Source organism: Botryllus schlosseri, chromosome 8 (genome assembly GCF_051294905.1).
Source record: "Botryllus schlosseri isolate E-star chromosome 8, Bs_hap1, whole genome shotgun sequence".
Taxonomy (NCBI): Eukaryota; Metazoa; Chordata; class Ascidiacea; order Stolidobranchia; family Styelidae; genus Botryllus; species Botryllus schlosseri.
Genome location: NC_137243.1, coordinates 18,851,213 through 18,995,391, shown reverse-complemented (window position 1 = coordinate 18,995,391; position 144,179 = coordinate 18,851,213). Strand labels below are relative to the sequence as shown.

At 40.3% G+C, this 144,179-nt stretch overlaps 6 protein-coding genes and 1 pseudogene across 7 annotated transcripts; 5 read left to right on the top strand and 2 right to left on the bottom strand.

Moving 5' to 3' along the window:
• Nucleotides 1-6,593: 6,593 nt before the first annotated feature.
• On the top strand, nt 6,594-28,505 carry LOC145445559 (uncharacterized). Its single transcript, XM_080323747.1, has 14 exons — nt 6,594-6,712; nt 6,770-6,836; nt 7,330-7,446; nt 9,207-9,334; nt 9,445-9,585; nt 9,694-9,838; nt 9,906-9,965; nt 14,364-14,489; nt 19,478-19,660; nt 19,848-20,014; nt 23,229-23,364; nt 24,160-24,311; nt 24,391-24,736; nt 28,180-28,505. The coding sequence occupies exons 2-13, from the start codon at nt 6,818-6,820 to the stop codon at nt 24,733-24,735; spliced, it is 1,719 nt and encodes a 572-aa protein (XP_080179873.1). The 5' UTR covers nt 6,594-6,712; nt 6,770-6,817; the 3' UTR covers nt 24,736; nt 28,180-28,505.
• A 9,619-nt stretch (nt 28,506-38,124) lies between these two features.
• Nucleotides 38,125-61,877, top strand: LOC145445558 (uncharacterized). Its single transcript, XM_080323746.1, has 14 exons — nt 38,125-38,240; nt 39,868-39,941; nt 42,170-42,286; nt 42,505-42,632; nt 42,718-42,858; nt 42,970-43,114; nt 43,175-43,240; nt 44,421-44,546; nt 49,215-49,397; nt 49,624-49,790; nt 50,079-50,214; nt 59,697-59,848; nt 59,912-60,263; nt 61,561-61,877. Coding segments are annotated over exons 2-14 (1,734 nt in total). The 5' UTR covers nt 38,125-38,240; nt 39,868-39,922; the 3' UTR covers nt 61,563-61,877.
• Nucleotides 61,878-75,498: 13,621 nt separating this feature from the next.
• Nucleotides 75,499-76,887, top strand: LOC145445364 (adipocyte plasma membrane-associated protein-like). Its single transcript, XM_080323558.1, has one exon. It carries the CDS (start codon nt 75,562-75,564, stop codon nt 76,789-76,791), a length of 1,230 nt encoding a protein of 409 aa, XP_080179684.1. The 5' UTR covers nt 75,499-75,561; the 3' UTR covers nt 76,792-76,887.
• A 2,498-nt stretch (nt 76,888-79,385) lies between these two features.
• Nucleotides 79,386-101,814, bottom strand: LOC145445565 (uncharacterized). Its single transcript, XM_080323752.1, has 20 exons — nt 101,052-101,814; nt 100,059-100,152; nt 99,639-99,736; nt 99,357-99,463; nt 97,644-97,862; nt 97,228-97,470; nt 96,815-96,912; nt 96,151-96,309; nt 95,538-95,634; nt 94,852-95,061; nt 92,642-92,857; nt 90,171-90,624; nt 89,070-89,240; nt 87,844-87,993; nt 86,494-87,186; nt 85,468-86,086; nt 84,761-84,871; nt 83,262-83,594; nt 81,741-81,832; nt 79,386-80,617 (listed from the first exon to the last, which is right to left on the bottom strand). The coding sequence occupies exons 1-20, from the start codon at nt 101,141-101,143 to the stop codon at nt 80,518-80,520; spliced, it is 4,356 nt and encodes a 1,451-aa protein (XP_080179878.1). The 5' UTR covers nt 101,144-101,814; the 3' UTR covers nt 79,386-80,517.
• Nucleotides 101,815-101,980: 166 nt separating this feature from the next.
• Nucleotides 101,981-104,487, top strand: LOC145445567 (WASH complex subunit 3-like). The gene is made up of 6 exons (XM_080323754.1): nt 101,981-102,045; nt 102,353-102,436; nt 102,496-102,660; nt 103,854-104,038; nt 104,151-104,246; nt 104,309-104,487. The coding sequence occupies exons 2-6, from the start codon at nt 102,386-102,388 to the stop codon at nt 104,406-104,408; spliced, it is 597 nt and encodes a 198-aa protein (XP_080179880.1). The 5' UTR covers nt 101,981-102,045; nt 102,353-102,385; the 3' UTR covers nt 104,409-104,487.
• A 992-nt stretch (nt 104,488-105,479) lies between these two features.
• LOC145445566 (ER membrane protein complex subunit 2-like) lies at nt 105,480-113,035 on the bottom strand. Its single transcript, XM_080323753.1, has 10 exons — nt 112,878-113,035; nt 112,685-112,818; nt 112,244-112,374; nt 111,848-111,905; nt 110,059-110,144; nt 109,582-109,641; nt 108,970-109,051; nt 107,823-107,936; nt 107,663-107,761; nt 105,480-105,784 (listed from the first exon to the last, which is right to left on the bottom strand). The coding sequence occupies exons 1-10, from the start codon at nt 112,897-112,899 to the stop codon at nt 105,695-105,697; spliced, it is 876 nt and encodes a 291-aa protein (XP_080179879.1). The 5' UTR covers nt 112,900-113,035; the 3' UTR covers nt 105,480-105,694.
• Nucleotides 113,036-126,127: 13,092 nt separating this feature from the next.
• On the top strand, nt 126,128-131,567 carry LOC145444973 (monocarboxylate transporter 1-like; annotated as a pseudogene). The gene is made up of 8 exons (XR_013916832.1): nt 126,128-126,809; nt 126,871-127,014; nt 127,217-127,392; nt 128,193-128,317; nt 128,385-128,722; nt 129,410-129,537; nt 130,049-130,277; nt 131,389-131,567. The product of XR_013916832.1 is annotated as a monocarboxylate transporter 1-like (transcript).
• The last annotated feature ends 12,612 nt before the right edge of the window (nt 131,568-144,179 follow it).

Sequence of the window (144,179 nt, the reverse complement as noted above, 5' to 3'; positions counted from 1 at the left end):
ATGAATAGTTGTAAGTCGGGCATCGCGATAAATATGTGAATATTTTGTGGCAAAACATCAAACCAGGTGAATCTAGAAGGAATAGTTGTGAGTCGGGCATCGCGATAAATATGTGAATATTTTGTGCCAAAACATCAAACCAGGTGAATCTAGAAGGAATAGTTGTAATTCGGGCATCGCGATAAATATGTGAATATTTTGTGGCAAAACATCAAACCAGGTGAATCTAGAAGGAATAGTTGTAAGTCAGTACCTGAGTAAATCGCAGGCATTATTTACGGTCGTATAAATTTGAGGTCCTTTACCATTTGATGGACGCCCAAGCAGGGTTGTAATGACTCGAGTCATGACTCGACTCGAGTCAGACTCGAGTCACGATTTTCGGATGACTCGACTCGACTCGAGTCATTTTCTCAAAATACGGAAATGACTCGACTCGACTCGAGTCAATCTGTGTATTGACTCGACTTGGACTCGAGTCATTGCGCATGACTCGAAGCAAGTCATTGACTCGAGATTCAGACGGCGAAGACCGACATTTCATTGAAATTTCGAAGCCAACACACTATTGGGATTTCGTTTGTTGGTACTGGTGCTTGAAAATGCCACCAGAAACTGCTAAAAGTGAGGAAAATTGATATATTATAAATGCGAACCATTCAATATCACCAAACAGAGTTAAAAAAGTGGGTTTAGGAAGACTTTGACTGGAATCTGAGCAGTCAACAGAATGACTTGGACTCGGACTCGAGTCATAATACCATGACTCGGACTCGATCCTCTGCTCGCTGACTTGGACTCGGACTTGACTCGGTGGGAATTGAAAATGACTCGACTTGACTCGAGTCAAAAAGATAAAAGTGAGATTGACTTGTGACTCGGCGCCTCGTGACTTGGTTACAACCCTGCGCCCAAGCAAGACCGCCGAAAATTACATTTTCATTTGATCACCTTTTCTGGATATTGATTTTGTCAAGTCGTCAATCCTGAGTTTTGGTGCGATCTATTGGGTCAAGTTTGCAAACCTGGGAGACTTGGGATGTGGTCTTTGACTTGTGTTATGGATTATCGCTTTGTTGTTTGACTTTTTGCTGAAAATAGTTTCCGCACTGCGTTATTTTCTTGCTCCGTACAGGCAATAAATGTAATTTTCGGCGGTCTCGCCAGGTCATCCATGAAATATCAAAGTTTATTACTTTGCAAGAGCTGACGGCGAAATTTTTTCATATAATTTCCAAACGTAAAGAACAAACAGTGTATGCATGATTCGAATTAGAATTAGAGCTAGGTGATTTTGTCCAAATCAAATTAGATTAGAATTAGAATTGAAGCTAAACAGCTTTTTTACGATCCACCATATTTTTTTTTATTAACGTTTACTAATCGCACAAAGTGTTCACACCGTATCCAATACAACTTCTCCGTATTGCTCTTCGACCAAACTACAGGCCTTGTAATATGGGGGAGGGCGCCATACCACGATGTTTTCTAAAGCATGCTTTTCGAGTAAACATAAGATTAGTATCGCATTTCCATATCAATACTATTATTTTCATCCCATGACGCGGACGAGTGCTTATGCTGTCGAAAATTGGATATATCCTGGTATGCATCAATATTAATCAAGTTCGGCACCTTTCGCATAGCTCAATTAACACCTTTTGACAATCCATGTGAACGAATTACGATCGTTTTCACAACTACTTACTTACTTGAGTAGATTTAAAGCCAGCCAATTATACTTATACTTCAAGTAGTTTTAGTTTGCTTACGGAAGAAGTAGCCTACTTCTACTCGTACGAGTAGATTAATTTATCGCTACTTCTACTTCTACTTGAGTAGCTTTCCTGACTACTTTAACCACCTCTGGCCACGACACGATATATGCAGTTTTGGCTAACATGCGACTCAACGAAGTGTGCTTCCAAAAAAATACCTTAGGAGAAACTTTGTATATGTGTCCATTTTCCATAACCGCGCTGCATGAATGCGACGAATAATCCTGTCCGCTCAGTCTCAACCTCACAATAAAAATGCCCCCGGGGCACCCACAGAGGAAAATGGTACGCCTCGTGAATAAATGACAATTTGTGAGTGCATCTCATAGAAGTTTCTCTTTTAGTTTTCTCATATAGTCTGCTACGTTTGGGTGACTGCAGTATATTTTGACTATGTAGCAGACGGGACGTCATGAAATAGCAGCATAAAACAAATTTATAATAACAACAACGGGACCGCCCGTAGATGTTATAGTTATGAATTGTGTGCCCCTAATCTTTCAAGACACCACCTCCCCCAACTCTACCGCTAAATCGGACCATGGAGACTGAGAGAGGATCAGAAATTAATAGTCATACATGCAATTGCCAATATTATAGACGAAATTCAGTCATGAACTTGAAAAAATTTTCGCACATGGCGCGACTTGAAAGCAAATGAACAGCGAATTTACATCGAACTAAAACGTGTCTTCCAGTTCAGTCAGGTCTTGGAAAATCTCGGTCGTAAAATTGGGTCTAGGGGAATTCGCCCTCTATCATAGGCTCATTGATCCCCTTATGAGGCACCAAGACCTACGCTTCGGACACGAACTACTGTTTCGGTCATGATTGTAGACTCTGCAACCCACGCTAGCATAGTGTACATGTGGATGGCTATGGTGGCAGAATTGCAAAATAACGATTGGTGTCCGTTTCAAGAGTGCCATATGAGAATAAGATAACGTGAACATAAAATTCTGTCTACAATACAAATATTGCGAGGTGCCGTTACGAATAACGGCAAATAACGACTCGGTTTAATGCTTCGAAGTGGAAATCATGTTCAAGTTGACGAGTACAAAATTTCAAATCTTTGTCCAGCGTACGTAAATATGCTTACTGCTCGTCAAGCAGCAATGGTCAAACTGCATTTAACTAAGAATAGCTAAACATCAATATACTTGTTACTGTTTGAAACTAGGCAGAGATGATGTGAGGTAGCGGCGTCCTAGTGTATTGATATCCTGATACACAATCACACTGCTACATGTACATTGTACAACTGTACATAGAATATTTAGTTACTAGGATCAGTGGACGCGACACAATAGCCAGCGACACATGAGCATGCGACACTCGAGCATAGCGACTTTTGGTCATGGCGACTTGTGGGCATATTGACATATCAGCACAGGGACATATTAACATGATGACATATTAGCTTGGGGACACATGAGTATAGGGACACATGAACATGGATACATGTGAGCGTCGGGACACATCAACATGGTGACAATTTAGTTCGTGCCACTTGAGCATGGTGACACATGAGCATGCGACACACGAGCCTTGACGACATATAAGCATGGGTACGCTAAAGCATGGGCACACATGGATGGGCATATGGACACATGGGCATGGGGAAACAAGAGAAAAGGTGCACATGAGCTTGGGGTCACATCATGGCCGTAACAGCACTTCGTCAGGCCCCTCCAAAACGTTGGTCCTGGACCCCTCATATGGTGATAAGCCGAACTTCTGGGGGCCTTCGCCCCGAGACCCCCCTCAGACTTCACGCTGTTTACCGCTACTTATCATCTAGATTCTAGATCATTTAGCAGGTCAGCTTTTCTCGCCTAAACGCGCCAAGCGCGAAAAATTAATATAAATAATGACTGAATCGGTCAATATGATTTGGAATAGCAAATATTTTGCTATCAATTTTTATCCTCTGTCTGCTCACGCAATCTGATTTACAGTTAGAGCTGAATGAGGTGTGTTTGAAAAGGTAGGACCCCTCAATAATAATTATGAATGAGGTGTGTTTGAAAAGGTAGGACCCCTCAATAATAATTAAACATCTCCGGGTGTATTGAATACCCGTTGGCAGGAACGAAACAGCACTTCGTTTAGGCCCCCCAAAAAATTTGAGTCTTGGGCTCCCGTAGGGTGATTAACCGTCCATGACGTTGTTCGCTTTCGCCACGAAATTATAGCTGTACTGATTAGTGAGCCAGCGCAAGGCGCGAACATTTTCGATAATTCATGATAAAATCGGTCAATGAGATCGGGGATTGCATATATATTGCTATCAATTTCTTGTCCTCTCTGCTCACGTAATCAGAGTTACCGGTAGAGCTGAGTGGGTTGTCTTTGAAACTGTAGAGCCCGTAAATAATTAAATTAAATTAAATCTTCGGTCGGGGGACCCGTTCGTATGACTTCGTTACATGATGTTATTTCGTGACCTCCTCTCTGCTATACCAAAAAATAGCCTATAGAATCGCCGAAACACACTAAAAGATCGCACTATTTCAAACTGGTATTTCTTCAGTGGCATATAATTTTCCCTGAGGGGTAGTATTTGTCTTGTGAGGTTCAGATGCCAAGACAGGAACATTTAGGCGCTTATAGACAATTAAACGTACATGTATTTTGTATATAAATGGAAGTTTTCGGTCAGCATAAGGGCAGTTCTTCTCGGCCAAGGTTTTCCCGCTGCCGATCGTTCTGGCACACTTCTTGCAGTCGCATGTTACATGGCCTAAAACTGTATATGTCTTTGGTGCGTCGTAGTGAGGTAATGGCCAACGCCGATATGCCCATTTCTTTAAATCTTGCGTATTTCTTCTTGGGAAAATACCCAATAATCAAAATATTTGGCATCTTGAAATCGCGCCGAGCGAATAATCAAAATGTTGCATAAATTTTCAAAAATACACCATAATTTATGCTAATTTACGAAATAATTTGGGCCCCCTTCGAGCTCGCCTCCCCCAATTGGGGGGTTTGGGGTGCGGCAGTTACGGCCCTGGGTCACATACGCATGCGACACACACCGAGAATGCGATGTTTGAGCATGCGACACTAGAGCATGCTGATGAGTTACTAGGTGTGGACAATTCGTTACGCAATGAACAGCAAATATAATACTTGTGACGTAATGCTGGAAAATATCATTTGAAAATCCGACGTTTTTACCATCAATGACCTGGTATGATATCGCACTCTTCATTGTTTATGAATGTTCACTGTTCAGTTTATGTCATGGTCCTTGTATAAATAAAAAGTAATGGTTCTTTCACAAAAAATTTAATTGGATATGTAAAATATTTCAAAAACGCACACTAACTTGTTTTGTTTCTTTCTTTCCGTGCCTTACCTGCGATGTAGTTCTCTCGTTTTTGGAATTTTGTATTTTGCCTCGGGTGACGTCATAATTAGCAATACTCATTGTTGTTAAACATAGTTTTTTGAATGCTCGCATTATTGCTGACGGTATCTCCTGAAGAGTGTAAGCCGAAAAGCTTCGGGAATAAATATGAATATATTATTAAAATGTATTATGAGGTTTTGTACTTCAAAACGTCTCTCTAATATCAATTACGTTGGAATTTTTTCGAATGTAATCGATTGCGACTATACGATCACTTGAAAATGCTGCAATCGTCGTAATCGATTACGATTACGATTACTGATCACGATTACTCCATGTCTGGTTCGTTTATACGAGACTTGATTAAGACACAGAAAATGCGTCGAGTCATATGACTTGGTCGAGTTATGCGCAATGACTATAGTGCAAGTTGAGTCAATACAAAAGTTGACTCTAGTCTAGTCAATTTACATTTCTAGGAAAATGACACCAGTCAAGTCTAGTCATATCAACCCTGGCACAGATATTGAACGTTTCACTCAAAGGGATATTATTAAATAGACTAGCGATATCAAATGAGGTGAGGAACGCGTTGGAAGTATTTATAGCACAATTTTTGATGTTACCAACAAAGGTGAATGAATCAATAGCGCAATTTGAATGCTACAGACTTCGCGCAGGTTACCGTACGAATACCGTAGCCATTTGGGCAAACAATGCTGCGCAGGGACAATCATTGAAAATATCGGACGAGACGGGGCGTTGTACCTATGCACTTTAGGCAGCCAGTAGATAGGCTACGAGCTCTTTGTGAGTCAGACCGCCTTAACATTTCGTACACTTCCCCCCCTAATACACCGTCTTTCTTTAATTCCGCTAATCTGCTCTGTACCTTTATCTCGAATTTACCAATTTGTTCCAATTTATTCCTACACCAAGTTTAGTGGGAGAATAAACTCGTATAATCGCCAGTGCTGCTGTAAAAAGGAATGATACAATTTATTGGTTTAACGACGGAGAACAAAGAACGATGAAGATAAGGATACATCATAACGATGCAAATAGAAACAAACATACGTTTTGTTTTGATTTCAGCTATTCAAAACAACCAAGTCACTCACAGGATGTTTACAAAAGACGTGAATGATTTAGCAGTACATTCACACCGGTAGGATATCCATATTCACAATTCCTGTAACCTGTCGCATTTATGTACTATGATGAATGATAACATGTGTGACAAAGCTTTCTAATTAATCATAACCTCAACAAATCGTTTTAGCGCAGTATCAAAACATTTACTGCCGGAAACCTTGTCAAATTATTCAATATATATGGAAGCGACCAGGATGGAAATCATGATGAAACATATTGTTTTCATGAGTATTGTCACATCTTATATATCGGAAAAGCTATTGCATATTCATCGCTATGAGTGTGGCATGTCGTGTCATGATAATACGTATTTACTGTGAATGTAAAATATTGGCACCTTGCACGAAGACAATAAATAAGATCCGTCAGTTCGGCGGATTCAGTACGGGTGTATCGGAACCGGACGAATAGATCATAACAGGTGAGATGAATAGGCTGTATACAAAAAATAATAAAATATATGGTTATTTTTCTACAGAATATCCATTTTCACGTAGCTCTACCCTGCAAAGATTGTTATAGCAACATGAAGCTTCAATATGCTCGTAAGTATCGCTAATTCGTGGGATGACCTGATTTTTTTCTGAATATGTGCTTATATTCGAAGAATACTTTGTCCGTTCATGATTAGAGTCTTGTCGCTGTAAGTCGTGTCGGTTTCATTGCCTGTAATCAACTTTGGCTTCCGAATGCAACTTCCTGTTTGCTTCAAGAAAGTGAAATTAGAATGGATGCCGATATATAGTAAGCTACTGACGATGATGATGATGATAATGACGAAATGACGATGATCTTTGGGTCTATCACAGACCTCGAGTTTTCTATGTAATCGCAAAGCGATGACATTAGTAGATAATGTGAAACCTCTAGTTACAAAATTTCTGTTAAGCGCTGCACCTCTGCCTCGAAGTATCGTAGGGCACTAAAACATATTCTTCGATCACGCACAGTATGAAATTCTCGTCAAGGCTAACTTTGCCAATATCGTCATGAATCATAGAACTTTAACTGTGACATACGATATGCATCTACACTCAGGTTTCTTGCTGTTGTTGGGACTGGGCGGTCTATCGACGGGGAAAAGCGTGTGTAAGAGAATTTCAGACGGAGAAATAGTTGATGATGCATCGATTCAAGACATCAATGACTGTTACGGTAACAATTATATTTCATTTGAAGACAATCAGCAGTATGGCTCAAATCTTACGCATGCAGTTCTGCGATCCCGAGAACTTATCATCTGCTGATAGAATTGTTACATTAACTATGGTAAATCTTAGATAGAAAGATTTTTGTTGCCGAGAGTTGCAGCGATTTAACTAAACGGAGAATCAATTTAAAACGCGCAAGTATGATATGATTCAATGCGATGCATATGATGCAATGCAATACTGTAGACTGTTCCCATTGTTGACGAGTCATATAAACGTATAAATTACATGCGCTCCAAATAAATCATTCAATAGGCTTGGTTAAGGAAAGGTGAACACCGAACACTGTGTAGTGCACAGTACATTTTATAGAACTAGGGTTACCACAAGTCCTCTTTTAAGAGGATTTGTCCTCTTTTTTGGCTTTTTTGAAAGTTTCCTCGGAGGACGCCATTTTGTCCTTTTTTTGAGATTTTGTCCTCTTTTTTGAGAATTTTGGTCATATTTATAGCTAAATTCGACTGAGATGCCGTAAATTAGCACCGAAGTGACGGTCCAGCGGTTATTTCGGGAGCCGAGTGGAAAGTTGACCTTTTTATTAGTCAACCGACCACAAAGTGGAAAATATTTACCATTTTTGAGAATTCCATTCCGGTTTTCCGAGTCTGAAAATTCTGAAAAAGTGTCCTCTTTTTAGATTTCCAAAATAAGGTAATCCTATATAGAACAGAGATACATTAGGTTACTTTAGGGCTAATTCTCGTCAGCGTATAAGTTGCCATCTCTGATCACTACGTTTACGATAAATTATTTTGTGATATTTTAATGGATAGACAGTAAACCGCATGGATCGCACCAGCTTATCGCGACCAATCCGAACATATACAGGATCAGCGATTTGGTCAACATCGATTATACTCAATAATTGAAATTGTCTCGTCAATTTTGCTCGAATCACGACTCAATCCACATGTCTGAAACCGTATTGAAACGGTAATGAACTTGGTGAATGACGCGCTGATTTTTTCATACGTTGTGGAATTTGTTCTCGCCAGGAAGTCACACATTTGACATCGTTCACTTGCTTTGATACCTTCTTGTGTTCACCGTTCAAATTGATACTTTTCTTCCTCGGCAATAGTTCGACGCATTTTAATTTGGTAAAGCGAGCTCGAGTGTTTCCCAGCGCATAGTGACCATTGTCAAAAGCGTTACAAACAAACACATTACATATGGCGCACGCGACAAACCCCGCCCAATAACCTACGACTCTGTGCTGCCGTGACATTACGAATCTGCAATTGTGACGTCACAACTGATTTTCATTCCTACATGAGACCTTGGTAATTTCAATTTAAATTATAGCACCAATATAGCTCCTTCGATTAGAATGAGCCCTATCTTACACGGACCAAAGAATATCTTTAACCTATGCCAGGGGTTCTTAAATTTTGTTTAACGAGACCCCTAAATTTATTTTTTGGGTTTCAAGCATTCCATATCTTATACGTCGACTATTTCTAATGCTAGTCATTTGAAGGTTTTCACTACGTTTTTTTGAGAGTATTCACACGATTTTGATGGAATTATTCAAATTTTGATAGTTGTATTTTTAAAGTGACATTCTTTAAAAAATTAGCTTTCAAACAGAATGTTTTAAAATAGCTCTTATTTTAATTGCAACCCTAGTCGCAATCGTATTGTTTTTACCAAGACCTTGTTCTTTAGGAAAATCGATATATAAATCTGATTTTTTTTTCCTAGCATGCAATGGCTGGCATCAAGTTAGTGAAGGAAATGCCTATACTTCGTCGTCATTGCATCCGGAAACAGAGGTCATGTATAAACAAGGATACCAATGGTGCGGAGCAAACGCAGATGATAAATTTGAAGTAAGGTACCACGCGGAAAAAACCTATTGCGTGCATATATTGTTTGAGATCTCGGCCAGGTGTAATCGCTATGAGAGATTAACTTTCAGCGTTGCTTCATCATGTTACAGATGATATTTCGCCGCTCGATCAAATTCGCAGGATTTACCGTCAGATCGTCGGCACCGGATGCCTGGACAAAAGAATTGGAAGTCTGGTATGGTGATAACAGCGACACGTTATTGCGAGCAAAGAATTCAACTTTTGGCGAGGTAACTATGGATTAGCATTTATCTATTGGTATGTTAATAGTATGTGGCATGTTGAAGATGACATTTGCGGTACCAGTTTTATGCATATCAATTATATTACGTCAACAGGTCTTCCAAGGAAACGTGAATGACCGGAACACAAGAGAAAATACGTTCGGTTTGCCATTCACCGCTACTTTCATCAGCGTCATTCCCAAGTCTTACGAATCGGAGCCATGCCTCACGATTGATTTCTACTCTTGCCAGAAACAAAGTACTGTTTACTCTTACTGAACAGCATCAAAACATCGCCTAAAATGAAATGATTATATATAATTTAGGCAATGCAGCACCTCAACCACCCGTGGGCATGAGCATGGGCAGTGATTTTTCGATGGAAGGTAAGAAATTAATGAAGCATAATCTTGGGTGTACGATTGTACGTAGAATTGACATTATACTAGTGTCTGTCATTTTCACCAGAATCCTTTTGTTTTTCCAAAAAAAGCATTTTCTGACTGAACATTTCTCCACGCCTTAACATAAGCAATAAGCATATACTGCGAGATGAATAATTCAGAACAAATATAACGGTACGATTAGCTTTAATGCTTTGATAATGATTTCGGATTTATGCCATTTATGGTACTTTCGAAAGTACTGGCTCTGAGATTTGACATTTAGGATCTGCTTAGTAGTCTCCAACCTTTTATGATGTGGTGAGCCCCCAAAGTCGTTGAGACGAGCTCACGTGACAGCATTCAATGTGTGCGTATAATTGATGACAGATTACTGAAAGAATGTAAGCAACTACACACCAGAGTTGGATCAATTACAATAATTCAGTTCAATTACAATTACAATTACAATTACTCAATGCTAAAAATGTCAAATTACAATTACAATTACAACTACTGTTAAATATGTAATTAATTACAATTACAATAACAATTACTGTTAAACATGTAATTGATTCGGTAGACAGGTGTTCTTTGACAGCCGTAGCGACGTAATTAGCAACAATCTCAAGCTATTCAGTATTCATGTTTCATTCATGATACGTAGAATACCCTTTGATTAAAAAAAACTTGAACGTATTCGAACTATTCCTAACCATGAGTACTGAAAACTACAAACACAGAAAAATGTTTCAAGCGACTGTTAACAACCAAAAATTTGAGCCACTAACAGTGAATATTATTATTATTATTATAAGTAAAAATCGTGATAGTGGCGCTTATCACGGCACAGGTTTTGTGCGCCACTTCTGTACTTGTTTTTACAATGGATTAGCATTATCCAAATATATACATCACCAACATGCACATTCAATATAAGGAGCTATAGCCGACAATATACAAACACGAGATTTGGTTATACAAATAATGAATGAACAACATGTATTAGCTATACTAGATAAGTCTTCCCGAAGATATCGCGAACTGTACAACATTATCCAATATCGTTGGATCTGTTAAAACATCTTTCAACTCCCAATTTATTCGGCTCATTCGTGCAGCATGATGTAGTTGTCTCCTTTGATGTTGATATCTCACACAATGTAACAAAAAGTGCTCTACAGATTCCTCTGCATTGCATTGCTGACATAGTGGAGTCTCAGAACAACGGATCTTATACAGATGTTGATTCAGTCTGCAATGGCCGCTTCTTAATCTCAGTAGAATTACGTCTCTTTGCCGTGTTCCAATTTGAGCTATATCGTCGGTAATTGATGGTCTCAGATTCTTATACGCTCTTCCGGTTTCAGTGCTTCGGTATATCTGATCCCATTCACATCTGCAATGGTGTCTTAAGACGGACAGTGCATCACGCAGAGGTAATAAGTGATTGTTCCCTTCATCCCTTCTTGACGCAGCGTCTTTCGCTAATTGATCGGCGATTTCGTTACCACGAATACCAGCATGCCCAGGTATCCAGATGAACGTGATTGATTTATTGTTATTTTGAAGTTCTGCAATATATTCTAATATATCGTTCACAACGTAGTCATTGACCGATCCATGATTGGCGATGGCGGTTAGGGCACTCAAACTGTCACTTACTACAGCAATTTTACTATGCGTGTTTCTTTCAACCCACGATAATGCATCTTTGATGGCATGCAACTCTACATAAAATATTGAAAAACATTTAGGAAGCGTCGCAGACAATTTCACATTCAACCGAGGAATGTATACGGCATAACCACATCCTGACGATGTCTTCGAACCATCCGTATATACAAGTGTATGATCACTGTAGTTCGAGAAAATATGGTCCCGGAATACCACCTTAACAATTTCTGCAGGGGAATTTCTGCCAAATGATTTTGTCAATGATGAGTCTACATCAGGTTCCTGAGCAATCCACGGAGGGGTTTTTAATATGACTTGCCCAGATGCGTGCAAATCGCGAATGTCAGCACCACTGGTTAAGGATCGAAAGGTTGAAAATCTCTCATTTATTAAGCTGTATATATCTTCCCATGATTCTTCCAATATCGAATTAGTTGGGTGAGTTTGTTGGGTGCTGAGACAATATCTATATTTTAAACACAGATACAAGTGCCGTAGGGATAGAGGCATATCATTGCATTCAATTTCAATTACAGAAATTGGTGTACTGACCATCGCTCCGCAACATATACGAAGAGCTTGATTGCGAATAGTCTCGACTTTCTTCAGATATGTCTTCGGAGCGAAGAAGTATGCTTCCATACCGTATTCGATTACTGACCTGATGAGAGTTCTGTAGAGCACAACTAGAAGATTATTGGATGCTCCCCATGTGGTACCTGAAAGCATTCTGAGTAAATTTATGCGGCCCGCACATTTCATCGCTATGTAGTCGATGTGCCCCTTGTAGTTCAGTTTCTTGTCAAAAATAATTCCCAGATACTTGAAATTGTCCACAAAATTGATAATATGATTATCAATGCGTAATTCAGGGATCGTGACTTTACGCCTTCTTGTAAAGAGCATGGCGACCGTCTTCTCCTTCGATATAACAAAACCCCATTTAGCACACCAGTTGGAGATCGCAGTTAGGCTAGATTGAATACTTTGCATCGGCTCAATAATATTGAGCCCAGATTGCCAGATTGCACAGTCGTCAGCATATAGTCCAAGCTGGGAACATATAACTTGAGGAAGTGAATAAGCTACAGGACAGTCAATGAAATGTAATCAAACGATTAGGCTATTCAGAGCTGAGTGAGGATAATGAAATCTAATTGGTAAGGTGTCAGCGATAAGGATGATACCAATAAGATGTGTAAAATTAAAATAAACGCAAAAGGAAAGAACCTCCTGATAACTACGAATTACAACATTTTGGTTCGCACTTACATTTTCACTTGCTCGGAAACTGTTAGATTGCATTTGATGAACATTAGGGTGTGAAAATTTCTGGCCCCAGTAAATTTGGCCAAGATTGGAGGTAAGAGTGGGATAACATCTCAACAAATGCGTGATCAAGTTTGATGAAGCCTTGGTTGGAAACTTTAATTTTTTTTTGCGATTGTTGTAGCAAGCCTCGGTACTGGTCAGAGATTTGAAAATAAAACTCTGACTGTGGTGTAGGAAATGGTTCAGCACAGGTTTCGGAAGAGCTTATTTGCTGTTGATCCATTTTTGAAACATCAAGATTTAGTTTAGCCCACTGGTTCTCTAACTTTTTTTAGATAGGCCTCCCTTTATGACAGTGAAATATTTCGTGTCCCTCTTATCGTCATATCTCACAATGAAACCATAATGTTAGCAATCCTTACAGATAGTTTGATGGTATGGAAGGTTATGACTGTTAATGAGAGAATTCTCCAATATTAAATTCTGACTATACACAGAGCAATAACTATGAAATGGAAGTGAATCGCGCCAAGCGCGAAAAAAATTCAGTTTACCAGAGCTTCGTGCCACCCTTCAGATGCTTTCACGCCACCCAAGGGGGGCACGCCCGCCAGTTTGACAACCACTGGTTTAGCCTATATTGTAATTCTCAAAGTTTTCCGCGTTGCTACTGAAGTCTGGGAAACAGTTTAGCATGGCTGAATTATCTAGTTATAACGCGGCACGCATAGAACATCGATGTAAATAGGCTAATCATTACAGGTGGTGACTGTGTACTAAGGCCTTGCGGCCCCTCGTCGTCATCCTGGTCCATACCAGATTTTCACTGGTGTGGCGAATAAATGATTGATTATTTTATGTTGTGATTGTCAGGTTTCCATAACAATGTAATTGAAATTGTAATTGAGCAAAAAAATTATCAAATTACAATTACAATTACACAAAACAGAAATGCTTCAATTACAATTACAATTACAATTACATGAAAAAATGTAATTAATTACATTCTGCTCCATTACAAATTACAATTGATCCAACTCTGCTACACACCGACCTGACCACGACCTATTTGAGAAGCTGATTACTAAAATCATAATTGCACGCCTTACCCTTACGCTAAACTGTAAGGCCTCAACGAACCCCAAATTTTCGCTCGGTCACAATGTTAAACAGTTACCACATTACACAAATAATACATTATTGTTGAAAAAATGTAGCACAAAATGCACCGTGCATTAACAATACTGATAAAAGAACAAAATCCGTAAAAAGATTATAATTAACATCTACATCATGTTAGTGTGACTTTTTCTGTGTGAGTCGGGCTCAGGTTTTTACCTTCGCCGTATCCCTAAAACTGGCTCAGCGAACCCCTGGAGATCCTCTGAACCCCAGTTAAGAACCGCCGGTGTAATGCAATGTCACTGACTAACTCTACGTAATTCGCGCAAGAACTGGATGCGGACGAGATGAGCGAAGACGTTGATTGTCCTCCCTTCGAGTGTGATATTCACTGCCTCGTATACCTGAAGGACGACGAAGGCTGTAGCAGGTGTGCTTGCGACATAACGAATCAAGGTAAATTATGTATTCCGAAAAGTCCGAATATATAGGTATAACAGAATCCATCACTTATTGAAGCGAACATCTACATCATTGCTTCCCAACGTTTGTGATATCCCTTTAGGGATCGCCGCGAAAGTTAACCGGTCAGTCAATTGACCAGCGATCAGAGTCAGCTGTATAGATTTTTAGTATATATGTCGTCTTTCTCGGATCCGAACATATGGGGTGCGATAAATATATGTAGAGAGTGATAAAGGGGCAATGTGTCAAAAATATTTGGAACCACTGATCTACATGGAAAATACAGTACTTAGTATTCTTATTCTTACGACCATTTCACTCTGTAATGTGATCTCAAATTTCAAATTTGTTTGTTTGTTTTGGAGTATTCATGGTGTTTGTCGACTACTATGGTCATTTACACCAGGCCGATATTCTTGTGATTTTCCGTAACTGCTGACTTATAGCACACGGCCCACCTCTAGGCTTTTTGTAAGACACCGCTGACGCGGATGATGTGGCGAGGAGGAGCCTAGGTTTTTTTTAATGGAAGTGTCAAAAATGTTGGCATCAGTCACTCTTACGTCATCTCGTCTAAACATTTTGCAAAATTTCCGGCACGCATGTCTCCTTGGTTGTTATCAAGCAGTCAGACATAGGAGGGGATTTTAGATAGCTGTCAGTCGATATTATGAAGGAACTGTGTTTTACGAATCACGGCGGTTTGGTAAGTAGGCGTGCAATATCGGCACTCAACAGACCACATTCTGTCTGGTATATTTGTGGGAAGCTTAATATTGCGGTACCGGGACCAATTATAGCCAGGGTACGGACGTTCGTTTCACATACGCGCTTAGCGTAGCCGGAAACAAAATTCGTGAATTGTGGTGGGATCTAGGAAATGTGATACTTCAAAATTTTACCAACGAGTTGTTGTAACACTGTGGGACGGCATGCTGGGACAAGTTGTAATATTATGGGATAGCTGTCGTGCTTATGAGTGTAATCTTACGAAATGACCGACGAGCGAAGAGACTGCTCTAACTACCACTTCAACACTATATTTCTGCGGTGAGGGGCATCTCGAATACGAATTCAATCTGGATTTTTGGTTTGTCCGACTAGTCGACTCGATAATGTGAAATCTATTAATGTAATTAAACATCCCTAATACAGTAACACGTACGCATAATAGGTTGGAATTGTCATTGGGGCGTAATCAGTTCGCGTTGACGTTCACGTGTTCAAAGAGAAACTGTCATTGAAGTTCGTGTTCCCACGAACCGGAACTTTTTACAGAATCACTCAATCCCAGCCTACTGATCACTTTGCGGTGGTCATTGCATGCTGAATCCTTCAATATAACTGTCGCAACGTCGTTCGTTAAGCGACAGTACCGTACGGCCATACCTACTGACACTGAACCGCACTATGGTTTTTAAGACACAATTCCTTCATAATGTCGGCCATCAACTATCTCTACTCTCTCGTTCAGGGCTGGTACACTATAGCTAGATCTTGTTATTTAAGCACAATGAGACCGTGACGTGCGGTCATGGAGGTAAGTGAGACAGTGCATCACCTGTCGCCAGGATGAGTAAAGTAAATTGTGATATACTTCAGTGATTATTAATATTTTGTATCGATGTTCATGCAGGTATATTTTTGTACCTAAAACCAGGCAAATTATGTACTTATTGTTCCAAAATATATCATGGAAGGGTAGCCGATGCACAAACGAGTCTTACCCAAATTGCGGTAGCGCAATCCATCCTACACAGTTCAGAATCTATAATTCCTTGTATTAATCGAATGTTATTTTGTCGAGCTAATTCCGAAAATCCAAATAAAAATAAGTGCAGAGCAGCAGAACCAGAAACGGCCATTAGCAGCATGGCCTCATATCTTGGAATGTGCAAACTTGTTGCCACTTTTGCCAGTGGTGCTTTGTTGTTGTTTTTGTTATTCATGGTGAATCCGACTGCAATGTTATTTACACCAGCCTGATATTCCACATTATAATTTTGCATCTGCCGACTTGTAGTACGGCCCATTTCTAGGCTAGGCAGCTTGAGACACCGCGTGCGCAAATGGCGACACCGAGCCAACATTAAAAAAAAACTCTCATACTTGAAAAGGAATTCGGAAATCGAGCAGCGTCGGACTCGAGCCCGCAACCTTTTAATGTTGGAGCTGTGGATAATATCACCACACCAACACGCCACTGGTGCGGCGCTCTGATAAATCGCGGGACGTACCGAGTGGTTATCAGAGGTGGTCAAAGTAGTCAAGAAAGCTACTCAAGTAGAAGTAGAAGCAGTGACGAAAAAATCTACTCAAGTACGAGTAGAAGTACTTCTTCCGTAAGCAACCGAAAACTACTTGAAATAAAAGTAGAATTGACTGACTTTAAATCTACTCAAGTAAGTAAGTAGTTGTGAAAACGATCGTAATTCGCTCACATGGATTGTCACAAGGTGCAAATTGAGCTATGAGAAGCGTGCCGAGCTTGATTCATATTGATGCATTCCAGGAGGTATCCAATTTTCGACAGCATAAGCATTCTTCTTCGTGGGATGAAAATGATAGTATTGATATGGAAATGCGATTCTAATCCTCTGTTTATTGGAACAGCACCTTTTAGAAAATACCATGGTATGGCGCCCTCCCCATATTATAAGGCCCTTGAATAGGATTAGGTGTAAACACTTTGCGCGATTACTAGATTTTAATAAAAATATGGCGGATCGTCAAAATGCGATATCGTGTAGCCTTATTTCCGGAAATTAAAGGCATTACTACACTTGCTTTCATACTTCAACATCAACATGTATGTTATCCAGACAAAAGAACTGATATCAATTAGAACTCAAAGTATATGATACTTTTCCATATTATGACACGCAATGGACTGCTAGATTACGATATGATAAGTAAATGCTGTATTGCAAAACATGAGTTTCAAACATTATGACGAGGCATATACACTGTGATGAAATATTTCATACGTGCGAAGGACGACGATGCGGTGTGAGCGGGACCACGCCAGCCCGCTACCTAAATTATATTCTCCGATACTTTCCTGAAATGAACACTGGTCACTCCACATCCACTGCGCGCGAAGCGCTACGAAAATTCTGGGCTTTACTCGACTTTTGTGAAAATTAAATGTTGATACTCCGTGAAAACAGCCCCGAAATTTGTCAGATTATCTTTTTGATTGGAGGATTAATCTACTTTTACTTGACGAACTGAAAATAGCGAAAAGTAAGTAAGTAGATCACAAAATATTATGAAGTAGAAGTGAAAGGAGCGAGAATTAAATTTACTCGAGTAAATACCAGAAGTCGAGGAAAACTACTTGAATACTTCGAAAAATTAGAAGTACTTCGTTACTGACCACCTCTGGTGGTTATTCATTGGTTCAAGGCCCAGTAAACCATTAAAAATTGTTATCTTATATTAGGACAGTGGTTCTCAACCTTTTTTGACACGCGCATCCCTTGGAGATGGTCAAAAAAATCGCGCCCCCCCTGACCCGCCTTGCATTTATCGTCATGTCAAAAAGAGCACATCATCTATAATACAGAGGGGGGCAACGTTTTTGATAATCATGACCGCATTTCGATTGCTTATGTAGCGTAAGGCCGCATTCCAGGGCATAGCCGCAATGAACGATCTGGACGCAAAATTCCTATGGTAAACTGTCCATATCCATTCTCGGTGAACTCCGGACTATTCTACTTTTCACAATGGCCTATTGTACGCACCGAAATCGCGAGTGGCAATGTTTGAATAATTGCCGGGAGGTGCATATTGTCGCGCGGAGCGCGAAAATTTTTCAGAGCCGCGAACGAATTGTTCTTTCTTGCCAATTCCCATTCCAGCTCAGATTAAGAAGGGCGCTACTGCATTAAAATCGAAAAATGAAGTCTTGTTGAATTCCGCGGAGGGCGAAGAAAATTTCAAGATTAATTAAAATCTCTCGAAAATGCAGGAGTGAATTCGTAATTGCAATTTGCATGTCTACGGCCGCCAACACATACTAATTGAATTAGGCGTCGACGGCCGCTCAAATTCCCTTCTACGGCCGCAGGCTGCCCACCCCTGATCTAATAGTATATACATAAGGTATATCTTACGCCAATTTTGAATCTGGATTCCAGTTGTTGATTCTTTTACATTGCTGAGAAATTTCTCCAAACTTGTTTGAAAATAACAAAAAAACATTGAACGAGACATCCATTAATTAATTTCAAGGTAGGTCACCCTGAAACTAATCCTGATGCTGGTAGTGAGTACAGAGAGCAAGGCGTCGTTCTGTCCTGCCAGGCTAAATTTGATCAGTTTTGAAAATTAATTAAATTGTGTTGATTTATAGCCTAATTGAGGGCAAAACCGTGCAACCTATGTTGCATCTAAGTCTGTCTTAGGCAGTGCAGTTCGCAAGCTACTAACAAGAGATGCCCAGCGCGACAAGCTTTAGGCTACTGTCAAAGCTATGAAGCAATGAATGACTTACACGTGAGAATTACTCTCTATATCTCCAAAGAATATCAAAAATTTGCTCAAATGAAGTTGAAATCAGACTATACTCCGTTGAGCGCGGTTGCTAGAGTTTGTATTTTGCAAGCTTTCTTGAATATGGAATAAATTTCATCTTCATTAATCGTCTTCTCATAATGGATGTGAAACACATGTTCAGACACGTACAATTTATACTGGCTTTGTCAATTTCTCGCGCCCCCCCCCCTATACTGACTTCGTCAATTTCTCGCGCCCCCCCCCCTGAGAGCCTCCCGCGCCCCCCAGGTTGAGAACCCCTGTATTAGGAGGTAAATCACGTGAAATTGATTTTAAATTCAGACCTGCAATATAGCATACATAGTGATTTATATGGTCATGTGAGAGGTAAGCAAATGAAAATGTTAGCTGTTAGTTAGTTTGGGATTACCTAAACGTACCATACTATATGCTAATTTAAGAACATATTTAAACAGCTATGTTGGAAGGAGATATCCGCATCGATTCTGCATCTAGAGAAGCGGCCGAAATCGAATACGGGATTCGCAAGGATCCGGACGGAATCGTGCGAGGTGGCATGACTGATGATAACAACCGTTGGGTTAATTATCCATCTGGTGACAACTACATCATTCCGTACGTACTTGACGGAAGCCTGTGTAAGTTCAATATCCCATGCACATGTATTAGCCATTGCGACTACCACGTAGTGAGAAAATCAGATTTAAAATTCAATTATTTTTAAATCCCGCAAAAATACGCAATATCGTGGTAATCCGTCATTTTTTTCTAATCAATCATGTTTACTGCCACTGTATAAATTGCAATAACGTTTATTATTCGTAGCGGATTCTGCGAAACAAGCGATCCCTCCGGCATTACAAGAAATCGAATATGCGACTTGCTTGCAATTCCGTGTAAGGACAAATCAGCAATACTACATGAAATTCTTTCAAGGGAGTGGTTGCTGGTCGTACGTTGGGAACATTAAGCGAGCATCAGGCGGACAACAGGTATAATTCCAACAAAATCTCATCTTTTTACTATGAGTGAAGATGGAATCTACAGAAAAAATAACTATGGAATCCTCGGAAGGCAATGATTACAACGATGCTGACTTCCTGACTGTGCACTGTGTGCAGTATAGAATTGAATTGACGATGTACCGATATTGCAGGATATGTTGGTCAAACACGTATCCCTGACATACGATAGGTAGCAATTAGTTGGGAAGGTGCTAACCTCTGAAAGGTTCTGGTTCGTGTGAACACGAACTTTAATTAGAGATTCGCCGTGGATACGTACTTCCAACGCCATGTCACGTCGCGATACTAATTTTGATCAATAATTTTCATCAAATCTATATATAAATATGTAGGCCTACGTCTGCAATACGAGCTTTACGAAGCGCAATTACAGCATCTTGTCATATTGTGCTTCCACAGCAAGGGTTTCGGTTAAACTCATTTTGCCCCTGATTAAAATCTATTTTAATCGAATAAATAATTAAGTCATGCCTTTTTTGTTTTTTTGTTTGTTATTTTTTACTCATAATAACAACAACACGATCAAAAGAAAATGGGATGAATGACGACCATGTCAATCAAGGTGATGGAAGATAACGCCAAAACTTTAATAATTTGGGCCCGTGAATCATCATCCTCATAGCTGAAAACGTTTAACCTATGTGGTATTGATAGCTGAAAACGTTTAACTTATATGCGGTAATGATGGGTTGCTAGATTCATTACTGATCTGTTCTAGTAGCGAGGAAACATGTTGAGTCAAATCGGGATCATCCATGATAGTTTAGCAACGCTTAGGCGTCAGAGATGAGGGAATGTTTCGATCGGGACTCCTGATTGAGCTTCGTTTTCGGTATCCCACCAATCACCTGTGCTTCGCAAATAGCAGCAGCATGTCGCAGACCACCGACTATATCCACAGCAAAAAAAAACTAATATACTAATTGACTACTGGTCTTTGCTCTTTTCCCGTCTGTCTGTCAAATAGCTGAACTATACGGCTGCCGGTGACGAAATGCGATCTCTGGTTTATAAAAAATGCATGTGACTATCCGATAATAAACCACATTCACGCATCCCGTCAGAAAATTTGAAAAAACCAAAATAATCGATAAAATCAAAATGGTGAAGGTCAAATAAAAAATCAACGGAAAATCCTGATTCAAACCAGTACCCTATCGACAGCCCTGCAACAAAAATCTGGATAGCAACTGTTGAGCTCATTAACACAACTACATTCATGTATTGTATGTACTATACTTTTTTTCCCGATTCAAGCCGGTCACCTCTTAAATCGTCAGGTTGCAGTAGAAAACCTTGCTCACCAAATTTCACTCGATTCCAACCAGTAAAGGCCTCCGCAGATCCAATTAAAATTTTTAATTTATAATGGAATAGAAAAACAAAATTCCAAATTTTTCTGCCAACCCCATGAAATTGTTGAGCTGTCTTCAAAGACGTTGCAAAACAAATTTGAGTCAATTCCGACTAGTAGAAGCGGAGTTGTGTGAGTTTTTCGATGATAATCCTCGGATTATCATTGATCGGTGGATGATCCGCAATTTATCAACGAAAAAATCACATAACTCCGCTTCTACTGGTCGGAATTGACTCAAATTTGTTTTGCAACGTCTTTGAAGACAGCTCAACAATTTCATGGGGTTTGCAGAAAAATTTGGAATTTTTTTGTTAATTTTCCATAATAAAATAAAAATTTTAGTTGGATCTGCGGAGTCCTATACTTGTTAGAATCGAACCAAATTTGGTGTGCAGCGTTTTTTAGGGTAACCTGACAATTTAATTAGTGAATGGCTGGAATCCGAAAAAAAGTTGTTTTTGGACAGCCCTAGTGTACACATGTTCAGTATGCTCCTGACAGATGCTGCATGCTTTAACCCGCTAAGCCGGTGTTTCTCAACCTTTATTTCTACCGCCAACCCTTGAGTTTGTTAGGGTGGTTGTGTGAACCCTCTAACTGCCAAATTTGGGGAGCTGGTGACTTGAAAAAAGGATATCAGTTCCAGTTCCGCTTTTTCGCTAATTGTTGCCTAAAAAGGTACTGGATGACTAATAAAATCGTTCAACCAATTCTCTTGTGACCTAACGTGAGCACTGAAAATAAAACACAATAATAAGGATGTAAGTCAAAAATAAAAATCAGATTTTACAAAGGATAATGTAGTTTCATAGTTGTAGTTTCGTCATTGGCCTTTCGTACACCCCTTGAAACTAGTATCAGTACCACTAAGGGGTTCATGGATCCCCGGTTAAGAACCCCTACTCTAATTGGCACAAATAAGCTGGATTGAGTGTTTCAAATAACCGCCATTTAAGCGTATTTTTTAAAGCAGTAGCGTCTTTATTGCCTTACTTACCCTACCCATGTTTGTATAATAAGTTATTATCTCGGTGAAATTCAAGAATCAGAATGGGCACGATGTCGTTCCTATCATGAGTCGCACTAATATTTTTAATCATAGGATTTCGACTGGACAAGTGGTCCTTAACATTTATTCACCTGCGGAAAACTTAACCTAATCTGCAAGCCTTCGCTGGGTCATGAATACAACATTCCAGCACAATAACTATCGAACTGCACATCCGATGCACCACTGTAGATTGTCGGTGCACAAAAGGAATTGTTCATCTATAGATTTTTGAAATAATGAACTCAATGTAATATGATTTTCACACAGAGCGAACACATTATAATGAATATTTATAGCTATTCAGTTTAGCTTCTGTTGTTCGCTCGGAAATACTAGTTCAGAAACGCGAGGCTTCACCTTAGAGAGTGTCATGATATTGTTCGGTAGAAACGCAACACCGTGATACCAATTACTTAATTACATGTAAACTTATAGATACTGGTGATTTAATTGGCATTTCCGAAGAAAGAAGATATTTTAAACACCGAAATAGGGATAATTTATATTGATGCAAGCCTCATCCCAGTTTTTTTTTAATTTTAATTTTTGCCTCCACCATGAAAAAGCATGTGATAGCATGTTGAAATTCAGTGATCTTAGATCAGAGATGTTGGCATTACGGGCTAACGTTAACCGAATGTTCGCACCATCCCCATCCCATCGACTGTAATCGTGAAGGCGAGATGTTGCTGCAATTGAATCATCTCCGCTTTATTACATCGCGATAAGCACCAGTATTCAAGAACATATTTTTAGTGATGCATATATCACAGATCTCGATTGGCAGCGGATGCCACAGTAAGGCAACCATACAACACGAAGTACTCCATGCGTTGGGATTTTGGCACGAACAAAGCAGGGCCGATCGCGATGATTATGTGAACATTTTAACGCAGAACATACAAGCAGGTAAATCTTGAATGAATAGCTAGCGGTTCCTGATCATGAATTCAAAGACGTCTTTATAACGACAGCAAATTCTCGAAATCTTTATTAATTGTTTATTCTCATCGGCCCATAGCATAAAGCGAGTATATTAGAAGGATTATAAATGGCAGTGAACAAACTCGGCACGAAATTTATTCATGTCTATTGGCTGCAATCGCCGCTTCGTATTCGAAATCAAAGTCGAGTCCCATATGGCAATAATACCCTGTGAGTGATTCAGCGACTGGTAGAAGAAATGACATTTTTTAGGCTTTGAACCCCGGAGCCAAACGATTGATTTGCAAAAAACTGTGATTATTCTTTGAACTACCCTCACCAAACCACCACGAACGTACCCATGGCTAATCACGGTCATCTTGAAACACTGCACCGGTCATGCATCATCTCTACTAATATTTTTATTCGAGAAAGCTGACCTGCTTCTTCACAAATCGCTCGCCGTAAAATACCTTCGGTTACGGAGACAACGGATAGACTTAAGTTCAGCTTCTGACTACCAATTTGTAATGCAGGCCTATTAGTGGAATCCCATGTAAACTAGCAATGAGCTTCATAAAATGTTGGCTCAAAGGACTTGATTTAATTTATTTAATGAAAGATGAAAGCTGAATAATATACCATAGTCATTCGTAAAGTGAATGCGGGTAAAGTGATGACTGTGCAGTGTGCAGGCGTTGGAATTAGTTGAAACATAATTGAGCATTTCCTGTTTTTTATTGTAGCACATAATTCATGCGAGTCTGCAATCATGTCTAGGAAAAGAGCATAACTTCGAGAAGCGTACCACTAGACACTTCGACTCACCTTATGATTACAAGTCCGTCATGCATTACTCGAACACAGCCTTTTCATCCAATGGACAGGATACCATTCAAGCTAAAAGTGATCCTTCCCTGAGACTCGGTCAGGTAACCGATATGGCTATATATTATGTACGAACTATGTTTCCTTGACCTACTAATATTTCGAATTTCGTTTGTTCTTCAGAATTATGGATTCTCGTTCGAGGATATCAGACAGGTTCATAGAATGTATAAATGCACCGGTAGTCCCGTAACCACTGCTAGACCATGTATCAATAAAGTTTCGGATAGTAACTGTGCCCGTTGGAAAGACTTGGGATATTGTGGCCACTCGTATGTAGCCTACATGGAGAAAAACTGCGGAAAGACATGTGGAACATGTACTGGCACTGCAACCACTACTGCACCACCTTGCACCAACATATATCCGGACGGTCACTGCACGTATTGGGAGGGAGAAGGATATTGTGATCATTCGTACGTGCCATTCATGACAAAAAACTGTGCGAAGACGTGCGACAAATGTTGATGTGAGTATGAAGGATTGTAGGTTATTGCTCTCGGTAAATGGCCGTAAGGACGGTACGGGAGTCTGTTGGATTTATGTTGACGATACGACCTCAGTTGTAATATTCTCTCGATCCTAATTCCGTGCACCTCAATCGCTAATGTTTTCACAAAAATAGAAATCTTTTTCTTGCATATATTCAGAGGTAGTCAAAGTAGTCAAGAAAGTTACTCAAGTAGAAGTAGAAGTAACGACGAAAAAATCTACTTAAGTACGAGTAGAAGTACTTCTTCCATGAGCGTCTTAAAACTACTTGAAGCAGAAGTAGAATTGACTGACTTTAAATCTACTCAAGTAAGTAAGTAGTTGTGAAAACGATCGTAATTCGTTCGCATGGATTGTCAAAAGCTGAAACTTGAGCTACGCGAAAGTTGCAGAGCTTGATTGATATTCATGACCACCAGGAGGTATCCAATTTTCGACAGCATATTCATTCGTCCGCATGACGGGATGAAAATGATAGTATTGATATGGAAATGCGATACTAATCCTCTGTTCATTCGAACAACCCGTTTTAGAAAATACCATGGTATGGCGCCCGTCCCCCATATTATAAGGCCCGTTTTGTCGAAGAGCAATACGGAGAAGTTGTATCGGATTCGGTGTAAACACTTTGCAAGATTAGTAAACGTTAAGATAGAAATATGCTGGATCGTAAAAATGCCATATTATGTAGGTTTATTTCCGGGAATTGAAGGCATTACTTTACTTGCTTTTACACTTCAACATGTATATACTCCAGACAAAAAAACTGAAATTATTTTGAACTCAAAGTATGATACTGGGAATTGAAAGACAAAATTATAAATACTTCTTCTAAAAGCGGAAAGTGTATTTCATGTCTTTAGTCCAGAAAGTTTCAAATGTGGTAGGACACGCCACGGACTGATAGATTACGATATGACGAGTAAATGCTAGATTGCGCAACATCAGTTTCAAACGCTATGATGGGCCATATATACTGTGATGAAATACTTCATATGGGCGACAATGCAGTGTGAACGGAACCCCGCAACCCGCTACCTTAATTATATTCACCGATACTTTCATGAAATTATATTGGTCTTTCCATATTCACTGTGCGCGAAGCGCGACGAAAATTCTGGGCTTCACTCAACTTTTATGAAAACTAAATGTTGATACTCCGTGAAAACAGCCGCGAAATTCCCCAGGCTATTTTCCTGATTGGAGGATGAAACTACTTCTACTTGACGAACTGAAAATAGCGAAAAGTAAGTAAGTAGATCGCAAAATATTATGAAGTAGAAGTAGAAGTAGCAGGAAATTAGATCTACTTGAGTAAGTTACCAAGTAGCGGAAAACTACTTGAGTACTTCAAAAAATTAGAAGTACTTCGTTACTAACCACCTCTGCATATGTTGGTATGCAAAATACACACACTCGCACAGTCATCCGCTTTTGTCTATACCAGCGGATCTCAAACTTTTTCAGACACGCACGCCCCCCTTTATGATAGGCTCGCCCCTTATCGTCATATCACAAAATGCAACCAGAATGCTAGCAATCTCAACAGATATTCTCAGTTGACCGCAGTTTCGCACCCCCCCCCCCCCCCCCCCACTTTGAGAACCATTGATATATACTGTAATTTTAATTCACGAATAATATTAAAGACGACAATAAGGAACCTCATCCATCCTAATTCAAGGGGCAAGGATGAAAATATCAGTAATGAATTAGTTACGTCATACCCATATGGTAAAATATCACATAAAATCTTGTCACCGTATCCAAAGGTGGAAATTTGAGACGAATGACTACGTCCATTCCCAAATCCCGTCTTCTCCGCGGTAGCAATATCTGTATCCTTCTCATTCCTAACGTGGTTATTTAACCACGTGGAAATGTCGCATTCACAATACTGTAGCACAGTGGCTTTTATCTGGTGTTTCCTGGCGCTCTGGGAGTTAGCTGATCGAGTTTCAAGTGCTTCCCTCAGATTCAGACAAGCTCTCAATACATAGGGCGTACCTATGATTTGTGATTACACGACCGTCAAAACGCATTCCATTTCAAACTCGCAACCTCGCCATCCTTCTGAAATGCCAATTGTATCTCCAATATTTATTAGGTCATTTGCAATTATGTAATTGGTATCACGCTGTTGCTTTTCGACATAGGATTACACAATACGATTGAACTTCCCAACGTGAGGCCTCGCATATCTAAAAGGCAACAACAGAAGTTGCACTGATTTGAAAAAATGTTTATGATAATGTCTCCATTTATTGTGAAATTCATATTTTAATGCCGTGGTTGTTAAACTTTTCAGATCGCGACCCAAATCTGAGTGTTATGTATTTCCAATGTTAGTATGGTACGAGTTTGGGTCACGTATGGAATAGAGAGAGTTCAGTTGTACCGGCGGATTCTATGAAACATGATTCGCTACACAAAAGTCATTTGCTCAATGACGTTGATTTCACATCCAACCTATCTTCCATAGTATTATTTATTCGCAATTCGTCGCGGGGGATATTTTTTTCTGATGGTCACATTGGTACCGTGGTCCCAGCTTACAGGGAAAGGGCTAATCATCGTCTGGAAATACCGACACCGAAGTTATCGGCCAGTGTGAATCGGTTATTTGACCAAAGTTTTATTTTATCGCCGACGATATTTATGGGGCCGCGCTTTGCGTAGCCACATGTGTGTTGGTCAAAACCTCATGCCTTCATGTGTCCCAGCGCGGATATTTTACACAATTGATGTTATAGTTAACTTTTTTATCGAAATTATGGTTTATAAAAAGATATTGGGGGCATCGGTCACGGCCCGCTTTTCCCTCCCCTATCCTGCACAAGTATGACACGTGCAAGCTGGAGCTTTCCAGGGTAATCAATGTTAGACGAATCTTAACATGACTACAAACCGATTCGTGTAATACAAAGGTCGGCACATTTTCATGATCACGTTATATTGTCCTAACCACTTTTCTGCGTGTATCGCTTATTGGATATACTACCCATACACCTTGGATATGTGCAAGCCACCCAAAGAAGAGCGCGCAAAGCGCGAATAATTTATTTGTTGCACGATCTTCAGAAACTATTGCATGCGTATTAAGTGCCCGCTCTGGTGCGATCGCGATCGAAATTGATACCCTTCGCGACCCATACTCTATAAACCCGTGTTCTAATGGGTTTGTTCTTTTGAAACTCTGTTGTTAAACAATTCATTTTGTGCACCAATAATCCATGGTAATGTATTAGATGGGTACTATGTTACATTTTTTTATGACGCGGTGACAAATCTGGATTCCAGAAGACTTGTAGATTAGCGCAAGTGTTCCCCAGGTTAGGTAGGCTACTGTTAAGAACAACTGCTCTAGCATTCGGCTGTTAACATATGTAAGTTAACAAAACCTTCCTGTTGCTCATTCAGAAAGTGGTGAACATCGTGTATATGGCATGTCCACAAAAGACGATATGGAAAAACGGTGAAAATGTCAACTAAATCAGAAGCATGATGAGAAGAAACAAGGATATATATACATATTAATTGCTCTTGAACTCTAACTACATCACAGCTTTTTAAGTAAACATCGTAAAAAAGTGTAACCATCAATTACTGGTTTATGTTTTTGTAGCGCTAATCGTGTCGTTACGCATATACAAGAAACATTTTATCGGGGAATAGTTTATTCATGATATGTTAATGTAATCCCATATGTGCATTTTATGCAGTTCAATAAATGACATGAGATGTCAGTGTGTGATCATGTGGTAGAATGTATAATACCAGTGGTTCTTGAGACCGCGATCGAAATCGGAGTTTTATTGACATCTCTCGACCCAAACCTCACACACCGAAATAACGTATTTTTATTGTTAGTATCGTACGTTCTGCTACCTGTGTACGCAACGCAGTTCTATGAACCATGTGCACGCAATTTCGATTTGGGGTGTTTCAATATTTTCATCGCGGGCCACATTTGTACGGTGGGCTTCGACTACAATGACGGAACTATTCTTTGCCGACCATTTCAACGACCGGACAGATCAATATCGAAGGTTTTGGCCAGTCTGCGAGGGTCATTTAGAGTTAAGGTTGGGTGACTGATTGGGGTTGCTGGCTACTGTATAACTTTTTACGGGGCAAATCAGTAGCAAGTATAGAAACCCGTTTACACTCTGCTCAATATCGATGTAGCAATCGTCGGACGCCGAATACATTGTCCGGTCTGACCTCGGCCGCCAAGCTTGTATTCCCATGAATGTCATCGTCGAAAATGTTGGGAAAGCGACGGAGGATATTGAGTTTACGGGATTATTATAACATTTGATTGCTTGAGTTGATATATTTGGTAACGTTTGAAAAGTTGGCATGGTCTCCAGCATTGTGACATAATGTGCCTTGAGTCGTCGCTAGGTATCGTGTACAGTACACTGTACATTATATCACTTCACTGAAATGTATAGGGTTGGAATTAGCAATATGACGTCATAAAGTTCACGTTCGCGTTCACACAGAACCTTCCAAAAAGATTCGGGTTAACACGAACCTGAACATTTCAATGGTTCGCACCATCCCTACTAAATACGATTCGGTAGAGATCCAAGCAGGGCCGTAACAGCACTTCGTCAGCCCCTCCCCCCCCAAAAAAAACACGTTGGTCTAGGACATCCCAAAGGGTGATAACCGGACTTATGAGGACCCCCCTGCGGCGGACCGCTATTTGCCACTACTTGTCATCAACATTGGACGTCCGTTAATTGGGCCAGCTATTATCGCCTAGACGCGCGAAGCGCGAAAATTTTCAAGAATTCATTATTGAATCGGTCGATATCATCGGAAATTACACATATATTGCTATCAATTTTCATCCCCTCTCTGCTCACGTAATCAGGTTTACCGGTAGAGCTGAGTGAGATGCATTTGAAAAGGTGGGACCCCTCAATAATAATTAAACATCTTCAGGCGTATACTCGTTGGCAGGAACGAAACAGCACTTTATCAGGACCAGGGGCGTAGCCAGCCGAGAAAAAAAAGGAAGAAGAACTGAATAAAGGGGGCAGAATAAACCTCAATGCGCCATATCTTTGCGACTTGTGTATTCGGTACGCTACGGTGATAACTAGAGGATTGCCTGCCTGCCGCTTTGGAAAGCGTAACTAATTGGGGAATCTAATTACTGAAAGCGAGTTAGCAATCAACAACTTGCGCGGGAATCATGTTACAAAGCGCACGTGCTCGTCTAGTAGCAGCGCGGCCGATCTCATTTGCATTCAAATAAGTCATCGACCTTGAAACATACAAGAACATTTGACGGCTAACAATCTATACAACGCGGAATCTGTTATATCGTGATGAATTTTGACATGATTCAGTTCACGTGTAAAATTAACGTCTGCTAGGCGTTTTAATTCTATTCATTTCGAACATAGTGCATATACTAATTGTACCGGTATGTGAATAATGACTTATTCGCAAAGTGAGGGAATCGCGGAATAAGTTTCGGTGAGGCTATTCAAGGCTGAATGCGTCCGGGTGGTATACCCTTCACGAATGGTATAATCTAGTATGACGAATGGTCAATTTTAGAGATTGAGGTCGTTAAGAGAGTGTACACTGCACATCAACGGCGTCAAGAAATAAAATGCTAACCGAAGGTAATATACCTTCAGGCTTGCAGGCTGCTTCTTTATTCTTTGCGTCGTGTCGCGGTATTGGCCAACGCCGATATGTTCATTTTTATAAATGTTGCGTGTTTTGCGGGTTTTCTTGGGGGAAGATTAACAAATAATCAAGAATATTGACACCATGAAATCGCGCACACAGCGCGAAAAAATTTTGAAAAGTTGCATAAATTTTCAAAAAATACTCTATAGTTTATACTAATTACCGAAATAATTTTGGGCCCCCTTCGAGCACGCCCCCCACCCCAATTGGGGGGTTTGGGGTGCGGCAGTAATGGTCCTGGATCCAAGCATGGTTAATTTTTCGGGTTTGGAAATATTTAGCGATTGAATCACGCCCGATCTAATAATTGTATAAATATTTTAGGGATCAAATGTACAAACCCCGATTCGGTGACGCTGTATTTTGCAGCTCGCCAAAAACAAGGATATTTAGTTAATCATTCTGATCAGAGAGCTACAAACCACGTATACTGTACGAATGGCTCTCACTCTCAAAAGTGGTAGAGAACCACGCTTCCAGATTTCTAGACGCAATGCGCTGCAATATATAATACCTAATTCAGACATGGGGTGATTACTTCATGAATGTAATCGATTGCGATTACGATTACTTTGGAATCACGCGATTACGATTACAATTACGATTACAGCAAAATCAGGAAGTAGTCGATTACGATTACGATTACATTGTAATAGTAATCACGATTACACACAATTACATTTATTTTGCTTCTTAGAACTAATCTTAGAAGATATATTGAAGACAATATATAAGGATTGCGTGGAAAAGGCATAATGCAGTGGTTCTTAACCGAGGGTCCGCGAAGCATTTACAGGGGGTCCACAAAACCTCTGAAGTTACAAAGGTTTTTTTTAATTAGGAAAATCACGAGACAGTTTCGCTTCATTACTGGTAAAACTCCAGGACTCTCATTAACAGAATGGCCGTCTGACATGAAATATTCTACTGTACAAAGTAATTTTAATTGCTAAATTGCCAATAGCCTACTGACCCAAACAAATGTTTTGTTGGGGATAGTGGATAATAGAATTGGAGAAGTAAGGTCAATCATGGTGACTTCGAAATGGTTGAAAAAAAATCCATTTTCCTCCGGATATGTCCCTGACCACTTTTCGAGAATAACATGAAGATGAGCTGCTAGATAAAAATTAGCAGGCTGGACGTCATATGTTCATTAGAAATCTGTGTCTCAATTTTGGTGCAATGTTTCTTGCGATCACACCCAAATGTGTCGTCGGAAGCGTTACGCGTTCTTATTATATTCGCCACCACCTATATATTTGCGGAAATGGATTTTCGGCATTAGTTCATATCACATGGAAGGCGCCGATTTTCAAGACACGACCACGTATTTCAAGAAATGCAGTTGCAGAATTCATTTTGAAATAATAACACTCTATCGTATTTCTACATAAATAGTACGATGTTATTTTCAAGAAGAGTCATTTTGTTTATGTTTATCACTAGCCTAAGCTAATATTTGCACATGACAGATGACGGTTGCATGATAATTGAGCTAAATTTGAACTAAAACCTCGGGGGTCCACGATGGTCCAAAAGGAGTCCGCGTACACGAAAAGGTTGAGTACCACTGGCCTATAAAATAACAACAACTTTCTGAATAAATGATGCGCCATTTGCTTGTTACGTCATAATGTACCCATTACCCAACTATATAGGGGACGATTTATCGCATCCAAAGATTTGCATTCTTGCCAGATCCGTAACTGCCGCAAGCCAAACTCCCCAATAGGGTGGTGAGCGCGCTCGAAGGGAACTCAAAAGTACTTGTAAAACCAACATAAATTAAAAAGTATTTTCGAGAGATTTATTTAACTGGAAAATTTTTTTCGTGCTTTGCGATTTAAATGTATCTTGATATCTTTAATTTGAAATGCATACCTCTCACCCAATAAAAAAAGTATGCTGAATTTATAGGAATCTGGATTTCGGTGCCGGTCATTACCGCGTCACGACATACCAAAAGACAAATGCAGTTTCGGTCAACATGCGACTCCAAGAAGTGTATTACTGAACAAAGATCTTGACCACAACTTTGAGCATGTGTCCATTGTCGATAGCCTCGCTAGGTGGGCGTGACTAATAGTCCCAGGCTTCTAATCTGAACCCACAATACAAATGCCCCCCGGGCCTTCCACAGAGGAATAAAGACATGACAATTATTTGTGTGTGCGTCTCACAAAAGTTTTTCCTTTCGTCTGATACGTTTGGGCGACTATACAATGTCTTTTGATTATATAACAGACCGGAGGTCTCCAATTGATAACATACAATAAAGTAATAGTAATTACAACGATATACCAGATGTTATAATTATGAATTACGTGCACTCCGCTCTACAGGTAAATCTGACTATCGGGAGCTGAGAGGGGATTAAGAACGAATAGTAATATAACGCAATTATTAATATTATCGAAGATAATTCAGTCTTCAACTTGAAAATTTACCACCTTATTGGCGGCCGTTTCAAGTATAGAGTCGTATGAGAATACTGCAAGCTGCCGTTACGAGAAACGGCAAAGAATGGTTCGGGTATGATGTATATCAGCAGCTGTTGATTGTTAATGCATCGTGTGGAAATCGTAATGTTAAAATTTCAAATCTTTGTCCGGTGTACGTAGCCTACGTACCACATGGGCCTGCTCCTCGCCAATCACTAACAGACAAACTGCGTTTAACTAAGCATATAAATATTAACCAAACATCAATACATAAGCTACCGTTTGCAACTACGCAGAATGGTGATTATTATCTTGCTGTGAGGTAGAGGCGTCTGGAGTGTATTGATAACCTGATACATCGCACGGTAGGTGTTCTCACTGTCACACTACAAGGTACGTCGAAAATCGATTTACTATGTGTGGATATACTTCTTACGCAATCCTGAGCGAAGCTAATACTTCTGACGTAATAATGAGCCGTGGCGTTTTTAAATCAGACTGTTTAATATATATTCCTTGTTCACGAATGTCGAGTTTATGTCATAGTCCTTTTGCAAATAAAAAGTAATCGCTCTTTCACAAAGAAATCGATTAGATATGGGAACTAGTCGATTACGATCACTTCGGAATTTCTTCGAATGTAATCGATTGCGATTACGATTATTTGATAATGCTGTAATCGTCTTAATCGATTACGATTACTAATCGCGAATACCCCATGTCTAACCTAATTCTAAATATTTTCTCAGAAAACACCTATCTAGTGCGATCGAGTTGTGCTGAGGACGATTTTGCTATCTAAAATTACGTGCATGAAGCTTAAAAACACTTTTGATATGAAATATATTAACCGCTGCGTTCGTGGAAACACTAAATACACCGTCTGTGTATCTCGTGCGAAGCGCGACTAAAATTTTGTTGAAATGATGAATTTCGTTTGCAATGGAATGGAACTTTTCATCCCTATGAAAACTACTACGCCATCTGTACTGTCACACCATTTTTCTTCGGCGCTCTCATAACGACCCAGAGCCCCCGTATCGCACCCTCAGTGTTTCTGCCCCCTTTAAAATCAAAATCGACCGCAGGGGTCGCTGGCGACATGGTGAAGAACCATCGATATAAAGCCTCACAACAGTCTTCGACAGCGATAAGCGATACCAGGAATGTACCATTCTTTCACATTTGTAAATACAGGTATATTCATTTCTGAAAGTATATGTATTTTGCTTAAGTATGGGCCGCGGCAGTTACCGACTACTCTTTCCTTTCCTCTACTCTGTCATAGCTTTCCAGACAAGCCATTGTCGGACATATCTTATCATAAGAACAATAAACCAATTTGTGCAGTACAAAGATTGTCCCATTTTCATGATCAAGCCATTTATTCGTGAACAATGAATTTGATAAATATCCGATGATTGGCCCATTGAATACGGTTATGAGCCGTTGAAACAGTGGACGTAACTACGATATAAGTCGGCATACTTCTATGCTCGTTAAGTATTAGTCGTAATCCGGCGTTAGCCCGGTGTAGGCTATGCGTTATGAGGATACAAGGGATTCAACTGGAAACGCGGACGTTGAAATTAGGTTTATTTATTCAATAAATCACGATTCGTGTGTCTCAGGATTCCGTATTGGTGATTTTGATTCAAGTATGTACATAAAATAGCAATAATTTCATGAAAGCAAATCTTTTGGTTTGGTTAATCCGCATCGGGTCATCTCATCGCAGCCGTTGTCGCCGTCGAATTTAGTGTCGACATCGTATTTGAAGCCGTCGGTAGTTGGCGCTCGTATGCGCGTAAAGTTCGTATTAAGTTTTTGTAGTCGTTATTTTATTCGTTTATGATGGTTGGTGGATTCCAGGGACCTTTCAAGTCGGAAGCGACACAGGACTGCGACCACAAATACTTGAAATATATTTTTGTCTAACTTGTATATTTCCATGTAACCTGCATACACGGTCCGACTTTGGCGTTTCATCTCTGCGAATAACTACTTTTTGATCTATTTTCCGTAAAACTGTGAACTCAATGTGCACTTTTTTGCCTCCTCGAAATTGAGTGTCGGTGTCTTCGACTTGCTCCCAGTGGTTACAAGAGTGAGACCACAACCAGACATGCAACTTCTGTTATTTTTCACCCATATCTTGGTTTTCCGAGCATCACCTGAATTTCTGGGTTTTTGTCCTTGAAATCTGGGTTTTCTCAACATTACGTAAGTCTGGTTAATGTTATGTTCTTACCGTTTTCCATACCTTATTGGCAGTTGTGCCAATATTTTCTAATATGAATGAGTTGTTATATTGTGAATGAGCCGCCACTTATATTAAGTGACCACCAGAGGTGGTCTGTAACGAAATACTTTTACTCTTATGAAGTACTCAAGTAGTTTTCCGATACTTGGGTACTTACTCAAGTAGATCTAATGTCCCGCTAATTCTACATCTACTTCGTAATGTTTTGTGATCTACTTACTTACTTTTCGCTATTTTCAATTTGTCAAGTGGAAGTAGATTAATACTCCAATAGGAAAGATAGCCTGAGGAATTTGGGGCTGTTGTCAAGGGTATCAGTATTTAATTTTCCTAAAAATTGAATAAAGCTCAGAATTTTCGTCGCGCTTCACGTACAGTAGATATGAAGTGACCAATATGACGTCACCAAAGTAGCGGTGGATATAAATTAGGTAGTGGGTTGCATGGTTCCGTTCACGCCATATTGTCGCCCGTATGAAATATTTCATCTCCATAAATATGGCCCATCATAACGTTTGAAACTGATGTTTCACAATCTAGTATTTGAACAGCTTCTTTGAGGTACAGAACTTCAATATACAATTGAATAGTATATTCATATTGAAATGAACCCGAATATTTTCGGCTGACACTCGTCAGGGGTAATCGTCAGCAACTAGTAGAGAATTCGAAAGAACAGCGTATATCAACAATAGTAACACAAAATATGACGTTACCAGCGCGAAATGTCGAATGCGAGAGCGTTCAATGTACTATTCAATGTGCTATAACGGTTACCCTGAACATGTCATCAACCGCGGCATAGAGAGGAAAGTAACGCATTTCAATGCAGAAAAGTCAACAGAGCCTACCGAACGAACAACCAAAAATGTTTACATCCATCTACCTTGGATAGGGCCTATTTCCACCCGCTTTGAAAAGCAATTGATTTCAGCGGTCAATAAGTGTTACGACACAGTGAAGACCAACGTGATTTTCACGACAACGCAACTGCTCCGTGCAACACGTAAAGACGTGCTACCCGCACTTCAGCAAAGCAATGTAGTTTATGAATTTAAGTGTCACTGTGATTGTGGCTACGTGGGAAGAACGTCAAAGCGCTTGCAGGAACGCATGAATCAGCATGTCCCTAGATTCAATAGAACACGCTCGGGGGAAAGCTCACCCTTAACTCACCCGCTCAAGATTGATGCGGAACAATCAAAGGCCATAAATTCTGCAATTGGCAAACACTTGTTGGATAATCCCGCCTGTGCGAAAAATTATCGAGACGACAGATTTCGCATACTCGGAAAGGGTCGCTCACACTTTCATTTGCGTGCCTTGGAGTCGACTTTTATCAAAATACACCAGCCAAGGCTGTGTCAGCAAAAAGAGTTCTTGTATCATCTAAAAATAGTACATTGAACGCTCTCGTATTCGACATTTCGTGCTGGTAACGTCATATTTTGTGTTACGATTGTTGATATACGCTGTTCTTTCGAATTCTCTACTAGTTGCTGACGATTACCCCTGACGAGTGTCAGCCGAAAATATTCGGGTTCATTTCAATATGAATATACTATTCAATCTAGTATTTACTTATCATGTCGTGATCTAGCAGTCCATGTTGTGTCCTAATGGATTCAGATTTTTTTAGCTTTAGAGCTGTCTTAGGAGACCACTTTTCCACCCAAACTTTCTGGGCTAAAGACACGAAATGTATTTTTCGCTTTTCAGAAGTAGTATTAATATATCTCTTTCAATTCCCATTATCATAGCTCAAGCTCCAATTAGTTTTAGTTCTTTTGTCTGGAGAACATACATGTGGAAGTATAAAAGCAAGTATATGGTAATGTATTTATTTTCCGGAAAAATAGCAGTGCAATATGGGATTTTTACGAACCGCCCTATTTATATTAATGTTAATTAATCGCACAAGGTGTTAACACCTATCCGATACAACGTCTTTTCGAATGAACTACGTGCCTTATAGTATGGGGTGGGCACAATACGGGGCTATATTCTAAAACAGAGGATTAGCATCGCATTTCCATATCAATACCATCATTTTCATCCCATGATGCGGACGAATGTTTATGCTGTCGAAAATTAATACCTCCTTGTATGCATCAATGTGAACCAAGCGCTGTACTGTCCGCATAGCTCAATTTGCAGCCTTTGAAATACCCTGCGAACGAATTACGATCGTTTTCACAACTACTTACTTACTTGAGTAGATTTAAAGTCAGTCAATTCTACTTCTATTCCAAGTGGTTTTAGGTTGCTTTTGAAAGTACTTCTACTCATACTTGAGTCGATTTTTTCGCCGCTACCTCTACTTTTACTTGAGTAGCTTTTCTGACAACTTTGACAACCTCTGGTGACCACACATTTTGTCAAACATGCTTAATGAATAAATAATTGAAAATTTACAAAATGTTTCACCTTGATATTTTTGTGTTCAGCTGATAGCAGCTGATAGCTTAAAACTGAGATCGGTACCTTTTTGTCAGGTATATTGGCCGTATATTTTCGAATTCTCCAAGATCATATGCACCGTCAACAAAGTCCTACAGCGTATTTTATTGGCACACCTCACTGGTATCATTCCCTATGCTTGATACACGGATTGATGCATTTTTTGCATCTGTCTGATGACGCCTAACAAAGAACAATGAAGAGAATGATACCTCAGAATGACACAAAAAGAAACGTATTCACAATTCCTGTTTCCTGTCACAGATATACCTACCATAATGATTGTGGGCATGTTAGACAAAGATTTCTGATGAATCATAACTTTAACATTGTTTTTCTTTATCAAATTATTCACTATATAAACCGCGTAGATGGAAATGATGATGAGTCAATGTTTTCATTCGTATTGAAACAGCTTGTATATTGGAAAAGCTATCGCATATTCACCGGAATGAGAATGACGTGCCATATCATGGGAATGTTTATTTGCTTAAAAAGTGTAAGCTACTGGTACCTTGCCCGAAGACTATAAAAGTCCTATAATTTCAAGGGATTCGGTGCAGATGTGTTGGAACTGGAAGAATACATCATAACAGGTGAGTTGAATGCAACTGGTACTCTTCAGTACATAGATTACACAGGTCGACATTTTTCAACTTTTTTTTTTTTTTTTTTTAGAATGATCAATTGAGTTTACCTAATTTGACGTTGCTGATTCCGAATTCGCCGTCAGAATTCACTCATCACGTCACAATTTTTCGCAAACATCCAATAATTTTTTTCTCAAAAACGGCTATATTTAAGAACGCATATGCCCGTTCACGTCTGTATACGATACGAAACACATCCTACAATGCTCCCAACTTACTTTATTGGCTTTGAGGTGTTGTTATCTTAAAATAAACCCTCCGAATAATCAGGATCCAGACTTCAATGAAAGAAAGTCATGTATTTTTTTTCCAAATCCGCCTTCCTAATAAGAAATCGGTGGTTTTGGTGAGTGTTCTGATTCAAGGTCCTATAAATATACTTTCTGCTGTATAAACTCAAGTTAGGAAACCTTTCGTGAATGTATTTAGAACATGCACCTCTTTGATCAGAGCCTTTAAAAAAAATTTCATCAGATCCAGTTTAATATATATTGGTGGAAGTAAAACATTAGATCTTTCGTTACGAGCAGGCTCTGTAACATTTTAAAGCTTGGTGTAAGATACTCCTTCATCGGCCACTTACGTTTAATTCCCATTCACATATAAAACAAGGATACCTTGTAGTTCTTGACAGTTGAACCAGCAGCATATTTATGAGTTCAAAATTAACGGAAACTTTACGCGTTTCAGTAGTTTGAGTACTATATTCCAAATTTGAAATCAGAAGTTTCATATTCTCGTAAGACCCCTTGATGCCACTTGTACCAGCTACAAGGATAGAGTCACACTGATTTGTATTGTGCGACAAAACAGCTTTTAGGCTTGATGCATACATAGAGGAGCGCAATTCACAGTTCCCAATGTCTCTATGAGATCTTGAACATCGACACAATAGACTAAATATGGTTCGGAGGCAAAGAAGCGTGTATATTCACTATCACGATGCATATACCAAGTAACAGTGATATCAGAGCCAAGTATATGTTTGGCTTTTAATCTGGAACCTACAATAAGACCAGATTAATTTTTCAAATTCAAATTTATGACAAAGCTATTTAGTTCAGCTTGATTCAACTTTATATAGCTTTCAAGGACTACTCCAAGCCGTTTTAACGCTTTCCCATCTTTACATTGTATCGCAGTCTTTCGATGTTTTGAAAGGAAGGAAATATTAATATATTGATACTGATATCAAAAACTAGACCTAGAATACTTACTTTTTTAAATACTTATAAAAAGTTACTTTTACACCTATATTTGAGTAGAAATTGACGCCGCTACTTCTACTTCTACTTGAGTTCATATGGTAAGTACTTCGACCACATCTGATGACGTCACAATGGTTATAGATATGACCCAACAGGAAGGTATACGTCACAGAACAGACTGTTTTTAGCACTGAAATGCAAAATGTTTAATCACAGATTGTAAAAAATCCTGACGTGATGGGAAAAAAGCGACTTCATATTCCTAATCAGCGTACGCAAATTGACTTATTAGACATCATTTTTTCTAAAAAACAAAAATCATGTCGACCAGTGTTATGAAACTAAATGCTATATCGTTTTGTCAGAATATCCAATCCATCCAATTTCACGGAGCTCTAGTCTGCGAAGATTATTTGCACCATGAAGCTTCAATATGCTCGTAAGTGTCGTTAAATATGTTTAATAGTCAGTTGTCGTGGGATAACCTCTTTTTTCAAATATGTGCTCATATGTTCAAAAGCTTTTATCCATTCACGATTGAAAATTCTTCACTGCTTTAAAAGCCGTGTTGATTCAACTGCCTCCAATAGATTTAGACTCCCATTGCAATTGCAATTGCAATACAGTTAGAGACAGTAAAATTAGAAACGATAGTTTGTATCCTAGTATGGCGTGGGTGGGCATTGGGCAACATATGGCCTGGAAGAGATTTTGAGCCCGTGACCACAGTCTGCCGCAATCCCCAACTACTTTCTTACTACGTCAAATTAGAGTGACTGTAGGTTATTCTTTCCGTTATTCGGTGCTTAGTCCCGCAACAAGCATTGTATCTTGCGTGGCAAAGGGTCTTTTAATTATTTCCTTTGGTATCATTCCTGGCCTGAAGCCAGAAAATTTAGCAAAGATTCAAGGTGAATTTTGTGCTGCTGTTGTTTTAGCGCTTTTCACCTGGTGTCCTTTCGCACCACAATCGATGAGTTATAATTATGGGCTGATTAATGTAGTATTTAAAGGCGGAACAGACACAAATAATAGCCTATGATTGTTGGTCATTCTTTAGTTCTTTGTTTCTTTGTGACCGACATGCAGCCAGAGTGCAAATAAATTGTTCACAGGTTTGATCGACCACAGATGTCTCATTGCCTTCAACAGATATTGAAGTAATAAACAATAATAAATTCATTTAATATACTTTTTTCGTCTATATGCTTTATACCTAAAGTTTGCATTATGTATACGATGATAAAAACGCGTTTAATGTAGTAGTACCTCATTTTCCCACATGCGACCAGCCGACTGGATAAGTTGCCCGCCCCTGTATTATGGACTTTCTTCAATAATTGTAATGCAAATGTGCTTTAACGATATGACAGACCATTAATTTTTCTTGTAACTGTAATACGTATACGTAACTGTAACGCGTTCGACTGTTTCTGTCTTCAAGCGGACGCGAACGAAGAGACAAAATAGGAACAGAAATAGCAAGAGTGAGACAAGTCGCGTCTGTTCGCCTTAATGCGTATTTCGATCCGCCAAGCGCTAAGTATAGTGGATGGGAACACTAACACTTAAACTTTCATTTAAGATGTTTTTTTCCAAAATATTTTAATATGTTTTTGAGCAATCCGCAGTCTAAAACGTGTAACGCCTGACTGATTTTGGATTTCCCCCCAATTTAACCTTTGACCCTAACCTACAGGGTATTAAATTTCACTTGGAAATATAGACAATCAGACAAGCTTCAGAAAAATTCAAGAGCCGTATCTCAACTGTCGTCCAACATCTAGCTACACCTTGGAATTAGCTGATCTGTGCGTGTACCAAATTTCAGGAGATTTGAAGAGGTAGTGATGTGAACATCGGTTGTCTGTGTATGGAATGGCCCAGTGACGCGATTGCACTTCCAAACACAAGATCATTGCCCATGCCCATTGCCGCGACCCCAGATGAGTAGTGAGCACTCACTCTCGCCGCGCAGCCATCATTTGCTCCTGACCTACGCTCTCGTTTCGCCAGACAGCATTGCTGCGTCATTATATGCCACTCTCCATAACAATGAAAAATTCGAGGCTGATTGTGGGGGTTCCAGGGCCACAAGCGAAATAAAATTTATATTTTCGTAATCAGTACAGCGGCACCTTTCGATTTATACCCATTTCATCAAAATTGATGCTCGGCAAGCCGATCAAAAATTACCGTCAAATTGCCTTTAGCCGAATAGAAAATGTGACGTAGATCAATTTTACTGAGCCGTGAGATTTGCTTGTGCCGACACCATATAGGACCCTATGGTATTATGATCATGTATGCCTAAATAGGTGCAGCAGAACGGAGAGTGTTAGGGTGAGGTTTCAACCAGCGGATCTACATCCCGCGCGCTGTTGAGAAAACGCTATAGTATCTACGTGGTTTCTATAGTATTGAAGTAAGTAGAAAAGTTGTTGAATTGAGTCGACACAAAATCCCCCTTTTCACTAACCCGCCGAGCTCTCATATCTACCAAATGAGAACGGCTTTTTCTACAGCTTTGGTCTGTAAATTGTTTGCTGGTATCATATCATAACTTCGAAAAACCACAGCTCGATATTCTCATTAAAGTTAATTTTGCCGATTTCACCTTGCATTATTGAAATTGTATTGCAACATACGACATGTATTTCCACTCAGGTTTGTTGACGTTGTTGGGACTAAGCGGTCTATCGATGGCCAAAAGCGTATGTAAGAGAATTTCAGACGGAGAAGCGGTTGAAGACGCATCGATTCCCGATATCAATGAATGTTACGGTAACCAAATATATTTCATTGGAATATTATCTGTTGTATGGCTCTCCAGATTTGCAATGTGCATGCTGTTCGATTGCACCAACTTCGAGAATGAAATTATGTGTAATCGACTATACTCATTGTGTGACATCTTGTGTTGGAAGACTGTGACGGAGTAGTGCCCTTATCAACTAACGCCCGACTTGTCCCCCAATTAATCTGATTTTTTTTATTCTTAGCATGTAATGGATGGTATAAGGTTGAAGAAGGAAATGCCTACTTAGTTTCCTCCTGGCTTCCTGAAACAGAGGTGGTGTATAGACAAGAATACGAATGGTGCGGAGAGAGTGCAGATGACAAATTTGAAGTATGTTGCCGAATGTGGGATAACCCTGTAGCGTGCAGACCTCATGCTGAATTTCTAATTCAATCGTTGCTGGATGATTTCACAGGTAATATATCGCCGGCCGATCAAATTCGCAGGATTTTCCGTCAGTTCGTCGGAACCGGATACCTGGGTGAAGGAGTTGGAAGTCTGGTACGGTGACGACAGTAACGGCTTATCGCGAGCCAAGAATTCAAATTTCGGCGAGGTAGCTACGCATTAGAATATACGTATGCATATGCCAAGCATACTGTGTATATGATGCAGCTGGCATTATGCGGTACCAGCTATATGTATATCAATAATATTACGTCTCTAGCTCTTCCCTGGAAACGCGTATGACCAGCTCACAAAACAAAATAAGTTTGGTTTGCCATTCACTGCTACATTCATCCGAGTCGTTCCCAAGTCTTACCAATCAAAGCCATGCTTGAGAATCAATTTCTACTCTTGCAAGAAACGAGGTATACCTTTTGCTGTTACGGATTCATCTCAAGCCCCCACGGAATATATATATAATTAAGATAATTCAGCGCCTGAACCACCAATGAGCATGGACATGGACAGTGACACTGATTTCGATGAGGAAGGTAAGAAATTACCGAAACACTTTCTCGGCTATAAGCCGAATGGAGATGATGCGACAAGCATTCACTTTACAAAGATTACATTTTGTATGCGAGGCGTCCCTACATATCAGGGTGGCCAACCTTTTTAGCATTCACGGCCGCATTTTGACTACTCATGTAGCCTATACGGCCGCATTCCAAGGCATAGTCGTAATGAACTAGCTGGACGCCAAATACGCATGTTAAAGTGCCCATGTTCATATCAGGTGAACACTGAACTAATATATTTAATGATATAGGTTTACTATACGAACCTAAATCGGGAGTGGTCAGGGGTCATGTTACGGGACAGTACACAATCGTGAAGGGCGAAAAGTTTTTGCATATTCACTTAAGCATTTCTCATTGATATTCGTAGTTTTGCATATTACAATCAAACATTCATCCTTTTTCCGCCCACGTGATCAGATTCACCGGCAGAGTTGATGGAACGGGTTTCTCGAAAATGTAGAGCAAGTTATAATTGAGGATGATGCACCTTCGGGTGGGCCAATTCTTATTAGTCCCTTTGTTGCATGGTGTTATTTCACGACCTCCCCTTAGGATTTTCGTTATAGGGAGGGGCACACGATTCTGAGTTGGTATTTCTATATGAGGGGCATCATTCTCCTCTGCTCTTCACATCTGTGCTGTGGGGCTGTGACTGGCCGTGATTGCAAAGAGCGCTACTACATTAACATTGGAAAATGAAGTTACATTGATTCCTGTCCCCCGCGAAGAAAATTTCAATATTATTTAAAATCTGTCAAGAAATGGGAGTCAATTCGTGAATTGAAACCGCATGTCAACGGCCGTAAACATATACTAATTGAATTGAGTGTCCACGGGTGCACAAATTTCTTTCTACAGCCGCAGGTTGGCCAACACTGCTATTTATACAAACGCATTTTATGACTGGTTGTTTTCGCAACGGTTAAGAATGTTGTCGACGCCCAATGTACATTTTGGATATATTGCACTTTCGAAAGCACTCGGATCGCTCCAAAATTCCACATAACGGGTAATGTCACGGCTATGAGACTGATCTGATAAAATCGTGTTCCGCTATCCTCAATCACCTATTTCGAATGTCCATGTGGAGAGTAGCGCGAAAATTACTCTAATGCAAGGCCACTCCTTGAGTTTTCCTATTTCGTTAAAGATATCGAATCAGACGAGATGAATGAGGACGATGGTTGCCCGCCCTTCGAGTGCAATATCACTTGTCTCATATTCGTCAAGGACGACTATGGCTGTAGCACGTGTGCTTGCGACGAAACGAATCCAGGTGAATAATATCTTCTAAAAAAATGTCCTCACGTGCAGGGATAGTAAACACCATTTGGGTTGGAGTCAAACCAAGTCGACTCCAGAATCTCTACCAAAGAGTTGGAGGTTTATCAAGACTCCTCCTCGCCACCTCATCCGCGTAAACGGTGTCTTATAAAAGCTCAGAAGTTAGCCGTTCTACAATCATCATCTACGGTATATAAATGAAGAAACTTGGCCTGGTGTTAATGTCCATAGTAATCGACAAACACCATAAATACAACTGACAACAACAACAGTATACACAGTCACTATTTTGGGACACCGGTACTGTGGTCTAATAATCATGTAGTCTCTAATTAATAAGTTATTAGGCTACTATTTGTGCGTGAATCTTGTTACTGGTACCGGCGCCAAGTCGTTCGTTCTTGCTGTGTTTGCTGATTACCTGGCAATATCATATTGAGAGCCGAGTATCCTACAATATAATCAAAGTATACTATATTCTACTTATAACAGTGTTTCATAACCTTTTTAGCGCTAGTAACATTTGAGTTATCGGGAAATGTTTCTCGTACTCCCTATCCAATTGGGGGGCCCGAGCTCAAAGGGGACCCAAAATTATTTCGTGAATTAGCATACATTATGGAGAATTTTTTAATAGTATATTTATATTGAAATAAACCCGAATATTTTTGGCTGACACTCGTCGGGGGTAATCGTCATCAACTGGTAGAGAATTGGAAGTAGAGAAGTAAAGACAAATACCATCCCTCGGGCAGTTACGGAATTAAAAATGAAGACTATCGGCCTGGTGTAAATGACCTTAGTAGACGACAAATACCATGAATACCCCCCCCCCCCCAAAAAAAAAAACATCCCTCGAGGAAAAATTATATGCCAGTGAAGAAATACCAATTTGAAATCTGGTGCGTCTTTCAGTTTAGTAGCCTACGTTTCGGCGGTTCTATATTTTTGGATATAGCAGACAGGAGGTCACGAAATAACATAATGTTAAGGAGTCATACCAACGGGCCCTACAGTTTCCAAGACACCTCACTCTGCTCTACCGGTAAATCTGATTACGTGAGCAGAGAGGACAAGAAATTGATATCAATATATATGCAATTCCCGATCATATTGACCGATTCAATCATGAATTATAGAAAATTTTCGCGCTTAGCGCGTTTAGGCGAGATAAGTAGACTGTTGATCAGGGGCGGGCAACTTCTCCCGTCGGCGGGCCGGATAAAGGAAAATTAGGTACTTGGCGGGCCGGATTGCTGGATCGATACATTATTCGCCCATTTATCCACATATACAAGGAATAAATCGTATTTAATGAATGTATTTCAACGATAGCAATGTCACTTCAAAGCCATTTCTCGCCGATAATGCCGAAGACAATGTGGATTTGAGAATAACATTGTCATACAGGCGCCGCCATGTCTGCTTCTCTCTGATCAATCAACACACGGTGCATTCCTTAATTAAGATTTCAAGGCGTTCGATAAGCCTGGTAGCTGTAACCCTTATTTACCAAGATCTCAATTCATTAGGGTTGAGTAGGTGACGAGATAGCGTCGTTGTTCAACTGTGTGACCTAATTAATCTCGATATTGAATTTATGCGGGCCGCGTCCTCTACGAAATTTAAAAAGTGGCCTGCTACCCGTTTTGAGTTGGCGACCCCTGGCATAAGCGGTGCCTTACAAAAGTCTAGAAGTGTGCCGTGCTACAAGTCGGCTGTTACGGATTCAAAAATAAGAAATATCAGCCTGGTGTAAATGACCATTGTAGTCGACAAAAATTATGATTACCACAGACGACATTAGGGTTGAGTGCATCGTAAATGCCGATAATGCAAGTCTTCTCGCTTCGACGAACTCACGCGTCAGCTCCACTCTCGCAACGCTGCGCATACACGTTATAATAACATACAGTCACTAAAATGTGACGTAGTAAGCAAGTCGTGGGGATCCCGGCAGACTGGGGCGGCGGGCCACATTATCATGTAAGACGGAAATCTATCCGCGGGCCGGACAAAATCCCTTCGCGGGCCGGATCCGGCCCGCAGGCCGTATGTTGCTCGCCCCTGCTGTAGATGATAGGTAGCAGTGAACAGTGTATAACCCGAGAGGGGTCTGGGGGGCGAAGCCCCCCACAAGTTCGATTTATCATGATGTGGGGGGGCAAGACCAACGTTTCTTGGGGGGGCTGACGAAGTGCTGTTACGGCCCTGTCTCTATCCATGATATCAATGGCGAAGTTTCACCCTAGGTGTTGTATTTTTACGGGCAAGATGTTTATCTCTGTTGATATCTTTGGCAATGCAGTTTACTTTCCGGTGCACCGAGACATCATAATCTTGGCGCGTTCTGGAGCTAAATTTACGGTCAGCGCCGGAATGCTGGTGTCTGATATCCTCTTATCAGCAGGTTTTACATCCCTGGACGTTGGCGAGATAGCGTAGGGGTATGATCTACAGCAGCAACATAATTGGTTGCAGGTTCGAGTCCGACCAAGGTCGACTCCAGAATTACTACTTAATAGAGGTGATCAAAGTAGTCACAATCACTACTTAAGTAGAAGTAACGGTAACGCCGGAATTTTTACTCAAGCAGAGGTAGGAGTGGAGGTTCACAAGTAAGTAGGTAAGTATAGGTAGGCTATTCTACGCCTACTTCCGCGAAAAAAAACTTAAAAATGTCAAGTAGCATTAGAAGCAGTGTAAAATCATAACCGCTCAGTAAGTAGAGTAGGCAAAATCGACTTCAAGTACTTCAAACAGCAGAAGTACTTCGTTACTGACCACCTCTGCTACCCAAGTGTCGGAGGTTGATCTAGGCACCGCCTCGCCAACTCATCCGTGTAAGCGGTGTCTTATAAAAGTCTAGAAGTTGGCTGTGCCCCAAGACGGCAGTTACGGAATAAAATTGGCCTGGTGCAAAGACCATCGTAGTCGACAAACACAATGAATGCCACATACAAACAAACACTCCTTGAGTAAAGCACCACAACGGCCTCTTCCGTAACTGAGAAAAAATCAAACCCATTTTTGTAACTGATGTTTTATTTTTCTTAAAACGCTACTATTATTTTGTCCGAGGATGATTCTCAGATTGAAAGCATCAATTCTCATTATGAGAATTCGCAAAGAAAATGTTCAGTGAAATCGCCCAATAATTTTCATACTTTATATTGATTTGTGAAATAATTTTGGTCCTTGAATAGGGTATAATTCCACACCGCATTTCGCATCCACTACTTGGGTGCATCGTATACCCCCAAGGGGTCAACGTACCCCTGATAAGAACCAATATTTTTATAGTCCGATCCAAAACGCACATCATCTAATAATCGATCTTCGAAGTCTGGAAAATGGGTTATACTTTTAAACTAAGATACAGACTCGGAAATAACAATGCTATTGCCTTATTGGCAATGCGTCATCGTAATACGGTAACAAATTGATGCAGATTTTACATAGATATATGCCAAGCAATGTCGCTGTCGTAAAACAGGCTCTAATAATTCGCCGTTAAGAGTTGCAGTGGAACATAGAGGCTACATCAACGAACGGTCATTCACAGAATTTCCTAAATTAGTGGAGTGTCACCGTTTTGATAGTGAATCACATGAAAGAGTGGAGAGGGGTAACAGACCGCATAGATTTGCGTTTTTATAGTTACAATCGCGCATTATTACATCATGAATAATTGTAAATTGATCATAAAAATCTGATATGGAACAGCAAAAACTTGTAATATTCCTTCGTAATAAATCGAGACGCATGTAACCAATATTATTTACAGAATATTAATTATCAAAAAATTTAACGACCGGATGCTTATAGAAACCAGATGCATATAGCAAGCCCCCCAGAAGTTGCATCGATTACCCTATGGTGAGCCCAAAATCATTGTTTATTTGGACGGAAATGGGCTAAAAAAATGTGGTTTCGGTCCCGGTTACACAACACACAGCCACTTACTCCTGAACGGGATCGGGACCACCTCTGTTCTATAAGCAAAGCTTTGCTAGTGTGACGTCATATTGACATACGGTGTGCTCATAACTCAATTTAAAATCCACTAGTTTGCGCTAAAGAGTGTCCGGAATTTGGGTCACAGAAATATGGTAACCCTACAATGGCCTACTGATACAAATATATTACTATTTAGAGAAAGAATTTTTGTTAGTATTTTGGAAAGAATTTGCAAGCAATATAGCATTTTCTCCTGTGATATGTATAATCGCTATTACAGAATAAGTCCAAGATGAGCTGCTAGATAGAACTGACTATGCTGGCGTTACATTACGCTTATTTCAATAAATTACGCTGCGTAATTCCTCTTTTAAATCATAAAAGTCTTCTCAATTTCTACATAAATATAGTAGGCTTACATGTCATTTTCGGGAACGGTCATTTCTTTGGTGTTCATCACTCTCCTATAAATGGTATTTGCACGGGACGGATGACGGTAGCACCAAAACAGCTAAATTTATACTAAAACTTTGGGGGTTCGCGAGGGCCCGTGACGGCCCAAAAGGGTTTGCGAAGATCTTGAGAACAACTAGCCTAACGACAGCGGCCAGCATTAGATAACGAAGTTTCCTAGAAGCGGATTTAGTACATCCACATTGTTATTTTTATAGGGTTTATCGGGTTTATGGTCTTCATACAGGTATGCTAGAAGCCGATATCCGCATCGATTCTTCATCTAGAAGAGCAGCGGAAATCGCGTACGGGATTCGTGAAGAACCGAACGGGGTCATGCGAGGTGGCATGACCGATGCTTCCCGTCGATGGGTTGATAATAAATCCGGTGACAACTACATTATTTCGTACGTACTTGACAACAGCTTGGGTGAGTTCAATAGCAGATTTAGCACATATCATCGGTATCCTGTACCAAGGACTTAGCTATTAGTGGATGATAAAATAGGATTTTAAATCCATTCATTATTTTATATATATCTCGGTCATATATAGGTCATGTGAAATAGATGCGTAGCCTAATCAGTCACGTTCTTTTCCAATTATATCACATTTACCGCCGCTGTACAAACTAGGATAACGTTTATTATTCGTAGAAAATGATGCAAAACAAGCTATTCCTCTGGCATTGCAAGAAATAGAATCTGCGACGTGCTTGCGATTTCAACTGAGGACAGATGAGCAGTACTACATGAAATTCTTCGAGGGGAGTGGTTGCTGGTCGTACGTTGGGAACGCAAAGTTTTCATCAGGCGGGCAACAGGTAATTTCGATACAATATCATAATTTGACGCATATTATGAGCGCAGATAGAATGTTGAAGTAGTGTCCACCGAACGCAGTGATTACATCTATGCTGGCTCTGTTACAATGGGCAGTAGACTACAATTGAATTTACGAGGGTTCAACACTGTATCATATATTGTAATATTGATCGAACCCATTGGAGGCATAATTAAGTACAGCTGTAATCGTAAATATGAGCGCAACTTTTCCCCGCAATTACCAACCAATACCCAATGGTGTGATAATTGTGGTCCTTGTGTCGTAGATCTCGATTGGCCGTGGATGTCAATATAAGGGAATCATACAACACGAAGTACTCCATGCGTTGGGATTTTGGCACGAACAAAGCAGGAGCGATCGCGATGATTATGTGAAAATTTTATGGCAGAACATCCAGGAAGGTGAATCTTGTATGAATACTTATCAGTAGCGTATCACGAATTAGAGACGTTTTTATTGCGCGTGGTAGTCCTCGAACATGATTAAGGATGTTGATTTTCGACATATCTTTTGTATTGTAAAGCACGATTGCAATTCGAACAACAGACTTCCTTAAGTGCATTGGAATACTTCCCTGTCTTATCGCGCAATTACAGCGAAACAGAAAGAAGTCACGTTCTCCAAACTTTGAACACTGAAACAATACGATTGATTCGCGAAGAGTTAAAAAAATGCATTTATTCATTGAATTACCCACACGCACCCTTTTGTACCCGCACTGTACGCAAATCCGATCACGGCCAACCCAATACTCATTCATTTATTATGTATGTATGTATATTGTATATGAATCAACCCTGCTATTCTTCTTCGTTCGAGGAAGATGGCCTGCCCATTCACCTCTTGCACGTGGTAGCACAACTTTTACCACGCAGACATTGTATGAACTACGGCTTACTTTTTGAGTATCAGTTCGTAATATAGTTCGATTACTTGAATCATATAAGCAAAAAGCAATTCAAATGTTGTCTCAAGGCACTTGATCTGATTGTTAGGACGAAGGATAAAAGTTAGATAACACGTACTGGTTAATACGATTTTTGTTTACTTTGATCAGACAATTGATTTCGACTTATTTTTGGGCGCTGAATTTAAAAATGACTTCCGTTTTTATCTATCACGTCAAGTGTTTGCATTTGGCAGCCACCACACCGGCTCATGACCCACATAAAAGTAGCCTACTACTTTCAATATTATGTGTTTATTGTATAAAGAGTTTCAAAAACCACAAGAAGTCAAAAGTAAATCAATAGAATCCAAATAAACATTTTCACTGCTTTATTTGGTTGATTTAAACTGATATTGGTTTTGCCGGACAAATAAAGTGCGAGTTTAAGGATCCACATTTACGCGAATAACTCATAATTGTGTGGGTTGTCTCGTTTGATATTCGAGCAATAGCCAGCCAACATGTAAGCTCCAGTCTACTCTGGTATCTCACCCCCATCGTCTTCAAATTTTGGGGGATATTTTCTCCTGGCCCATCTCTGAATATGCCAAGGTTTTCCGGGAAATTAATTGGATATTTTAGCTTCTTCGAATGTATGCTGTCCGACATAAACATATGGTAGTGCACTGGCAACTGTGGATTAGGGTTACATGTGCATCCTTATTGTCTGACCAGTAAGAATACAAAATATTTCAAAGCTGACACATATGATCCAATCGTGCATGTGATATTGCAACAATTAAATGTTTTTGTATTGTTTCAAGTTACACGCATAAGCTGTCATATTCTGCGGTGTGCATCAAATATGTGTATGAAATATCCTCGAATGATTACATCCTCTAACTAATAATGGGTGACACGTCGGCCTAGATCAGGGATGATTCTCAACCTCCTGTTGGCCGTGGCCCAATTTCGAGTTTGAAAATGTTCTGTAGCCAACCTCTTATCCTAGATCCATAGTCCTGTTCAATATGTGCTAATCGCCGCCGCCTATATACCTATCCGTCAAAAATATGAACATTTTTCTCTTACTAATCATAGTTAAATGTAGGTCTGTTGGGACATTGAATCGCAACTAGCGCGAAGAAATTTTTCTAGTGGAGAGTATATACTCTAACAAGCAACCAACAAAATAATTTTGGGTTCCCATCGAGCTCCCACCAAGATTGTGGGTTTGGGGTGCACCAGTTACAGCCCTGGAAGATCATTTACCTCTTGTGTAAATCCGCTATTCTACTCATGTCACGAAACCTAGGGGTTCAATTCACTGTCTGATTGGGGTTTTAGTCCCAATATGTTGGGGGATAATATAGGCCCAACCATCCCGGGCCTGACTCAATCAATATTTTGGTGAATTGGATACTACAGAGAAGCAATGTTGGGATGACTTGAGTCATGACTTGACTTGAGTCAGACTCGAGTCAACTTTTTCGTATGACTTGACTTGAATCGAGTCACTTTCCGAAATGACTTGACTTGACTCGGCCCGTCAAAAATGTGGATTGACTCGAACCAAAATTTACGAGTCAATTTCAAGTCATCAGGCTACACAGTGTCGATTAAATCATCGAACTTAAAGTGAGTTAGGATTGTTCGCGATACGCCGGTGTCACTTGTGAGAGCAACCGGCCATTCTCTAATTACTCTCACTGGACATCTATTGTTACATCACAAATAAATTGACTGCAAACGAAATGATCACAGCTTACGTTGTCTTAGTAGGTAGTGGATTAATTTAATAGCATCGCAGCTCTGTTTCTTAGACGGCTCGGTGCTTACATTGCTGCACTTTACCAACCCTCTTCAATAGTTTGAATCCAACGAATATATAGTTAATGTGTTTATATTCTCATGAATGTGTAGATTGGCAGTGTATTCTACCCAGGGCTTTGGAGCCGGAGCAGGAGCCCGGAGCCGGAGCCCCGGAGCCGTGTATTTTTACCGCAGCTGGAGCCGGAGCCGGAGCTCTACATAAAATTCAGCCGGAGCTGGAGCTAGTTATTTGAGGGGTAGCTCCAGCTCCGATGTATTTTATAAGATGCTATTATATATGCAACTAAACCATATCTGCCGAGTTCACATAATTCAACAGCAGGCCTTCGCGAAATTAAGAATCTTTTTATCTTTGGCGCTACCTTTTCCGACTAACCATGTTCCTGGGGATTTAGCAGCAGAGCAGTCATATGTTCAATATTCATACATAAGTGCCGAACCTTGGTATGCGACATATGCCTGTGAATATTGTGGGTATTCGGCATATCCGCAATTTCATCATCAGCACAACCTTGTAGGCCAATTGTACGGTTCTAAAATAATGGTCACTATGTATTACACGCAGAGGTGGTCAAAGTAGTCAAGAAAGCTACTCAAGTAGAAGTAGAAGTAGCGACGAAACAATCTACTCAAGTACAAGTAGAAGTACTTCTTCCATGAGCAACCTAAAACTACTTGAAGTAGAAGTAGAATTGACTGACTTCAAAAGTACTCAAGTAAGTAAGTAGTTGTGAAAACGATCCTAATTCGTTCACATGGATTGTAAAAAGGTGTAAATTGAGCTATGCGAAAGGTGACGACCTTGATTCATATTGATGCATACCAGCAGGTATCCAATTTTCGATATCATAAAGGATAAGCATTCGTCCACATCATGGGATGAAAATGAAAGTATTGATATGGAAATGCGATTCTAATCCTCTGTTTACTCAAACAGCACGTTTTAGAAAATATCATGGTATTGCGCACTCCCCCATAATATAAGGCCTGTAGTTTAGTCGAAGAGCAATACGGATATGGTGTGTTGGATACGGTGTAAACACATTGTGCGATTAGTAAACGTTAATAAGAAGATATGGGGGACCGTAAAAATGCTATATTGTGTCGCCAGAAGGAACATCTCTACACGCTGGGAATCTTCCATTAGTGTTGTTTTGTCACTCGGCTGTTTTACTAAAGATAGCTAACCTCCGTACGGGCTTTGGAGCCGGAGCCGGAGCCCGGAGCCGGAGCCCCAGAGCAGTGCATTTTTACCGGAGCTGGAGCCGGAGCCGGAGCTCTATATAAAATTCAGCCGGAGCCGGAGCTGGAGCCAGTTATTTGTGGGTAGCTCCGGCTCCGACGTATTTCATAAGATGCTATTATAAATGCAACAACCATATCTGCTGAGTTCACCGAATTCAACAGCAGGCCTTCGCGAAATTAAGAATCTTTTCCTCTTTGGCGCTATATTTTCCGACTAACCATGTTCCTGGGGGTTTAACAGCAGAGCAGTCGTATGTTCAATGCTCAATTTTCATACATGAGTGCCGAACCTCGGTATGCGACATATGCTTGTGAATATTGTGGGTATTCGGCATACCCGCAATTTCATCATCAGCACAACCTTGTTGGCCAATTGTATTCGGTTCGAAAATAATGATCACTATGTATTACGCGAAATGGGAGAGATGATAAAAACGTGATTTCGTTGCACATGCCGATATGACGAGCACGAGCCGAGAAATTCCGTCTCATCATTGCTATGAATCGGATAAGCAAATACTCGTTTTTTTCGTGATAGTTCTTTAGTCGGGCCGCGAAAGTGGACAGTGTTATTGCGAGTATGCAATTATGCATGCTAATTGCAATTCATTACTGCGCATCATTGTCATCTCCTGTAAGGATTTTCGAGCTTAAATAGGGGATGGTAGAAGAGTAGGCCAAAACCCCATAATATTCTATGTTGGAGACAAACTACTGATTTGATACGCGATTTCCAATTTGTAATCATCTGTTTCGTAAACTTGTAAATGTACAATGTGCATACTGCATAGTTTAATTCGTTATGGGCATGGCGCAATGTGCATGACAAAGTGTTTAATTCGATTTGTCGATTCGTTTCAACGGAAAAATATTATATTCCGATAAACTTGATCGACACCGGATTGACTGGTTCGTGTGAACGCGAACGTGAACCTCATGACGTTACCTGACGTCTTATTGCTAATTCCAATCCTAACTTTCAGTGAAGTGATAGCCTATATCAATGTACACTTGTACAGTGTACACTGTATACACTGTACACGATACCTAGCGACGACTCGGGCCACATAATGCCACAATGCTGAGGTACATATTGGCGTTTTAAACGTCGCTAAATGTATCAACTGAGAAAATCAAAGGATATAATAATCCCATAAAATCAGTATTTTCCGTCGCTTAGCCAACAATTTCGACGACGACTCATCAGGGAACAAAAGCCTACGCCTTAACGGTCTAGCCCAGACCGGACAATGTATTTGGCGTCTGAGTATTGCTACATTGATATTAGGCAGAGTGTAAAACGGGTTTTTATACTTGCTACCGATTTCACTCCATTAACAAGTTATACAGCAGAAGCCAACACCTCAATCGTACGGATTTGGTTTTAATGATACAGTGAACCTATGAAGTCAAGATTGACCCCGAACACCTGCTTACATCAAAAAACGATATCAATCTCATTGATTGTTCGAGTAAGCATCATTGCTGACTACGCATTTCGCTGGTGATGTTGTGTGATTGCGGGTCAAGCTCACAGCAGAGAGTCACAAACGGTAATTAAGCTGGATATTTCGAGCAAACTTTGGTACCAAAGCAAGTAAAACTTTTGAGATTGTCAAGGTGCATGCTCGTTTACTGTAGATTTTTATACTGCCAGCGCCATGAATAGAATAGCCAGCAGTTGAAATGCAATAAATTTGAACGGAAGATGTCATAATGAAGTGAGAATTGTAATATATGAAAAAGCTTCACATTGCAGAACCTACCAAGGTTCTGTTGTGAACGTGAACCTCTAAATTTCCGAGGTTCAAACACAGAACGAGAACGTGAACCTCACGTTTACACCATCCCTACTGATTACTGCCATTCGCGACTCTGTGTACTTGTCATTATTATGTCACAACGACAAAATTATTTCTATATTTCGAACTTGGTTAACCTCATTTACTGGCTTCCACTGGTGAAGAGAGCAAGTCGAAAAGCTTCCAGTGGAATAAATTTGGCAATATGAACGTATTGTTTGCTGCAAGCTTTATTTTTCTGGAAATTGAAGGCATTACTACACTTGCTTTTATACTTCAACATGTATGTTATCCAGACAAAAGAACTGATATTAATTAGAAGTCAAAATATATGGTACTGGGAATTGCAAGTGAAATCTAAATCTAAAAACGGAACATGTATTTAGTGTCTTTAGTTCAGAAAGTTTCGAAGGTTGGTATGCTGAAACAGCTCTAAAACTAAAGAAAATTCAGACTTTTCCAGATTAGGACACGCCATGGACAGCTAGATTACGATATGATAAGTAAATGCTAGATTGCGAAACATCAGTTTTAAACATTATGATAAGCCATATATACAGTGATGAAATATTTGATATGGCGAAGGGTAACAATGCGGTGTGAACGGAACCACGCCCACCCGCTACCTAAATTATCTTCAACGATACTTTCGCGAAATCATACCGGATACTCCGCATTCACTGCGCGCGAAGCGCGACCAAAATTCTGGGCTTTACTAAACTTTTATGAAAATTTAATGTTGATACTCCGTGAAAACAGCCCCGAAATTCCTCAGATTATCTTCCTGATTGGAAGATTGAACTACTTCTACTTGACAAACTGAAAATAGCGAAAAGTAAGTAAGTAGATCACAAAATATTACGAAGTAGAAGTAGCGAAAATCAGATCTACTTGAGTAAGTACCAGAAGTAGAGGAAAACTACTTGAGTACTTCGAAAAAGTAGAAGTACTTCGTTACTGACCACCTCTGGGTGTAGGTTATGGTGGCTTATATCTACAATACGCATAAGTTCGCCAACACCAGGAAGTTTATCTGACCCATGCAATATATTTGGCATTTACACATGTTAATTGATGCTACCTTGGTACATTTGTAAAAATTTCAAACCCTTCCTAGTTTTTTGTGGGGTTACCTCACATATTAATTTTAAGGAGGCGCACCATTGCGTGTACGATCCTCACCAAATTTGGTTCAATTCCAACCAGTGGATGCGGAGTTATTGCCGTCGAAAAATTTGTATTCTAATAAAATAGTATTTACGGTGAGCACAACTATAATAAATAAACAAAGAGTCGGTCACCGTAAATACTATTTTATTCAAATCCAAATTTTTCGACGGCAATCTCTCTGCTTCCACTGGTTGGAATTGAACCAAATTTGGTGGGCATCGTTTCTATAGACAGCCTAACACTTTCATGGAGTGAACAGAAAATTTTCAAATTTTTTGTTGTTATTTTTATTTAATAAATATAAACTTTCTTCTCCTGTAGCAAAGCGGTTACTGGCTGGAATTGAACCAAATTTTGTGTGTAGGCTTAAATTAGGTAACCTAACACTTTTATCAAGTAGCCTGTACGATTTGAGAAAAAAAGTCATTTTTGAAGAGTCTTACTGTACAGAGCAATGGCATGGAGTAAAGTGCGTTCTAGTGCAACTACGATGTTATCGACAATTGACAAGTATTCATGATGACGCCATGCACAAGCCGACACGGCGGCACCTATGTCCCCGTTGGTGCATCTGATGTTACTGACGGCAGATAGACTCAAGATTAATATAGATAACTAACCTACGGGTAAATAAGGAATCTACTTAGACCAGGGGTGGCCAACCTTTTCAGCTAAATTGACGAACGAGAGCGCTGCCCACTAGCCGCGTAAAATTTTTAAAGGTAATATTAATATTACTTGGGTATATTGCGGGTCCACTGTATACCGCCCGCTGGGCTCAGTCTGCAAGGACAGGACTATTCGGCATCTGGACATATCGAAGTTTCTGCTAATATTCGAGAATCATTTTGTGCCTACATTTCATCGACGACGATCTTTCTTCGAGCGCAAACACGAAAATACTTTCTCACGTAATTGCGAATATAGTTAGACTCAATCGGCTAAATCAGGCGGTTTTTTTTTCTTCATTTTCAAGAGGGGGTAGGCTACAAAGCAAGAAATCGAGTGACATTTAAACACGCAAAGGGTCAGGAAAAATATTGCTACTCTTTTAGTTTATTGTAATATACGACGATTTACTAAAAATGTGATTGGATCCTGGATCTGCCAATGCGTCGGAACTGATATTTTAGTCATCAACATCCCAAGTGTCGCGGCCAGACTATTCATATTTTTGGTTGGCCTTGCAAGTTCACAATCTGAGCAATTCCATTTCTATAATATAACAGGATTCCGATAATATAACGGTAAATTAGCTCGCGGGCTACTCAAAACCTTCTCGCGAGTTGCCCACCCCTGATATAGACAGACACCTTCGATAGTTTTCAGAGCCGGAGCCGGAGCTGGAGCCGGAGCAGTGGTAATAATGCGGCTCCGGAGCTGGAGCCGGAGCTAGTGTATGCTAGAAGAAAGCTCCGGAGCCGGAGCTGGAGCAATGCAAATTTACGGCTGCTCCGAAGCCCTGATTCTATCATATCAATTTGTATCAACTCGAGGCTTCTTGTTCGATCCTCTAGTTTGTCTGATAATACCTGACTGTAGCATGCAGCTATACAGTTACTTAGGTATTTTATTAACGTTCTGGGTGTGCGTCAGTGATACAACGCATTTTTGTATGTATATTTAACTTTATATTCGTTTTTTGATTCAAGAAAAATGGCCAATTAATCTGTCTTTCACACAATTAGCAATAGTTAATGACTTTGAGTCATCACTCATACTTCTAAAATTCAATTTGACTTGAATTGTGACTTGACTCGTGACTCGACTTGACTCGAGTCACCTTCGAAAATCGATTGACTTGACTTGACTCGAGTCAAAATGTGCAATGACTCAAGATGACTCGTGACTCGAAGGTAGTGACTTGATCTCAACACTGCAGAGAAGTGGATAAATAATTTTCTAATATGTTAGCTGTGTCATGTACATTGTACATAGTTGAAGTTGAGATGTCAGACCAATAAATCCGATGATACTATCAATTCATGCTACTCTTACATCATGTACTATGACTTCAAAGCCGGACATTTTTAGTCCGATTCGCAAGATTAATGTTCTGCACTAAATCCTCAACCCATTACGATTCGTTTGGTGGTGCCGTATACTTCTACTGGAAGTTGATAATTGAAAATCAGTTGCAATGATGGCTTTTTTTATGTTGCAATAATACGATCTGCCCGGAGTACCGTAAATCTACATCCAATGCACCACATCCGAGTTTAATCCACACCCAAATTATTTTCATTGCTGTTGGCCGTAAGTTGTCATAACCGGGGAGCGAATACCGCTGTTTCCCCACCCAATTTTGACTCGTACATTGCGACTCCATTCGTGCCACTACATCGCATCGGAATCGGATGAAAAACTAGATGTAGCCTTCGTATAATTTGATCATATGAATATATTTTGTATATATGAACACAACATATACAATAAAACTTTCACTTATTCTATAATTTTCCTAATGACTCTGTGGTCCACCTCAAATTACTCCTATGGCTCACCAGTGGGCCATGGCCCACCCCTTGAGAGCCCCTGAACTGACTTATTATATGATAAAAGTGTGGATTTCCACATGGTATGGAAAAGTAATTCCATACTTTACCATTCTATAGCAAGATAGATACAGTTATAATTGCTAAATTCGTCAAAATTGGCATATTTTGGGCATATGCCGTAGAGCAAAAACTTGACGTGATAGCAGAAAACCAGCGGAATTTTTTGAATCAGCACTCCAAAATTAGCCTTTGTCAAGGGCAAAATAAAACTCAAACAATTTTCCGTTTAAAATTGTTGGCCGGTGTAATAGACCATGATTATTTGTTAAATACGGGTGAAGGGTGCAGAGATTGTTATGGTTTGGAATGTAAGTAAAAAGACCCATTGAAATTAGTCAATTTTCTATTTTCGCACATGATTTACGTGAGTCTGCATTCCTGTGTAGGAAGAGAAAATAACTTCAACAAACAAAACACGAGAAGTTTTAGCTCCCCTTATGATTTCAAGTCTATTATGCACTACGGGAACAAAGCCTTCTCTGATAATAATAAGGATACCATTCAAGCTATAAGTGATCCTTCAATGAAGCTCGGTCAGGTAACATATATATAGTTTTATATGATGTACTGTGTTTCACTGACTTATTCGTTTGTTCCTCAGAGGGATGGGCTTACGGAGGAGGATATCAAACAGGTTCGGAGTATGTACGAATGCTCGGGCACTGGTGTCACCACCACCACAACACCCACTACCACCACTACTATGGGGCCATGTAACAATGAAAGTCCAGACAGACACTGTACTTACTGGGAAAAAAGGGGTTATTGTCTCCATACGTATGTTGCGTTCATGAAGAAAAACTGTGCAATGACATGCGGAACATGCCCTACAACTTGCGCCAATGAACGTCCGGACTATCATTGCACGTATTGGCAGGGCATGGGATATTGTACCCAGAAGTATGTGCTATTCATGCAGACATACTGTGCAAAGGCATGCGGAGTATGTGTATGTGAGTATCACTGAGTAGGCGTTGCTCTCTGTAAATAGCCATGAGTTCCGTACGGTAACTTGTAGGATGTATGTTTAGTAAGAGTTACCATATGTTCTCCTTTTGAAATATTTGTCCTCCTTTTCGGGAAATAGTTCTTCAAGGGTGCCTAAATGTCCTCCATTTTGGGTATCCGTCCTCCTTCATAGCCTCGACGGCCCGCAGAGTAATAAACAGGCAAAACTAAAAAAACGTCATAAATGACGCGAAATCTGCGATGCGAATGTTCGGGCGGGTCTTTCTAGAGTGGGAATGGAATGGCAAACACAACCACTTTCGTTATAATCGCCAATCAAATAATAATCAACAACAACAACCTATTTTAATTTAACGGCAGTTTTCAAGCACGGTATTAAAAATTTGTGATTTATAAAAAGTGTACTCCTATTTGAATCCCAAAATATGGTAATCCTAAATGTTCACGTTATTTGTATTATTCCCCCGATCCTGATTTGAAACAGCTCATTTTTCAGTGGTTCCCACGAGAATCTAAATCGCATGTTTCGCATATATTGTTATAATACAATATACAATAGAATAGTTCACAAACAACATTATTCATCAAATTTGACTGGCTATTCGATAAAATTGTTGGGTTGGCTGAAAAAATTGGCACCAAAAATTTGACTCTATTCCAATCAGTAGAAACGGAGTTATGATAATTTCAAATTTATCAGGAAAAACAAAAGAAAATCAAATTCTAGTGGCAACCTCGTGCAATTTTAAAGTGGTATAGAAAAAACGATACGTAGTAGCCTACATTTGACTTATTACCAGTCGACAGAAGCAAAGTTACTGGTGTTCAAAATTTTGTATGGGAAATTGATATTGATAGTATTTAGTGCTGGTAGTTCTATAGTTGCTTATCTAATTTAATCCGTGGAGCGACAACGAAAATATCGGTGACATCATACCCATGTTGTAAAATAATACTGACAATGTTGTCACCATATCTAGAAACCAAGATTTGAGACGGTGAAAACGCCTTTTCGCAAACCGTGGCCATCCCTCCCCCGATAACAAAATACCGGTATCCCCATCATTCCTAATGTCTCTATATTTGGTCATATGATGGAAGATCACATTTACGATACAGCGATACAGTCTAGCAATCAGGTATCCCATGTGCTCATTTCCGGTCTGTGCACAAGACTGTTGACTTGGAAGTTGCATGTGTCACAGTCGGTGTTTACATGTAGGATATCCATACCTGAATATATCAATAATACGTAACGAAACTTATCTGTTACTCATTCAGAAAGTGGACGCGATCACATCATGTAGGCAACGGAAGATCTGAATTGTCTACAAAATTAGATCCATGATGAGAAGAAACAAGGAAATCTATCTATGATAATTACTCTCGAACCCCATATATATCAGTTGCATTCGTCAACATCGTACAAACGAGTAGCCAACAATTCTTGATGTATGTTGTCGTTGCGTGAATTGTGTCGCATACAAAAATTGTTTATCGGGAAGAGCTCGCTTATGATACCTTGATGTAATCCCATATGCGCGGTTTATGCAGTTCAATAAATCAGGCAATACGTCAGTATTGCGTAGTGAGCAGTATATTTAAAATACTTTATAGATAACGGGCGTAGGGAGATCATAAAGTTTGCTGATCAGGGAAAATGCTAATCACCTGAATAAAAACTGTTAATCGGGTCGCATGAAGTCGGGTAAGGTTACACGAGATGCCACGAATTGTCAATCAAGTAAGTGGTTTGTGCGTCGTTTTCTGTTGCATCATAGTGCAAAGACGCATTAAACCCGATGCACACTGCACTAGCGACGCAACATAGCGAGTTGCGAGTCGTAAGTCGTGACACAATACACACTGGTGTCGATTGAGTACTCGGCAGTGCCCAGCAGTGACGACAACAGCACTTACGCGTTCTGTCCCAAGTCTCGCATTGGATACACATTACACAACTCTTGATACAACGCAACGTCTGATATGTACAATTGTGCATTGTACACACTTTTCATTAACGAACCAATCTCATATTTTAATGTTGAAAATGCAGAATCTGCGTGACAACAATATTCAAAGATAAACTCTAGGAGTCTTTCGATTTCAATCTTCGATTCGCCTTCAGGTATAAACATTGAAATTGATCCGTGGTTTGGTTTATTTGCCAGTTTAAGCTCTCGGGAACTTCATCCTCCTCCATAGTAGGCCTAGTGCATAATCCATTTCTACTAGCATGCTCTGGTCGTCGGCGCACGATCTTTAAAGTCCGCGGCTCGGTTAAGATAAGTTTACAAGTCAGCGTAACTCCTTTATTAAAAACATCTAAAATCACGAAGGTGTTTGCTTAACGGCAACTAGAAGCGACTGACGACAACGGAGTGCAACACAGCAAGAGGTATTATGCGAATCGGCGAGGGACATAGTAATCAAATCGGGCTAATCAGAGTAATTATTCACCGGTACCAGGGGCCCCCGGTTGGTAAAGCTCTATGGGAGGGGTCTCAAACTCAAATGTGTTCGCAGGCCAATTCCCCAGTGTTTGATCACGCCGCGGGCTGCAGCATCAATAATAGGGGTGTTCAATGTCTTATCAAGGATAGGCCTTATTTGACGGATAAAATTGCTCATGGAAAGTGATCCCACCCAGCAGACTGACATTCCACGCGCATCGCGAAAATGTGATTTACCACTATAGCAATTTACGCCAGACACCGAAGCATCACATTTATAATTATTTGCAAAAAATTATTGTAGGCCTACTTGGTGGAGAGTGAGCCTTATTTGACAAACTTATGAGATAAAGACATCATGCGAAAGGAGAAATGCATCATGCCAACATGAAAGCTGTACCGTTATGATTGTGCACTGTACAGCTAGCGGACATTTGACGTGTCACAACTAGCTAGAATATTTAACAATTTAACAACGATTAATATAATATATCACAGCATTTGAGTAGTGCAGTCTAATCCCGGTTTTTAAGTATACTCCTGATCATGCCATTGCCTATTTAGTAAAATAGAAACAGCGTTAGATGTCTCTTCAAATATTGGAACAGATAAATAACAACATACATATAATATTCAACTTGTCGTAGAAATAGAAATGTCCAATCGCCGAACAACCTATTGTTGTTACAGCTGCGGAGCGTACCACTACGTTGGTCAATCAATCAATCAATCAGTTTTATTGATATTTTCATCGTTTCAAAACATCACAAAACTGCGATACAATGAAAAGATAGGAAGGTGTCGAAACAACTTGGAGTAGAGCCTTTAAGATCAGACACCCACCTTGGACTAGGCGAAGTGAAGAAGAGGCATGCACACTGAATGAGAAGTAATGCAGAGAAGAGAAGACGCAAGCGACAAAATGAGGTAGCATGTGGCGCAAGGCGAGGTCGATGTTAGGTCGTTGTCCGGTAATCCTGAAGGCCACCATTGTGGCGTTATTAACATGGATAAAGGGGCCCGAGATGTAAATAACTATACATTAAGTCTGGCTACAGAATGCCAATGGTTGTCATAACTAGCCTACTTGCTCAGATAGCGAAACACGAGGCTACGAATTTCTGAACTATTCCTATATTCCCCATGACACGCAAATAGTTTGTTGCGTTCATTGTTTGTAACCAGGTCACTCGGAGTCAAGTCGAACCATCTTCATTTTGTCACCAAGTCACCCCGAGTTCGAGTAATACTACGAAAGGTCGAGAGCAAGTCCAAGAGATATCTGTTGGTCATATTGTATCATCATAGATAGGCAATGTGACGTACCTGATCTTTCATCATATGGTTGCCTTTGACAGGATGTGTAAGTGAAGATTAATGAGTACTATTTCGGTTTTAAAGCAATTTTAGAGTGAATTATAAATTTTCGAATCAGAAAAAATAGGTCTATGTGGCACCTGAATATTGTCACATATAATTTAAAATCTAAAATATCGATGTAGGCCGCACAAAATGGTATCGTGGGCCTTGCGTTTGAGACCACTGATTTAGGGTAGCCTATATGCATGCAAGCAAACTGCGCAATCACGGTCTGGCTACTATAGCAACAACTTTGTCGCGGAGTTGCGCAACCCAGTTGCAGACGGCATGTTGCGAGTTACCAGCAACTCATATGATCGCGAGCTCAATGTGCAGTAGGCTACATCGGGATTTAGTTGTCAGGTTGTTGAATGAAACAACAGCCTGCTGATAAAATTTTCTGCGATTGTAACGGGTAGAATTATCCTTTCGAATTATAGTGCGGCACAGCGACGAAACGGATTATAGAATAAGGAAAAGATATATTGCCCTACAATGGTGCGACACCAGGTGCGACACCAGGTGCGAGCATAAGTATCTGATTTTCCGATTGTTGAGTGAAGCTATTGCCCTGGAGTGCTGGAGACGCTTGTCACGGTCATTATCGGAAATATTTCTGCGTAGGAATCTTACGCAGTGTACAGGTAGTACAGGTTTACTAAATTATGAGCATAAAAATGTGACTCATTGATCAGCTTTATGTAGGCTTACCATACGTCCTCTTTTAAGAGGATTTGTCCTCTTTTTTGACTTTTTTGGAAGTGTCCTCGGAAGACGCCCTTTTGTCCTATTTTTTGAGATTTTGTCCTCTTTTTTGAAAATTTAGGTCAGATTTAGAGCAAATTGCGAGTGATATACCGCAAATTATCACAGAAGTGAAGCTCCTGCGGGTACTTCGGATTGAAAAACGGTGATTTTAGCTCTGAGCGAAAAGATGACCTTTTTTTATATAGTCAACCGATCACAAAGTGGGAAAAATTCACCGGTTTTTGAGAATTCTTCTCCGGTTTTGCGAGTCTGAAATTTCTGAAAAAGTGTCCTCTTTTTAGATTTCCAAAATATGGTAAGCCTAGCTTTATGCACAGCGATCAACCTTAATTCTGGGTTGTGAAATCCTGATGAACGCGATAATTGACTTTTGATTCAATCCAACTTTATGATCTCCGCTCTAAGGGAGTTTAAGAGAGATTAAGGCAGAACTACACCCTGCTAATTAATGCTCAGTTAATGCATTGGTCAATTCGTTATTGTTATACCAGTGTCCTACAGTGGTCTGGAGTGGACGCAACCAAAGCGCACGACTCGCTGCCCTTCGGTTACGTCATTCTGTTCATTTGATCAAGACAATTTATCGCACAATTAGACTGGCTTGGCTAGCGCGTCATTTGATAAATTTGTGATCAATCGAATGCTACCGCGATACTGATTACGAAAATACGTTCACACGAACCTGAACATTTCAGAGGATCACACCATCCCTAATAGTGTTCATGTTGAAAACCGAACGCATTGCGATAAAATAAAAATTAACTAGTTGTTTCGGAATTGAATCTAATTAGTCGTGATTTAGTTTGTTAGTTGCGGATTGTTAGTTGTAGTTGTTGTTGTAGTTGTAGTTCTATTTGCGCGTTTTGGAAACCCAGCAGTTTGCACAAGTGAGCGTACACTGTACAGCCCTTCTGACGGGATGGTATAGATCCTGCTGTGCAAAATTGAGTACCTGAGTGATTCGATTCTTAATCACGTATTGCGCTTCGAGTCGAGCCGAGCCTAATTATATTTAGTTCCAACAGGGACACTTAGAGGAAGAGAGAGAAAGACTAAACATATGGATCTATGTCAGTGGTTCCAAAACTTTTTTGGCCTGTTTCACACTAGAATGATTAATTATACAGCGGTCCCGACACACTTTAAAAAACATGTGCATTTTGAGAAAGAAATTAACATAGTAATACGATGGCTATGCTTATTTATACGAACATATAAACGACTGAAACGAAGGTACCCTGCATTGTTGACGACTAACGCGTATTTCGTGGTCAATTTCAAGCAGTGTCTTTGGAGTACAGCTTTTACTGTCAGTCAAAACAAAAACGGTATGTTCACATAGTCATGGAGACACAAATGGCAATAGAACTCGGATCGATTTTGTATCTATCAGGATATAGGTCAGGATTTATCATGAGACAGCCATACCTCAACCATATTTCTGGATGCTGCCTTTTAAAGACGAGATGTTTCGTAGGATCAATGAGCTGTACTTCTGCAAAAATACTGCTTGTTTCATTGTTTCTAAATGGACTTACTACCAATCTGAATTTGTAGACAACAAATCCTAAGAAATATTGCAATGCCAGTTGAAGTCCGGGAAATGTGGTCCTCAGGGTTTGCGGAGTGATTTTTGTTAAAGAGCTACTTCACAAGGAGCATAAAACGAATATTCAACACGTCATTATTGGTTCCATTGTAATGTTCACATGTGCTTATTGACCAGCATGCAGATATGAAGCAGTTAGAGTGCCTTTAAGTTTATCTAGGCTACTCCTCGCCATCTCAACCGTGTATGCTGTGTCTCATAAAAACCTAGAAGGGGGTCGTGCTATACAATGTCGGCAGCTACGAAATAATAATGACGAATATCGGTCTGGTGTAAATGACCTAGTCCAGGGGTCACCAACGTGGTGCCCAGAGGTGGTCAAAGTAGTCACCGTCGCTACTCAAGTAGAAGTAGAAGTAGTGCCTGAATTTCTACTCAAGTAGAAGTAGGAGTGTTCGATCACAAGTAAGTAAGTAAGTAGGTATTCTACGCTTATTTTTGCCTACAAAACTGAAAACTGTCAAGTAGAAGTAGAAGTAGTCTAAAATCATAACTACTTAAAAAGTAGTGTGAGTCGGAAAAATCTACTTCAAGTACTTCAAAAAGTAGAAGTACTTCGTTACTGACCCACTCTGGTGGTGCCCGCGGGCAACAGGTAGCCAGCGAGGAACAGATGCGTAGCCCGCGAGACTGTTTTAAAAATAGATCGAATAGCAGCATTTACCAATATTCGTCAGATTAATACCAGCGAGCTTTTAAATATATAGATTGATTGATTTACCTATTCTTCTTTGCTTGAATCTCATTGACATGTAGCTACAAATGTCAATACATAATTAACACTTAAAATCATGATATCAAATTTCCCCAATTACAATTAGTAATATACCAACATGTAATAGAATCACAAGATATCGAAGACGTAGGATACGGCGCACTGCCCAGTGCCCATACATGCGACGTGCCGGAATGCCATCCAAGGTCTTCTTGAAATGGCGGGGGGGGGGTTCCATTATGGTAGCTCGACGTCCAGGACAATGCCAGCGGTGAAGTACTAGCAGACTTTCAATATGTGTATGTCCATTACGTATTGCATCTTTTGACACAGCTTATTTCTCTTACACTCTACGCATTCTAGTACCATATTTCTAACTTCCCGTAATCGATGCTGCTGTCACGTATATTGAAATCTGTTATGTCTGGATGCTGAAGGGCTGAACATTTTAAATTTAAAATGTAACACTGTAAAATGACCTCCACCTCAAAGCCCACAAGGCTGCAGCAAACTTTTGGTGCCTTGTTGACTTGGAAAAGTACGGTGGTGTATGCACAGCAGCTATGACGGTTGCAAGCGTGTTTGGTTCAACTTATCGTTGTGAATCAGCCTTTGCGGACATGAACTTAATCAAAAACAAATACAGAACAGAACTCACTTATGCACATCGGAAACACTCACTCAGAGTTGAAGTGTCAAGTTACATACCACAGTACAGCGCACTAGTTGATTGCATGCAATGTCAAGCCTGTCACTGACTGATATAGAAACAGATAACATGATGTCCAGTCTAAAGTGTGACATCCTTTATTTTAAAATTAGAGTTGACTGTTGCTGCATAATTTATATAAACATGGTGCGAAGTAATTCGTGATTTCTTAAAAGGTTAAAATGAGATGTTTTGATTTAGAAGACTCTCGTAGAAGTCTTACCGCAATGTGATTCCTGCCAAGTGTTATGAATATCAAAGCGGAAGTTCAATCTGGTACGGGTAAACGACGGGAGTAAATGGTAGCCCGTCACTGCAATCAGTACCCAAAAGTAGCCATTGGTTGCAAAAAGGTTGGTGACCCCTGACCTAGTCGATAAACACGATAAATAACACAAATAACCAAATCACATTTATTATGGTTGCCTGCGGTGCCTTTGATTAAATTAAAATATTTATGAAGTTCATTCCGATAAATTTCAAAAATATTCGCGGTACAGGTGAGAATCTGTGTCGGCACACAGTTTGAGAATCACTTGCCTGTGTCATTATCCCAGATAAAAGTGATTTTTCTCAGGATTATTCAATCGAAAGCTACTTTCAATCTGGTCAGGTCACTGACAATACACAAAAATCACCCTCAGAAATCGGGAATGGATGGCATTGTGACGAACATTCGCAGCGCGTTGATATAATACACTATTAAGTATTGACGCCGCGCACCAATTTTTCATAGCAATACGTCGCGGAAGACAACATATTTTTATGGGATATGCAATAAATTATAATTAGCCATTGAAGCTATAAAGAACAATCCATCATATTTATCTGCCTTACGAGTGTCACCAATCCTATCTCTCAGGTACTGGAAGCCCGTCGTCGTGAACTTCCAAGTTTCTCCATCTCCATCCAATTTACGGTGATTGATTTGATTGATCGATAGGTTGTGGGTTCGATCCCCGGCCGGGTCAGACAAAAGACCTGATTAGTGAGACTGCTATCCATGACTTCCCTGCCTGTCGCTCATGCATTACCGGGATAGCATGGAGAGGGGATGCAAGACTTAAAAGCCGTAAAAGGTTCTATCTGCACATTCCTTGTCCAGCGGCATATGCACAATTGCACATCATGCACTCATTGTATGCATATGTTCAGGTCATATGTATGTATTAGTGATCAGAGGTGGTCAAAGTAGTCACCGTTACTACTCAAGTAGAAGTAGAAGTAACGCGGGAATTTCTACTCAAGTAGAAGTAGAAGTGGTGGTTCACAAGTAAGTAAGTAAGTAGATATTCTGCGCTTATTTTTGCCTACAAAACTGAAAACTGTCAAGTAGAAGTAGAAGTAGTCAAAATCATAACTACTTAAAAAGTAGTTTGCGGAGGCAAAATCTACTTCAAGTACTTCAAAAAGTAGAAGTACTTCGTTACTGACCACCTCTGTTAGTGATGAGCATCGGACGGACTCGGATAGGGTTCGGATCGGACTTTGCACAATTCTGAGACATTCGGATCGAATTCGAATCCGGATATTGTCGAATAGTTGTAACTTTTGCTTCGGATATTTTTGGATAGTCTTGACCAGACGTGACTTTTGGTCAAAATCGTCCGCTTAACAACCAAACACGAACAGTAAACACGTTCTGATCGGACTGGTAGCACGCTACAGCTGCCCTGTCAAAAGTCCAAGGAAATATTAATCGGGTAACCCTATAACATTGGCCTTTGTGAACACTACTATATGCTCAGACGTACAATTAGAATTCTTCGGAAAAGTTAGTCGATTCGGATTTTCCGGATTCTGGACGGCATTATTCGGATTCGTGTGCATTTTTGGTTGGGATTTTTCGGATTCGGACGGAGACTATCGAGCTTTCAGACGGATTCGGATTCTCAGAAATCAATATCTGCTCATCACTGGTATCTATATATCATGAGTAGGTGTATAGGCCGCAAAAACATTAAGGACAAAATAAACTACGTCCTTTTCCATTTAACGCCTGTTTCCGGACGTGTGCTCAAAACTTTGCGTTCAGTTTTTTATTTAACTCATGGCAGTATACACTGGCGAATTTTTTGTGTGATCGATATTGGTACGTTTCTATTAGGCAGTTATATCTTGCAGTGTCATAGTATGGCCCCTTTCAGGAGTCTGCTGGTGCTTGGATGCTGCCTACTCTAATGACTGAAAACCTCCCGGGGCAAGCTGCCTAACTATATACATCGACGAAGAGAGTAGTTTTCATGGCTTTGTTTTCCACTTCTTTTGATGTAGTGCAGTGGTCGGGAACCTTTTTTGTCCGAAGAGCCATGTTGGCCCGATTTTATCCATCTCAACTCCCAAAGAGCCATACATGCCAATCAACTGTTACGTCACAAACTCACATGGGATTCCTCGTGTGCGCCATATTTTTTCTGTAAAATATGGTATTTATTGTTCGGAATTAACGGTCGAAACGAGAGGTATAGAACAGATGGGCCAAGCCTCACTCTTGATAACGCAATTCATAAGTAGCTTAGAATTTATTATAACTGATATTAATCGAATGTGACTGCCACACTGATTACGAAAATCTTATACTTATCGACTTCTCAAAGTATTCGGCGGTAACATAATCTTGCGCTACACGCCTACATTTTATTGTCGGTACTACACAGAGCTGTACTTACCGATCAAGAACGAGGATAGCTATGACGTTGTTTGTAATTCGAGTTTTAATTGTCACATTCACAACAGTTCATTTCGCGACGTAGATCAGGAAGACAATGCGTATTATGAAAACTGCGATTTGAAATGGGCGGCGCTGTGTCTGCTATGCTCTTTGATTAATCGACGTATCGCACAATTCAAGATTCCGAGACGGGTACATAAAATTCGCAAGTGATATTGGTCGCCGGCGTGACAGTAACTTAAATTTGATGATTTTGAAAAGAGAGATTCCGAGCCCCTAAACCTGAAGACGACATTGTCTTTACCTCTCAAAGACATGTTTATACTGCCACGAGAATAATTATTTCGGCCATGATGAAAATTTACCAACAAGTCGTTGCAATATTGATGAATTCCATACAAAAATAAATATTTGGCAAAAAGCCATCCATATCTTATACCCAAAAGAGCCATATAGGGCTCGCGAGCCATAGGTTCCCGACCACTGCTATACGTGATTCATCGTGTTGCGCCTCATTTCTCTGTAAAAACTCGTACTAATCATGCTGGTATAAACTTTAAGTGGAGCCAAACATGGTCACTACAGCAGTATATCCCTAATGTGATGGTGTGTTACATCAGTGACGTGGATCAGGGGAGGCAAGTGAGGCAGTTCGTCACTTGTCGCCACGAAAATTGGGAAACCTTCAATTACTATTGGTATTTTCTATCGATGTTAATGAATGACTGAATTTTGAACATTTTCCTCCCTAAATTAGGCGATATGCATATTTATCGTCTGAAAATAAAGCAAGAAACGAGAGGTTATGCACAGACGGGCCAAGATTCGCCATTGATACCGCAATTCATCCTAAATAGCTTAGAATTTATATTACCTGATATTCATTGAATGTATGATGTAACTGTCGCACTGATTCCGAAAATCGAAATACTGCCCGACTTCTCAATTCTCAAAGTAGTCGGCGGGAACATGTAACGTTACGCCACGCGCCTGCATTTTATCGTCGGTACTACAAAGTGACTGACCAGTGACCACTCAACGTGGATAGATATGGCGTAGTTTGTAATACGAGTTTGTAATTGTGAATGTCACTTATTTCACGGCAGTTCATTTCGCGCCGTAGATCAGGAAGACTGTGCGTATTTATTTGATAACTTCTTTGTCATATGGACGTCGGCAAGTCTGCTATTCTCTTTCATCAATCAACGTATCGTGCAATCCACGATTTCGAGTCGGGTACATCGAATTCGCGAGTGATATTAGTCGCCGGCGCGACAGTAACTTAAATTTGGGGATTTGGAAAAAGGGGGTCCGAGCCCCAAACCTAGAAGACGGCAATTGTCTTTACCTCTGAAAAGACATGTTTATACGGTCACGAGAATAATTATTCTGGTCGTGATGAAAAGTTACTAACAAGTTGTTGCAATATTGATCAATTCAGTTAAAAATTGAATATTTGGCAAAGAGCCATGTCTTATACCCAAAAGAGCCATATATGGCTCGCGAGCCATAGGTTCCCGACCGCTGCTGTAGTGTGTTGTGCAGAGCAGGGGTATCGTACATAAAGCCCGTGAATAGGATTCGGATCGAAAAAGGTACAAATGCACCAGCTAACGCCATACTAAATTATGCTACAGTAACGGAAAACATTCTAGTCAAACTCAGGGACATCTACAACTAGCAGTCCTTTTTGGTGTATGAGATTAGATATCACCATAAAAAACAGTATTACTATGAATGACGAAACGACCGAGTGCTGCGTCGCATCCGCCTGGAAAGAACTTTCAATGGTCGTATGTTCTTATGCAACATTCAGGTTTGTTGCTGATTCACAGATGCGCAGTTGTGCACGCATTACAAATCCGATGAAATATTCGATCTATAGCCCTAGACGGTGTTTCTGAATTCTGAATGGGGTATGATTTTGTGTACCATCTTTAGGGTGGGTATCGTTACTAACTTGCTAAGAGTGTACACTACATTGTCACACTGACATTTATATTCGTAAACGGCGTTGTTGTTGTTATTAGTTGTTATTAATTACTAGGGTGACTTTTTTACAAGTCAAAAAAAGTCAAAATTTTGTCAAAATTGTTGCGTCAGGTCAAAAAATTTCAAAATTGTTTACATTTTAGAAAATCAAAAAATTTTTGCAGCCTGCATTTCGTTTGTATCGTAGATTTTGCACTGCCGGTAAACTTAGACGGCCCATTGTCTGCTCATTGTCAATCATAAACATTCAAATGAAACAAATAGGTTGATATGGTGTTATGCTCAACGTACCGCAATATCCTAACTGAAGCAAGACTGCGTGGGCATTGCATGGCTCTTATATCAAGAAGCGCACGATGAAAAATTGTGATGTAGAAACCATTGTCAGAATGAAGCAACACGGTGTGTCACCAGTGTTTTCAGCCAACAACTGCTGCTGTTGAACGTTCTTTCTCCATTATTGGCAAGGTACTTAGTAAGGACATACACTTTCTATCCGAGCATGTAGGAAAGTATCTTTCGTTGTACTACAACAGATTTTGATTATATCTACCATAATACGTGTTGTAGCTATTGGAATTCTTCATAGGGCCAGATTTCGTTAAAATAAAGTTATTTTTCGCCCTACTATAATTACGTTGTTGAACATGTCGTATTTTGTGAATTCCGGCAACGATTGCCGTTAACGGGTATTCCAATAGCAGATTCTCCGATACAGCTCAAAGCGTGCAAAGTACTAAATTTGCTATCTATGTCGATATCTTAATGAAGTAGACTAGATTCCAGATTATTAGTGTGGATAATTTTCTGTCATTGATTAGCAATTTATCTATCTAAACGCCACCCCACCACATGTCCGATGGAAACTTGGGCAAAATCACCACTCTCTCTTCAGGAAATCCTGGAAAACGATGTTTGGTCATGCCGCAGAGATCAAATTTGCCACCTCAAAAACAATAATTTCAAAGAATGGTCAAGCTTTCAAAGTGTAATATCTTCGCTTCCACTGCTTGAAATTGAGCGAAATGTGGCGTGCAGCATTTTGGCAGGCTACCTAACAATATCCGGAGGTACCTAGTGACCTATGAAATAAACTTTTTTAACGCCCTCAGTCGCCACATGAAAGGTATTGAAATTGTTCACACGTACCAGACCAGACTAAAGGAAAGGCTCCTTTTGTAAGACGCACACGATTACCGCATTTTTCCACTGGGTGCATTTTCCTTCCCAGGTTGCTTTCGTATACCCCGGAAGTCTCTGAATGCAATGACTGAACTACTCGGTGCCAGCCAGTTCGGTAGCTAGACAATGCGGTGGATGTATCGATATCATTGTCGATGTCGCGGGTCGCATATGAACCGCCCGGAGCTTCGATCGCAATGACTAAACTATTCGGTACCAGCAATTTCCGTGCGTCCACAATCCATTGCACATATCAATATCAAAGGTTTCGACCAATATGTGGCGGTGGCGAGATAGCGCAGTGGGTCGCGGGTTCGAGTTCGACCGAGGTCGAATCCAGAATTCCTACTGTAAGAACGCCCTGCGCCCTCTTACGGTTCATACACTTTGTAAGATACAACATCATTCTGGTACATCGTCCATATCTGTAGGCTATATCACGTGACTTATATCTTTCTTCTCGTTACCACGTGACTTATCATTTATCAGCTCGTGCATTTGAATTATACGCTAGACTCATATGCGATATCCTACTGTATAATCAATGCATATTCGACCAATATACCTATCTGAGGCAATACTGTCATTGCGTTCACGTTGAAGTTGCCAAATCAAGGACCAACGTAGGAACGTGTGTCTACCGAGTTAAGTATTATCTACCCAGCAACACCTTACGTGGAACTCAGGTTACAACTCTAGCAGGTTATCAGACGACACACCTCCCATACTACCTAAGTGTTGGAGGTTTATCTAGGCTCCTCCTCGGCCTGTGATCCGCGCATGCGGTGTCTGAAAAAAGCCTAGACGTAGGCCGTGCTACAAGTCGGCAGATACGGAATCAACATAGAATAAAGGCTATAGGTCTGGTGTAAATGACCATTGTAGTCGACAAACGCCATGAATAACACAAACAAACAAACAAACCAATATGTGGAGGTCATTTTCGGCCGGCATGGTTTTATAGCCGCAGATCACTTCGCAGAATCGGATGTTGGCCAGATCTCCATATGTCTTGGGTCGATCTTTGACCATGACCCGCACCGATACAACATGATATCATACTCATCGGCAGGCCTCTGTTAGAATTGCTGAACCGACGACGATGTCGAGCGTTCCAATCATTCTGTATTGTATAATACGTGGACTATTTCTTGTGTAAGTCGTCTGAAGGTTCTAACTATATATTCTTATGAAGATATTTACAGAATTATGAGATATGATTATATAACTTTAAAAAAAAACTCTTACGAAATGGCATCTGTGTAAAACATGGGTTAAAACACCCTTTGTTTTAAATAAATTCCCAGCGATACGTAATAGGTCGATGGCGCGTTTGTACTGTATTTTACAACTTGGCATGTGTTGCTAACAGCAAAGGATTGTTCGAATGACGGATTGATATCACCATCATGCTATGAAACTATGAGAACCGCTGTTATCATAACAGTCGAATGCTATTGCCCGTGGCGTGTATTAGATATAGTAAACGAAGTTTCTACTCACTCGACCATGCAAGTCATTGCCGATGTATCTGGTAGCAGAAATATTCGATGTCTGAAGGCATGCAAATTTGTCAATCTGTCTCAATCACGTGAAAGCGACAGTGTTTGGCCAGACGATTATGGAAGCTCAAGTTATGATTCAGTCTGCGAGACAAGTTACTGTACGATGTGCCTTTGCCAAATGTAGCACAAGACTTGAAAATGATAGCCTACTTACAGGAGAAATAAAGTTTGAAAGATTGAGTTTACTCGTATATACCGTCGTGATAATCTGTTTTAATGGCTACAGATTTAGGCGTAATCTAATTAACGCTGAGCCAGGATGTCTGAAAAGGAAACACTGCGTAGACGTAATCAGCCAAGAAACGTTTCTGATAATAATACCAAACGAACTTCCGTCGATACGAGGAGAGGCAATACGAATCACATGCAACTATTTATCTGGTCAACAATTCTTGGTTTCGTACTTGCATTGACGTACGCGTATTGTACCTCGCCGATAACGTCTAAGATAATATTACCTGTCACGGATATAAAGGATCTTGAATGGGCAAATGTCGATAATGAGGATCTTCGAAATGGTGTTCGGATTTTGGAGGATCTTCATGGGCCAGAGTCGGTCGTTGTCGACAAGGAAAACGGTGATTGGTACACTGGAACACACGACGGAAAGCTTGTGAAGATAGAATATGCCAACAAATCCTCACCATTAATCACGGACATCACAGAAAATCTGATTAATGGCGCATACACGGCTGGCGGAAAGACAACCCTGAGGAGGCCTCTTGCCCTCCGTCTGAGTAATCGAAGAATATATCTGGCGGACGCATATAAGGGAATATTTGCTGTCGATATCGACTCACACAAATGGGAAAAAATTGTAGGTTATAATGATGTGGAGCCGGAACTGAAATTTGCCGATGATTTAACTGTAAATCAAGCCGGCACAAAGATTTACTTTACGGACATGAGTAACAAATGGAATTACCAACACCTGGCTTACATGACAATGGAAGGTGATTGCAGTGGTCGCGTTTTCGAAGTACATATTGCAACCAAAGTACTGAAGGTGATCAAAAGGGGGCTTTGTGTACCTAACGGGATAGAGCTCAATCTAGAAGAAACAACGTTGGCTGTGTCCGAAACATTAATAAATCGCATCGTGCTGCTTGATGTAGTAAAGGGAGATATAATCCGAACGATACCAATGCCAGGATGTGGTGATAACATACGCCGTTCCATTTCCGGCGGTTATTGGGTACCTTTTCCCGCTCCAACCATGGAATTCCTTCAGCTTACTCGAAATGTTCCGTTTGTTCGTGATATTGCAGCTAGAATTATGGGCCAGGAGGGTTTTTTCGCGTTGACTGACTTGAGTCAAGGTATGGTGGTGAAGTTTGATGAAAACTTCGAACCAGTTTCAGTACACAAGGACGCGAAAGGCGACGTATCTCGAGCAATCACCGAAGTAGTAGAAATAGATGGCGGTATACTTCTTTGTTCCTTTATAGCGCATGGTCTGGTCAAGATAGAGAATCTATTAGGTTCATAAACTTTCTTTCGGCTAAATTAGCTATCTTTGTTAACATCTTGGATATCGCAAAACGTAATATGGAATTAGAACTGCTAATAAAGAAATTGCATGACATTCGTTTGCATAATGCTTGTATCAACTCACACAAAGCTGCTTATCATTTTGGGAAGTACAGGGGTACAGAGCACTGATGATACCAAAAAATGAAACCGAAGAACTTAATAGCAATGGACATGCAGAGTGCAGGGTGGACTATGGGTCACCTTACATTGCAAGTACCTCCACACGCAAGCAAACAAATAATTTGAATCACATAATTGCAATTAACGTCGGAAAAGGAAATTCACAACCGCCCGACATACCTTGACGTTCTGGTGGACATATTGGACGGTAAATCCATGACATCTGATTATTAGAAGCCTACCTAAGTTCACAGGTCCACCTTCGATGGTCGTGAAATCAATTTGATGGGCACCTTCCACCTTGGTACACCGGGCGCTGATGAGTTGCTCTATTTTCATTGGCGACGGATACTCACAGTATGTCATCATGCGGGGAATAAATAATAAGTTACGTCATTGGAGTGATACAACCCCGCGATAAAATTTCGAAGAAGTTTCTCGGGAAGTAGGGATGTATACATTCATCTACCTTGGATGGGCCCGGTTTCTTATCAATTTGAGAAACAGCTACCTTTAGCCGTCTACCATTGTTATCCATATTCAACGTTGAAAACGAATGTTGTACTACGACAGCAATGCTGCCTTTATGACGATAGCAATGTTGCCTGCAACCCGAAAGGTCGTTCTTCCGGCTTCACAACAAAGTATATGAATTCAAGTGCAACTGCGATTTTCGGTACCATGGGAGAAATTCCGAACGGTTGCAGGACCGTATCAAAGAGCACACTTTACCGTCTATCAACTCGTATATCTCGAGGCCGGAGCAAAATATTCTGCTTTCAAATAAAACCAGGCCACAAGGGGTCAAAAAGACATTCGTTTTGGATGTTGGAGGTATCAATATTCGACAGAATAAGCATATGTTCGCATCATGGGATGCAAATGATAGTATTGGTATGGAAATGTGATAGGCCTATACTAATCTTTTGTTTACTCGAACATCTCATTTTAGAAAATATGATGTATGGTAGCCTACCCGCCCCCATATTATAAGGCCCTTAGTTTAGTCGAAGAGCAATACGAAGAAGTTGTATCGGATACAGTGTTAACACTTTGCGCGATTACGGTAGTAAAAAATATCGCGAATCGTAAAAATACCATATAGTCATAGTGTAGCTTTATTTTCGGAAAATAGAGACATCACTACACTTGCTTTTATACTTCAACATGTATATTCTCCAGACAAAAGAACTGAAACCAATTTGAACTCAAAGCATGGTACTGGGAACTGAAAGAGAAATACAAACACTACTTCTAGAAAGCGGAAAATATATTTCGTGTCTTTCGTTCGGAAAGTTTCAACGGTGGTCTGCTAAAACAGGTCAAACGGTAAATAAATCAGAGTCCACATTTTCAGATTAGGACACGCCATTATAGCTGCTAGATTACGGTATAGGTTATTGCTAGACTGCGAAACGGTAGTTTAAAACGTTATGATGGGCTACTGTCATGAAATATTTCATATGGGCGACATAACGCTGTGTGAACGGAGCCACGCAACTCGCTACCTAAACTGCATTCAGCGATACTTTCATATCACTCCATATCTAGGCCTACGGTGCACGCAGCGCGACGAAAATTCTGGGCTTTACTTTCATGAATCTTAAATGTTGGTACTTCGTGAAAACGGCCCCGAAATTCCTCATGCTATCTTTCTGATTGGAGTAGTAAACTATTTCACTTGACAAACCGAAAAGTATCATATCATATATATATCATCAAAGCAATGCTTGGTTTGTTTTAAATAAGCATCTGCATGTCCTCACTATATAATCAAATGGACAAATACCAATATTGCATTTTGGTTTATAATCCCAATTTTATATAGTGCGGCCCGCGAATGGATTCAGATGTTGAATGCGGCCCGCGAGCTCAAAAGTTTGCCCACCCCTGCCCTAAGATATATGAAATAATCGATTACGATTACTTCGGATTTTTTTCGAATTTTATCGATTGCGATTACCTGAAAACGCAGTAATCGTCGTAATCGATTACGATTACTAATCACGATTACCCCATGTCTGATGACCACTCAACCTGTATTTCAAACAGCTAGCAAAATGCAATGACGACGTAATCATTCCGGATACGTCAAAAAGGAAATCGGACTCGAAGGTAGTGGCTTGATCCCAACACTGAGTATTAGTACTAAGTTCCAATCATTATTTCCTCGTGCTCCCTGATTTCTATTAAAATCCCGCGCTCTGTGATCTGCTGTAAGTATATAGGGATCCCTTGATGCTCACATACGTTGGAGCGATTTTGCTGGTGAAGACAAATAGGCTACATTGGATTCTTATTGGAAGTCGATCGTGTACGTTTACAGTTCTAAAAAAACCTAGCACGTAACAGTGTCGAATATTTTGAAATCTCTCTGCTCGAAAACTCCAGTCTATAGACCCAGGCAAAGAAGCAACAACGACACTCCGCTGATTTCAATCAAAATGTAATTTTGCCCAAAAGTACCATAAAAATCGGATACAAAATGAAATTTCATACTATCTTCAGAGAAACGTCAACAAAACAAGCCTACACCTCAAACGAATCGGGCCATCGTCTGCCACTGGACGGCACGGGGCTTGTCATATAGTGCGCGATTCCAATTCCGTATATAAAAAACGTAACAACGGTGAAACCCAAGCCACCATCAGCACCCGGTGACGCGTTGCAGGGTGACGACAACGCGTACAACCCACATACAACTGCTGCACAATCCGATGTAGAGGCAGTAAGAAGTAGCCAGACACTCTAGACCAGTGGTTCTCAACCGCACGTCTGTGGCAACTTAACAGCCGGTCCGGGAAATCAATACCAATTTCAGATCTCAATTGCAAAACGACAGAAGTTGGTTGGGTATTGATCTGATAAATGAATTATCAAATTTTAAATTGGAAATTTGAAAGGTACTGTTCCGTATCATGTGGTAATGTGTAGAGTTCATGGTTTACTTTGTACTTGGCTCGCGTCACAATGCTGCAAACGTCGTACCCGTTTAACAGTTAGCTAAGAATATTTCTTAAACAACATTCGTTAAATTCCTATTTAGCATTTAGACATTTAGCAATAACAATAAAGCAGCAAAATATCAGTTCTTTCAAAAGAAAACGAGGAATCAAAATAGAGGTGGTTGTTTTTACCAGTCAGGAACATCCATAGAACCACATTTACAACGTGTCACCTGAAAAAGGCTGCACAAATTCCTCATTAAATTGAGGTTTCCGATATTCACTTTCGAATGGCATGGATTTTGAGTTAATTCTGCTTCTTTAACGTTCAAAATTTTACCGGTCAGCAAAGCTGGAAAGGCCGAGAACCACTGCTCAAGACGGTAAAAAAGTCTACGCTATCAAAACGACGAAAAGGTAGAAAAACAAAACGTGCAAGACACGGATACGCAGTCAGGACCCCGGGGGCGATTGGACTCTCCGGCAATAAATACAAACACAGGCGTTCTACCATGAACCGCGTTGGCGACAGCGCGCGGTCCTCCCCGCCGACTCAACGCAGAATCTTTCAATCCAGCGACGCACCCGGCGTGCGTGCTTCGACGCGACGCAGCTCGTCACACGTTGAGTTCGCTCAAAAGCTTCGCCACCACGGGCGAGCAGTCCATTTGGCTCATCGCGACACACGCCAGGAAGTCTTCATGCTGTCGCACCATACTGCCAAGTGAAATGAAACGACATGTCGTCACATATCGTCACTATCACAATTCAAAAGAAATATCGGTATCGGCCGTTAGAGTAAAACATGTGGTAATATGGAGCAGACTTAGACAATTAGATAATTCTAATTAAATAGCTGGTTCGTGGTACAGAACTTGAATATAGCTTTCAATACAACATCCATTGTAACGGAAAAGATGAACTTCCTGCCTTTAATGCAAGTAATGTTGTTACCGATACAAGTGCCACTGTGATAGTAGGTATGTAGGACGTACATCTCAAAGATTGTTTGAGCGTATTAACCAGCATATCCCAAAAGTGATTCGGTCAAAAACATGCGAAAATGATCGCACAGAACTCGCACGTCAGTGCAAATTGGCTGCCAAAACAGACTGCTATGACGATTACCAAGCATATGCTTCGTCAAGTGGTCAGCATTTGAGCGAAAACCTCGCCTGCGCACAGCACTATGATGACAATATGTTCACTGTCATCGCGCGCGCGGGAGGTCTTTGTTTCATCTAAAAGTGCTGGAGTCTACTATTATTCACTTGAACAAACCTATTTTATGTAGACAAAAAGATTTCCTCTATAACCTACAAATTTCTCATTAGTGCGTGTTGTTTCGTGCGTGTAACTGTATATTTACAAACTGCGCTGCTACTACAGTACCGTATACTTCATAGTTTGTTATTGTTGCCATTGGTACAATGCGAATTTCATGGTCGGTGTTTTTGATTGTTGCGCCATACTTTGCCTTTTTGGTTTTGCTTTTAAATCTGTTTAAATCCCTTTAGTGTGCCGTTAACTCTTGGAAAGAGGCACCGAAAAGTCTTTGAGTTTAATAAATATTCTGTTACAATGGATGTTGTATTGAAAGCTAAATTCTAATTAAAAGGAAATGCCGGTAATCTAATGCTATTCTAATTCATGAAATGTTTTTTTGCTTTAATTCTAATTTTAATCTAATTTGTGAAATGTTACCACGCTGTAACTTTTGCTGACAGTTGCTATCCTCGTGCTCATGAGAACGAACTATCGATTCGATATGAACAGAACATCTCTGACCGAGATCGAGGGGAAATCAAGAACTCGCAAATATAACAAAAGTGACCGTTACCTCCGTCCGAGATTAGAATATTTCGCGATATTTTTCAATATGAGAGAGGCCGTCAACCGCACGCTTTTGGTAATGGCGTCTTCCTTCTCGTCCTGAAATGAAAAACGAGTATTAGAAATCAGGAAAAGTAATCAACAAAGCCGATATCAAAACACTCTAAAATCATCAAAAACAGAAGCATCAGAATATAAAAACAGCAGGAATTTGCAAAGCACACAAAACACATGTAGTAGAATAGTAAAGGAATTTAGCATGTCTTTGGCATCTTGAAGAATTAGATTAGTCCAAGGCAAGTTAATTTCCGACGACAGGCACTTAGCAAATAACGCAAAACAACCAACAACGTGTAAAGTATAGCTGGTGACGGTCATTTAGGGTCCGTGCCGGCCCATTGGCTTAGAAATTCCAAGCATGAAAGTGATACGTAACTAGCCGCGCAATACGTTCTGTTCGACAAGCTCAAAAATACTGGGAGAAGCGGGTGGAAGTAGACAGAATCCAATCGATTTTTAACTTTTGAAAGTAAGAGCTCAAGATAAGTTTGCATCATGTAGCAGTAAGACCAATGTGAAACAGCCCCAGTATCGCCATAACTGAATACATTGTGGAAGATACCACCTGTTCGTAGCGTCGCCAGCCATTTTGCGTCATTCGTGAAGCCGTATTTTGCAATTTTTACAGTGGCACATTTCCAATTATCCACTAAAAGTATGAAATCCCTCGAACAAATCTGCTCAGCGTTTTTCAGACCAGTGTTTTGCATATGTGCCTTAAGCTAGATACCATTTTCATATTTGCACAAATCTCATCCACACAAAAAGACAATTAAAACTTCATATTCAAAAGTCGAATAAGTAGGCGTCTGGTTCATCAATGACTCCGTTGCTGCTGAATATTTTTGGCACAACTTCTTGCTTCAAAGCTCCCCGCATTAGGCCACCAAGTGTCTCATCAGAAAGACAACAACCTTTCATAGTTTTGACGTCAATGATCGCGCATTACATACGATGTGTGGTTTTGTACAAGAACTTCTTGCACTTGGATGACCGACTCCTTACACCCGCTTGCAAACCAGATTTTTGATTTGTAATAATAACAGCGCACTATTATTAATTCATTCCGGTTTGCACGAGACAATGTTATTGCAAATGCTACAATTTGCAGTGCGTCGCAAGATTAACAAGTGCCATAAATCAAGAAGTGAAACAAGTTCTTACAAATGCGTTGCAATGACAAAAGTTAGGGATCCACTGTTCTTAAATTTCCTATTAGGTTCATTTGAATTAGTCCCATGTCGGAACAAGAAATATGCTCAAATTTCATCCGCACTGCAATATTTTTCTTCCGCACAAGTGCGTACCATCCCGCAGGCTGAAAAGCACTGCGTTTGAATATCAAGGTTATCGATGTAGGTGCTATTTATCAGTTTTATCAGTATCGGTTGGGTGCTTCTTTTGACCATTCCTGGAAATCGCTGCTTCCACTCGTAAGAATTGAGTGGCCTAGAGTATCCGCACTCACCGTATAGTCTGTGAAAGGTATCTTCCCGACATTGCGATACAAAACCAGCAGTGAAGCGTTCGGAGCCATGAGATCGATCGTAGGCGGCTTTGCTTTCGCGTGCTGGCCCGCTTGAGAATGGGCGGGTATCGGCGTCCCGACTTTCGGCGGCGCGTGCTGGTGTTGTGGCTGGGGCGTCATCGGCAGTATGGACATGGGGTAGCGCGGTTTGGGAGGATGCATGAGCGGGACGTTAGGGGGTAAAGTGCTGTGAGACGGGGGTATGACAGGACGAGGAACTTTGGCGGGCGGCACAGATTCGGTCGGGTGTGGGGCGGCCCGTTTTCTAGTCACCTGAAGGTACGAGTGAATAACGGTAGAGTCTCATTAATTGGTTCCAGTCAATTGCATTGATAGAAGTATAGAACTTCAGCACCGCATACAATTGAATAATACGGTGTATTCATTTAGAAAAGACCCGAATATTTTTGGCTGGCACAATATTCTTCTCAGTTCTCTACCAGTAGCTGGCGTTTACCCCTGGCTAGTGTCAGTCGATAATATCAATATCAATAAAATATTCAATTGCAGTATGAGTTACGCAATGCTAAGTTGGAAACTGTTTTCTTTAACAAAATGAGTTGGAACCAACATGAAATGGCTACAGGCCGAACACCTAGAGAGAAATCGTGACATATATATTAGAAGCCCATCTAGGAGGTACAGAACTTCAATATATAATTGAACAGTATATTCATATTGAAATGAACTCAAATATTTTAGACTGACAATCGTCAGAGATAATCGTCAGCAACTAGCTGAGAATTGCTAAGAACATTGTATATCAACAATCGTATCACAAAATATGTCCCAGGGACATTGTCCCTACATTCCTAGATAGTACATGCAGTCTTTCTGTAGGCACAAACTTGGTTGGCCTATTTTGATAAAAGTCGACTCCAAGGCACACAAATGAAAGTGTAAACGACCTCGAAAATCTAGCATCTTAACAATTTTTTGCAAAAACAGAATTATGCCGACAAATGTTTGCCAATGGCATAATCCATGACCGTTTCCTGTTCTGAATCAAGCTTCAGGGGATGAGTCAAGGGTGATACGATTGTTGCTATAAAAATGTTTTCTCCAATTCAATGCTAGTTTCCGACGATTACCCTGACGAGTGTCAGCCGACAATATTCGGGTTCATTTCAATGTGAATATACCATGAAAGGAAGAAATTACTAGTCAGTTGTCACTTTACCAATGCATAAACATTGCATTGCAGTATTTCCCTGCACCACAAAAGAAACCAATTCTGCACAGAAAAAAGTTATTCGAAACACTTTGTGAAATCGGTTCTCGACTTACAGCAGTAATCAAGATATTGTCTTTACTCCGATCATGAAATATGAGGGCCCATGGCAACGTGCCAAGGGTCGAAGGGTACATAGTTACATTATCAACATGATTGGACTTACAATGCTGCAAATAGCTAGCTGTACAATGCACATCATTCTAACCTGTACTGCAGGCTGCGTGGCAGTAATAGGTATCGTTGGCCGGTATACAGGGAATTGTTGATGGTGTACCTGGTGTGGCGCGACGTTGATGATTTGCTGGGCAAGGCCATCCTGAAATAGAAGATATTCGGTGCATGAAAAACTTGCCGTCCGTCACACGTGAAAACTCATGGGCACGTCAGACAAATTCATTTGTGGTCAGGACTATGGACTAATGATGATAAAAAGCAGGTTTGTAACGACTCGAGTCAATTTGTATTTTAACTCCACTGGTACTCGAGTCATTGCGCATGACTCGAATAGTCATATGACTCGACACATTCTATATGATTTATACAAGTTTCGTATCCCAGGTCAGGACCGATGAAATTGAAAAGTAGGCCCAGAAACTTTCTTTTATCTGTTTCAATAAACATGTTTAGAGTGAGAAAAATGAGTATGAGACAGTAAATTTGAAAAAAAATTAAATTATTTTAATAATAAATTCAAAATGTTCAAATTCCTACGCGTTTCACACGTCTACGAGTTGGAATCGAGTCAAATTTGATGTTCAGTGTTTTATAGCTAATCGAACACTTTAATCAGTGAATTCCTGGATTCTGGAAAAAAAGTGATTTTTGATCACCCCTAATGTGGAACCAGACAAAGGTTGAACTAGCAAAAGGCAGAAGTTTTCCATGCTAACGCCACACAAAACAAAAACTCACCTGTTTATATGAATACTGATTTAGTACAGAAGGCGGTAAGGCGTCGGAAGAGGTCGCCGGGTTTGTGTTGGCCGACTTCCGACGCGTTATCGTTTCCTTCAGCCTCTGATTCAAAGCACTGTGCGGTATCGGGTTCGTCGGGGTGGCGACGATGTTGTTTTCGCACGGCGCGCTTCCTTGCGGCGTGGCGGGGCCGTTTGTGCCAGGCTCCGGGGCACAGGCGGACGAAATGTTTGCTTTGACATCGTCAGGTGGAACCGTCGAATTGTCATTACCGGCGTCGTTGTTTTCTGCAGCCGAACCCAACTTTTGTTCGTTGATTGACGAGGTGACGTTAGATTCGCAATTGTTTTCAGACACAGGCACCACGTCCGCAGATATTTCACTCGGTTTATCGTAGCCCGTGCTCGACACCTTATCGGCTTCCGTTTTCCCATTGACGCCGTCGTTTTCTTTGCCACCGTTCGCGTTGTGAGACTTTGTTTCCTCGTCAGCTCCGTCCAAAAAACCATTCGCGATCGGCAACGAGTCTTTGGTTTCAGGCGAGCAATCGACAATCATTGGCTCGGACTTGCGCTGTTTCAAGGATTTGGTCGGTTCGGAGTCCTCCGATATATCCCTGCAAGGCAACGCAGTTTGTCACAAAATCGTACAGTTCTCATTTCAAAATATTCGTCACAATATATTTATTTACATTTTTTAAAGGTTTATCTAGGATCCCCCTCTGTTACAAATGCCTAGAAGTGTGCCGTGCTACAAGTCGGCGGTTACGGAATCAAAAATAAAAATACCAGTTGCGCATTTTCAAAATCCCGTAGTTTGCACAAGCGCAGTCTCCGCATCATCAATCAACACTATTTGTAGCGTGATATCGAAGTTAATTAACAAGGGTCGTCATCATCATAACCACGACGATGACCATGACAGCTACTAGAACGCCAATCTGTAGCCCGCGGTTTCACGGGACTTACCGTAAGCTACTTCACACACCCCTGCACCAAAAACTCACGGTAGAATCGCACTCACCTCTCCTTCTGATTCTCCATGAACCCATTACTGATCCCGGTATGATTGTCTGTCGCGTCGGATATTGAAGAATTGGATTGCGATCCGTTGAAGATGATTGCGCTATCGGCAGACACTGCGGAGTCTGTATCCGCCTGATTTTTTTCGCCCGACTCGGTCACGGCAGGCAAATCGCTTTTCTCGCGACCCAAGTCGCCGTTTTCAACAAGCTGCGTTACCGAGTTCGAGTCTGCAGTATGATTTTCAGGCTTATCGGAAACGTTAACAGTATTAGGCGAGCGCGTTTCAATAGCGGTATTTGAATGCGTCTGGCTCGGCACACTGTTTGACCCAGTAGACACAGCCTGTTTGTCTAGGGCCTGTGCTGCGGTTGACGTCAAGTTTGAAGAAGCCCCACTATCCGAAGGCACAGAGCCCGTCCACGACTCGGTATTGTCCAACGTTCGATCAGCAGTCGGCGTCGTGGTAGAGTCACCAACTGCCACGCTTGTAACGGCCTGCGATCGTTCAACTTGGGTCGCAGAAGCCCCGGTAGGCGCGGCTACATTGTTCGACCCGGGCAGCGTGGAAACGATGAGAATCGGTTGGAATTGCAGCTGTTGAATTGGTACGGACATTGTAGTAACTTGGCTCGGGAAAGTCTGCACTGCCGTGGCTGGCATCGGCGATACGTTTTCGCCGGCCGTAGATTTTCTGCAAAAGAAACATGAAATTGTGATTAGGGATGGGCACAATAATTTGAGTCAGAGTTGTAGCCGAGTCTCACAAGGACCAGAGTCACAGGTCAAGTCGAGTCATTTTCAATTCACCAGCAGGTCAAGTCAGAGTCCGAGTCAGGGTTTAAAGGCTCGAGTCCAGCAAATTTTCTTCACTTTACACAGTTTTTGGCCCTGTTTTACAGACACTACTACTGATAAACGAAATACCAATAATGTGGTAGCTTCCTATTCGTTGAAGTTACAACGAAATCTTTCACCTCAAACGGCCGATACTGTGATATCAACTGGACATTATCAGTGAACCGATAGTTTGAATACTACTTTCTCAAAGTGGCAACCTCGAAACCTCATCGGTTGTATCACAGCGTCCAAAAGCTTAGGGGGTTGGTTAGTCATTGTGAGATTCTTGTGAAGTGGCCATTTACCCACAGCATTGTTACAAAGTGCAAGAAAATGGGTACAGCCGAATAAATACTAAATTATCCTCATGCGGCGTACAACTGGCGTTATTTTCATTGTGGTAGCATAAAAGGCACACATTTCAACTTCCCACATCACCCATACTACTGTGATCCCATAATGATCGTAGCCCGTTACGTGCGGCTTATAGAACACAGATAGGTTACATTACGTTTTCACAGGGATTTTCTCGTATTCCTGCTCCGACGAGAACACAGACGACGTGTTTTTGAGCTGGTACCCTGGCACAGGCAGCGGGGTGGCACGTTTTCGAATTCCGGCGATGTGATACTGCGGTTGGCCACGGCCTTGATTGAAGAGCCTGATAAACAGGAAAAATCGTAGTGAAGCAATAATAAAATGTCGACTCTTAACGAGTAATATAGAATGGCTCGCTATCATAACATATAGTAATTTTCATCAGTCTCAACAGTTTCTGGCCCTATTTCCCAAGTATCATTACTGATAGACGAAATACCAATAGCATGGTGACTTTACTATTCTTCTAAGTCACGATGAAATATCTGTCTTGGCCGTCCTAGTCTCGAGTCAGACAACTTGGTTCGAGTCGTGCACAGTGACTCGAGTACAAGTCTTGTCAATAAAACAATCGATTCGAGTCACCAAAAAATCTTGACCCGAGCCATTACAACCCTGCTAGAAAGGCTGTGTGTCAGAGCTCTCCTAATCGTTGCTTCGGCCACAACGCAAACCTGCAAAGCTGGTAGGACACCAACCCACTAATTCATGCCCCCAGATCTGACGCTCGAAATAACACCATGACTTATGCCCAAGGCAACATTATTGAAGATAATCTAGTTTAAATTCGTATCACTCACAGTTCAATCTAGACCAGGCTTATGGACTCCCGTAGCCTGATTGAATGTATTAAAGCAGGGGTCCGCATGGTACCCCGAGAATTTCTTAAAATTCAGGCAAGTATTTAAAAACCATCAATTTGCTCATCTGAGAACAGGAAAGCATCAGTCAGCCGCTGTAGCTCAGTGGCGAAGGCACTGGTCTCGCAATCTGCAGGACCCGGTTCAAATCCAAGTGCGGACTATCCCACTAAACCACAAAACCCGGACAGTGACGGGGTTAAGTGGTGGCAGGAAATGCCTCCGGCCTAAAAAAATTGAGCTAAACTAATATACTAGGGATCAATGGTCGGTTGTGGCAAGCATAGGTCAGGTTTTCTTCAGGTGCAGAATAGTATATTCATATTGAAATAAGCCCTGTACTATTTGCTGACGAGTTCCAGCCGAAAATAGTACGGTTTATTTCAATATGAATATTCTATCCAATCGGATATAGAAAGAGTAACAAGAAAGGAGATAATTTCATTGCCAAGAAAATTTCGAACAAAACTCCAGCAAGAGACACTCGAAGACGAAATACCTTGACGACGCCATCGGAAATATCTTCTTCAAGCACTTTCCGAAATCGGTGGCAGACAAAATCTCGGCTTTGCCTTGCCGGCCGTAGCGGTTCGAGGACGCCAGATACTCGCAATAAACGTCGACGCGTGGAATGTAACTGTCTTCCTCCGACTCGTACGTCGCCCAGATCCTATCAACACAATTGAATTGACTCGGACTTCTATATTAATTTAAAAATTTGGACCAAATTTTTTTGCATTGCGTCACAAATTACCAGTGGACTCATGTTCAATTTGCTACTTGGAGAAATTGGCATTAGAAATGTAATTACTATTATCATTATGAAAGCGATGCATCACTATTGTATTAAAAAACTGAGTTGATGTTTCACTAAATTGTGATATACGGCACTTGCTGAATTTGGAGCACTACACTTTACGTGTGGATTAATGTATTCGGGTTAGATAGGTTAGGATAAGGGGTCGCCAAGTGTGCCGAATTCATTGCTAGCCATGTCATAATATAGTTAACGGTTCACATTGGTCTTAGCGTTGAAGGCCAGTGATATGTGGAAGCTACAAAGACATTTTACCTGAGCTGAAACCGAAAGTACTGTCGCTATCAGAACTAGGCTCAATGATTTGAGTGCCCGAGTCAGAACCTAGTAGTGACTCAAGCAGAGAGAGACGAATTTTTCGAGTGACCCTACAGATATTATACCCACGTTTCACAGGAGCCAATTTAACAATGAGAATTTTAGTTTTGATGCTTTTTTCCCCAGCTTGGAAACTCAATTGTTCGCCATCACGCTCCCATCCAGAACACGTAGAATAAAGCTTCGCGCATTAGAGGAATAAACAAGTCTGTGAAGTTGACATACGGCATTGTCACAAAGCACAACAAGAGAGGTATGGTCGCAAACCACAAAATTATCTTTATTTGGTTTGGAACTGGCATCAATTTCTTTGCGGCCGCCTAAAAGGTCCATATTTCGACGTTTCATATCATCCATAATTGTATGACGTGATTATGAGTGATACTTAAATAGTCGTGAGTACCAAATCACCCGGGTACTCAGTTTTTCCCAGCCCTAGCTATCAAGTCCGAACAAAACACTCACCACAGCTTTGTGAACGACTCCGGCGAGTTATCCTGCGGGATATCCGTCGGCGGGGCAGGCATGTAATGAAACACAGGCGGGACAGTCCCGGTCTCCGAGTGCGTGTACGTCGGACCCACTCCAGGTGGCGAGGAATGCGTTTTAGTTGATGGGACAGACGGCGGGGTGCTGGCGGGCGGCGGTGGGGTGCCTGCCACAACAACGACCGGTCCCGAATTCGAGTCTGTCCGTGGCGGGGAAGGCAAAGTTGTCTTCGCTACAGCCTGTGTAGGCTCCGGTTGTTGCCTGGTTACCGTCGGTTTTGACGTGTGTTGTGGTACAGGAGCAGCTTTGACTGTTGATTGTGGATGTGTCGTAATTGCGACGTTGGTCGTTGGCATTGCAGCCTGCGCAGGCATAGGCGTGTGGCTCGGCACGACCGAGACTACTGTTGGTTGAGACTGCTGTGCCGATCCTGAAAAGAAAATTAAATAATGGCAACGGTTCATGACCTTTACTACAGGGTTGTACTGACTTGAGTCGCAATTTTCGTTGACTCAACCTGACTCGAGTCATAGAGCATGACTCCACAATGCTATACTATATATACGAGTCTACTATATCAAGACCGATAATTGAAAAATAGGACCAGAAACTGTATTTTATATGTTCGAAAAACATGTATATAATTAGAAAAATGAGTACATTATGAATCCGAGGCCGTCGCTTCCACCCAAGAGTGACTTGAGCCTGACTTGAACTCGATACTGAACATTAAGCTCTATGATTTGGACTCAAACTTGAGTCTTAACACTACGACTCGGATTCGGACTCGTTGCTCCCGACCTGTACTCAGACTTGAGTCGGTGGTGAAGTAAAAACAACTCGACTTGACTCGAGTCAAAATGATAAAAAGTCAAATTGACTTGTGACTCGGAACCTTGTAACTTGGTCCAGTGGGCTGAAACCCGGGTAGTAACAATTACTACTTTGACCACATATTCTGCGTGATTCGATATCGCGCATGTTAGAAAATGCTAATTTGAGAACTTCTTACAAACTTCGAAAATTCACACCAGCACTGCAGACGATGATGGCATGGGACGAAATAGTGATACTTGGCTGCTGAATATGATGGTAAAAATTAAAAAGAGCTGGCCATCCGGCTGAGATACTGACACGGTTGACGGAGATTGTAGAAATAGTGTTATATTAACCACACGTACTACACATACCACTGACAACATTCTGGGAAAGAACTGTCAACACTATGTAGTGATGCACTGATAGCAGATGTGATTCTCCTGATTTAACACAGACAGTGCTGTACAGTGTACAATCATGTTGTATTTCTTACTGAAATTATATGGGATATAGGTCGTGTGCAAGTGTTTTTCAGCATATGGAAAAGTGGCACTACATTCATAAAATGCCAGGCAGCAATCACTAATCACTAATCACCGGCCCTGGTCAATGTGTGAAATTATGCGAGCAGCACTAGTCTCTGATCAGTTGGTCTCAACATTGCAATCTCATTGCGAAGAGAATGTAATTATTGCCACAGCAGTCTAACTAAACAGCAAAAGGCATAATTCCACTTTTAATTCACTTCTATGTACCATATGTAGTCACAAAAATCGACAATCAAGCGACTACCTTGATCAATGAACTTGTTTTTCTGTGACAATGCATATCCATGTGAGGTTATTAGGAGATAATATCATACAAAGTGTCTTGATATACACGGGCCCTGTCCAATTTACAACGTTTTGTCGCTATGGCCGCTGCCATAGTATAAAATTCAAGTTGTGACCAACTCTACATAGGAGAGATGCTTATTATTTCACTCATTCACCATAAACAAATTTAAATATGTGTAATACCTAATACTTACTCATTATTCGGCACTGTATCAGTCAGTTGTACAAATTGTAGCAGAATGTATACTTGTCATCACTAAGGGTGGACAAAATGATTCGAGATTCGAGTAATGATTTGAGTGGAGTAGTTGGACACGATTTTTTTCAAGTACTGAAACCACACGTTCCTTCCACTACGACTGAATCTCTATACAGGAATTATAGTGTCGGCATGATTTTCTTTCCATGGAAGCCTTTCCATCGAAGCATTTGATGTGGTACAAAGTTACAGAGGCTAATGGAAATGGCATTTCCTCGTGATTAACCCAAAACATATCACGAAATGCAACGAAATATTATGTTTGAAAATATGCAAAATTATCTTAACGCAGTGTGCAAGAGGTATTATTTTATTCGTGATCGCATTAAAGGTAGATATTCGAACTTTCCACATCATACCCAAACTCTAATGACAATATAATGAGTGCTACCGGAAGACAAATACTCGATTCAGAAAGAAATCACTCATACAGATGAGTTTTCCAAGCCCAGACGTTGGTGCGCGGTGTACACTAAAATTGTACCTACGGCAAATAAACAGATATAAAAACTGGACTACTGAGGAAACCTTACCTATTTTAATCTGCGGCTGCGGCATGACCACAGGCCTCGCCGCTGAAACATGTTGTGGGTGCGGCGACATAGCGGGAGGTAGTTGATAGCTCGGTTGAGGCGTAGCGTGTGGTACGGCCGCGTGTCCGGGAACGATCTTTCGGGCAAGTCGAATCTCTGATAGCTTCTCGGGACCGAACGCCCGTACGTTCAACGACACCAGACCGACGAAAATATCTAAGGAAAGAGCCAGCGATCAGCGCGCTCGACTTAAATCCGAAAACCGGACCTGACAGACAGACCCGGACAACCAGACAGCCTAATACTAGTTGTCGAATCAAACTAATCAGAACAAATGCAGAAATCTAATTCTAATCTAATTTCCTCTAATATTACTTATTAGAAATGCTACAGGGGAACTGCAGAGTGCAGAACAAGTCAAGCTTGGTGTAGGCCCTAGAAACAATTGACGTTCTAATGGTCACAAGTAGGGCGGTTATTTTTTGACATAAAAACTGGAAGATTTTGCACTTAACGATAATTGTTACATTTTTGCCAAACAGAACAGAATTTTGACAAAATTTTACACTCAAATATTGAAATTAGGCATTGATGCATAGAATAATGGAATTGTAGAACTTTTCTACATTTTTGATTGGAGCTGTCTGTCCTTACAATTTACAAAACAGAGTAAAGAAAAGCGTTCAATTTCACATTTTACTCATTTATAGGTCTGTTATATTATCAAGCAATGTCAACAATGAGTAGACAATGTTATCTGCAACAGTGAGCCGCTAAAGTAGGCTACAAGGTGCAAAATCGCAAACGATAAGTCCCATGATACTGCAATCTCTACGGCACCAACGAAATGCAGTTTGCTAACACTGCGATTCTGACAACATTTTGACTTTTTTTGCAATGTCAAAAAATAATAGCACCCTCTAATGCAGAGGTCTCAAACACGCGGCCCGCCAGAGCATTTTGTGCGGCCCGCGACGACATTTTAGATTTTTATTAATTTGACAAAATATAAGTGTCACATATATCTTTTCAGGTTATAGAGGGGAAATTCCCTCTTAAATTGCTCCCAAAGCCTTAAACTATTCATCAAACTTCACTATCACATCAATTCCAGACGCTACCATGCAGTGGAACATTCACTATTTCGCCACATTTCCAATTCATGATGACAAAACCGGACCCTTAGACGATTCTAGACTGAAATTTGTGAGATGGACTTGGACGCGACCCTTCTTAGAATTACTCAGACTCGGGCTAACTCGATGGCAAAATGAAAATGACTCTAGTGGACTTGGAGTGACTCGGAATGCCGTAAATTTGTTAGAACCATGGACGCAACAAACTAATCGCGTGTCAGGGGAATAGTAATAAATCAGAAGGTCGCAGCTTGGTACTTCGATAATTAAGCAAGTAGTTATGGCAACCATTGACAATCTGTTAGTTACATCTTTGGTCGCTAAACCATGGTATTAAGGCCACTTGAAGGTATTGAGTACTGCAGTGGTACGCTCCAACGATGTATAACAGCAATGGGCCATTCGGCGTTCCGACATTTCAATCACTAGGACACATTCATTAATATATTTATATAATATTTATATTTTTTCTACTCCTATATTTGAAGATATTTGGCCATGAGATTAATAGCCCACTTATCAGAAGTATACCTGAATCCTGGATTGGAATTACAATGCTCAACTTAAAAATGTTTTGATATCATAGATCAGTCTCTATTATCAATCTGTTGGATTCAAAATATTCATAGTAGCTGCAAAATTATACCCCGATAGCTTTAATGATGGCATCATACATTTGTCCGCCCATATGGTGTCTATATCTTATAGTTAATATATATCAAGTACAACAACAATTTTATTCAAATAGTTATAAATGTGATGATTCTTTTCGTGCCAGTCCTAAATTGATACAAACGTAAATCACATTTTGACGACGTGTGTTTACTGTCAGTATGCTGGATCGGCTCCCTTTCAATAGGAAAATTCATTCCCGCCAAATAAGGCCTACTTCGAAAGACCTAGAATACCCCTAGAAATGCTGCGGCCCGAGGCGTCGTCAAAACTGGCCCGCAAGCACATTTGAGTGTTGAGACCTCTGCTCTAATGTCTGAACTAATCTAATGCGGAAAAGGAAAAAATTCTCTAGTCATCGAACTCTACTGTCAGACGAGTGAAAAGAAGCGAAAATCTCACTTATGCAGCCTTTGACGAAAAGTATCCTGGTACAAGCGTGCTCCCCCAGCTTCGATAAGCGATACAACGATTCGATAGCAGCGATAAGCGTCTCCACGTCTGTCACCATCAGGTTCTGTACCGCAGCGTCGTACACGTCGTCGGATACATGCGCGCAGATGTAGTCGAGGTTCGGTCGAGGCCGGCAAATATTACCAAGAATTTCAAGGCCTGAAACGCAGTGGTATTGTAATCGTTTATACAGTCTTATTGAAAGAAATCCGAATATTGTCAGCCGACATTCGTCAGGGGTAATGGTCAGCAACTAGTAGAGATTTCAAAAGAACTTTGTGTACAAATAATAATCGTATCATGAAATATGAAGTCATTGGCATCAAAAATTCACGTACTCAAGACAGACAGACAGTTAGACGGCCTAGGCTCAATGTATAATTCTTAGATTGTACACAAACTTCTGTTGGCCCAACCTGGGTTGGCATATTTTGATAAATGTCGACTGCAAGGAACATAAATGACAGAATTTTACTAATTAATTGAGTCCTATCGAATATGTCTTCAGCATTGCATTTGTAATTTTAGCGATATACTTTGTATTTATATCTCAACGGATAAGACAAAAGTCTAACTACCGAAACTCAAGACACACAACTACAAAAGATACATAATTACTACGGTCTAATACACACCTCGGACCCGTTCAAATTTATCATTTGACAAGATCGCAGAGTTGATCGTTTCGAACATCATCGTTATAACATCGTACTCAAAATGAAGAAGTTGCATCTGAAAGGAGGACATGAAAATCATTTTACAAGATAATCACATCTACCTTGGTAACAATCATTGCGTAATCGTAAAGTGAAGCTAAGAGTTGGCCAGTCCTGCTCACTGTCACACCAAGTATCCCGTAATACCTTACAAATTAGGCCCATGTCTTAGCTATTGAAGCAGTGGTTATCTATACAATAGAACCCCGGAGAGCACCCATTTACCACCATCAAGCAATGTCACTAGATATTATAGCTTCTGTGGTACACATGCATAAGTGTTATAAAATCCTTTATATTTCGAGCAAGAGAGTGTGAAGATATCCCACTGCATTGCGTTGTGGTTCACATTTCAGTATAATAAATCAGGAGACATCTAATCACAAACAGACACACACATCACCCCCATAACTTTGTCCCTGTTTATGGAAATATGAAAATCTATAAACCTATATCTCAACGCAATGTTGCCTATGAGAACAATTTCTCTAGCGCTGCGACACTGGCTGGATTGCAGGATTGATATACTTACATGGGAAGAAATATTACTAAGGATATCCAGGCCGGTTTGGCGTAGACAAGAATACTCGGAATGAATGCAGAGAAAGACAAAGCACACTAAGGATGGATGCCGGGCCAGCAACGACACGTTGAAGTCTTCGAACGACAAGTTGAGCAGAACGAGGGCGATCTGTAAAAGGAACATAGTGTAATAAAAGAAGAATTTAGTAGTAGTAAAAATCGTATTAGCGACCTTACTACTTAGATGCTAATTTGAAGGAAAATCATGAATTCAAAAGCACGATCTACTCAATAAATTCTGTCTTAGGTCCGTTTCCAAAAATCGATTGCGATATGAATTTGGGTCAAATCGGAACACCGCGACACGTCTAATTGTAATTTGTATGAAACGAAAACATGTAAATCAATATGGAGTGAAGGATTCAAATTCAGCACGAATATGAGGATTTGAATGAATTAGAACCGCAGAGGCCTACTCCATTCAGGATTCCAAGTCGAGAATCATTAGGCAATCATATGACATTAGCATAGGGTGCACGCACACGGTACATGTACACTTCACAGAATAGGTCCGGAGAAGTACCAAGTACCACCCTCAAGTCAGATTACACTAACCAATATCTATCACACAATTAGAAAGAAAGGCAGTACGTAGTACTTCTTCATCTAATCACCTGTAAAACACGCTGCCCTTCGTAATCTTCCACTCCCAGCGATCTATCACCGTGGAACAACTCCGACCATCTATTGCTTTGCTCATGTGGATCATCACCTTAACGATTAAAATATTGGAAATCAGTAAAGTATTCGGGATCTATAATAATCTATGCAGAAGCATTGAAATAAAACCAATCTATTCTACCTAGCCCAGCCTGTGACGCAACGACATCTGGACCTACCATGTCACGTTCAAGCAACCGGTAATAGGTTTCAAAAATAATTCGTAATCCCACAAATCACACAGATGATGAAATGAATTGGTATCAACATGGTCGATAAGAACACCAATTTTGTGTGTGCAAATATAAAAACCCGCACTCTTGATACTACAAGCTCACACCAGCAGAATCCAGAGAATGAGACTTACTTTTCATTTCTTCTCCCTCCAACCTCTTTTGAAGATTGTCCGCAAATTCAGAAATACTAGGATGCTGATCATCCATCGAACTGCAACCTTGTTCTTTCCGTCTTAGATTTATGTCGCTATCAATGTCAGGTAACAGAATGGGTAAAATAGATTTCTTTCGGATTGAATATTTCCAAAATTTTCGGTAATCGTGCTTTGTTCTGGTCTGCAGCTCTTGCAAGACGTCGCGATAGCTATCATAGCCTGCAACGTGACAATATATTAATAACAACATCGAACTTCGAAAATGAGAAAGTGTGTAACGTAAACAGGTTAAACAACTAAACAGTCCTACCGGATCAATACTCTCTATGTCGATATCATCAAAACCTACAAGAAATTCTAGCATAGTCAGTAGCCATGGAATAATTCCTCACCATCAGATACAATCCCGGCATGAAGTAACAACGCATCCACGATTCTTTTGCATTGCGGCAGCTTCAAAACATGCCTCGACTCCCCAGACAGCAAGGTGCACGCGTTAACAGCAAAATCGACCTCGTTCGGAAGGCAGGACTCCAAAGAGTAGACAACACGGTCGTAATTACTAATCTTAGGCTTCGTCACGTTCATGTTGGCTTGCATCCTCTGGTGAGCTATCATAAAATGAGGTAGTAATCAAAAATAAGAGGTATAATCATTCATTGATTCATAGATAGCAATATCATGTTTGATGGAGGTAATTACCAACAGGATAAATCCTGTAGATATATTGTGGCTGCAAATTACAATGTAGCCTATTTCCTGCCACAGTGAGAGAGGACAATCTCTTAATACTGATCCTTCGAGACCAGCATCGAGAGACAAGCATTGAACTAATGGAAGCAGTAACAAGAATCTGCAAACAGCAGATAAAAACTCACATAACGGGATATCATGTGCCTATCCAAAGAGCTTGTTTTTTATAAATACCAGAGAGAGCAAGTTGCTAAAGCAGGAGCAATGTCTGGGGAGATAATTGGAATTCCAACATTTTCCAATACCAGAGTACACAAGATGGGTAGGCCTATTGTTACAAGCAAAAAATCCAAATATCACAGAATTGACTAACAATGTTTTGTCATTCGCAATAATTAGTTTGGAGCTTGGAGCCTGAACAGATTTGCACATGGATAAGATATTGGGACTTTGGGCAGAAGGGATGGAGTAAAACTAGTGTTTTACGGTATCATTGCAGGTGCCATATTTACAGAATACATGGCTACAATCCATTTTTTATTTCAAGACCTTCCATAGCTTAATCCAGCTACAACTCACATATCGAACCATTGTGACTGGAAAACAGTAGGCCGGTTCTTGAGACCAAGGTTACCATCATCAACATACCATCTATATTGGTAACAAAGCGGAATATGGACTCAATACTCATAAATAAAAAATCAAGTCACCACATTAGCTAGCTGACACCTCAGGACACGTATAATTTAAAGAAAATCATAATTCGTATAAAGGAACATGGTATATTTGCTCAAGCTTGCCTCTGCTTGCACAAACTGAGACCTTTGACATTGAATGACAAACGATGCTACTAGATTCAAACCCAATGCTTATTTCCATGGTATCATGAATCATCTCCGATATGAATGCTTTCCATGCATATGGGGATAGATGACTTCTGAACAAGGTTAACAAACAATAGAGTTTCCCAGAAAAATTATGAACCAACTAGGCCTACTGAAGAAACATAATATTGACATATGGTTTGGGTTGGACAATGCTAAATATAGTAAATGTGAATGGATTTGCAGCATCATTATGTTAGACGCCGTTGGAAGGTTACTTCCATGCTACTAACTACAAACTTAACAATCCCACAGCTGTAGGCTATTACATACCACATGTTGCAATTACTTTCCAAGCATGAGCCTTTAGAACACTAGTAGATCAACTTATTTCTATTTTAAAACAATTCCATCCAAAGAGCACCTAAATTTCGAAAATGCTAAATTATTTGTTGGAAAAGCATCATTACCAACTGATACAACATTTACAATGAGCATTTACCGAATTTGTACACTAAGCTTGGGTAAAACAAATGGAAGATTGATTGAACACACATTAATTTTAGCATAAGTACAGCACTTGCTCACCAGATATTTTATAACGATAGCGACTATAACCTCCAGGAAAGCTTCTTTGATACGGTTGCGGTTCATCATCGCCAAAATAATGAACCCGTTCATATTCTTCTAAATATCTGAGAAATAATGGACAATGATAAAGGCACCGAATTAGCAAGTTGCAGACTATTGTAGAATAATTCGTTGAACCGAAAGCAGACAATATAGATATATATATATAAGGTCTTGCTAAGAGCTGAGCATAGTGAAAATGAAAGAGCATCAATGCATCATGACTGCTAAAAAACTTACAATTGATATATTCGTTGTAGTCCATAGGCAAGTGTGGTTGAAATGGCAGGGTATCCATATAACTCGAGAAAATCTTCCCAAAAGCCTCTTTCAGTAACCTGTTGCGACAAATTATTAAGTGAATATGAATAGGCAATTCCAAAAATTCTCTTTGTGACTGTACAAAACATTTAAGAAAACACAGAATCAATAAGACAAAAGATGTTTCTGCATCAATTGGCGGATAACGATTTGCATTTAAGGATGCTCATAGCAAAAGCAGCTTTCAAACATTGACACACGTTATGGCACGCTGGTAAGTAGGCCCTATCATATCAGTATCAAAATATGTTCGGCAAAATCCAGCCAAAATCTTTCTAAATTTAATGAAAATATTGACATATATAATATATTTCACATATAAAATCATAACCGACTTACTTTTTGATAACCACCGGCAGTAGTGACTTTGTTATAGAGATCGTGTAAATCTATGGATCGGCCAGCAAGATTTGGAGATCTGCATACATATCTCCTAGAAAAAGAAAATTCATAACTTTATAGTAGCTTTTCATTTCCAAGCACATGATGTAGTCACAGAATGCCTGAAATTGATAGCGTAACCGAAATAATAAAATACAAAATATTCCAGAGTCAATAGCTTGTGGAAATGAACAAGAAACATTGAAAAATTAATATTCTAGCATTGGTAAGTTTGAATCAGAAACTAATAGGCCTATAGTACATTATGTTCATGTACAGTTACTACTCTACGTGTTTATTGGTTATTAGTTTGTCCTTTTTGAGACATTACAATAGCAACATTATGAAAATGGTTTATTTACGTAGTCGTCATAGAATGAAATATTACCTGAAGAAATTTATACAAGGATATCAACAAAACTGTTGAGGGGGTACGACTACCTAATTATATGCCAAACCAAATGCAAATGATCATGTAGAACCACGTAATGCATTCTCATAATTTATTATATGACATGGCCTTCTCAATGTTCAGTTCAGTTCTCTTCTGAGCTTACTAATTTTGTTGAATTGAATTCTGAATATTGAAGACTAGCACCGATAATGCAGTAAATCGAGGGTACAACTGGACATCATATGTAGGCTAACTAGTCGAAGAGCAAAAAGATATTGCGAGACAGTAAATCTCAGTACATAAGTTGGTGAACGGAGCCAAAACGGCTTGATGAAGTCTGGAAAATCAACTTAAACTTCACATTATATGGTATCAATACAGTACAACGGACTGTACGGAGCACAGTACCCAATCAATCACTGTGGTTTAGCCCTAAAAGGAATGCGTTTTGCTAGAAAATCAAGAATAATCATATAAAATGGAGTAAATAAAGCGGAAACTAGGTAAATACAAGCAAAAGGCACGCGGCATAGGTAAAGAAAGCAAATCCATCTTACCCTCTGTCTGACAGAAATTGACTCAATTCATTCAAAAATGCTTCTCTCTGCCCCTGGTCTGATGAGCTGGAACCAGCACTCGCAGTATCCATATTTCATCAAAGCTACAAGGTTTTTATCAGAGCACATCCATGAAGTATCCTAAGCTATTAAATAGAAATCCCCAGTGAATGTTTGCATGAACTGAACACCAACTCATCTCCTACATTATCTCCACACGACTGTCTATCGAGCCTAGATCACGCCAATCAAACAAACATATGCAACTTCGAGCACATCTCGATAACCATTGTATCTTAGGAAGTCACACGGCGCGAAATCTAAACACACGGGCAACAGTATACAGGCTTGCTGACGAGAACTCATGCTATTGCGGTCTGGACGATGCTAATTGAGTCCCATTCCGTCATACTTTTGTACCAACACTTCCTTGCCATAACCAGTCTCGCAGATTTATATTGCCTCCGTGGCCAAAATAACAGCACGGGATATATCCCCATTAATAAATATTGCTAAATCTTATATTGTTAATGTTTGGGTTGATGTGACGACGGTCCTTTAACAAAACATATTCCATAATAATAATATTCAGCACCGTTCAACATCCAAGAAAATATCCGAGCAGTTAAAAGCTACAACGACCCCCTCGAAATACAATGACTTCTACTCATGCGCACTTGCGCAGCTATCTGACGAAATTACGGGCCCACAGAACCTCCGGCGCTTCGCTTTTCACGCAATCAACGCTCTCGATCTCTGCCGGAACTGTGCAAGAATAGGCTAGTAACCGGAACGCTCTACTCCTGCCTGTGCCAGGCCTTACTCGAGCCAAAAACAGGAGCCTTTGTGCGAGCTCGAACTGCGGCAGCCACCGACGTACCGAAATCTCTATCAGTCGTTTCAATGGCGGCAAGTCACGTGACAATATAGCCAACATGGCGGGTGGTCGAAATATCATGAAAATAAACGATATCCCAGGGAGTTTTGTTGTGGGGTGAGCAATATTAGTCATCCTGTGATCGTTCAAAATCGTTGGTGTTCTTGCACTATTGTTTATCGCAAACGCGCCGCTTGTTTAATTTTTATATCGAGCATTCGTTACCTTTTTCTCCTCGACCGCTTGTCTGACACCACTTTGGTTTGTTCTTTATACGAAAAGCAACCGTGCGCGCTGCTTCGCATTTGGCTGGTAGTATGTTAGAGACATCAATTGGCATCAGAAAGCGGCTGTATGATTTCTTAATAATGGCTTTGTAATAGATCAAGACATGATACGTAATATGACTATTTTTGATTGACAGCTGCTAGTTCCTGGTCTAGTCCTGGTATACGCTATGGGCGATGACAATCTGCCCGCTTTGGGACCAGGCGTTGATCTTACAAAGGTTCGTATATGCCTTTAATTATTCGAAATATAGTATATGTTGTTTTATTGTTGTTTCAGATGGCTCCTCTGAACCAGCGAAGGTCAATAGCCTTCATGAATCACTTTATATGTCACACAACCAATTTTCTGAACAAATTTTCAAACACAGCAGAGGAGAGGTTATCACAGCAGCAGCTCGAAATGCAGAGGATAGAGATCGCTTTGAAAATTTTAGAAGCAAAGGTAAAACGAATGTTAATTAAGTTATAGCTGTGCTATTTGAGTGTTTGTTTGAATATTGGTCATTGTTGTTTTGATGTCGTCATTCGAAATTGAATTTCAAAATCAAAAGATATCGACCTGCACTCGTTCAATTCGTTACGTACATCCTATAAGGTAATGTGGCTATGGTGAGCCTAGCAATGGTTTTTAGCAATATCATGGGAACACTACTGATTGGTGTTCATTAGAAACACTATAGATGTGGTGCCTTTGTTTCGTGTATCGATAAATTGTTAACTTGTTTTCACGTGGCAACGTTCTATCACATCTATACAGACGCCATTGGAAAAAGAATTGTCTAGATTGGATCGACCTGACCTATCGATCTTGTCTTCTGTGACGTGCCACCCCATTTTTGTTACTTGCTTTTTCTGTACTATTTTCTCTTACTTTTCATTCAGTGTGCATGCCTCCTCTTTGCATCGCCTAGGCCAAGGTGGGTGTCTGATTCCAAAGACTACTCCAAGTCATTTCGACACCTTTCTATCTCGTCATTGTATCGCAATTTCTATGGTGTATCGAACTGATGGCAGAACTGGTTATCATTTCCAATAATGAGTTGATAACTGATTTTTGATGAATGCTGTAATTTGGGACATGAATAATTATTGATATGAAACATCTCAATTACTTAAAATCTGGCTACCTCACAGAAATATTGTTATATATCAGCCAACTGCAGCCATATAAAAATATACATTTTAATAATATATTCATACCGTAAATATATTAAAACCCGAAGCTTTTCGAACTGACACTCTTCAGGCTCAGGGGCAATCGTCAGCATATAGAGGATTTCAAAAACTTTCAACATTCATTCAAAAACACTCATCAAGATCCATCAACCGCGCCTATGCCAGCAGAAGGAGCGTTTGCTTCAGCTGCGCTCGCGGTTTGTCTGTACTCAATGTTGTTTTCGTTTCTATGTCACAATTGGATATATGCAATGTAGTTATATGCTAGTTTTTGAAATCCAAGGGAGCGCTGGCGCCCACTTAGCAGCCGCTACACTTGACCACTATAACATATAGCTTTAGCAATGACTGGAAATTATATAGGCTCGTATGATTATTTTAGGAACCATTGTACGTTTCATTTATTTCAAGATATCTCTGACGCAGAACACAGATTCAAGTTTACTTGTTTTGGCTTAGATTGCCTCGATTCCGGGCATGAATGATATCAATGATACTGTCACGGCACCTGCACAAGAACCAACACCTCAAAAGGAAACGCCGTCAACTGGCCAGACAGTGACTTCTGACCCAGTTGCAGATGCACCCCGTAACGAGCCACCACCACCGGATCCCAATTATGTTCTAGTAAAGAATGATCCAAGGTTTGGGAAATTTCAATGTCCATTATGTGTCAAATTGTGTCTACCAAAACCTACTCCAGTTCTCGGGAAGACCTCTCCAATTTATGGATAAGCAAATTTTCTTTAATTCCAGGTATGCCCGGTTCCTGAAAATGATAACTGTTGGAGTACCACGGATAGCAGTCGAAGGTAAAATGAAAACGGAAGGCCTGGATCCGGATTTGCTCGAGTAATAAAATCGATATTAAAATTCTGTTTCTGGATTTCATGGAAATTTGACTTCTTTTCCAGTACTCCCGATGCGCCCGTTCCGGATGGTGGACAAGGCGCTGATGAGGAATCTGACAACGAAAGTCAAAGTCTGTCCTCTGGGGACGACTTCAGCGATTAGGATACCTCGCCATTGATTTCATATTGTTATGATTGTGCAATACTGTTTTTGTTTTGAATATAATTTTTGAGATATCTTCCATTTTGTATCGTTATTGGCCTTGCAAACCTAACGCTAGCGAGCAAGACTGGTGGGCTGATGAGTCGGTCATACATCTACTTCTATATAAAGAACCATGCATCCTGGGTTTCGTCAGGAATTGTCACTTCAGCTAAATGTGAGTTTAGTGGTATTTTCCGAGCCTAGCACTGCTGCTCATTTTGTATTGATTGCTAGCTTACAATATCTTGGTATCGGGTAATCGGACACTTTTTACAAATCACAAAATTCATCTTATCAGACGACAAAAGCAGTATGGTAATTTGAAAATTCTTTCCAGAAGATACTGTAATCTTTCCAACTCAAGTTCCAGAGAGTTACAGAGACTGGATATTACCTAGGGTTACCATACGTCCTATTTTTAGAGGATTTGTCCTCTTTTTTGAAAGTGTCCTCGGAGGACGCCTTCTGACAATGTGGAGCAGAAAACGGTATTTTGGGCGCTGAGGGAGAAAGTTGACCTTTTTTTAGTCAACCGGCGACAAAGTGGAAAAAATTTACCGTTTCTTGAGAATTCTTCTCCGGTTTTGCAAGTCTGAATATTCTGAAAGTGTCCTCTTCCGATTTCCAAAATATGGTAACCCAAATATTACTGAGAATGTGATGTATGCATATGCACATTGTACAGGCTGTGTGTATGCGACAACGTCTGTCTCAGTAAGTTAGATTCTCAGCATTGGCCATTCTCGGTAATGACATTAGGTCGCCCTCGAAGGCCATTTTTGGTAACCCTATGTTCTGCCACGTCCAGAAAATTGTTACTTCTACTTGCGGTTCACAAACCCTACACTATAGCAAGCTAACTGCAAATGTTGGAAAGAGGAAAAAAAATTCAACAAACGAATACAGAATGGCCGTAATAAACATTAGTATCAATCATTGAAATTATTACTAGGTTCAGGTGCCACAACCTGCCCCTAAAGTAACATTCCCCAATCCAATTTATCCCCAGTTTGGCCTCAGAGTATCAAATTCAGATAAACAGGCATGGTGTACTGCAGAATTACATGACATTACAGTATGTAGCTGCATGTCACACAAAAACGAAACTCTTAGATCTGACGAACAATACAACAGGCAATAAACGTCTCTGGACAATTCACGAAAAACGGCAGGATCGAATCCTTCTGTAGGACAAAACGCGCAGCAAAATATTGCATCGACCGATGATTGTGAATGGCTCCAAGTTACGTTGTCAAGCTCAACTTCCCCAGCATGGAATGAACGTCTTCGAGATCCTCCGAAGCAAGTCTGGAAGCATCCTCTTCCTCCGCCTCCTGTAATTGGCACAAAAAGAATAAATCTATGGTGCCTTGATCGTCGCACAGAGCAAGACAGGCATTGTTGTGTGAAGAACAGTTGTTGATCAGTTTGCCAGCAAATGACCCAAGAATTAGGTTGTGGGCAGATCATCTAAAATTATCAAATGAAACAGTAACGGATCATTCTAATAAAGAATGGTGTGGTGTACCTGGCTGAGGTGGTCTCCATAGTCAGTGATGCTACCAGGGTTGTAGTCAATCTCACTTTTATACTTTTGGCGAGAGTCAAGTCGAGCCATTTTCAATTGACCACCTAGTCAAGTCCAAGTCATTGCATCAACTGTTCAGTTTCGAGTTAAAGTCTCGTGAACCCACTATTAGCAACTCTGCTTGGTGCCACCGAATGCTTCGCATTCATATTACAGTAATTTTCCTCACCTTTAGCAGTTTCTGGTCGCATTTTCAAGTGTCAGTACTGATAAACGAAATACAAATAGTGTGGTAACTTAGGGTTACCATTTTTTTGATCGGGAAAAGGTGAACACTTTTTTTTTTCAAATCATAAAAGTTAGTTTACCAGAATTGAAACGGCTGATTTTGAAATTTTTACTGGAAATCCTTTTGCGTTGATTATAAAAAAGGTCAATATTCCGACTCGACTCCCGAGTTATCCGCTTTTTAAAGATACTGCTCTGGTGTTGATTAAAAAAAAGGTCATCTCTCCTATTCGACGACCGAATGACCCCCTTGAAAGACTGCATTACATATTTCGTGTCATTTATGGCATTTTTTACTTGAACCTGTCCATTAGCCTAGCTGTCAAAGCTGCAAAGGAAGACGAATTTCCAAGAAATACATTTAGGAGGACATTTTCGATTTCCTCAAAAAAAAATGACAAGTCCTCGTAATGGAGGACATATGGTAACCCTAGGTAGCTTTACTATTCTTCGAAATGATTACGAAATGCCTGTCTTGGCAATCCGAGTCTCGAGTCAAATGACTTGGTCCTGGTCATGCGGACTCCAGACTAGGGCGGCCAAGACAGACATTTCATTGTAACTTCGAAGAATATTTAAGTTACCACATTGTTGGTATTTCGTCTATCAGTACTGATACTCGGAAAATAGGGCCAGAAACTGTTAAGACCGTGAAAAGTTACGATATTATGAATGCAAGCAGAGTTGAAAAGTGGGTTGGACGGTATTGAACTCAAAACTGAACGTTCAACACAATGACTTGGACTCGGACTTGAATCGGTGTTGAGTTGAAAATGACTCGACTTTACACGAGTCAAAACTATATAAGTGAGATTGACTTGCCGACAAGATAGCGTAATGGTGAAGCGTCCGGCTTCTTGATCGATAGGTCGTGGGTTCGAGCCCCGGCCGGGTCAGACCAAAGACCTGATTAGTAACACTGGTATCCATGACTTCCCTGCTTGGCGCTCATGCATTACTGGGATTGCATGGAGGAGTGGTGCATGACTTAGAAAGCCGTAAAAGGCTATATCTGCACTTCCTTGTCCAGCGTCATATGCACATCATGCACTCATGGTACGCATATGCACAGACCGTGTGTATGTGTATCACGAGTCGGTGTATATGCCGCAAAAACATCACGGACAAAAATAAACTACGTCCTTTTCTTCTTCCTTTTTCTTCTTCCATGAGACTCGGAACCTTGTGACTTGGTTACAACGCTGGTTATTGGACATGCCACTGGTGTCAAATGTGACATCGTTGATATGGTTTTACAATGACAATAGGGTCTGGCTCTTTGCTAAACGACAGCTTCTATAATCTTCAAAGTTTTGGATTGAAATGAAACACCTTTGACATCTGACTTGATCCAATTACACCCCCGCTACTAATTCTAATTTCAGATAAAACATACCTTATGTTTCAGCGTAACTATTCGACAGGCCCAGTCCATGTACTTCTTCACATTCTTTTTGTCCTCGCTACTCTTGCCGGACATCAACCGTGTACATGTCTGCAAAGAGAGAATAGCAGATGTGAACGAATGCCAGCCAGAGAACGCATTCCCCACGTACCAAAATAAGGCCGTACAGAGCCCTGATATTCGTCTTATTACTGAGGAAGACGGCTTCGGCAAAATGATCCTTGGCCACTTTTATATTCTCGATTCCTCCTTGACTATACTTGATCTGTGATGAAAAAATAGACTGAAGTAATGACATGCTTTCATAATGCAATTTTCATATGAAATGTGTGTAATTCTATGTGGGGATGAGGGCAAAATAAAATTCTTGAATCATTGTGTGACTCGAAATCCAAAAAGCAAAGATGCTTCTCCATCATTCTAATACTGCGCGTGTGCATTATCATTGGTCAGGGTCACTGCGTGACTGCGTGATGTCACAGTACATATTTATTTTTGCTAACTTTCACTTCCGTCACCGGATGAAGGGGCCGTGCTCCAAAAGCTTGAAAAATTGGAAGCAAGATTCATATTATAGAAACCGTTTGCTCCTACAATATAAGATATGATCATGGTTATAATAATTGAAAATATGGCTGGCAGTACTGAACTTGAGTATTGCTTCCACAACGACAGTCATTGCAGTAAGGAATTTATCAACTCGAAGACTTTTTGTGTGCCCGTTATCAAGAGTTAACGGCACAATAACAACCATACAGAAAGATAAATGAAAGAAAAATGAGCGCTAGGCAAAGTTTGGAGTACCAGTATTCATAACAAAGAAGGAGAGAAAAACAAATTAAACAATGAAAGACCACACACAGACAAATAGTGGTAGATATTATTGAAAAATTTTAACATTGTATAGAAACTCCTTGTGCCGACATAAATCAGGATTGGTAAATTTTATGATAGTTGACTCCAAAACAGACAGATGGAAGGCAGATCTACATTTATTAATCACAGTGAAAATACTGTCAATGTAATGACTGGCACAGACAAACTGTTGAAAGCGGCAGTGCTCTGTGAGTGGAATGTCTTTAATGAGGTTACGTACTCGAACTCTTGAAAGTGGCGCACGCTGCTGATCAACCAACAAGTTGATAAGGGAAGATTTTGTTGAATATGCAGGGAGAAGTTACCACCACAATAAAACAATAAGTAATTGACTGCTAATGATCTGTTTTACGGCTCAAAAATTAGCACATAACGATCAAGTTTACTAATATAACATATAACAGAGCGCAAACTTGTCTCACCTCGGCAAATCTCTGGTGATAGAGATGACTACGTGGTTGTGATAATATTGCTTCTTCCAGGCAGAAGGCTGCTTTGCTGAATCTACCAAGTTACATAAGTCAGCATGGTGTTGAGAACAAAAGCATATCAATACCTACAGTTGGTAGCCTGTATTCAATTTAATTAATTTATACAAGCTATAATTAAGGACCGAAGGAGCACTGTAACCAAGTCACAAGGTTCCGAGTCAAAAATCAATTCAACTTTGATAGTTTTGACTCGAGTCAGGTCCAAGTCTTGCACAATGACTCAAGTACAAGTGGAATCAATGCACAAATTACCTCAAGCTAAGTCATTTTTCGTATTTTAGAAGATGACTTGAGTCGTTACAATCCTGGACTAAAGTTAAACCAAAGTCACACATGGGTAATTTGGAGGATCATAGTTTAACAAAACCCAATTCGCCGCAGATACAAATCTGCAAAGCAAATTTTCACTTTTAATATTGTCACACGGCACCATGCCTATTTCAAATGGTAAAAGCAGTTTTTCGCAAGCTGCGTACAAAATGCTTACAGAAACACTAATAAATGTAGCATTCTCCAGGAAAAAAGACATAACATTCCACTCACTCCAGTTCTTCTGTATACAAATCTGATAACTCAAGCCAAGCTTCGGTGTCCGCCATGAATCTGTAAGGACAAAATATAGTTGATATTGGTGATAGACTAGCAATCTGATCAAGATCAACTGATCAAAACAGCATAAATCTGGGAGAAAACATAAAATATACGTGATCAGGTGGGTAGCCAATAAAGTTAAACTGCTGTGTCCTAAATTTTGATATTGTAGAGATGGCGTAATTTTTTCTGTTCACGTTTTCTGTTCTACATCCTTACCCATACTCCATTCACTGCACTCCAACTCAGGACGGCAACCCTGGGTGCAGTTCCTTAGATAACGGTTCTATACCAATACCGAGAATGGACATTACCGAGAATGGACATGGTGGAGGTGTCCATTCTCGGCAGTGTCCATTCTTGGTAATGGTTTTCTCGGTATTGACCGGACACCCAAAACAAGAAAGTACCAAACCAACATGAACTTACATTTTGAGATAATCAGTAATACATTTTATTGCTTCTGGAATCTTCCCTGAGGCCTTGTTAATGGCTGCTTTCCTCTTCAGAGCAGCCTGACAAAATAGATTGTTACTATAATGTTGAGCACACCAGTTTAACCGAATCCAAGATTTCATGTGATCGGTAGCCTAAATGACAAAGACTAGGATACAGTTGATTAAGGGTATTGATGTACAGATTTACCAAGAACAATTAACAAGAACAAAACTGAACTAATAAACTCTGCATTTTACGATCAATTCCCACTGTCACATTTCCTAAAGTCGATGCTGCAGAAAATTGTGCAGTTCCATAAGGATTGCAGTACGTTGCTTGCGTACACCGGTGTGGGAACCACTGTCCAGGAGATGCGAATATATGGCATATGGATAACCTTACATTAAGATAACATAACATAATAGACGAAAATAGGGTTACCATACGTCCTCTTTTAGGAGGATTTGTTCTCTTTTTGACATTTTTGAAAGTGCACTCGGAGGACGCCTAAATGTCCTATTTTTTGTAAATTTGTCCTCTTTTTTTGAATTTATTTTTAAATGTATGTGGAAATTCAACTGATATATAGGAAATCAGTACGGAAGTAACGGTCCGGTGTGTCTTTCGGGATCTGAGTCAAAAAGTTAATTTTTTTTGTCAACCGATGTAAAATTGAATGACAGTATGTATCTGCAGTCGAGTCGGAAAGTCGGCCTTAATTTTTTTCATTAACCAACTGCAAAATCGCAATAAATTTACCATTTTTTCGAGATTTTACTCTGCTATTGTAAGTCTGGACATTTTTATAAAGTGTCCTCTTTTCAGATTCCCAAAATATGGTAACAGCACGAAAATGAATGCGACATGTGTCGGTATACTGGTTTGCTTCAGTATAGGGTTACCCAATGATATATATATCATTGGGTTACCATGCGTCCTCTTTTAAGAGGATTTGTCTTCTTTTTTTAATTTTTTTAAAGTGTCCTCGGAGAGCGCCCAAATGTCCACTTTTTTGAGATTTTGTCCTAATTTTTGAAAATTTTGGTTAAATATAGGGCAAAATTCGACTGAGACACAGTACATCAGCAGTGAAGTAACGCTCCGGCGGCTATTTCGAGAGCTGAGCGGGAAGATGACCTCTATTTCTAGTCAGCTGACCACGAAGTATGAATTTATTTACGTAACCAAAATCAGAAAATTTGTGATTTGATATCTAGCTTGGGACTCTTTGATATTTTCTATTGAACCACAGAGCTCGTTTATATATCAGGGTTTGTAACCAAGTCGCAAGGTTCCGAATCACAAGTCAATCTCACTTTTATAGATTTGCCTCAATTTCGACTCACCACAGAGCCAAGTCCGAGTCAAGTCAGCTAGTAGAGTCCAAATTCACTGTTGAGTTTTCAGTTCAATCAGGCTCAACCCACTTTAACTCTATCCGGGTGATATAGAATGCATTCATAATATTGTATTTTTCCTCGGTCTTAACAGTTTCTGACCTCATTTTACAAGCATCGGGACTGATAGAAGAAATAGTAATAATGTGGTAACCTTACTATTCTTCAAAGTTATAATGAAATGTCAGTCTTGGCCGTCCTAGTTTCGAGTCATGCATAATGACTCGAGTACAAGTCACGTCATTCTACGCATTTCAAAAAAAGACTCGCGTAAAGTCGAGTCACCAAAAATTCACGACTCTACTCGAGTCACTACAATCCTGTTATAAGTGACATAGTTAGAACATAGATCCTAATCTCAATACAAAAAATATTTGTCTTACTGCATCAGTTGGGTCTTTCTTGTTGATTTCTTCGTAAATTCTTAGAGCTCCGTAATAGCTACAATTGCAAAAAATTCATATCAAACTTCATGAGTTTACAAGCTGTAACAATTACACTATACCTTCCCATTACAACAGTTGCAGTCATAAAATGTAATTAGCTTATGGCAGGAAATTAATCAATTTCCGACATTGCTGATCATAGGCGACATAGTCATATATAGCCGACACTGTCACCGTTGGTGACAATGACACAAAATTTAACAAACAATGTGTCATAAATCATACGATTCTCATGGGAAAACAAGCAACACTATGATAGCTTGTTTTAAAACATTATAAATAATGATATTCATCTTCATTTTTTTTTAATCAACATCAAATGTGTTAACATACTCGCCACTAGCTTCCAGATCCATCCCGTGGAGTTTCTTTATTCTGTTACTGTCAGGAAATCTATTTTCAAGCCTCTTCAAGCATATTATTGAAAGGTCACTACGGCATACATCAAGTGATGCGATGAAAACCTGGAGAAAGAAGAGAAAAAATGACCATTACTTTACAACGTAGAATGTAGTCAAGAACATAACATGGCAATTATATCTATTCAGAACACCTATATACAATAAACGGTATATATTATATTGATATTCCAGCACACTTCCCATAAATTGGTATAAATTGGTTTTCCAATTCTTACCCAAGGACTCAAGGAGGCCAGGAGGGTAAGTCGAGTGCACACGATCCAGTTTACTAACTTCACTTAAAGGTGTCTAATGCCTGATCAGTGATCACTCTCTCTATGATCTCAGTAAGAATATCAATACCAATAGATACCTGTTCACATATCAACCAAAATTCGTCCCCGAACCGATTCGAATGACGTCTCACAATATTTTCTCCTAAATCGACGATTGCCGAGCTATTCCGTGAATTGTTTTCACGCATATCCCTCAGTTTTTTGCAGGCGACTGAAAATCGAATAGATGGATTCCCAAGGCAATTACAGTTTATTGCCTACATTACTTACCGTCAACATCATAATCATCCATAGCTTACCAACAGACGGAGCAGCCGATAGAGTGAAAGAGACGACCGATTTATATATCACTATTCACTATACTTCTATCCTGTGACATGAAATGAAGAGAAGTGAAGTAAGAATAAAATTCAAAATTGTAATATACGGCAAAAACGTCTGGATCACTAGCCCGACATGGTTTCGTTGCGCTAACTCGTATAGACGATTTCCACTGGCTGCGCATGGGTGGCGCCATTGTTACGAAAGGCTGGCCAGATGTCGGATCGGAGGTTTTGACACTCCGTCACTTTTGAAGGGGCGTAACGTAGGTCATTATAGTTGTGGATCTATATGTGCCGGTGCTTGCATATATCATGTAAAAACGAAGCCGAATGGTGTCTCACACCTTCATTGTTGCGTCCCTATGTGCATTATGCAGTAATGAGAAAATGGTACCGGTAGCTTCCATCGCAAAGGACAAGAAGCTATAAAGAAAGATTGTATTACGTTGGAACATAGGAGAGGTTACTGTGGAAAGGATTTTATTCAAGGTTTGTGTAACACTGGCATATTTGTGAGAAACTTGTTATTTATAACATTCATTTTCATCTACTTCTCTCATAGACATCATATTAATATGACAATCTGCATATTATTATTGCCTCGACTCCTATTTGTGTTTCTTCTTCTGTTACCTCCACTGAGCTAAATCCTCTGTAAAAATGAGTGCACTGTATTAGTCCACTGGAATAGTTGCGACGAGTAGTATAAGACCTTTACATGTGATTTCATGATTTCCAGTCAAATTTGTTTATTTTTGACGAAGCAATAAATTGTCAATATGTCTGTAGCTTGTGATTTACATTTCTAGATCACTCAGAGAATATAAGAGTCTGTGAAAGACATTTCCACGATAGTGATATCAGGCTTGTCTCAGTCAGTGAATTACATTACTAGAGCTCTCGGAATACAAAAGTATATGGAAGACAATTCCACGATAATAACATCAGGCTAACGCATTGCTGCAGACAGAATACGAGATATCGCTCTGTCCCATCTAAATATCCGTGGCAAAAGATTTCAGTCGAGCAACACCGAGTGAAGAGAATCTCTGACAGATTGTGTGTTGGCGTGGACATTTTTCTATATACTCATAGAGACAGATCCAACCAGTTTGTACAGCAGGGTTCGCCAACTCAATACCAGTCTCAAGGCAACATCGAGATGAAATAAGTCACACATAGTTACCACAAAAGAACTAGTATTTTATTGAAGGAATACAAATACAACAAAGAATATCGGGATCATGAATATCATTTTATTCTACAACAGGGGTTCTCAACTTCTCTTGTGTAACGGGCCGCATTTTAACAGCAAAAGACGCTACGGGCCGCAGAACAATATTACCGTTTACTTGTGGACTACAATTAAATTTAGGCTACTGCAGCCTATTTACCACTCGTATACGGGCATTTAGTACATTTTTATGCATTATAAAGCATCAATGGACGGTGTTCGTAAGTTTGCAGCTGCTGCTTATTGTGAGAATATGTATCTTCTTGCGGCGTAATTAAATCCCTTCATGGAGCGTGCATTGCATTCATTGCCAAGTGGGTATAAGCAACTTAAAACCCTTCCACCAGAGAACCGAACGCTCTGTTTCAATGCTTCAGTGAGCAATTATAAAATTATGATAAATTTTGCGTTACAGAGGCCATTATCACATTGAGCTCTGAGTGGTATGAGAGAAAGTCTGGCGTTCTGGCCATTTCTGAGCAAAATAATCAACCATTCTCCATTCCTTCCATGCATGGGGCCCTACATCAACAGTTACAGAGTTAGCTTTGTCAAGTTGATATTTTTCGCTGGCCCCCTCACCACGTTTGCCCAGCCAGCATTTCCTCTACATATATGTCCACTATGATAAAATTCAACCAGATAGTTAGTTATGCAATGTCGGTGGATTTGTCCGAGGTTGGGTTAAAGCAGTCTATGCGGCAACGTGTTTCAGAACATGCGACCGACTGACATTGAAGTAACTCGTCTGCTGGACACGATTAAATCAGACGACTGTATCTTCGAAATTTGTCTTTGCTGGTAAGTTCTGGAAACAGCAAATATTCGCACAGTATGTTAAGGTCTTATTGAAATCGCAAATTCTGTAGCAGATTTCTAGGATTTAGCGATATTCCAAGTAATTTTGAACGATGCGTCTGTAACGTTGTCGGCAATCTCAACAACCGTTCGCAGTGAGTCAAACACTCTTTAAAATTGCAGGCCAGCTACGTAGCGGGATTCTCTTGAACCAGAGTCCAGCAGAATACCGATTCAAGACAATAACAATCTGAAGTCGAGCATATATCAAGAAACGAGAGCACATTAAAGCAGTGCTGTTTCTCAAACTTTTTCTGACACCCCCCCTTTTTTATAGAGAATAATTTCTTGCTCCCTTGTCGTCATATAACAAAATGCAACCAGAATGCTACAAACGGCTAGTTTGGTGGCATGGAAGGTTATGACTGTTGATGAGAGAATTCTCAAATATGAAATTCGGACTATACACTGAGAAATAACTATGAACTGAAGACAAATGGCGCCCAGCGCGAAATTTTTTTCAGTTGACCGAAGCGCCGCACCCCTTTCAGATGCTTTCACGCTCCTAAAGGGCGCGCCGCCCCATTTGAAAACCACTGCATTCAAAAATTAATAATCAAACGAAATGAATTTGTTACAATACCGTGTCAGCAATAATTGTGTTTATAATGAAAGATGTCGCGGGCCGCAAAATAATCGTCTGCGGGCCGCAGGTTGAGAACCCCTGTTCTACAGTATGAGCTGCGTACGATACCTGACAACAGTTTTCATAGCAGTACTATCTGAAAGACATCTCTTAATCTTGTGGGAATCCCTAAGTGGTTTTCTAAGACTCTCAGTCTTGGCAGTATCTCCGCCATCGCACGTCAAGCCAAGATACCCCACCCATTCATATCAGCTGATTCTGTCTCGATTAAATGCAGTTACCATCGCCGAAGCTGTTTCAGCTAGTGAGACAGGCCACCCCTGGGTTTTTCCACCCAGATCTGGGGTTTTCGAGCATCCCCTGGGTTCATCAGAGTGTTCGTCAGGTCAATTTTACGCTCGAAAATCAATTATTGGACCAGTAAGATCATAATGTCGTGAAATGTACGTCCTTCAGTTCGAGTTCGCCATTGTCGATGGATTCAGCTGTTATTGTACCGGGAGAGTCATGAGAGACTGTTTACATTCGATAGTTTCACTACTAAAATGAGATGCCTTGTGATGCGATGGAGCTTCATTGAATGCTGACTGTCAGGCACTTGGCTGCAACCTGCAATCATGTATGTCTTCATCTTTGCAAACTAAAGATTGAATGAGCATATAGGAGTCAATATTGTTATGCCGTTTTGGGTATGCTACATCAAGATAGGCAATCATCTCCAAATAAGTTTCATGCAGCATTAATGCCAATAAACGAACACAGTAAATTAATATGTACCGGTACCGTGTCTGAGAAAATGAGAATACTGAAATCCATGTATTCTACAAACATTTTGTAGCCTAATAATCAATGTTCCCTCTAATTTTTGACGAGTCTGCGCACACTCACCAACTTACTGCGCAGAGCCTTGGACAACAGTGCGTAACGACTAAAAAATGGTCCTCACTTCAGATTTTTTGTGCGCAACTTGAATTTTCTGTGCGCAGAGACCGTGTAAGCACTGCGAACGTGCGAAGCTTAGATGGGACATTGCTAATAATCTATTATTTCCAGATCAAGTGAATTTCAGTGCAAACGTTTCAATGTCCACAAACGTAAAAGCTGTTGAATATGCGTAGGCTACACCGGTAGCTAAGCATCATCTGTTCGCGACAATAAGAAGCCAAGAACTACGTTCTTTACAGTTCCAAGCTGAACTTCTTACAAGATATTAGCATAAACTAATATTAAATCACCTTATATATACGCGGCTTCCTTACATTTCAATGGCGCGGTATTCAGAAACGTCGGCGAATAACCTTGTCAGGGGAGCAAAATGTGGCTGGTTCTAATCTTGGCCAGTCATACACTACTGGCGCCAGAGCGCTGGAAATCGTCTATTAGTATCAGCCCGACATGGTTTCGTTGCGCAAACTCGTAGGCAATCAAACAAACCTGTTAGCCAGTTTGGATCTATATACTGAAGTGAATACTGTGTTTAATAGTGGCGAATACTGTGTTGAATAATGGCGAACACCTACAGTCCGTAATCTCTGAAATATTACTATATAATGAACCAGGGTTATCATATTTTGGAAATCATGAAAAGAGGATCGACACTTTTTCAAAATTTTCGGACTTGCAATACCGGAGGAAAATCCTGAAAAAAATGGGAAGATTTTCGTACTTCGTGGTCAGCTGACTAGAATAAAGGTCAACTTCCCGGCTCAGCTCCCGAAATAGCCGTCGGAGCGTTACTTCACTGCTGATTTACTGTATCTCAGTCGAATTTTGCCCCATATTTGACCAAAATTTGCAAAAATGAGGACAAAATCTCGAAAAAGTGGACATTTGGGCGCCCTCCGAGGACACTTTAAAAAAAGTCAAAAAAGAGGACGAATCCTGAGGACGTGTGGTAACCCTGTAGGCCTACTGAAGCAAACAAGTATACCGACACATGTCGCATTCATTTTCGTGCTGTTACCATATTTTGGGAATCTGAAAAAAGGGCACTTTTTAAAAATGTCCAGACTTATAGCAGAGTAAAATCCGGAAAAATGGTAAATTTATTACGATTTTGTAGTTGGTTGACGAAAAAAATTAAGGTCAACTTTTCGACTCGACTGCAGATATACACACTTTCATTCAATTTTACATTGGTTGAAAAAAAATAAATTAACTTTTTGACTCAGCTCCCGAAAGACACACCGAACCGTTACTTCAGTAGTGATTTCCTATATATCAGTTGAATTTCCATATACATTTAAATATAAATTCAAAAAAAGAGGACAAATTCTCAAAAAATAGGACATTTAGGCGTCCTCCGAGTGCACTTTCAAAAATGTCGAAAACAGAACAAATCCTCCTAAAAGAGGACGTGTGGTAACCCTAATTTTCGGCTTTTATGTTATGATATGTTATCTTAATCTAAGGTTATCCATATGCCATATATATTTGCATCTCCTGGACAGTGGTTCCCAAACCGGTGTACGCAAGCAACGTGTACTGTAATCTTTATGGAACTGCACAATTTTCTGCAGCATCGACTTTAGGAAATGTGACAGTGGGAATTAATCGTAAAATGCAATTTATTAGTTCAGTTTTGTTTATTATAAATTATCGACAAATTATATTTTCATCCGAACAAGACGCAGACAATGTACAATGCGATGTAATGAACGGATAAAAGGTTGCCTATGCCTAACGATATGTCTGTAACTGCCATCCACCTCGATCTAGTGCCGATGTCACAGTACTTTATAGATGTTTCAGTCCTTGTGTGTGCGCTCTTTCCTCAAGTCTTTTTCTGGGCTTTCTGTTGCCGTAAGAACAGCGACGCGAAAGGGGCCTGCTGGTTGTCCATCCAACAAGTCGCTGCTGAAGAGATTTGGTGTCCTCAGCATAAAAGATATGCGGAAACCGGAAATCAACAAGTTTATGTATCAGTTCCACCGCGGTCATTGCCCTGAATATTCCAATGACTTCTTTACCTCAGAATCAAAAGCGCACAAGTATACGACACACGCGCGTCCACTTAGTCCAAGTATCATATGATAGATCAAAAATATCATCGCTCCATAAAATATACCGGACCTGACGTGTGGAACAGTATCCCGCCAGCCATTCGAAAGTTGCCGAGAATGTCCACATTCAAGTCGAAATACATGCAATTTCTACTAAATGAATACTTGTCCGCCCTGGACCTATCGATCTCGCGTTCCTTTACATGCCACCCCATTTTTTCGCTTGCTTCTATCTGTACTATCTTCTTTTCCTTTTCATTCAGTGTACATTAGGGTTATGACTAAAAAAAAAAAATTTTGCCTGTAGCAGGAGTTGATGAACATTTTGGTATAAATTAATAAAATCATAATCATTTTGTTCAAATCGAAAAAAATGTCCCGCACAAACTAACATCAATTTTCGACACTGGTCCAAATATGGAAAAAATTTAAAATTCAAAGATATTCTTTGCTGCAAATTTAATCTTCAAATATATGTTCTTTTACACTTATTGTAAAGTTCATTCATCAATTTGACCTCCCTTTCTGTTATTATGTTAGTGCCAGGGACATCTACGACGGACATATCAGACTTCCAATGGGGTTTTGGGGCACGTTATCGCTGCAGGACATTCGAGCGCAAAGATAGCAGCAAATGATCTTTGGTATATTATAGAGCCCGACCGATATTGGATTTTTGGGTCGATACCGATAAAACCAATATCTCACAGTACCTTAGCCGATAACCCCAATTCATTCAGCCGATATTCAAAAGAAGTTGGATGTATACATAAGCACATTTTCAAATCGTCAGAGGGCATTTATTTGAACATCTTTACAGCCATTGTTGTATACTTGAACATGAAATGAACTAGAAAGGCTGCATCTGGACACCTGTAAAGTGTAAGCTATATGAAATATATCAATATTCTCAGTCTAGCGATCAAAGATTATAGTTTTCTGGCTTCCTTCCGCCATGTTGTGACTTCATACGCAAATTGCCGTTAATTGGTCGGGCTCTAGTATATTCCATCTTTAGACATCTGGTTAGAATACCAGTCTTCCTGACACGCATTTGCGATAAATAAGCATCTCCAGAGTTATTATCTATCCAGGGAAGTGGAAGTACGCAACGCAACCCTTGAGCACCCTCTCGCATTGCGTAGAGATGGAAGTTTATGCCATTTGATCAGTGGTAATCTATACTATTTTCTTTGAAAGAACGGCATGTTCTGCACATGCCATAGATAAACTTAAAATCATCCCTACATCCTCGGTTTTCTAATATTTTCATCTGAAATTCGTGCTTGGTGGATTGCACCTAGTTTTCGTAGTGTTTTACCACATCATCTCCAAATTTGTAGCTGAGAGATGGATTTCTTGAAGACGTTGGATCGAAGAAATCTAATATATGCTTTAAGAATCGATAATATGATGTTGGCAAGGGATATGAAAACCCATGCTCATCATTGCATTTCGCAGTTTCGAAACAACGCCATTCTGCCGTCCAGTATCAACAGATGCTACGGTGTCACAGGCTATATCTGCACTTCCTTGTCCAGCGGCATATGCACATCATGCACTCATGGTATGCATATGCGCAGTTCGTGTGTATGTATATCATGAGTCGGTGTATATGCCGCAAAAACATCAGGGACAAAAATAAACTACGTCCTTTCCTTTCCTTTCACATATGATATATGAGATTTTCAAATTTTCCTGTACATCATATTCTTCTAAGCGTTTTTCTAGACCGCTGAAAATACCTAGAGTTGTTCTACTTTCGCCTTTTCGAACACCCAGTTTGATTTGTGCCAGACGAATTGAAATTATACGATATATACATAGGTGGTCAAAGTAGTCAAGAAGGCTACTCAAGTAGAAGTAGAAGTAGCAACGAAAAAATCTACTCAAGTACGAGTAGAAGTACTTCTTTCGTAAGCAACCTAAAACTACTTGAAGTAGAAGTAGAATTGACTGACTTTAAAAGTACTCAAGTAAGTAAGTAGTTGTGAAAACGATCCTAATTTGTTCACATGGATTTTATAAAGGTGCTAATTGAGCTATGCGAAAGGTGACGAGCTTGATTCATATTGATGCATACCAGCAGGTAACCAATTTTCGATATCATAAGCATTCGTCCACATCATGAGATGAAAATGATAGGATTGATATGGAAATGCGATACTTATCCTGTTTTCTCGAACAGCACATTTTAGAAAATAGCATGGTATGGCGCCATCCCCCATATTATAAGGTCCGTAGTTTAGTCGAAGAGCAATGCGGAGAAGCTGTATAGGATATGATGCAAACACTTTGCGCGATTAGTAAACGTAAATAAAAAATACGGTGGACCGTAAAAATGCCATATTGTGTAGCTTTATTTCCGTAAATTAAAGGCATTAGTACACTTGCTTTTATACTTCAATATGTATGTTATCCAGACTAAAGAACTGATATTTATTATAACTCAAAGTGTATGATACTGGGAATTGAAAATGGAACATAAATACTAGTTCTAAAAGTGGAACACGTTTTTCATGCCTTTAGTCCAGAAAGTTTCAAAGGTGTGCGAATAATTATCGAGACGACCGATTTAGAATCGTTGGGCGGGGCCGTTCACAATTCCATTTGTGTGCCTTGGAGTCGACTTTTATCAAAATACACCAACCAAAACTCTGTCAACAAAAGGAGTTCGTGTACCACCTAAAAATATTCATTCATTTAGGTAGCCATGCCGCTACCTAAATTATATTTATACTTTCTTGAAATCATACTGGTAACGCCGTATATCCACTGCGCGCGAAGCGCGACGAAAATTCGGGGTTTTACTCTACTTTTATGAAAGTTAAATGTTGATACTCCGTGAAAACAGCCCCGAAATTCCTCAGGCTATCTTCCTGATTGGAAGATTGAACTACTTCTACTTGACAAACTGAAAATAGCGAAAAGTAAGTAAGTAAATCACAAAATATTATGAAGTAGAAGTAGAAGTAGCGAAAATCAGATCTACTTGAGTAAGTACCAGAAGTAGAGGAAAACTACTTGAGTACTTCGAAAAAGTAGAAGTACTTCGTTACTGACCACCTCTGGATATATACAGTCTACATTTAAAATCGGAATTAATAATTATTTATTAATTATTTAATATTGACTGTAAACAAGAACACGATAGGAATAATTCAATCTAGGAGATCAAAATGTACCATAATACTATTTTAAATCTTCGCAATTGGAATTGGGTCAGTTAAATTGAAATCAGTCGATAAATAAATTATATAGTCTGTATCTACAAAAGAAAGCCTATCCTCCATACAGTGGAAACTGGAAAATTTTTGTGCGGGAGGTTATTGTTCAAACAGTCTTAACTTTTGTGAGTTTTGAAATCAGGACACAAAAGCTCATCATTTGTGACTACAGGACACACAAAATTTTGAAATTTTTTTTCTAGTCATAACCCTAGTGTACATGCGTCCTCTTTACATCGCTTTGGCCAAGGTGGGTGTCTGATTCCAAAGACTACTCATGGTCGTTTTGACACCTTCCTATATTTTCATTGTATCGCAAATTTTGTGGTGTATTGAACTTATAAAAATTACATATATACTTATTATTCTTTTTAACTATTATCCGTTCGTGTCAAATATTACAAGATGTTGGTTGAGGTCAACACTATACAAATGCATTGCCATGAATAGCTTGCTGTTCGTTTAACACAACGAAAGCTTTAATCACACCTCCTTTACGTTCGGTTCATTTCTAATTAAGCAAAAGAGACTACCAAAGCCAGGGTCAAGTCAAGTCAGGACTCGTGTCATCTCAACACCGCTTTATTATAGGCCAGTGGTTCCCTCTGGGGGCGTTCGCGGGCGTGAAGGGGGCACTGACCATGTAATGGGCGATTGGGGGGCGTCGGCTATAAAATTTGGCGGTAGGGGGCGTTAAAGGCAAATGGGGGTGGTGTATGTTCAGTTAGGTAATTGCTACGCACTGTTGAAATTATTGATAAATATAGCATCTAAATACGCAGTAAAAATGCAAAATCGATTTAGTCAAGGAAATTTAGGGTCGTCCGTCTATTTAATCAGCTGCACCGGAAAAGTCCATTGTTACTTGACAAAGTTGATCCTGACCAGCTATGAACTACTTTAGCAATCGGTGGATTCCTCGAAAACGTGGTTCATGGTACTGTGAAAACTACGAAGTATTTGAGCAGTTGTTGCTCACTGCAAGGTGTGATGACTTTTTTAGAGAAACTGTCAAGTGTGATTTTAATCTCTGTTCCAAACAGTCCCGGATTTTCCTCAGTGCTGCGACCGCGGCGTTCGACACGGCGTTCAAGTCGCGTGAAACAATATGGCCTTTACTTGACGGGCATAGGTATTTTCTAAAATTTATGAACACAATATATCCATTTTTAGTAATGATGAAACCTGATAAAGATGAAAATGGCACCGCCTGGATTCAGTGACAAGCCAGTGATATTTCACGGACATTTTACGACCCGTGAAATATTCCAATTCTCTAGCTTATGGGCTACTGGTCCAGCTCGAATACCTGATATTGATGGAGAAACATAAATCAATTATTTCAGAAAACTGCATCGGAATATGGTGATTTGAGTCAACGAGTCATTAAAAATCTTTTATCGAAGTAGGCTACCATACTACGTGTCGGAGTTGGAGATTGGAATTCTGGAAGCATAACTAGCTATATAGCTGGAGTCGTAGTCGAAGTTTGCCAAAATGCTCATTTATCTTAAGACTGCTGAATTAATTAGTACATTGGCCATAATAGGGTCACCTGTGCCCCCTTGATAACTTTCAATGTCGGTTGGTACCACTAAATCTCAAAATATTAAATTTTCTCGAATGATTATAAAGAGTGAGACACGATAAGATATCGGCTAAAATGCAACACGAGCTCCGATATACATTTTGTAACACAATAGACAGCAGTGCATTATTACGCTATTCTGCGATTATCCGAGACATCATGATTTTCGTGATATGGTGCGATTTTGTAGATTTTTGTTTAAATATATTTACAGTTTGGTTTGAATTGTTGCTCGTAGTTACTCGAGGTATTAAATTGTTACTATCTAGTGATTTTCGAGTGGCCACTAACGCCGTTTGTGACCTTGCGCATCACGGACAATAATAAGTTTCATGGCAAATGTTGCCTATACAATATATCTGATATTTCTTTTCGAAAAGTTTAACACATTATTCTTGCTACATTATTAATATAAATAAAGTAGGCTTACCATACGTCCTCTTTTAAAAGGATTTGTCCTCTTTTTTGACTTTTTTGAAAGTGTCCTCGGAGGACGCCCTTTTGTCCTCTTTTTTGAGATTTTGTCCTCTTTTTTGAAAATTTCGGTCAGATTTAGAGGAAATTGCGAGTGATATGCCGCAAATTAGCGCAGAAGTTAAGCTCCGGCGTGTATTTCGGAGGGAACAGCGGTGATTTTAGCTCTGAGCGTAAAGAAGACCTTTTTTTTTTAGTCATCCACCTGGCAATGTGGAGAGAAAAACGTCATTTTGAGCTCTGAGCGGAAGTGATGACCTTTTTTTTTTAGTCAACCGATCACGAAGTGGGAAAAATTTACCGGTTTTTGAGAATTCTTCTCCAGTTTTGCATGTCTGAAATTTCTGAAAAAGTGTCCTCTTTTTACATTTCCAAAATATGGTAAGCCTAAAATAAAGGGAATGTTACAGGGAAGTTGCCATTTACATTCCTTATACTTTACACCTTATTCAGATTGGCTTATAACCGGAAATTAAATGTTGGAACCCCATGAAATTGAACAATTACTGGGATGTCGCGAAGTAATCAACCCATTGATCGAGTGCTGAAAGGTCAAAATGACCGAAAAGCGCTGGTTTAAAATATTACTTTAAATGAAAGAATGCTCCTTATTTTATTGTTGGTTTTGAGGTTTTAACAACATGGATTGTTGGGATGGATTTTTACATAATATATTTTAATAGCTGATGGTTTAAAGCTATATATCTTATGCGGCAGATCGCTCGATTCTTGTGGCCAGAAAAAGACATGGTGATACAAACGTTAGTCGCGATGCGACTCACCCAGCACCGTAACTGCCGCACCCCAAACCCCCCAATTGGGGGGGGCCCGAACTCGAAGGGGGCCCCAAAATTATTTCGTGAATTAGCATAAATCATAGAGTATTCTTTGAAAATTTATGCAATTTTTTCAAAATTTTTTCGCGCTGGGCGCGAATTCAAGTAGCCATTTATCTATATTATTGGGTATTGGGCCATTACCGCGCCACGACCCACCAAGACATACAATCAAGTTTTAGGCCATATAACATGCGACTCCAAGAAGTGCGCCAGAACGATCGGCAGCGAGAAAAGCTTGGCCGAAAAGGTCTATGCCATAGACCGAAGACTTCGTTATCTATACAAAATACATATAGGTTTAATTGTCCATAGACGCCTAAATGATTGGCGCCGAATGTTCCTGTCTTTGCAATCTAAACCTCACAAGACAAATACCATCCCGCCGGGAAAATTTTTATGCCAGTGAAGAAATACCAATTTGAAATCGTGTGCTGCGTCTCTTAGCTTAGAAGCCTTCGTTTGGACGATTCTATATTTTTTGATATAGCAGACTGGAATTCACGAAATAACATCATGTAACGATGTCATATCAACGGGTCCGCCCGCCCGAAGATGTTTAATCATTATTTACGGGCCCTACCGTTTTCAAGACACTTCACTCAGCTCTACTGGTAAATCTAATTACGTGAGTAGAGAGGACAATAAATTGATAGCATAATATATAGGTAATCGCCGATCTGATTAACCGATTTTATCATAAATTATCGGAAATTTTCGCGCTTCGCGCTGGCTCACAATACAGTACAGATAATTTCGTGACAAACGCGAACAAAGTGATGGGGGGTCGTTTTATCAGCCTATGGGAGCCCAAGACCCACGTTTTTTGGGGGCCTGACGAGGTGCTGTTTCGTTGCTACCAACGGGTATACCGTATACGCCCAAAGATGTTTAATTATTATTGAGTGGTCCTACCTTTTCAAACACACCTCACTCAGCTCTACCGGCAAATCTGATTACGTGAGCAGAGAGAAGATAAAAATTGATAACAATTTATGCAATTCTCGATCGTACTGACCGATGAAATTATGAATTCTTGAAATTTTCCCCGCTTCGCGCGATTAGGCTACAAAAGCTGACCCAATAAACAAAATCCCATGAATATGATGAATAGCGGTGAAAGTTGATCGCCGGAGGGGGGTCTGGGGGGCGAAGCCCCCCAGAAGTTCGGCGTATAACCCTATGGGGGGCCCAAAACCTAAGTTTTGGGGGGGCCTGACGAAGTGCTGTTACGGCCCTGGACTCACCTTTAGGAGATGTTTTTGAGGTCGTAAACTTTCCGGCTGGCTTCATATTCTGTTTATATCATCAAACCGAGCGCGGCTTTTACAAACGTTTTCTGATTTGCCAAGCAAGTTCGCCTATAGTACGACAGCAATTATGTCGAGACTAGCAGCGTAACATACTGAATTTGCTGTAAATGGTATGAGGTAACAGAAATGCTTCAGTATCAATAAGTGGACCGTAGTACGCATAGTCGGCGCAACCACCGCAGACACGCACGTCGCACAGCCGCACAGGTGCTCATAGTTTATATTGCTTCGTAGGTATGGTGGGGCTGTGTTGACCTTACACCCCTATAACATGCCATACATACATGCATTGAATAGGCAATACTAGAACCCATACCGCAATATCGGATCCATAACGCAAGGGCTAATCACACGCAAATTAATCGCGGAAAAGGAACCGATTGATTCTTGACTGACGATGATATCGTTGACGAGGTGTTGCGTCAGTGAATGTTTGATATTGTTCTGTAAATGGCGTGTTTTTATGTTGAAGTCATCGAATGTTTTCACACATGACCATATGAGAAGTATCCGAGTTTCAATTTGTCAGATGCATCTAACATTAAACCACCAATCTTTATGAAGGAGTATCTGACGAAGCCTCCTGATGGAGGATGGGGGTTGGTGCATCGTTTTCGGAGGAATGTACTGCATGGCAATGTGGGGATCCATCATGAGATGCTCCTCCACATTTTACCACCCTCTCATGGACGAGTTCGAGGCGGATTATGCCTCGGTGACATGGCTGAACGGCATGTTTCAAATATCATACGGATTATGCAGTAAGAAATTCTGTTCACAAGTGAATTTTCGTTCAAATAAATTCAAATTCTTTATTCTCAGCAACCATATTCCCGTTCATTATGAGATGGTTCGATCAACGTATATTAAGCTGCACCATGGCGTTTATAAGTGGCATGTCCTGCTTTGTGGCGTCTTTTTGCAACAAATTGTGGGCAGTACAAGTATTCATGGGACTTATAGTCGGTATGACCAAGTTAGTGACTCATTTCATTATGCTCTCACTGATCAGCTTACGAATAGGATAGCTTCGAATTTCGCGAGCGATAGTTACATTCAGTACGTTCCTATGAGCTACTGTGCATAAGTTGCTATGTTAGCAGCTCCTTTCGCTATTCGCTGTGATCGGTTTTTGCACCTTGTATAACGCCGGGTTTGAAATCGACAGGATGTTCGTCAGGAATTATTACCATCACAATGTTCACATACGCCACTCGGTACTTTGAAAAACGATTGCACACTGCGAACCAATTGATATGCTTTGGAGTTTCAATCGGTCCGCTTCTAATCTGCCCGGTATATCAATATCTGATTGATGTATTCGGATGGCGAGGGGCCGTACGGGTGAGTTTGAGTACTTATTTACAAAATGTATATATCTGTGAAGCATTCCTTCTATTTGAAAGTAACGAAATATACTGAACAGTTGTCACCTGATATGTTTATATATCGGTTGATTTGCCCACGAAATATATGCTTAAGGCTTAAGCGAACAATTTATTACAATTATCACCAATCACTGATTTGCGTAATTCGCGGCTTATATAAACATTTATTTAAGATTGAATCATTGTAGAGTAAACGCTAATTTTGATGTACTTAAACACGTACAGTATCGCTGTTATGTCGTGCTGCCAGGATAGATATAGTTTGAGTACCGTTAAAAAAAACCTATTTTCTTTAGTTGTGTTGAGCTGCGCGCGGACTAATAAGCTTGTTCAACTCGTACCAACAACGAGGCAATGCAGCCCGTGGGGCATTCGTCAAATGTGTGATCGACCACGATTCAATGTAGGATTTCCTTCGAAACATGGATTGTTCATATTGAAAATTGTAATGGAATAATTCGCATTAGCGATTTCTTTGTGATCGGAAAAATATAGGACGTAATCGTCTTCCGTTAAAACTGTAAGTAAGCTACGCAGCGTGCATGTGAAGTGAATTGTGCAAGGCTGAAAACCATCGGGATCAAATTCATTAAAAACACGTTTCACACACACATAAATATTTACCTTCAATAGTATATTAAGTAACAAAAAGATATGACGATCCGGTGCGTGTTCAGAGCCCTAAAATATATTCCATATATAATGTATAGTGGTGTGCTTAACGCGCCGCGGATACATCAGCAAACATTCGTTCAGATGATAGCTGGATTTCTTCTCAATATGACCGTCGCCTGCTCCCTGCTACGCCCCATCAAGCTGTTGTCGGATTTGACGCATAACACAACTCCAGAAAATAGAAAAAATGAAAAACATTGTCACAAGTAACCTGAGAACAAACTCAAAGTTTCCTTAAAAATTCGATCGGTACATTGTGTTCAAATTTTTTAGAGTTGATGCGGAAAGCGTGGCGTTTAGAAGTGCCCAGTCTGAGGACGTGGGAATCGCTGGAAGCCAGAGCTTAGGAGTCTACACTCCACGAACACATCGAAAAAGTTACAACGGCAATGATAGTCAAACAAAATTCGAGAGCGAGAGTGTTCAACCCTTATCCGAACAAGAAGATACCGTGAAACATAAGAAACCGGGGAAATTCACGAGGATTTGCAGATCATACCATCTGACGCTGTTTGCGGATAAAATATACTATTTGTACACGTTTTCGTGGCTGCTTTTCGCAGCTGCTTTCTTCTCGGCAACTGCTTTTATCGTTCCGTTTGGGAGAGAAGGTAATTGTGATGTCATATTCTAGAATCCTAGCCGACAAGTTGGATCTTTCATATGAATAGCAAAAGCAATCTTATCGTTTTCTTACTAGGTTTTCTTCCGCAACAGCATTAGTGATAGTTAATAAAGATTCATATTTACTCGTGCGTTTAGCTTCGTGGACTGGGTTACATATAAAATAAATGGTGATTTAAAACACTTGGTTTGAAATATGTTTGAAACTGTTTTAAAAAACGCCATGTTTAAAAAGAATAAAACAGTGTTTTATTTTCTAAATTTATACAATCTTGCCATAATTGTGTACATACTTTTGAAAAATTATAAGCCCACTGACGATATGCACCCGATATAGCCGATGTACACGGTATGAAATATTAGGAACCCTCGAAATCGTCGATTCAACAGTTGTAGCACGTAGTTATAGATCATTGGTACGGTATGAATGATCTGATGATGGTGACCGCCGACCGTAAAAAAAACGTCATAGTCCCGGATAAAAAAGTAAAACATATTTTTAAACAGGTTTGTTTCTATTGATTTCTGTTTTAAACGCAACCCTGCAGGGTACTGCTGACAATTACGATGACTTGTCTAGCTGGCAATATATACCAGTTCTAGCATAATTACATGTAAACTATACACAATGTATAGTGTACGCGTATACGCTTAAGTTAGCCCGATCTCTTCAGAACTTGGACTCACCGAGTTCGAAGCATCTACTCTCGTGTCTGCAGTTGCCGGTGGCGCGTTGTGCGCTCGGGTAATTTACGCGCTGTTTTTCGACGTCGTGCCTCTGAAGTGGAGGATTCTATACATCGTAAGTATCCACCCAACCAACTTCGAGGGCCTTTCAGCCTGCGATAACTTGGATATAGTTTACCTATAGGCTCCTCCTAGCCATGCATTCCGCGCATGCGGTGTATTCCAAAATTCCTGAACGAAAGTGGGTCGTGCTGTAAGTCTACGGATCAGTATTCATGATGAGGAATATCGGCCTGGTGTAAATGACCCATATTTAGTGGTCCAAACACCATGATTACGAAAACAATAGATAAGTTATCGTATGTCCCGATTATGTCGTTGCATTGTCTGATTGAGAAATCGCGAAACGTGATGAGTTGGTCTCGGCCCACTTCGAAGTCCAGTAAGATGCGTGCGGTGCGCTGTTGAAGTTGATACCGAATGAGCTGTGACGATATCTCCGTGTTTCGATTTCCCCTGAACTAGCAGAGGACCCATCATCTGTTATGAGTACAAATCGAATGTCCACGACTTCGATTTCCATCAGAGCTTCTGTAAGTACCTCGAGTTGCTACAATCTGTTGCAGAGTGGACTCTACGCAGTGTTTGCCGTAGCGGTGCTGATACTGTCCTTCACCACAAATCAAATCGGTGCTACCGTATCTTGCGTGTTCATTGGGTTATTGGGTGGCGGTACGGATGGCATTTACTCAGCCTTCATCGCGGAAGTATACAGCATCCAAGAGTTCGCCTACGTTTACGGATATTCTAATCTACTGACACATTCGGCGGGTACCGCAATTACTATTTTGATTGGTGAGTAATGTATTTACTCCCTATTGTGCCATCGGCAACATCACACGAGGAGTGTACCAAATATTGTTCAACATAATATTAGGAAGTAAGTTCATCATGTCGTCGACAAGAAATATGATACAACTACCTTTTAGCGATTACCACCTCTGGTACCGGTATCGTATTTTGTGTGTGATGCGAACACAAACTTTGATGAAAGCATTTTTGGGACCCTGAAAATGAACACATACTATATCACAATGGTAATTCAAACACTGAAAGATTGATGCTTTTAATCGACGCTTTGTATTGGAGATTGAGACGGAGCAAAATGTCTTATAGCCTAATGATATTCTCTCATGCCAACTTCTTCATTAAATTGTAGTTGATCTGGCACTATAGTTTTCGTCTCGAAAGAGGCCCTAATTCCCACATCCGGAATTGTTGGAATGCTCCGAGAATCTCGGGAACCCAGGAAGAATTTTGCAATACTTGATCTAAGAACTAAGAGCGGTTGCATCGGAATCTAGCTGATTTATTTCTTACAGCCAATATAGCATGGTATTTCAAGCAAAATTCACAAGATCGAGCAAAATTTTGCCGATGCAAAGTCCATCAGATTCTAAATTTTCACCGTGATACCGCGAGTGATAGTGAGTTGAAGTTTACCGAATGTTCATCAAAAACATTGATAGTTCTGCAAAATTCTGATATTTCCCAAAGACGTATGTACAGCGCAGGAGCTATTCAAGTTGTTTTGCGAATGCTAACACCTGAATTAGCAAGGCTCGCATACCGAACACGGACATGAACTGAACACAATGTCCTCACTATCCCTATTGTGGAGTATTTTAAATGTATTTTGCATTTGACCTCAACAGTTTTCAAATTGTAGACCCCTTCCATACACTGAAAGTTTTAGCACCGATGTAATATATATATAATATACATATCATCGGCCACAGACACTTTCGAAATACACCATAAATTCTAATATCCGTGGGTCCTTTGATTCACTGGAAAACTCGTGTAAGTAATGGAAAAAAACTACAATGAAGTATACACAGTATAGCCTACAGCTACACTGCAAGTTGATAATCATTCAAAATAAAGGAATGCGTCACTATTCCAGGCGTGGCTGTCGACAAGTTCCAAAGTTTAAAGGCCGCCATGTACATAGGATTCGGAATGGGGATAGCTTCCAGCGCAATAGCGTTCTGCATGCACCACGCCGTGAAGAGAAGGCGAGGATACTAGTGCGAAATTGAATTTTCTCTCTCACACTGCACTTACATGACAATGTCGACGCTCGCATTAGAGAGAGAGAGAGAGAGAGAGAGAGTCTTTATTTTCATCGAACCAAAATACATAACAAACGGCAGTGATGGTGGTACAGAAAATATGCGTGCACAGTATTCGGTATTAGATAGGAATGATCGATAAGACCGTGAAGGTCATCTAGTCTGATCACACCAGCATCAAACAGGTACACTTGACTCTGAACAGTCTGGCTGTAAAGAAATGTTTAGTTAAAGGAAAATAGAAAAAAAATAAACAATGGTGGCAAATGATCAATGAAGCAATGTCTGGGCGAGGTAGGGCAACAGTGTTAGTGTAACGACAAGAGGTGATCAAGTAGGGCTTTTTTGAATCTATTATAAGGCAATTCACGGATATGTGGTGGTAATGCATTCCAGATGATAGGTCCCGAGTAGTCGATAGATCTCTTAGTTAGGTTGCTATTGGGTGGGGTAAGTAGATGTTTCCTTTAGACGAGGATCTCGTGTAATGGGAATGGACATGTTTAGCAGGTATGAAAAAGTCATCAAACACAGTAGGCAGACTATTGGAAAAATATTTGTGAACAACTTTTGATACTTCGAAGCGATATAGTTCATCAACTCGCAAAATTCGATGCTTACGGTAGTAAGGCGATAAATTGGTACGTAAAGGTACAGATGATATCAGCCGTATCGCACGGTTTTGCAGGGTTCGAATTCTGCACAAAAATGTTGTGCATGCATTTCCCCGTACTACGATTCCATATTGCAGATGAGAGTGGAAAAGAGAGAAGTAGATGGTTCGTAGCACTGATCTGGAAACCAAAGATTGGAGACGGGTCATTATTCCCACACACCGAGCTAGTTTTGATATTGTGCATTCAATATGCTGCTTCCAAGACAATTTGGAATCAATGGTGACGCCGATATATTTTGCTGAGTCACATATTGAGATTTGTTTATGATTGACGTTCACAGTGAAATTATGACTGGCATTATTTAAAACGAGCATCTCGGTCTTATCTGCATTCAAACTACAAAGCCTGAAATTACCAGCGGTAAATTGCAATGCTGCACAGATATGTGTAGCTGCTTAAAGGTCATTAACTGTTTTGTATTGCACGAATACACCATGACCAATACATATTGTCAATCGGAATTCTTGTCTAGTATGCATTTGCACATTACAGTTCGACAGATTCGATGAATTGTAATTCCGATATACTTTAATGTACTAAGGAGTTAAATAAGTAGTAGCACCAACATCTTGGACGATATTTTGCAAATGTTGTTCGTGCGGCATTCGCTGCAGTCATCGGATAAATCGAGTACATGATGAGACGTCTGTCCGGTCAGCAGCAATATGCGAATTCCAACGATTTTGCGTCGTAAGGATCAGGTACGGCTAACGCACGCCTTTCCAGAATTGCTTGCAACGTTTAGCGTACGTACAGGTCGGGAAGAGGGTCATGCGGAGGTGTAAAAGCATCCCAAAACGTTTGCAGGTTTCCTATGTTAGATATTCTGATCAGAAGTTCAAACTATCGACGATATCTAGATATCACTATTTCGCGGTATGTCGTGTTTGAGCAGTTTGAAGTTTATGGATAATATTCAGAATACCGCATTTGGGGCTATGTAGCTCCGTGTTTTTAAACCTAAGATGGCGACCCAAAAATGGGCCGCTAACGTCGACTTCCTGGTAGCAAAACTGAAATTTGACGCTTTTTCCATTAAAACATGCCAGAGATACCTCCTTACTATGTGTAATATATTTTCAAAATTGGATGTGAGTGCTAATGGTATATATAGTTGCGGATATGACGACTATCTGGTAATGTAAATTCAGGCCATGGTTTCATTTGGTATCTCAAACTCAAGTCGTTCTCGACGGAGCAAAGGTAGAGTCCAGCTTGATTCGAGAGATCGTTTGGTATTCGGGTAGGATTTCGAGCGTTGCTCGGTTTCGAGTCTTATACATTAGACAGCTTGATGACTGCTTGCAGACGTCTGCGGTTTTGGCTCGCGATCTGGCAATCCGCGGGTTTGGGTGTGATGTTGGTTGCCTAATATTGCCTTCAATTACGTCAACACATTATATTAGAATTATACGCTGGATGTATAGACGAAATAACACCGCTCAATACCATTACTATTTGACATGCTGTAGTAGCCAAAGCAAATAGTTTCAAATAATGAAACACCAGACTTCATCCTGAAGTTTTCAGGCATAAGCACAAGCTATTTATTGGATTACTGATGACGGGTATCGGTACCGCGTTGTTGATATTCCCGCCATACACAGGGACGGACGGTTTATCAACTGTATTGCGATTTGCGATGATCTAACATTGCGTACATTCATAAAGCTCCAGGTCATCTACCATCGTGTATTGCATTTGTCCGCATCGCCGAAGATTCGGTTCTTGTTAGGATTGGAGGATCGCTACTGTAGACAACAGCTTGTGTGTGGTTTTTCAGTAACATTCATCCTCCATTCGTTTGTACATATCCTGATGCTACGTTTTATATTAAGTGATTAAACAGAGCGTTGTGAGGAATTAACCGATTTTGCGAATCCATCGGAAACCTTTCTGGTGAAAAATGTCCGCCGATTTGGGAATAGCCTACGCAGCCAACGATGAAGCCATACGGCGCTAGAACATGATTTCTTTCTTATAACGGTGCTATATTTACAGTTGAAATTGTGAATGCAGGCACCAAACATGCTCACAGCGCAATTTCCGCAATATTCAGGGCCAAACCGTAAAAAAAGGGAATGAGTAAGGCCTTGAGTCTGCCCACGGATTGACTCGGAAAACGCTTGCTCAAACGCTGCATTTCGAGATCGACTCCAACCTCAGATCGTCATTGAATACCATAACCACAAAAGTACAACTCGAAAGGGCGCCAAGTTCAACTCCAGTCGAACTCAAACTCGTTCTCTCGCTTCGCTTCTGAATACCGATTCTTACGCAATGGTGACGCAAAATGAGTTTGAGCACTGAGTAAGGATTCTTGAATACGGGCCTTGAGCTCGATCGACATAGTTCCGGTGACACAATATAGGAAGGAAAAACCTATGAGTTAAGAGGTCTGTTATAGATATTTTGTGTTTGAGGGTTTAAAAGTATATTTGGGTTGACGTAAACATTTTTGTTTGATGCCTTCAACATAAAGAAACTGGACATCATTCGTAATGTGAAGTACAGACGAGGCCAATTACATGTTGCCTCATCTCTATATTTAGTAGCCTATACTATCCTTTGACTGGACCAGCTGAGGTTCTCAACACGCGGTCCGCAGACACTGATTTTGTGGCCCTCAACATCGTTGATTATATACGCAATTTGAAACGGTATTGCTACAGATTCATTTACCTACAATAGCTCTCTCATAGCACCGACTCTGATCTTGTTATTAATTACTCATTATTTGGCGTGTTCTAGTTTCTTGTGGGGATGGTGTGAACCTCTAAAACAGTGGTTCTCAACCTTTTTGGCTTCGCGGACCCCTTTTGGCCGTCACGAACCCTCGCGGACCCCCTCAAGTATTAGTTCAAATTTAGCTCTATTATGGTGCAACCGTCATCTCTCTTGTGCAAATATGAACTCTAGGCTTGTGATAAACTGCAACAAAATGACTTATTTTGAAATTAACATACAATTTATGTAGAAATTGGGTCGACTTTTATTATTTCAAAGCTAATTTTACAGCTGTATTTCTTGAAGTACGTGGTCGTGTCTTGAAGATCCGCGTCTTCGATTTGATATGAGCGATGAGTGCCAAAAATCCATTTCAAAAAAGATAGAGGCAATGTTCCCTCTAAGCTGCGCACGTGCGCAGTGTTGACATGGTCTCTGTGCACAAAAAAATCTAACTTGCGCACAAAAAAATCCGAAAAGATTACCCTTTTTTTAGTCGTTACACACTGTTGTGCAAGGGTCTGCGCAGTGACTTGGTGAATGTGCGCATGACTCGTCAAAAATTAGCTGGAATGTTGGATGGTGGCTACTGCAATATTAACGCGGAACGCTTCCGACGATAAGCTACTTTTGGTGTGATCGCAACATTTATGGCACCAAAATGAACAAAAAATATTGTTAATGAACATATTACGTCCAGCCTAGTCATTGTTATGTGGCATCTCATCTTGAAGTTATTCTGGAATAGTGGTTATGTAAATCACAGGATAAAAATCAATTTCGTGGCGAGGTTCCAATCCCTTCATCGGGACAAATAAGACGAAATACTTCAGAAATTTTTATTTCAAACGACTGTACACTGATTAGATGAGACTGACAACTTCAAATCGAAAAGGGTTTGCAAACATTAACGAAGTCACCCTATTTGACCTTACTATCTCCATATTTTCATGTTTTTCCACAAACCCCACCAAAACGCCCCTAAACAGCAATATGTCTGTATCAGTAGGTTATTGGCAATTTGGCAATTAAAATGAATTTGCACAGTAGGATATTTCATGTGAGGCGATTATTATGATGATGTGAGTCATGAAGTTTTAGCAGTTGCGGTGCGAAACTACCTCATGCTTTCTCAAGCTATAAAAAGTTAAAATTAGGTTACCAATCATTTTGAAAATTTAGAGGTCTCGCGGACCCCCTGAAATTGCTTCGCGGACCCCTAGGGGTCCGCGGACCCCCGGTTGAGAACCACTGCTCTAAAAGGTTCAGGTTCGTGTGAACGCGAGCCTTTTTGAAAGGTTCTGTGTGAACGCGAACGTGAACCTCGTGACGTCACGTGACGTCATATTGCTAATTCTAACCCTGCATTTCAGTGAAGTTATGGTCAATATTAATGTACACGATACCTAGCGACGACTCGTTCCACATAATTCCACAATGCTGAAGTATATATTGACATATTAAACGTCGCCAAATGTACAAACTGGGGCAATCAAATGATAAAATAATCCCATAACAAAATATCTTCGTCGCTTTGCCGACAATTTCGACGAGGATACTTGCAAGTGCAAACTTTCGTAATATAAAGCAGGTAAACTTTTGAGATTCTCAGGGTGCATGCTCGTTTAGTGATGATTTTTTTATGCTGCCAGCGCCATGCATAGAGTGGCCCACAGCTGAAATGCAATACATTACATGATTTGGGGTGTATACCTGATGCACAGCACCACAGTTAGGGCTGGGCACAATAATGCAAGTACTCGAATTTAAATCTGAATCGAGTGTTAATTGTAATAATCCTAGTCGATCTAGTTCATTTTCTCGAGCACAGAAATTACACGCTTTTTGCCACCGACGAGAATACTAGGCCCGATACTATTTACCACTGTGGAAGTCTTATAAACAAGAGTAGTTCGCATCGCAGCATACGAAACATTGACCTAAGTTATGTATGTCTAATTGTCTATGTATAGCTTCCTGATCCAATAAAGTGTTGAATTGCATCACGTCCATATATTGAGTTTCTATTCATCAACTAATAAAGTCAATGCGCTTTCTTGTATTGTGCTACTATTTTGACCCAAAATACAAAATACTCTCCGGCGCATAAGCCTTCGAATGAGATTAGCTGGGCTGTTGGTCGCTCAGTACTTTGATCCCAGTGCTACTTACCCTGAGCTATAGTCCCGGAATTTCCGCTTTATCAAAATTGTGTAGGAATATATTAAAATTCTTATACAAATCGCCGGTATTGACCACAGTGCATTTCTTGAGTTCGTCTACTTTAACAGTGGCGCAAAAAACCAACTGGTATTAAGTACCTAATTTTGTTCATCACCAACAACATGGTTAGATTTTAGTATGAAAGCTTACAAGCATGCTTGTGATTATGATGCAGCAATTTTGTGTAGTCATAGCCATTCCTACCGATGGGATTTCGGTTTTCCGTCAAAACGGTTAATAGCTACTTAGCCCCGTGGCAGTTCCGGGTCAATCGAATTTCCTCTGGTAAATATACTAGAATTCGGACAACCAAGAAACCTCTGGATTTGCATCATCCAAGCCTTGAGCAGCATATAATTGAAGAATTATCTCATATTATCCCTGAAATGCGTTGTGTTTTTCAACAATGTTTTCGTGGTCGTTAATTTCAGTGCGTAAAGTAGCCTACTATATTTGAAAATTATCTCACCACCCTTTTCACGTGGCTATTTCAATGAAGTGTACTAATTTCCAGCTAATCCGTGTCATCCAAACTCCACCATCGGCCTTTGTCAAGATCCACATAAATGGAAAATACATCCCTGGCTCTTCAGGCTTACCTGGAAGACGATTTTTGGTCATGGCCGTGTGACGAAATTGGTCACCGTAAATACAATTATTTCAAGAATTGCCGAAATTACCGAAATTTCAATTGACTGACCTCGGCTTCTACTGGTTGGAATTGAGTCAAATTTGGGGTGCAACACTTTTTAGGTAACCAGACGGTTTGATAACCAAGCCGATGAAGTTTGAAATTTTTTTAACTCCCCTAGTGACGGTCCATTGCATTTCCAAGATTGACTGGATTGCAACCAAAGTTATATAATCGCTTATTCAAAGATATCGCAATGCGTTGCAGAGTCGCCAGAGTAAATGCGGCGACAAATTTGCGAAAAAAATTATTTTACAACCAGTTGCGCTGCATAGTTGAAGCGAACCGAGTTCCTTTAATTATTCATAACCAACGATAAGAGGCAATCGTGATGATGTGTGTTGATTAATGCGGATAGGTTAAACACACTGACCAAAAGAATAAAAGGTTTTAAAAGTTGATGATTTGTAAACATTTATCTCATCAACCGTCACTACGTAAGTGCTGTTTTGTGACACCGATATTGTTCCCGTGAATTCACCGGAAGTGATTCGACCAGAGATGGAAGCGGGCCGGGTGAGCCGGACCCGAACCCGGCCCGAACCCGACAAGTTCAGCCCGAACCCGGCCCGAACCCGACGGTTGAGTTTTGAGCCCGTTTCGGCCCGAAACCAAGTTCAAATAGCAATTTTCAACTGTTGCGAGCAAATAAGCTGATATACGATTCAAATTTCGAGCATTTCAACGCTTTCAATGCTCTAACTTTGTTTTCTTTCGATAGCAATCTTGCATATGGCAAGAGAGCTTAATATATCTGAATGAGAATACGCTGAAAACAGCCGCACTGTTAACTTAGTCTGCAACTTTACCCTGAATTTTAGTCGGTTCACTATGATTGAGATTTAGTCGCATCTGCATGCTCGATCGTGGCGTCTTTGGTATCATAGAAACAAGGAGATCGCCCTCTACAGTATTATGCCATCGAAAAAGCTATCCGCAAGGTGTATCATAGGGCTATTGGCTGTTGAAAGCGAAAATATCAAGTTTTCCTCAACAATTCTGTTTTTATAACTGCTGATGAACCCTGATAAACTGTTCTGCGGCATCAAACATGTTGCTATTTGAAAAGATAATGATCTTCTCTTCTCAACAAAACATCAATGATTTCTTTACCGTTATTCGTCTCGAAATAGTGTGTGGAATTATGACCTCGGTTTACAGAATTTCGGTAGGCCTGATATCTCGATGCGATGCCGAGTAATCACGGCTGAGTGAACACTTCTTGAAATAGTGATTACGCGATGCCTACGCAATGTCGACGGCTTGTAGCTACCTTGCCTGCAACGATACAGTCATTGGACACAAATCATATAACAGATATGAACAAAATTTGAATGAATTGCCTAAAAACTATGAACATACATGACGCTCACAATATGAAATGTTCATAACAACAGGATTCGTGTTCAAGTCAAGAATCAAATTAGACTTTTTGGTGATAGAACAGAAAGCATTGTTAGACATTGTGAGACCATTGTCAGACAAAACAACATCCACTCTAATGGCACTCTCTATCTATAAGCTACTTGCGGCCATTGTTTATACTGAAAACAACATAAATTGGCCGGCCTCTACGCATTGGAAATATTATGATAATGCCTTTTTCTCGTCGATCTCTCATCTATGGAAGCGCGTCTTCTACATTTTTCTCTTCGCGAGGGTTAGCGATCAGCTTAATTCCTTTATTCTGAATGCAGTCGTCGCGCAATAATAACATTTGTCGCGTCGTTCACGCGTTGTTTTCTCATCAACAGTTGATTGTAAACGATAACGAACATTGATAACATGAAAATAACAACTTATAACTGAATGAAATTATGTTTTGAAGCAATCGCATCTGATTCGTGCTTTGCCGAACTCAAGCCTGTTCCCCAAAACAGCGTGAAGACACAATACATTCGATTCGCATTATATTTTTGACGCCATTGTTGTGCCTTGTCTTGACCTCAATGACCATGTATACGTCATACTAGATTATGCCTTTCGTGATCGGTATCCCACCAGGACGCATTCAGCCTTCAATAGCCGCGCCGAAACTTGTTTGAGATTCCCTCGCTTTGCGAATAAGTCATTATTCACACGCCGGTACAATTAGTATATGCGCCATGTTCGAAATGAATGGAATTAAAACGCCGAGAAGACGTTACTCTTACACGCGAATTGAGTCATGTCAAAATTCATGAAGATATAACAGATTCTGCGCTGTATAGATTGTTCGTCGTGAAATGTTGTTCTGGTATTGTTTCAAGGTCGATTACTTATTTGAATACAAATAAGATCTCCTGCACTGTCACGGGATGAGCGCATGCGCATCGTAACATGATCCCCGTGCAAGTTGTTGATTGCTAACACGATCCCGTGCAAGCTGTTGATTGCTAACTCGCTTTCAGTAATTAGATCCGCCAATTAGTTACGCTTTCAAAAGCGTGCGGAATACAGAAGTCGCTATCGCTAAAGGTATGACGCATAGAGGCTCATTCTGCCCCCTTTATTCAGTTCTACCCCCTTTTTATCTCGGCTGGCTACGCCCCTGACTATGGCGCATCTAAAAGCTTTCTTTAATAAATATTAACACCGCCTTAACACATCTATCGATCAATCCTGCTGTGCCACAACGGAAGCCGTCGTCTCATCACCTGCTTCTAGCTGTTCAGTTCAGCATGCCTCATTGAAAATAAAACTAAATTGGTAGTAATCCAGGCTCCAGCATGGTTATCCATCCATCCGTAATTCATGTTTTCGTCACAATGTGGCCTGAACAATGATCAATGTCTGGCGTATTTGGGACGCTTGTTTACTATTTAGCTGACATTGTTTCATTACAATCATAGTCTTCGGGCCGTCTTATAATGAAGTTTATCTGGGTTCGTACTTCGTATAAAGTTTATTCACAGATATTGCCATACTTACGTGATACGGTATTGGTGTATCTTATATGTAGTTGTGCCACTTTCGAACAAAATTGCAAATCAAATTTGTATATGAAGTCAATGCTTTTCGTAGTGACTATTCGGCCCGATTCAAGCCCGATAATTTTTATAACTTTGGGCCCGAACCCGGCCCGAACCCGGCCCGAACCCGGCCCGAACCCGAAAAGCCCGGCCCGACTTCCATCTCTGGATTCGACAGATATACGTCGACAAATCAGTATCCTGCTAGCATCCGCAGCCTATCTAGATTGTTTGTGAGTTGATTAGGGACGTTGACATTCACTGGGTGATGATAACTGTAGTATAGATACGATGTATTATCAACTATGACGATGTTAGACAGATATGGGTCCGCTAGTAGACATACGCGCGGGCATTACAAGTGGTATTCTGCCATCGATTTTCTGACAGAAACACCTCTTTATTTGTCAGTCCAAGAATCAAAACTTACTGTGGAGTTAAATAGGATTAATTAGCAACGGTTTATTAACGTCACTTCTATCACATGGACGTGCGGTTATTGGATATAAGGGAGTCAGTGCTCGCTGCCTTCATTAGGAGTAAAAGAAAAGTGAAAACGTTCATTGATTGGCACCCGTTTAATGATATTCATGAATGACTAATGTTGTTGATGCTTTAACAATTAAGCAGTGTGCAAATATTTTTCTCATAGGTAGGGCGCAAGGAGAGGTGAGGCAGATACGAGCTAATTATTCCTCGCCTATATTACTGCTCAATTCGCCAGAAACAATGCTGATGCTGCATGCTTCGGATAATGGGCATGTGCCTGTCTGCAGAATACAGCTCCGTTTATACAATTGAATAGTATATTCATATTGAAATGAACTCGAATATTTTCGGCTGACGCTCGTCAGGGGTAATCGTCAGCAACTAGTAGAGAATTGGAAAGAACATTGTATGTGTATCAACAATCGTATCTCGAAATATGACGTCACCCGCATGAAATGAGATCTCAAATAAGAGAGCGTTCAATTTACTGTTTAAGATGGTACACGAAGTCCTTTTTGTTGACAAAGCTTTGGCTGATGTATTTTGATAAAGGTCGACTCCAAGGCACACAGATGGAAGTGTGAGCGGCCCCTCCCGATGACGATAATCGCTTTTCTTCAGTTCAGTAAATGTCTTCAACCATGCGACCTCACCGATATGTCATTTCCACGAACGTGCGTAGCTTTGTATACTACATGTTTCAAATGCAGCGATACGGATACGACCAATCGAGATTTCAAGGCTTCCACAGTGAAAAATACTATCGACACTATAATTCTCGTTGATAAATAAACTCAGCGGCAAGAAGCGCATATTTTGGTACTCGACATGGCCCAGTAGGCCATGTACTCGAATGAATCATATGTCGCTACTCGACTCGAATCATCAGAACAGCGGTTCTCAACCGGGGGTCCGCGGACCCTTAGGGGTCCGCGAGACCTCTAAATGTTTAAAATGTTTGATAACCTAATTTTTATTTTATTTTTTAATTTGAGAAAGCGAGTCTGTTTCGCACCACAACTGCTAAAACCTCATGACTCATATCAGCATAATAATCGTCTGACATGGACTATGGTAGTGTGGAAACTCATTTTCATTGTCAATTTTCGAATAACCTGCTGATACAAACATATTGCTGTTTATAGACGTTTGATGGGTTATTTAAAAATATATATATATATGAAGATAGTAACGTCAATCAGGGTGACTTCGTAATGTCTGCGAAACCTTCTCGATTTGAAGTTGTCAGTCTCATCAAATAAGTGAACAGTCGTTTGAAATAAAGAAAATTCCGAAGTATTTCCATAATTTGTCCCAATGCAGGGAACAGCTTCTTGGACGTACAGAACTTTAATATACAATTGAATAATATAATTATATTGAAATGAACCCGAATATTTTTGGGTGACACTCGTCATAAATCGGATAATGATATACCTGCTCTTAAAGCTTGGCTATAAGATTCGGCGCATTCTAATTGCGGATGCCCTATCGACAAAGCTGGTTTTTTGATGAAAAAGGAGTGTTTCGTTGCTATCAAAGCATTACGCTCCAACCCTGAAATTAATATCACCAGCAGTTATATTGGTATGCAGCCTTGTCTTGTTAATGTTCAATTGTTCATGGTCGAAAATGCTTGCTCGTATTTATATGTAAACCCGAACAGAACAAGTCGTTTCATGACAGTCTTTTTCTGGTTAGAAAACTTGGATCCATTCTTTGGAGCATAAAATTTGTCTATACTTTTAGATTAGGATTTCACTTTTACGGTAGAAACTCTCTGCGGGCCGATCAAAATGCCGTTGCGGGCCGAATCGATCCGGCTCGCGGTCCGTGTGTTCCCCGTCCCTGCGCTACATGCTGGACGTCTAATGTTCAGAAAATATGTGTTTCTTCATTTTGGTGCCATAAATGTTGCGATCACACCAAAAGTATCGTCGGAAGCGTTATGTGTTAATATTGCATTAGCCTCCATCTATCTTTGCGGAAATGGTTTTCGGCACTCCTCCTTCATATCGAAACGAAGAAGCGGATTTTCAAGACACGGCCACTTAGCCTACTTCAAGAAATACAGCAGCAAAATTAGCTTTAAAATGATAAAAGTCTACCAATTTCTACATAAATAGTATGATGTTATCTTCAAGAAAAATCATTATTTTGCTGTGTATCACAAGCCTACAGTTCATATTTGCACAAGACAGATGAAGGTTGCACCATAATAGAGCTAAAATTGAACTAAAATTTGAGGGGGTCCGCGAGTGTCCGTGACGGTGAAAAGGGTCCGCGAAGCCAAAAAGGTTGAGAACCACGGCATTAGAATTATTTCTCGATTCAGACTGGAGCAATCGAGCCAATGTGTCTAGCCCGGTTACGACCCGAGCTCAGCATTTATAATTAAACTGGTATCTATCCACGGTCATTGTTGCACTGATTTCTATAGCCGGTGCACAGGAATCATATCTCAAATGCGTCAAAGAATTTGAAAACGGGGCTCGTTACGTCCAATAGCAGCAGCAGTGAAACTATGCGAGAGGAGGCATGAAATAATAGATCGCACGTATAGTTGGTATAACAACCCATACGTCGCAGAACAGCCAAGCAATACACTGAGTACAGTGCTAGGCACAAATTAATATGCTACTCCGACATTTCACCTACATTCCATAAATGTTCGTGCGCTAACAACTATGGAGGATGAGGAATTGTGACGTTGGGACGTTTAACATAGGCCTACGTGTTGTGTAGAGCAAAAATATTCCTTCTCTTACTGATGTGTAGATAGTTATGTTTTTGTTCACTATAACCACCGTCAATAGTGCATATGTGGTAGATGTAATTTCTTTCGTCGGCATCGTGTGAAGATT

Excerpts from the sequence above, each read along its gene's own strand:
- LOC145445364 (XM_080323558.1), top strand. The coding sequence starts at position 75,562 with ATGTCTGAAAAGGAAACACTGCGTAGACGTAATCAGCCAAGAAACGTT.
- LOC145445558 (XM_080323746.1), top strand. Across the intron at positions 43,115-43,174 it reads CTACTCTTGCAAGAAACGAG|ATAATTCAGCGCCTGAACCA; the intron begins GTATACCTTTTG and ends TATATAATTAAG. Across the intron at positions 50,215-59,696 it reads ATGGCAGAACATCCAGGAAG|GAAGAGAAAATAACTTCAAC; the intron begins GTGAATCTTGTA and ends ATTCCTGTGTAG.
- LOC145445567 (XM_080323754.1), top strand. The coding sequence starts at position 102,386 with ATGGGCGATGACAATCTGCCCGCTTTGGGACCAGGCGTTGATCTTACA. Across the intron at positions 104,039-104,150 it reads CTAGTAAAGAATGATCCAAG|GTATGCCCGGTTCCTGAAAA; the intron begins GTTTGGGAAATT and ends CTTTAATTCCAG. Across the intron at positions 104,247-104,308 it reads CTGGATCCGGATTTGCTCGA|TACTCCCGATGCGCCCGTTC; the intron begins GTAATAAAATCG and ends CTTCTTTTCCAG.
- LOC145445566 (XM_080323753.1), bottom strand. The coding sequence starts at position 112,899 with ATGGATGATTATGATGTTGACG. Across the intron at positions 109,642-110,058 it reads ATTACTGATTATCTCAAAAT|ATTCATGGCGGACACCGAAG; the intron begins GTAAGTTCATGT and ends TTGTCCTTACAG. Across the intron at positions 105,785-107,662 it reads TAGTTACGCTGAAACATAAG|GAGGCGGAGGAAGAGGATGC; the intron begins GTATGTTTTATC and ends TGCCAATTACAG.
- LOC145445559 (XM_080323747.1), top strand. Across the intron at positions 9,586-9,693 it reads AGAATTCAACTTTTGGCGAG|GTCTTCCAAGGAAACGTGAA; the intron begins GTAACTATGGAT and ends TTACGTCAACAG. Across the intron at positions 23,365-24,159 it reads AACGCAGAACATACAAGCAG|GAAAAGAGCATAACTTCGAG; the intron begins GTAAATCTTGAA and ends AATCATGTCTAG.
- LOC145445565 (XM_080323752.1), bottom strand. The coding sequence starts at position 101,143 with ATGGATACTGCGAGTGCTGGTTCCAGCTCATCAGACCAGGGGCAGAGA. Across the intron at positions 100,153-101,051 it reads CAATTTCTGTCAGACAGAGG|GAGATATGTATGCAGATCTC; the intron begins GTAAGATGGATT and ends TTCTTTTTCTAG. Across the intron at positions 83,595-84,760 it reads CCACGCAGCCTGCAGTACAG|GTGACTAGAAAACGGGCCGC; the intron begins GTTAGAATGATG and ends TCGTACCTTCAG.